At 40.6% G+C, this 144,179-nt stretch overlaps 4 protein-coding genes across 4 annotated transcripts; 1 reads left to right on the top strand and 3 right to left on the bottom strand.

The window, feature by feature from the left end:
- Positions 1-18,556: 18,556 nt before the first annotated feature.
- Positions 18,557-28,941, bottom strand: LOC139455385 (sulfotransferase 1A1-like). The gene is made up of 5 exons (XM_071236945.1): positions 28,767-28,941; positions 23,273-23,590; positions 22,906-23,009; positions 20,787-20,949; positions 18,557-18,669 (listed from the first exon to the last, which is right to left on the bottom strand). Exons 1-5 carry the CDS (start codon positions 28,939-28,941, stop codon positions 18,557-18,559), a joined length of 873 nt encoding a protein of 290 aa, XP_071093046.1.
- Positions 28,942-44,860: 15,919 nt separating this feature from the next.
- Positions 44,861-62,226, top strand: LOC139454835 (uncharacterized). The gene is made up of 6 exons (XM_071236456.1): positions 44,861-45,094; positions 46,240-46,327; positions 49,229-49,372; positions 49,616-49,876; positions 60,963-61,222; positions 62,218-62,226. Exons 1-6 carry the CDS (start codon positions 44,861-44,863, stop codon positions 62,224-62,226), a joined length of 996 nt encoding a protein of 331 aa, XP_071092557.1.
- Positions 62,227-68,252: 6,026 nt separating this feature from the next.
- On the bottom strand, positions 68,253-79,536 carry LOC139455384 (uncharacterized). The gene is made up of 4 exons (XM_071236943.1): positions 79,480-79,536; positions 72,075-72,546; positions 69,898-70,014; positions 68,253-68,602 (listed from the first exon to the last, which is right to left on the bottom strand). The coding sequence occupies exons 2-4, from the start codon at positions 72,508-72,510 to the stop codon at positions 68,439-68,441; spliced, it is 717 nt and encodes a 238-aa protein (XP_071093044.1). The 5' UTR covers positions 72,511-72,546; positions 79,480-79,536; the 3' UTR covers positions 68,253-68,438.
- Positions 79,537-94,476: 14,940 nt separating this feature from the next.
- On the bottom strand, positions 94,477-141,726 carry LOC139455383 (potassium voltage-gated channel protein egl-36-like). The gene is made up of 2 exons (XM_071236942.1): positions 140,913-141,726; positions 94,477-95,680 (listed from the first exon to the last, which is right to left on the bottom strand). The coding sequence occupies exons 1-2, from the start codon at positions 141,423-141,425 to the stop codon at positions 94,745-94,747; spliced, it is 1,449 nt and encodes a 482-aa protein (XP_071093043.1). The 5' UTR covers positions 141,426-141,726; the 3' UTR covers positions 94,477-94,744.
- Positions 141,727-144,179: the final 2,453 nt, after the last annotated feature.

The raw sequence follows: 144,179 nt of genomic DNA, 5'->3' as shown, positions 1-144,179 counted from the left end.
AGCGCTGGTAAATGAAAAAGGATTAACAGAAGCGCACGTAAAATCCTTCCCTTTTACTTTTTTTCTTTTTAAGCGTAATCATAAAACTGATTGATCGCTGATGTACGACTGACAGTAGGCTCAGGTAATACTGTCGGTAACCATCTACGGTTCAATTAACTTACATCAACTGATTGTACAACCCTTGAAACTGACTGTACATACCTTACGACTGACTGCACAACTCTGTAAGACTGACTGTACAATTCCGTAATACTGACTGTACATTCCTTAAGACTGACTATACACCCCTTGTAAGAGTGACTGTACACCACTGTAACACTAAGTGTACAACCCTGCAAGACTGACTGTACACCACTGTAAGACTAAGTGTACAACCCTGTAAGACTGACTGTACACCACTGTAAGACTGATTGTATACCACTGTAAGACTGACTGTACAACTTGTTAAGTTTGACTGTACAGCCCTGTAAGACAGACTGTAAAACGCTGTAAGACTGACTGTACAGTCCTTAAGAATGATTGTACAACCCCGTAATACTGGCTGTACAACCCCGTAGAACTGACTGTACACCTCTGTAAGAGTGACTTCACCACTGTAAGACTAAGTGTACAACCCTGTAAGACTGTTTGTACATCACTGTAAGACTGAGTGTACAGTCCTTAAGACTGATTGTACAACCCCGTAAAACTGACTGTACAACTCCTTTAGATTGACTGTACAACCCTGTAAGACAGACTGTAAAACTCTGTAAGACTGACTGTACACCCCGTAAGACTGACTGTAGAACCCTTAAAAATGATTGTACAACCTTGTAAGACTGGGTGTACAACCCCGTAAAACTGACTGTACAACTCTGTAAGACTGACTGTACACCCTTGTAAGACAGACTGACTGTACATCCATCACAAGGGTCTGTCCGGTTTGGAAAACCAGGTGTCAGAACGGACCCATCGACCTGCTGCGTTTTCGACAAATCAGGAAGTAGGGTTTCAGTGTCTCCTATAAAAATAAAAAAAGAGCGAAGCCACCACACCGTCACAGTCCGAGCACTGAATGATAGATCAACCATGTCGTCTCGATGCAACTGTCTGAAGTGTCAGACCAACAGTCAACAATGTTCGTGGATGAGTAAAGTCTATTCCTGGACAATGGTGGCCTACCCACCTGATGAATCGGAGACGATCTTATCGTAGAGCCCGCACTGGTTTAAGAACAAGTCTGAGGCAATTGCAGCATTACAACGAACTATTCAACGCGGAATTGACGTACCCGACAGTTGGAGAGGTCCGTATTATTATATAGTATCGAGATCAAGGAAAGTAATGTAAAACAGAGAAAGCCTCGTTCAGCTTGTTTCCAGTTCGTTTCCATCGGCCCCTTTCAGGGCCACCCATCTCTCCCGAAAGAACGCTTTCATCCTTTGCTTTGCCAACACAAACAACAATCCAAAAGAACCCACATCCTCCCCAGTCCTCTTGGAGGTACACGCCTACGAGTGACACCACGCATGTATGTATGTATGTATGTATGTATGTATGTATGTATGTATGTATGTATGTATGTATGTATGTATGTATGTATGTATGTATGTATGTGTACACGAGTGGCATCACTTTTGCATGGAGACACGAGTAAAACACCACGTATGTGTATCGATCTCTCTCTCTATCCTTATCCATATAAATATGATAAATAATAATATTTATAAACGTTTGTCGACACCCATGACACCACGTTTGCACGGAGACACGAATGGTAGCACGCATGTAGGCATACACGTGTGCCAACTCCTCGACGTGGATGAACGAGTGAGTGACAACGTCACGCATGTCTATCGATCTATACTTCTATAAACGTCTGTTTGTAGTCACGCGTGGCACCACGTTTTGCATGGAGACACGCATCACACCACGTTTGCATGGAGACACGAATGGTAGCACGCATGTAGACATACACGAGTGCCAACACCTCGGCATGGATGAACGAGTGACAACGTCATAATAATATTTATCAACGTCTGTTTGTAGTCACGTGTGACATCACGTTTTGCATGGAGACCCAAAGTACATCACGTAGGCATTCCCACATCACGTTCATGTCTGCCCATGATGGTCCACCTTTAGAATTCAGACGACCGTCTACCTAAAAACATGACTACCCAAAAGAACAGGATCGAAATCTGTCCAATCAGAGGCTTGGGCTGTGGACCAATCAGAGGCCGCGTTCGGACCGTTCTAGGCTCCTCCTCCCTCCCTCCTCCCTCCCTCCTTCCTTCTCCTCACAACACCACCACCACCACCATCCCCCTCCACCACCATCACCACCCCTTTAAAAAAAAATAAAATAAAAGAGTAGGATTTTACGTACCCTTATATTAATATTTTTTCATGCCCTCCTCCCCGGAACCGGATGTGACGTCCTATTGGAGGTGCGCACGCGCCACCGGATTCGGAAGTGACGTGCCAGAGTTACCTCCCCCTGGTCCTGTAGACATGCACCCAACTACTGATGACATGCATCAACCAAGGCAGCGAGTCTGATCACCCGATTACGTTAGTCGCCTTCGTTCAAGTATGGGTTGTTGAGGGCCTATTCTAACCCGGATCTTCATGGGTATTTTTTTTAATAATAAGGTACAATGAAATTCTCTATATGTCCATAATAAGTGTGTATAAGTAAATGGATAATATATCCATACACGCCAAATAAATGGGTTAGACTGCATGTGGTTCATTGATGAACTCTTTTACAAGTCTATATTTCAAGACATGTATTTGATATTCATGATAACTCCACAAAAGCTACACAATGGCGACAAAACGGTACCAGCATCACAGATACCTATAATACATTTTGGAACATGAGATACATATAATTACTTTAAGTTAAGTTTAATCATGTATCTAAATAGTAAATTAGAAGGATTAAAAATATACACTTCCGACATTTTTCGTATCTTCTTTCGTTTGGAGAGAGAAGTAGTGACTGTAGTGACTGGTATCTGATGGGTGCAAACAGGTGTCGAGTCGCTGTCTCAGATGGCTCTAATTTCGGAGCTATGAAGATCACGACGGCGACACAGACCATGAAGTAGTTTGTCTCACAGTCCCTGAACCATAGTATTTTCCCTTCCGCCCAGGCCTTACTGCAATGCTATAGCCCCAAATGAAACAAGCCTTGACGTTCAACAGGTTCAGACTGAAATTTCCATCTCACTTGGGCTCCTTTTAGATTTAAAATATAGTTTCTCGTTTTAACCAAAATAATATATTTTCAGAGACTTTGCGTTCGTCTATCCTTAAGTACAACGCTAACTATCCAAAAGACCCCATGCATGTCTATATTTCTTCAGACAGACTCTCCATGTTCCTATCGATAGGTATCAAAAGACACATGAATTGAATATTACAGCACTGGTGAATAGGTTATATGCGCATGTCAGCGTCGATCCTACCATATAGTGGTAACTATTTATGTCATTATTTCAAATTTGAATGATAGCACATCAGGAAAGCATTGCACTTTGATATACGTATCTTGTTAGCCCAATAGTGTTTTAAGTAAGAGCAACATGTATATCGAGAGCATAGGTTTGGTGCGTGACTTATCGCACATTTCTGTCAGAAAGTGTGCATATTCTGTTTATCGGCAATAAATGACATAAGGCGATTCATGCGGGTAAATACGATTTACTTCAGAACTAGTATAGATTACTTTAGGTTAGGGGAAAATGTATGTAATTAACAGAACTTTGGATTTCGGCAAGCTTAGTGCTCAGGTGGTTGTTTGGGCGGGTTTAAAGGATTCGGGTCCTGGCTTGGGCTTTTTGTTGGACGTGTAGACGGCATGTCCAGGTTTGACGAATCAATGACCAAAATGATGTCTGATGAAATTCTCTATTTTGACTTGTACCGTGTGTTTCCGTGCCTTTTCGGGTGAACAATTGGCTTGTCTTTGCATGTGTTTGTGGCGGGTGCCACTAGTGGATCGGGATGAGCTCGCCTTTTTGCGAGCACCCAGTGTCATCATTTTTTATGATGAATAATGAAACGTGCTCCTGGTGTTGACGGAATCGTGCAGTTGGCGCTACTTTTGGCAAGGGTTTCTTGTGATGATGGAACGGCTTATGTCGTTTTTGTCAACTGATAAACATGTGATATAACGTCAGTGTATATGGTCATGTAATTAAGAAACAAACCGCGAGTGGTAGTTGTTTATTGAACGATAAACAACGACCACGACTCGTTTATTTCTTACACGAGATATCAACATTACGTACAGCCTCTTTAAGAGTGTTAAATTAGGAAAAAATACACGCTTTAAAAATATTTACCCGTACTTAAATAACGATGACTCCCTGAATATTATCCGCCCTCAGAAATGCCAGATAAATCCATTTTATGAACAGGAGGGTTTGAATTTGGTCTTTCCCGCATATTCTCAAAATTTTCTCGTCGATTATCGGTACCTTTTCCCCCAATACCGATTGGCATTTCGCTCTCCTGTGGATCAGTGCGCACACGAATTCCATTCTCAGCTCTCAGGGAGTAGTGAGTGAGTGAGTATTGTTTTACGCCGATTTTAGCAAAAGTCCATCAATATCACGGCAGGGGACACCAGAAATGTGCTTCACACATTGTACCAATGTCGAATCGTACCGGGTCTTCGGCGTGACGAGCGAATGCTTTAACCACTAGACTACCCGACCGCCCCTTCCCTAAGGAGTAGACAACCCATGTGCATCTGAGGCGCTAGACGGTTAAGAGTCGCATTACCATCTCATTCTACCGGGTACCCGTAAACTGCTAGGGATCTGGAGGCATATTCCGAACACAATCACATTTCTAAAGAGACGCCACATGTAGCAATATTCCAGTCTGACTTTGAGTGTTAATAGAAATAAACACGTACAATATGCGACGTGTACTTATCATACGTTTTACGCTTTTTGATACAGATCGTTTTGATGCAATACACTGTAAAATACGTTGATAAACTGTAAACAGGGATTTTTTTGTGACAGTTTTATTATTGCGAGTTTTGCGAACGAGACTCAATCGCAAAACTAAGTATAAATAATACATACATTCTTTAGTCATTGCAACACGTCATCAAATGTTGAAATCATCAACCAGAACCACAAGTTACTCAATAAGTTAAAAACACAAATGAATGCAGAATGGTCACACAATACATCACAAATAACAGTGTAAACAGACCAATTAGTGCCACTGTTGCCTCACATTAATCCTGCCTTCTTCCAACCTCGCTGGATTGCGTCAGTGTCCTTTGCAATTTTGTCCACACAGGAAACAAGCCATCTTGCGTGAATCGGTTTCATGACACTGGTCAACTTTCCGGCCAACTCAGATTAACTAGCTTCGGAGAGAAGCTATCTATTGTTTGGTAATCGAGGTGTCATCTTTACACGGCAACTCGCAAAAATATCTCGTCGCAGTATTGTCTTTGGTGTGGTATTCGCAATATTTTAACGGCGCAGAAATAAAGCTGTTTACAGTATATCTGGAAATGCATGTATCATAAACATTCATCGCGTCTGCTGCAGCTATCTGTAATATTGCAAATTGGTAACCTTAGAAATGTACACGTGGGTATCCGTCAACAGCTGGCTATTACTGTTTCGCGAGAACATAGATGCCGATAAATCGCTATAAATAATCTACAGGAAACACTATGTCTTCATGGCAGACAGTATACTAAACATCTCTCTAATTAAAATGATAAATGGCAAACATTGTCTTATATGAATGAACAATATAAAATAGCAAATGTCATATCTATCTTATTATATTACTTCATGTACATATGTGTTGATGCCGTTGCATAGCTTTCTATTAGGGACATTAGTGACCAAGTTGCCTATTGCATCGCAGTACACTGTGCAGAGTTGCGTCCCTTAGGCGTGCCAGAGAGCTATGGCTGTGGGTTCGAATACCAAATTCGTTCTAGTTATGTGTCTAAGATTGTCACTACCATATTCGTGTTCGCGAAATTCACCAAAGTGGTAAACGTGTAAGATTTCGAACTTATAAGTCGTCATATAACTGAAATATTGTTCAAAGTGACATCACTCACTCACTCACTCACTCACTCACTCACTCACTCACTCACTCACTCACTCACTCACTCACTCTACGTCAACATCTACATAAACATGATATTACTCACGTTAAATATTTCACAGACGATGAATCATTTTGATATGTATTTCAATTTTTTTTCGAGTCATCAATACATCTAAACGTGTTGCATGTATTTTGTTAAAACGTGTAGTGTTCACATATCATTGTTTTTAATTATACACACGTTATTCATCATAGAAAAAAATATTTATCGATTCATATTCACCACAATTCCATTCCAAGCTTCCGTAATTACTTATTTTTAACAAGTCTAATGTGTTCCATATTGCTATCCCGCTGTGAGGTAACATATTTCAGATTTGTCAATATATGAATGTTTTTGTTTAAATTGATTAAACTGCCGAAGGAAAAACAGTGGTGAAAACTAAATGAATGCATCCTTTGAAATCAGTATTAACTGCTAATTCAATGGTATTACGATCATAAAGTAAGTGAGTGAGTGAGGTTTTACGCCGCGTTTAGCAATATTCCAGCAATGACGGTGGGGGGCACCAGATATGGGCTTCACACATTGTACAAATGTCGGGAATCGAACCCGGGTTTTCGGCGTGACGAGCGAAAGCTTTAGCCACTAGGCCACCCGACCGCCCCCACAGTAAGATGAAAAGATCAGTGTTAAATTGAAATTGAAAATAAATCTTTTGTCCGTCGAAGTGACACCTCACACGGCAGTAGCATATCCGGCTGAGGATAAGGACCGGTTGCATCCCTATATTTCAAGTTATCAACTCATCTAAACGTGTTGCAAAATAATCGGTAAAACGTGTGGTGTTTATAATGAAGTGATATAGTGCTAATAATAAAAAAATCAGAAAAAATAGTAACGATTTTAATTCACCTCATTTCCATTAAAGTTTGTGCAATTACTTGTTTTGAATACGTCCTGTGTGTTCTATATTGGTGTCCTGCTGTGTGGTAGCCATGTGGTTATCACGTCACAATAGTACAATATTCTTTACCCTGATCACAGCAGCTGCACGCTGCACGCTGCTGTGAGTAATGTATAAAGCCATTATTCTTCATATTCGGTATCTAGACGCCTTCGTGGTCTAGTGGTAGAGCGTCCGCCCAGAGAGCGGAAGGTACGGGTTCGATCCCCGGCCACGTCTTACAAAAATACTTTAGAAGATGGTACTTGTTGTTACCTTGTCTGGTGCCAGGCATTAAGGACCTAAAACAAGGACTGGTCGGCTCGGAGTCAGTATACTGTGTGTGAGTGGGGTATTCATGTTAAACTGAGGCATAGTATCTCAGTTGGCTTGCACTACAAAATCAGCATCAGTCCGGACTAAACAAGCATCCACGTTGCTATATAAGTGCAATAATCTTGGACACGACTTTAAACCCCATTTCACTCACAATCCCACAAACCCACAATCATAGGTTTCTGGCGTACCCAAGGGACACAACTCTGCACAGCTGTGCCTGAGATGACTGGGACACCCGTGCCCCCACTTCTCGAATGATTAAGCATGTCATGAGCGTCTGACAGGACTACATCACATCACACCTGACAAAACTGTATCACATCACACCTGACACGACTACATCACATCACACCTGACACGACTACATCACATCACACCTGACACGACTACATCACATCACACCTGACACGACTACATCACATCACACCTGACACGACTACATCACATCACACCTGACACGACTACATCACATCACACCTGACACGACTACATCACATCACACCTGACACGACTACATCACATCACACCTGACACGACTACATCACATCACACCTGACACGACTACATCACATCACACCTGACACGACTACATCACATCACACCTGACACGACTACATCACATCACACCTGACACGACTACATCACATCACACCTGACACGACTACATCACATCACACCTGACACGACTACATCACAACACACCTGACACGACTACACCACGTCACATCTGACACGACTACATCACATCACACCTGACACGACTACATCACATCACACCTGACACGACTACACCACGTCACATCTGACACGACTACATCACATCACACCTGACACGACTACATCACATCACACCTGACACGACTACATCACATCACACCTGACACGACTACATCACATCACACCTGACACGACTACATCACAACACACCTGACACGACTACACCACGTCACATCTGACACGACTACATCACATCACACCTGACACGACTACATCACATCACACCTGACACGACTACATCACATCACACCTGACACGACTACAACACATCACACCTGACACGACTACATCACATCACACCTGACACGACTACATCACATCACATCTGACACGACTACATCACATCACACCTGACACGACTACATCACGTCACACCTGACACGACTACATCACATCACACCTGACACGACTACATCACATCACACCTGACACGACTACAACACATCACACCTGACACGACTACATCACATCACACCTGACACGACTACAACACATCACACCTGACACGACTACATCACATCACACCTGACACGACTACATCACATCACATCTGACACGACTACATCACATCACACCTGACACGACTACATCACGTCACACCTGACACGATTACATCACATCACACCTGACACGACTACATCACACCTGACACGACTACATCACACCTGACACGACTACATCACATCACACCTGACAACACTACATCACATCACACCTGACACGACTACATCACATCACACCTGACACGACTACATCACATCACACCTGACACGACTACATCACATCACACCTGACACGACTACATCACATCACACCTGACACGACTACATCACGTCACACCTGACACGACTACATCACATCACATCTGACACGACTACATCACATCACACCTGACACGACTACATCACATCACACCTGACACGACTACATCACGTCACACCTGACACGATTACATCACATCACACCTGACACGACTACATCACACCTGACACGACTACATCACACCTGACACGACTACATCACATCACACCTGACAACACTACATCACATCACACCTGACACGACTACATCACATCACACCTGACACGACTACATCACATCACACCTGACAACACTACATCACATCACATCTGACACGACTACATCACATCACACCTGACACGACTACACCATATCACATCTGACACGACTACATCACATCACACCTGACACGACTACATCACATCACACCTGACACGACTACATCACATCACACCTGACACGACTACATCACGTCACACCTGACACGACTACATCACATCACATCTGACACGACTACATCACATCACACCTGACACGACTACACCACATCACACCTGACACTACATCACATCACACCTGACACGACTACATCACATCACATCACATCACACCTGACACGACTACATCACAACACACCTGACACGACTACATCACATCACACCTGACACGACTACATCACACCTGACACGACTACATCACATCACACCTGACACGACTACACCACGTCACACCTGACACAACTACATCACATCACACCTGACACAAATACACCACATCACACATGACACGACTACACCACATCACATCTGACACGACTACATCACATCACACCTGACACGACTACATCACATCACACCTGACACGACTACACCACATCACACCTGACACGACTACGTCACGTCACACCTGACACGAATACACCACATCACACCTGACACGATTACATCACATCACACCTGACACGACTACATCACATCACACCTGACACGACTACAACACATCACACCTGACACGACTACACCACGTCACACCTGACACGACTACATCACATCACACCTGACACGAATACATCACATCACACCTAACACGACTACACCACATCACACCTGACACGACTACATCATCACAAGGAGTAACCGCGGATGGTCTTCATCTACACAGTTCCCATATCCCCTTTATTGTTTGTACAATTACGTGTTATTCTATATCCATCTATACAGAGAACAAAGTTATTAATTTAGCTGTAACGTTATTAATCTAAAACTAGATCTATTCCTTTTTCAATCAACGTCAAGTATTTATAAATGACGAATGCATCCGTACAACGAAAACAGCAATCTAGTGATATGTGACAATCTTGAAAATTCAATATTTCCACTTAAAAGTCAACTGATTGAATTTCCATATCTAAATTCTGAAATTGTGCGACAGAAAGACATTGATGAATATCAATATGCACATTTGGGGGGGGGGGGGGGGGGGGGGGGGTATCAGATTGAGATCAGGGCATCAGGAACAGACAACAAAGTTTCATTTCCTCATTCAGCATCCCCGTAACATTACAATCCCCCCTTGATTGCGGCGACCAATATCACAATATCTAAATTCAGGTCACATCCGGATATAGAAAACTTTGAATTAGTGTTAACCTTGACACTGAATATAAACCGAGAAATGGTTCCAATATTGGTAAGCTGCTAGAGGATTAACAAGCTGTGATATGGAGTGGGCTGACCCGGGATGCTCTGTAGGTGTCGAGTGTGTTAGCCGCTAGATCAGCTGGCGATACTTGCGCCAAACTAGGCCGTGTTTTAATCAGAGTAATGAGATGGTCAGTGGTCAGTTCATATACGACAACGATATTTGTCTGTCTCGCGTACAGAAGGTTTGATAACAGGTTTCAAGTTTCAGTTAAATACACATCCATACGATACAAGTTCAATAGAAATAAAGGCCAATACTCGTAAATGAGTCGTCCATTATTCTTTCTTTGACATGTTTAAGATTTTTTTGAATATCTTTAAATTTGCTATAAACAAACATAAATAACGTCAACGTCAGAAAATAATTAGTCTCGATTATCTGCCAAACAAAATAGTGGTGAAAAGTATTAAATAGATCACTGAAGATCAGTGACGACACTAGGTGTTCACAAAAAAGGTACGCGAGTAACTCATGCTGCAATCAACGGCATTGTCTACCCATTCATTGAGAATGGTATGGTCTCAAACGCTGCACAGTATCTCGGTTCGCCCCGATTATGTTTCTAGGTTTGTCAGCACCATACCCGTGCTCGTGGTTTTACCAAAGTGGTAAGCGTCTGAGACCTGCATCACTCGGGCGTCCCTCCCACATAAAGGTGACATGTCGTTACATAACTGGAATGCTGTTCAAAGCGGCGTTAAACCCAATTCACTCACTCACTCGTGAAGACCCGGGCTAGAATAGGTCTTCAGCAACCCATGCTTGCCGTAAAAGGCGACTATGCTTGTCGTAAGAGGCGACTAACGGGATCGGGTGGTCAGGCTCGCTGACTTGGTTGATGCATGTCATCCATCCCAATTGCGTGGATCGATGTTCATGATATTAATCACTGGATTGTCTGATCCAGACTCGATTATTTACAGACCGCCGTCATATAGCTGGAATATTGCTGAGTGCGGCGTTAAACAACTAACCAGCCAACCAGCCAATCACTCACATCCTTTGAGATAACTAAAGCATTGATCGTCTCTATCTCACTGTTACATGTTCCTTCTTGTCAACAGGTACCCCTGGTTTGCTGAATTGGGTCTGCGGTGGTACGGTCTCCCCGCCGTGTCGGCCATCTTGTTTGACTGTGGGGGTCTAGAGTTCACCGCGGCCCCCTTCAATGGCTGGTATATGGGGTCAGAGATCGGGGCGAGAGATTTTTGTGACGTGTCCCGCTACAACATCACGTTAGATGTGCTTACATACCGCTGTTACTTATATGTGCTTAAATTGATTACATGACGTTGAATGGGATAACATTGCTTGTACGTAGCTAGATGAGGTTACATTGCTTGTACTTAGATAGATTTTGTTACAGTGCTCGTACGAAGCTAGATGAGGTTACATGGCTTGTACGTCGTTAGATATGGTTACATTGCTTTACAGCGGTAGATGTAATTACATTGCTTGTACGAAGCTAGATGTAGTTGCATTGCTATTTCGAAGCCAGTTGTTGCTACATTGCTTGCACAAAGCTAGATGTAGTTACGATGCTTGTACGAAGCTAGATGTGGTTACATTGCCTGTACGAAGCTAGATGACATTGCATTTCCTGTACGGTGGTAGATATGGTTACATTGCTTTATGAGCGGTAGATGTAGTTACAATGCTTGGACGAAGCTAGATTACATGGCTTGTACGAAGCTTGACTTAGTTTCATGGCTTGTACGAAGCTAGTTAAGGTAAGTTACATTGCTTGTACGGTGATAGGTATATTTACATATCATGTACGGTGCTTAAATACCCTTCCCCCCCCCCAGATAGTGCTTACGTTGCGCAATATACTTAGCATATAACAAACCTATTCGTGTTTTGTTACAGTTATCAACGCAACGATAAAGATTAACGTCATAGTATAGTGTTATTTCCCAGACAAATATGAGTCATTTTAAGTTGAGTGAGAGGACTTAGCACCATATATCATAAAACATGCGTGTGTTTCATATGGTTTGGTTTTGTACGAAACATAGAAAAACACGACTGAAGAAACAGAAGTTATTGTATTCAAGGCGATATGACCAATATTACATTAAAATAAATAAATGTAGATTCGTGAGGTTACATTTCACTCTAAGTTTCAATATACAAAGTAAATATTCAGCAAAAGTAAAATGTGTTATTTGTCTGCAACTGTACCCATTTTGTAAGGTTGGCTGTTTTTTAAGTAACAAATCACGAAATTTATCTCTCACATTTATCTCTCTTTATATTCATACAAAAGGCAGTTGTATATGATATGAGTCTCGTCTTCAAGAACATTACATTACAAATATACGATTCTGAAGTTTATATCCCTATTTTATATAGTTTTAACACATGCGCTATCGTGTCAATGGATTGTCGGCTCTATCACTTGATTTTCTGGCCAAGACTTGTTAACATCGTATGACAGGTTTCAGAACTTAATAACAGCGATCCATATGATTCATATTCGCCATTTACGCCCAATGGAATCTGTCCGCTGATAATCCAGACAGATTGTTCTCTGGCAGTGACGTTCTTGTCAATATCGGGATCAATCATGAATAATTATTGTAATTTTTAATTATCACTCATGTATAAAATTCATGTATACGATCAGCTTTGATGATGTTGTACGCGTGTGTACGCATGGGCCAGACTTCGCCCATGGGCAGGCCCATGGGCGACATATTGTAAATATTGAGTTTTTGAAAAATGTTTTTTCATTTTTTCTTCCTTGGTATGTTCCCATGAAAACAGCATGTTTAATTTTGTAAATACCTTTAACCGAGACTGGGCAAAGACCGTAGAGTTTCTGGACTTTTGGGTTTCCAGAATTAAAATGGGACGTGTTATTTGTATCTCTCGGAAATTGACAAAATGTATCTAGGAAAATTCGCAACAAAATCCAAACATTTGTTTTCACTTTACTTGTTCTATTACTATTATTTTGTATGTTTGGGTGTCTTGTTTCTTGGGGTTTTGTTTGGTTGTGTTTTTTTCGTTTTTTTTGGTTTTCTTGTTTTTTTTTGGTTGTCTTAGTTTTTTGTGTATCGTCGTGACCAGGGTCTAGATTTTGAAACGATCCAAGTTAAGATTAATCTTAACAACTTACGTTACAATCTACAATTTCCTTACGATAGCTTTAAGATAACCTTCGATCGTTTCGAACATCAAGGCCCCGACAGAGTGTTTGTACCATCAGTCAGCAGTTTGTCTGGCAAATAGCTGACTGCGGCATAAAACAACACTCAACCTCTCACTCACTCTAAGTAGTTCTAACCTTTCCCATCCAGCAGTAAAGGGAAATGGTTTTCCCATTTCCCGTCATATTGATAACATTTCACTTTCTTGTGGTGGTGGAAGAAGGACACTGCCATGTCCTTGGGGTTTCGAAGAATGTAGATGATTTTGCACTTCTTCTCAAACACACCACGTGGCGCCTCGACAATGCAATGTGTGTTTAAACCTCGAGGGGACGGGAACTGCTCTAAAATGTCAATTCCGATGAATTCTAACATCGATTTCGTCTATTACAACAGTCTCCGTGTCCCACACCCAGTGAGTACCTGAAGTATCACAAAAGGGAGAGGGATCAGTTCATATTTCGCAGCGAGGTGGAGTAGCCTGGTGCAAAAAGTGCCTGCCGAAGCGTTCGACAGGTTCGATCATTTCTTATAGTGAGTGCAGCCCATTCCTTGTGTCCGCCACCATGATATTGATGGAATATTGCTGAAACGGATGTAAAATCACTCACGCATTACTCTGAATGCTTGTGTATGTGCCCAAAACGTGTGTGTGAGTGTGTGTATTTGTGTGTGTGTGTGTGTGTGTGGAGGGGGGGGCGGGGGGGGGGGTGAGTGAGAGAGAGAGTATATGCTGCTGTTTGGTAGGTACAGTGAAAAATAGCAGCTTCGCAAGCTCGGAGGTTCACACAGTTTAACCAGCGCTTTTAAATCGTTCACACTTCCATGAACTCATCCAAACTGACGTTCAATTCATAATCAATTCTTTTTTTTATTTTTCCAGGAATCCAGACTGTATACTCATTTTTCTGATTCACAACTGTACAGAGGCAACTGATAAAAGTATTTGCTTTGAAAAGTCCCCCCTTTGCTGGCTTGTAACCGTTCATTGTTCTACACTTATGTGAACATTTATCAAATTGGTAATATTTCATTGTATTAAAGGAACATCAATATTAACTAATAATGGATAACATTTACTGTAGCTCGCAAGGATATTGGAAAGGTAAAATGACAATACTAAAACTAGCTGAGGTATCTAAAGATGTTGCTGAGGATTGGTTAAAGAAACAAGCAATATGGCAAATATACTTGTCAGCCTGACAATATATGCCTAGAACAAGTTTGATATGACCATTTTTGATGAAGTTCATCAGGCTGACCTCTTGTTTCTTCCACATGACAAGGTAAGATTGAGGTGGTGTGAAATGAGGTTTAACGTCTCGCGAATGATTATTGCAGTGTTAAAGCGACGTGGATGCACGCGTGCGTGCGTGCGTGCGTGCGTGCGTGTGTGTGTGGCTTCTTTTACTAGTCCGGAATGATGCCGATTTATAGTGCTCGTACATTGAGATACCGTGCCACAGTTTAACATGAATACCTCACTAAGTGAGTGAGTGAGTGAGTGAGTTTGGTTTAACGCCGCTTTTAACAGTATTCCAGTTATATCACGGCGTGTCAGCTTAATGTGGGAGGAAAGCCCGAAATGATGCAGGTCTCAGACGTTTACCACTTCAGTGAAACCCACGAGCACGGGTATGGTGCTGACAAACCTAGAAACATAATCGGGGCGAACCGGGATTCAAACCCACAATCATAGGTTTCTGGCGTGCCCAAGGGACGCAACTCTGCACAGCGAATCGCGGCGCCTTAGACGACTGGGCCACCCGTGCCCCACCTCACTAAGACACAGTAGACTGACTCCAAGCCGACAAGTCCTTGTTTCAGCCGCTTAATGCCCCGAGCGCTAGACAGGGTAACAACAAGTACCACTCTTTAACGTCTTTTGATATGATATCGAAACCTGGACCTTCCGCTCCCCGGCGGACGCTCTACCACTAGACCACGGAGGCGGTCGACAAGGTAAGGTGAGGTGAGGTGAAATTGGGTTTAACGTCGCGTCCAAGATTATTGCACTTATATAGCGATGTGTGCATGCGCGTGTGTTTGTGTGTGTGGCTGATTGTACTAGTCCGGACTGATGCCGATTTATAGTGCCATGACTCAGGTTAACATGAATATCCCACTCAGACACAGTATACTCCGAGCCGACAAGTCCGGGTTTAAGCCCCTTAGTGCCGAGCGCCAGACAGGATAACAACAAGTACCATCTTTTAACGTCTTTTGGTATGACGCGGCCGGGCATCGAACCCCGGACCTTCCGCTCTCCGGGCGGACGCTCTACCACTAGATCAAGGAGGCGGTCCTCGACAAGGAAAGAGGCAAAGCATGAACATATGCTTTAACTGTAGTAGATAGTACAAAGAGTAAAAGTAGTCGGCACAAGAAGCTGAATCATTAACCGAGAAAGACTCAACTTAAGTAGCTACTGCACTGGACCACATATGTAAATGTGGGCCCTTCAAATGGCCTTAGTGTTTTCAAGTAGATTCTGGACGCGAGTTTATGGGATCCGTAACTAAACTAGTAACAAAGCATGATGTTACAATCAGGCTTGGTACAAAAGAGCCCATTGTATCCAAGCCATTGTCGACAGATGTTTCCAAACATTAGCAGAACGCTTATTTGGATATCAATATGCTCAATAGATGGTGATGACCGATAAAAGATCAACGGAATTGAATCGGTGGCACGATTATCAGCTGTTGTATGAATGCTCAATAATGAGGTAACAAAATTCAGGTCGGAGTAAGTGTAAGATATTTACACCAGCCTGGTGACCTCGAGGCAGCTGATCCAGTTTGGTCTCTAAAGATGTATAACAATTGGTTATGACAGAAGGTTAACCTTTTTTATATTATCTTATTATTATATCATATTGGGCCTGATGGAGGATAAGACCGAGAAGATTTGCTTGTAGTTTCCATCGACACAGTATTACCTCCAAAAGCAACTATTTGCATAGGATCTTATACGTCCTCATCATCCATCACCTTGTATCTAAAGGGGTAATGATGTCTTCCTTCTTAATTCGTATATCCTGTTCTTGTCACTTCTTAAAGTATTCATCTCATATTGAATGTTCTACTAGTACTGTTGAATAGTGTCTCTATATACTGTTCATGGTTTGTAAGCAATATTAACAATCAACTGCTTGGCCAAATGTTTGTTTCTAACTCCATAATATCGTGTCAACTATTTCGTCAATAAAGATGCATATGTGATTGTTTGCAGCTTTCTTCAACGATATTGCCTTATATATCTGGCCCTTTTACAGAAATAAACAGTTTATTTTTCTCATTCAATGGGAAAAGCATTACCAATCTGTCTAAGGGAGGCTGTGCGTGCGTGTGTGTGCATGCATGTTGTTCATTGTGAGTCTATGCATATCATGTTTCAGAAATATAATTTACACAACACGAAAGTAAAGTTTGGATGATTTATTATATTTACAATGTCATTTTGACAAAGCGTAACGGATAAAGGAATAAGAGTGAGTGAGTGAGTATGGTTTTACCCCACGTTTAGCAATATACCTGCCATATCACGCGGGGACACTAGAAATGGGCTTCACACATTGTACCCATATGGGGAATGGAACCCGGGTCTTTGGCGTGGCGAGCGAACGCTTTAACCACTAGGCTGCCTCACTGCCCCTAAAGGAATAAGACTGGTCATGTGACATGTATCATGACCAAGAATCTTGTCTACATGACATTTGAAACAAACAGTCATGAATCTTTTATGGAAGGCAAATATTTCCCCAAAATCTAAGTATATAAAGGCAGCTGAAGTGAACACATCGACTAGCACGTTGAACAATGTTCACTCTCTGCATGACATGTCTGCTGTCTGTAACAACATGATTCTATGATTTCCTAAGTTGGTGAGATAATAATGTTTAACGCCGCAGTCTGCACTGTTCCAGATATATCGCAACGGTTTGTACATAATCGAATCTCGACCTGGGAAACCAATGGTTGACAGCATGAGCAACAGAAATGTCAGTCGAGACCGGTCACACAATCCTCATTTTAGACAACAATGGCGACGAGCATGCAATGGGCGTATATGGGCGCAAAGCTTTGAAAACCGTTTGTGTTAGACATGTATTTGTTTGTATGTTGCTGAACGCCGCACTCAGCATGGTAGACATGTGGAGCACATTTCCAAATACAATAATACAATGGACTCTGGTTGCAGCAGAGACTTCCCACGTTTACGGAAATGGACCTGCTGGTTTCATGTACATATTAACGCCGCATGAATAAGGTTTAGCAATAAAGGAACACACATGAACATTGTTTATCTATTTCCATAGCACTTTAAGATGTTATATATTTGGTACCAATTAATGTGTTTGTGATAATTTTCAACAAAAACATGGAGATGGTGAAACTTTCCACACCAGGGTCATTTGTGTGGAAATAGAATCAGCCAGTATATCAATGTTGTTGTTACGTCACCGTTATTAACTTGGGTAAATAAATATGAAATCATGCACCAACACCACAGCACCAGATATTCCCATGCACCTATCAATTGGAAAAAATCGCAAATTGTGTATGTATTACACGAAATCATAAAATAGAATAGAATTCAGTAACAGAATTCAGTAAATATTAAAAGTATTCCCTCACACAGTAAAAAAAAATTAGTTCTGTTGCACTAATTTGGTTCTTGTTCTCGTGTCTATATATGAGCATATGTTGCCCATCTGACACCAAAGCGATTCGTTTCATACTACAGCGTGTATCTAAACTTTATGTGACAATCAGCCATGTTTTCCTTGTATGTTCTGTCAAAAAGCTCGTTCTGGGCCACGGTGAAATAATGTTTCCATTCGCCAACTTCACCTGAAACACGGGAAAAAGGCAACAAAATCTCATTGAATAAATATGCGTTTGAACAGGGTTGGGGTGGGTAGGATGGGATAATGTGTCTCACATATTTTGACATTTTATCCTGGAAAATTGCTGCAAAAAAAATGCACCATGGCACTTCATCATGCCCTAGCAATTTCTAAATGCCATAGAGTCCATCAACAATAACCAGCCACGAAAATGGCTAGTTGTTTTTTGTACTCCCTCAAAAAAACAATGCACATGAATGGATTTGTGTCATAGATCAACGGAAAGCAGCTGAATGTTTAGATATGACACACGCTACAAAACTAAACACTAGTCTCTGATGTAGACATGGCATGTCAAGACTATCTGCTGAAAGTATCGTACGTGTCCACCTTGGGAGTCAAGACATCTCCTGACCATGAAAGCAATGAGGGTACGATTCGGAGCTTGGGAATGATGTTCCACTCGCCTGTACATGTAGTACCCACCGAGACAGTCTGTGGATGACGCTGTCGCACCCGTGTATGCGAATCATCCTAAAAAGGATCGACAATTTTAACATCTGGTGTTAGAGAGGTCCAGGCCAGGAGTGAGTTGCCCTGAAGGGGGAATCAGGTTGGGTTTGACATTGTGTGTGATTCCTGCCCACATCAACACGCTACCTCCACTGAATCTGTATGCAATAAGGTGTGAAATGTTCACGTCGACGTTTATACACAGGACATCTTCAATCTGCACGACAACGCGAACAACATGACTCGTTGCTGAACTAAAGTTCTCCATCGCATATGAGGACATATATATGCTGTGGACATGACCCCATTGACGTCGTAGCCGACTTTGTTGGTCCATGAAAATGACACCTCGAACAGACCGTCTGACCTGTCTCACGTTGCCGGCTTCTCATCGTCTTGGCTTACACAAACCCGACGGATGATGTAGACGTTGCCGTGGTGGTCCTGTATCGTAGGTGAGGAAGCCAGATGTGTCGGCCCTGAGCTACATGGTCGTCACGAGGCGCCTACCGGATCTTGGAAAGTCATAATGGTGAAGTTGTTTGACAGGCATTACTTAGAAGTTGACGGATGACAATGTAGACACAATTTTATGGATCACAACTTCTTAAATACTATAAAATGTGACGTTTGGTATAGATCCGTATACCGTTGTCAAGCAAGACTGAATGAGAGACATAGTACAGAATATAAACTGTAGGTGGAGGATTAATAGTAAAGGATTAACAGTAACAACAATTGTATACATGAGTGGGATAACATTGGTAGGTGCTAAGTGCCAACGGCAGGAACACAACCAAACCCCAAGAGCCTAAAGGTGTAGTTTACAAAACTGACTGCAACTGTGGACAATCCTACGTAGGCGAAACATCCCGCCCAATCAACACCAGAATGAAAGAGCACAAAACCTCCACCATTAAATCCGACAGCAAATCAGCCATCTCGGACCATATCAGCAACTGTCCTAATCACAACATCAACTGGGACAACTTCAAAATCCTCGCCAACAACCTCCATGATTTCACTTAAAGAAAACTAACAGAAGCAGTCCACATTCGCCGCCACAAGCCATCAATCAACAGAGATGAAGGCTATTTCATCCCATCCGGCTACTAAGAACTCATCAAGCAATAATCACTTATCCTGTTTATTGGCTTCATGTCCCTATTGGCTTCCAACTATGTGTTCTCTGTCCATCGTGTTGTGACAGCATTATCCCCTTGTTGTCAACACCTACCAATGTTATCCCACTCATGTATGCAATTGTTGTTACTTTTAATCCTCTACTATTAATCCTCACACATCACCCAATCGGTTTGTGAACTGCATCCTGCCTTAGCAAGTGTTTAGGCCAATGTAAGAATGGCGATGTTTGGGCCACAAAATCACATGATACTCATGATTCCGGTATCACTGTGTGTAACATTCTCACACATCAATGACTTAATTCATTCTGTGCTTCTCTTTCCTGTGTGGAGCCCAGGTCAGAAAGGGTACTGAGTTCCCGACAGGATCTTAGCGTTTCCTCTGTCGTAAGTACTGAAACAGGAAACAATAGATTCAACAGCATTATTTAGATGTAGACTAAGTGCTGGCACGTATACTCACCTTTTCTGTACATAATAGATGAACCGTCAGGTAATGTGATGAATTTGCCTTTCGTTGCCTTCATTTTGTTAAAATTCGTCAACTCTTTTACTTTAAGGTAGAATTCCTCTGATTTCTCAGCATTCAGAAAGTTAGCAAGCTTTTTAATATTGGGAAGTGGATCCTGAAATAGATGAAGTATTGGCTGACATTATCACAATGATAAATAGAGGTTATCACGTTTCTGTGTTTGGGGATAGTAAATATCCTGCATTAGGAATAAACATTGTATTTAGCGAGCCTTGTCATTCTTTAATTCTGTACTTCAAAATCGCTTCATTCTCTCACAAACATTACCGAAACATTGCGAGTTTTCCTGGAATGCGCGCATTAATATTCATTAGGTCAGAGGGTAAGTGATGTGTCAGTCGGACAGTGACAATAGCCAATATAGTTCCAACTGAAATCTATTTCTTATACAGTGGCGAAGCAACATAAACGCAAAACAACAATTGTTTTTAATTGCCTTTCGCGGCAATCCATCGGTCTGTCCGCTAGAGTAACTGCCCTTTGTCAAAGGGAAGCTACTCTAACACTAGTCTATGAGACGTCACGGCCACGGTCAGACGTTGTTGACAGTCGGTCTGTCCTGTCATAACGTTCAGAAGTGTAGTCAGATGTACACACAGCGACAAAACGAAACAAGGTAACAATTCAAATTTATTTCGGCTAAATCCAACTATTTTAATTTGTAGACATATATGACATCCCCTCAACGTGTTCGGTTTTATTGTCGAGTTCCCACTGGCTCAACAGAATATATTTCAAGAAACATTAATCGCCATCCCCTCTCAAAGGGGCACGGTTGATCCAGTCGTCTGAAGCGCCTAAATCCCATAGTTGTGCCAGAAAGATACTATGGTAGCTTTGTATCACATATTATGTGAACTGTGAAAGATCAGGGGTAGAATAGGTCTTCAGCAACCCACGGTTGCCGTAAAAAGCGACTATTCTTGTTGTAAGAGGCGATTAACGGGATCGGGTGGTCAGGCTCGCTGACTTGGTTGATACACGTCATCGTATCCTAATTGTATGGATCTATGTTCATTATATAAATCACTGGATTGGCTGGTCCATCAATCTGTTGTCAAAAAATTGTGATGACCATTAAGCAGATGCTGGCATCGTGACCAGAGAATCAATGTCGACATTAGGTGATGGGAAATGGGGTTTAACTTTGCGTCCAAGATTATTGCACTTATCTAGCGGCGTGCATGCACGTGTGTGTGTGTGGCTGCTTGTACTAGTCCGGACTGATGCCGATTTATAGTGCTAGCACACTGAGATACCATGCAGCAGTTTAACGTGAATACCCCACTCAGACACAGTATACTGACTCCGAGCCGACCAGTCCTTGTTTAAGCCCCTTTATGCCGAGCGCCAGACAGGATAACAACAAGTACCATCTTTTGACGTATTTTTCTATGACGCGGCCGGGCATCGAACCCCGGACCTTCCGCACTCTGTGCGGACGCTCTACCACTAGACCACGGAGGCGGTCCGATGTCGACATTAAGAAAAATCAGTGTATGCATACATTGTAAATTTGGCTCATTTGATCTGCTGGAAAAAACAACGACATACTCAGCAACCTAAGCACATAATTAAGTGAGTGAGTGAGTGAGTTGGGCTAAACGCTGCTTTTAACATTATTATATATCGCGGCGTGTCAGCTTAATGTGGGAGGAAAGCCTGAAGTGATGCAGGTCTCAGACGTTTACCACTAGGTGAAACCCACAAGCACAGGTATAGTTTTGACAAACCTAGAAATATAATTGGGGCGAACCGGGATTCGAACCCACAATCATAGGTTTCTGGCGTGCCCAAGGGACGCAACTCTGCAAAGCAAATCGCTGCGCCTTTGACGACTGGGCCACCCGTGCCCCCGCGCTGATCTACAAATCAAGTGCAACCATATAACATGGCTCCTCCTCATTATTGTTGCGAAAACATAAACGCTGGAATTAAAAGCATCTTAAAAATTCACTTTATGTCTTACCAGTACCTTTCCCATTCAGTACCACATAAACCACAATGGACTTTGCACAATGCAATTACAAATAGAGGAGTTTACTGTTACCTCTTTTAGATCTTCATACACCAGGGTCAAGATCGGCAAATCGGGATGGGTAGTTCCAATGGCAGCCCAGTCCTTCAGGTATGTGAAAAACGACCCGAAGTCAACTGTATTGTAGAGATTTTAGTATTAGGGTTTTGTGAAACTGGTTTTCTATTGTTAATTGTATTCATCTCTATTCTATTTTGAGAAAAAACTTTGGACCCATTCACTTACATAGCTTTGCTAAGGCGATCCATTTACGTTATGATACGACCCCTCCCCGAATAAAATAGTCAGCAGCTTTATTGATGCAGCATTCTGGTCGTTGTCTGGTCTGGAACGTAAACAACATTCGCCCCTTCACTCACTCCTCCTGAATAGCTCTAACCTTTCCCATCCAGCAGTAAAGGGAAATAATTTTCCCATTTCCCATCATATGCATACGATTTTATTTTCTTGTGGTGGTGGAAGAAGGACACTGCCATGTCCTTGGGGTTTCGAAGAATGTAGATGATTTTGCACTTCTTCTCAATCACACCACGCGGCAGCTGCTTCACAAGGCAATGTGTGTTAAAAACTCGAGGGGACGGGAACTTCTCTAAAATGTCATTTCCGATGAACTCCAACATAAATTTCTCCTTAATTATAACAGTCTCCGTGTCGCTCGACAGAAGAAGGCGGGCCATTTCCCACACCCAGTGAGTGCCTGAAATTCCTCAACAGAGAGAGAGATTAGTTAACATTTTGAAGCGAAGTTCGTTGGATTGTTGTTTAATGTCGCACTCAGCAATATTCCAGCTATATGACGGCGGTCTGTAAATAATTGAGTCTGGACCAGACAATCCAGTGATTAATATCATGATGAGCATCGATCCACGCAATTGTGATTGATGACATGCATCAACCAAGTCAGCGAGTCTGACCACCCGATCCCCTTAGTCAAATCAAATTACAACAAGCATAGTCACGCATGCATGGGTTGCTGAAGACGTATTCTATCTACCCCGGATCTTCACAGGCCTAGAAACAGGATGTATTCGTCTCCTGGTAGTTAAAGCCTTTCTCAGGTTCGATTTTAACATGTGTGAAGAATGAATGAATGGAGCCCCATTCCAGGTGGCCATTAACCTGATTTGATGAAATATTCCTAAAAGCAATTAAACGTCACTCACTCGCTCCTATTTCTGATGGTTTTATTTGTGAGTGAGTATGGTTTTACACCACTTTTAAAATACTCCATCAATATCACTGCAGGGAACACCAGAAATGGGCTTCACACATTGTACCCATGTGGGGAATCGAACCCAGGTCTTAGGTGTAACGAGCTGACGCTTTAACCACTAGGCTACCCCACTGCCCCGGGTTACCTTATGCCCAGCACGTGTGTCATAAATATGATTGCAAATAACGTCAAACCAGAGGAAAGGGAAGGAGTAAGTGACTGAGTGGTTTCACGCTGCTTTTTGCAATAATCCAACAATATCACAGCGGGGTACACCAGAAATGTGGTTCACACATTGCATCCATATGGAAATCAAACCCGGGTCTTCGGTGTTATGATTGCAAATAACGTCAAACCAGCAGAAAGGGAAGGAGTAAGTGACTGAGTGGTTTTACACTGCTTTTAGCAATAAACCAACAATATCACAGCAGGGTACACCAGAAATGTGGTTCACACATTGCATCCATATGGAAATCGAACACGGACGAACGTTTTAAACACTCACCTTCCCCGTGTCGGGGAAGAACAATGATACATGGAAGATAACCTGGTTTAAGTATATGCGACCTGATACTAGTATTTGTCAGGATCCACTCGTCGTTGGTTCTAATGCAACCTTCTGCTGTCAGCACCACTACCCAATGTTCGTAGGTTTCGCCAAAGTGGTAAAATGCCTTTTTGAAAAAAAAAACAGCTCATAATTTTGTGTAAATAAAACACTCAGCCTCCATCTGCTTGAAAAAAACCCAACAAACCTTAGCCTCAATAAAACGTCTCGGCCGTAATATGGCCATCCTCATTTGTTCCTGAAAACAGAACAGTTCCATTGTCAAGGAAGAAACTTGTATTGTCAAAAGACATGAATTATGAACATCATTACAAGTCATGCCATGAGACCCAAGTTGGCCTAAAATGTATCCTATTGCAGTTGGAGATGCATTTGTAGTGAGGACGAAGAGTTGTTTATGCAAGTATGGGGCCTGATGTCAGGGCTTGCTGTAGCTTTTCATTTGCCTGTTGGCAATTGTTGAACCTTCGAAAGACGTGTCTTTGTTTTTAGGAGGTTGTATAGGGGAAGGCGATGCCAGAAAGGTTTGCTACGAATTTGCGATGACACGAGGCAAAACCTAAGAAATGACGCATGTTATTGACATTTTGAGAGGGGGAGGGGGTATCTGTGTGACTGAATCTATTTTGGGGGGTTCCACTTGGATGCCATCTTTACTGAAGATATGCCTTTACTAGGGGACATGTTTTTTTGCCGCGAATGTTTGGTCTTTGGTCTTTTGGAATACAGCCTTAAGGTGGTTCAAATGTTCTGAAAACGTGTTATGATGTCATATACAAATATTAATATGTGACACTAATTCATTTTTTTTCGTGACTGAAATGGTTTGCTGAATGCCATAGGAGCATCTTTTAGGCCGACAGGGAGGCGATTCCATTGGAAAATACTATCGGGTTTAATGAAGGCTGACTTGTGTTTTGTATCTGAATAGAGTGGTATTTTCCGAAAGCCACTCGCACAATCAAGGACACTAAAAATGTTGGCATGGCTGTCGCCTGTATATTGCATCAACAACATCTTCAAAATGTGGATGAGGGACAAAAACAGGCTTGGTAATTGCATTGAGACGTCTATAATCTACGGCAAAGCGGTAAGAGCTATCCCATTTGTTCAACCATGACAAGGGGAGAGTGTCATTCAGAAGAACTGGGCTGAAAGATATTGGCTTCAAACATTTCTTGCACATGCCAGGAACATTCTTTCCTATTGGCTGCGTTTCGCGCATAGAAAGGGAGTCAATGAGTCACCTGCCTCTATTTTATGATGATTTATAAAATTGAGTGAGCTTAAAATCAAGAAGAAAAATATAACCCTACCTACATAAACCTGGCCCAACTCACCCAATCACTTACACTACATATATTCTTTTACTTTTGGAACACTTTTGCAAATGGCTTTAAATCATTGTGTGAGGCAGTCGCATCATAACTGAAAGAATTATATAGTCGTATACGTTAAACATTCCCCCGTTTTTTAACACATAAGGAAATAATTCCTGGACTTGCTAAAAGTTCCAGAAATTTCCACACACAAAATAATTGGCTACGCCTATCAGAGAAGAAAATTGTTTGTATTGAAGGTTTGAAGTGATGTTCCATCTCTAAAAAAAATGTGGCAAGGCCCGAAAGGAATCACATATTCCGCGATTCATAGTTGTCATACATGTAGATGTCTCACCAACATCCTTTGAGCAGTAGGTGATTGTATTGCTTTAATAAAATTGTCTATCTTCCATTGAAGACTCACACAATAATTCATTCATTCGTCACAAGCTGTCAATCGATACAGCAAGTTGCATACTCGCAACACTCCATGCTAACTATCACTGTGCATAACCGATTCCTTTTGCGCTGCATGGAACTTTACATAATTATCGTAAGATCTCGGTAAACTCTTAAAACCATTAACCACAGTCGCTTTTTCATATCTTATTACTTTGAATATATCAAATTACGATCTAAACCCACATTTTCGAAGACCATACAAATCTCCCACATGCCAATGAAATGAACAGCTGTTTGCGGTAAAGACGCCTGTACTCAGGAAAAAATTCCTCATTTTAATACCACATAAAGCGGACAATTAATAGAATACATTATTATTCATGTAATTATTATTTGGTTATTACAAACTAAAGCAGACAATGAATAGAAATACATAAATGATTTTGTAATTTGTATTTTATTTCAGTTGACAATGCTTATTATGCAGTCATATACAGATTTTTAAATATTCCCAGCAGAATGATAAGCGTTCGGAAATAGGATACGCAGGGATATAACTATACTCACACGCAAAAGAACCACAAGTCGAATATGTAGTATACATGTTATTTATTTTCAACAGCAAAGACAAGAAATACTAATAGGGCAAGATTGACAAAAAATTGACTGAAGACAGTTTAATGGATTAAAAGGCAGATGACATAATTGTTTTTTTCAAATGTTAAGGGCTTACACAGTTTCGGGTCAATACTCAAAATGTCAGTCAATACCTGGTGTGACCACCATTAGCATTGATCACTGCCACACATTACATTAAGTGGATCAGACGATTTGTGAAGGCCCTATAGGGATCCTCCTGCACACATCCAGAGCAGCTGTGCTTAGTTCATCGGCAGTTGTTAGATGGGTTCGGATCAGGGCTGAGGGTTAGCCACGGTAGAACAAGGATGTTGTGTTCTTGCAGAAAGGCCATGGTAGTCCTGACAACATAGGGACGAGCGTTGTCCAACTGGAAAATGTGTTGTTGATGTTGTGCAAAAAATGGAACAACGTGGGGTCTGATCACTTGGTCGATATACCGCTGAGCAGCGACGCCGTGTCCCCGACCTTGACCAACATTTAGAGAGCACATGGGTCCAAGTCTCGCATTAAGTCCAGTCCGTGCCCATATCATGACGCTAGGTCCACCCCATGGATCCCTTTCCACAACGTTTCTGTCAACGAAACGATCACCCCGACGCCGCCAAATTCTGACTCTTCCGTCTGCATGGGAGACACAAAAGCGACTTTCATCAGAGACGATGACACGCCTCCACTCACGATGACGCCAATTGTGATGACCCTGTGCCCACTGAAGTCATGCTTGTCGATGCCATGGTTGGAGAACAGGACGACGTGCTGGTCGGCAACATCTTAGGTTGTTGGAATGGAGACGTCGGATCACAGTGTCCCGGCTAATGTGTCGGTTATGTGTTCCTATGGTCTGTCGAGCACTTTCACTTGCAGTTAGGAACGGATGTCGCTAGTGTTGACGGGTAATCTGACGATCTTGTCGAGGTGTGGTGACCCTAGGACGACCGCTCCGTGGGAGGTCGTCTGTAGTCTGTGTAGCTTTGTATTGATGCAGGAGACGGTAAATTGTTAACTTTGAAATGACGAACAACATCTTGGACAGACTCTCCATCTTCCAAACGGCCGATAGCCTGGTTTCTCAGAATTTGACTTAGGCGTTGTATTGTTGACCAAGGAGTGGTAGGACCAAGACTCGGCCATAGTTTTATCCCACTACAGTTCGTGACAGTTTGTGCATTTTCAATTTCGCGAGAAATGGGTGCATAATACCCACATATTCATTGAAATGGCGCGTTTTGGCGATTCGTTTTTTATGTCGCGTTTTTACTCGGGGCTTCCGAAATGCAACCAAAAATATTGATAACAACATCAGGCTTCACTACATGCTAAAACTCATATCAATTTATGGTTCCGTGTTTGTTACCTATTTGCTTAGAACCACCTGCGTTTCTTTTGCGTGTGAGTATATACTCTTCAGTAACATTAACTGCTTCATAATGCGAGTTACAAATGACGAGGGTCGGTAGGGTAGCCTAGTAGTTAAAGCGTTTGCTCATTCACGCCGAAGATTCCCCACGTGGGTACAATGTGTAAAGCACATTTCTGGTGTTCCCCACCGTGATATTGCTGGAATATTTCTGAAAAGGGCGTAAAACCATACTCACTCACTCAGAACTAATGAACATCAAATATAGTTTCCACGGTTTGAAGGCAAAGTATCGCTCATAATAAGTAAGTAATATACCGTGATAATCACAGGCAAGGGGAAAATAGAAGTTATTTCTCCGTTGCTCACCACATTTAGGATAGGCGCAGACAAGGACGTCGTCCTCTCTGATTGGGAGGTCGCTAATGCCTTTGATGACGTCAACGGGAGAAACAACGAAGGGGTCCTTTGGGTACAAATGACCATCCACTTCCAGGAATCTGATGTTGTCTCCGCCAGCATCCGGTATCTTAACGACTGACATCCTCAACTGTCACAAGAGAGGGGTTATAAATGCATGGTAGTGTAAATTGTTAGAAAGTGAAGTAAAGGGAATATCCTATGAAAAACGACTGCATGTAACGTTTCAAGAAAAGTTATTTGAGGGTTTGTGAGTTATGATATGGTTATACACTACCATTCCCTTTGGCAAACCGTTGACCAGGGAAAGGTTGGCTGGTTAGTTTGTTGTTTAACGCCGCACTCAGCAATATTCCAGCTATATGACGGCGGTCTGTAAATAATCGAGTCTGGACCAGACAATCCAGGGATTAATATCATGAGCATCGATCCACGCAACTGGGATCGATGACATGCATCAACCAAGTCAGCGAGCCTGACCACCCGATCCCGTTACTCGGCCCTTAAGACAAGCATAGTCCCCGTTTTATGGCAAGCATGGGTTGCTGAAGACCTATTCTTCCCCGGATCTTCACGAACCCCTTACAATATGAAATGTCTCTGTGATAAACAGTTGTGTTTTCTAAATACAAGTTTAAACGTTTTCATAGTGGCAAATGCATACAGGCAGTCAGATCAAATAGGGTACTCCTTTGAAGCTGTATTATGCAGTGTGTGTGTTAATAATTACTAAAGCCACTGCACGTAATGTAGATTGACAAATATGATGATTAATACTGAAAATAATCAGAAGATGTATTTATAATAAAAACATAAAACTCAGTCCAAAGACTGCCAAATTGAAACCTGACTGGGTCAGCGTTACACGGGCCAAAATACACTAGAAAGAAAGATTTCTGCTTGCTATATAATGCTTTTGAAAACGGGTTTCCAGTGTCTCTGGTCAAAGGTATGGTTGCGGTAAAACCCAATCAGTAAATTCAGCCCTTCCTCTCCGATCGACGGTCACACAGTTCCGATCATGTTGACGAGGTCAAGTATGCGTTGACTGTGTAATGTGATGACACGTACATAGATGCCACTTACCTGAGATCAGTAAGAGTTCCGCCCCGCCTCTGAGTGTGCTACAACGAATAGTTTAGTCCGAAGCAGTTCAGTATGAGACTGTGAAAAGGCGCGACGGTGCTCTGACGTTTTGTTCCTTGTGAAAAATAGCAACCTGGTTAACGTGTCCCACTGATAAACCTGGCAGCTTCTTAGTGAGTGTGTGAGTTAAAATTTTAAGTCACATTGGCAATATTTCAGCCATATCGTGACTAGCAATAGTTAAACATACTACATATATTGAAATTTATATAAAAACCTGCCAACGAAGGACAGTAAAATAACTAGACATATCAGAGAAATATATTTTAAAACTAGTATGGAATCATAAAATTGATAGCACTAAATATAAGATCACGGTATAAAAACGGGCTGTAGATCACCAGCAACTGAAGTTAGATCACCATACTAGGTACCATGGGGACTTACAGTACTTCAGCTTCCTGCATGGAACCCGGCAGGATTTACATCATCCCTTCAGGTGTTGGCGAACAAATCTACTTTGAACGACGTGGTCTTACATACCCTCTCCAGGGGACAATCATTTTACATTACTTCAACCCCCTTCGAGGATACAGCCACTAACAATCTCAGTTATTGCATTTATCCTGCCAATCATAAAAAGTATATTATATACACAACACAAGCAGGACATGGTTGACTGTGACTCTTTCATCACAAGGGATACAAAACGGAGGATCTTCACCTTGTAACAAATACTCATGTGTATATCTAGAATGGCTAATACGACATCGTCGCTTAATGACCTCTTCAAATCTGGACTGACAGCCCAAGTAGGTGTAACCGATATTTGGTTTAATTTCATGTAATTTATTGATACCTACTTGGGTGTCCCACTTCTTTTGCATTAGATCTCGGATGTAAGATCTAATCACGGGTTTAAAATCAGTGTACAGGATCAGAAGTGGTGTCACAGATTTGTTGAGTGCTGCTTTTGCAGCAGCATCGGCCATTGTGTAACCAATAATTCCAACGTGGCTAGGTAACCAACAAAAGACGATGTCGTACTGGCCAGTCGCAAGATCGTTATGTAATTCTATAATTTCACGTAAAAGTGGATGTTCAGATGAAATATCTTTAATGGCCTGAAGACAGGAAAGGGAATCAGAAAATATGATGAACTGCTTATGTTTAGACTGAATATTAATATATTTGAGAGCTGTTAAGATTGCCTGTGATTCTGCTGTAAAAATTGAACTGTCATTCGGTAATCTGGATGATATTGTTCTGGATACAATAACAGTGGCGCTAGCAACTGCTTCACCGTCCTTGGATCCATCAGTAAATATGGACTTGGAAGTGTTGTAAGTTCTTCTTAATTGATTATATTCTTGCTGATACATTAGTTGGTTAGTGTCTGATTTCTTTAGTTTAGTTAAGGAAAGATCTACTTCTGGCTTTACCAGTTGCCACGGAGGAGACGACAGTATTTGAGTGGGAGAGATGTTATTGAGGTCAATTTTTGCAGCAGTTATTTCAGGTTTTATTCTTATTCCAAGGGGTGTATTGAGGGATTGTTTCTTTTGATACAGATCCTCATACAGAGGATGAAAAACACAGTCATATGCTGGATTAGATTGATTGGAAAATAGTTTTGTGACGTATTGTAATGATAGTTTTATACGACGTTGTTTGAGAGATGGCTCATCAGCCTCCACGTACAGAGTATTAATACGTGATGTTCTGAATGCACCAAGGCAAAGCCGCAGGGCTTGATGATGTATTGTATCTAATAATTTTAAATTACTTTTACTGGCTCCACCATAGATGATGGAGCCATAATCCAGTTTGGAGCGGATAAGGGCTCTGTAGAGTTGGAGTAGAGTTTTCTGATCCCCTCCCCACTTTGAATTTGAAACGACTTTCAGAAGGTCAAGGGCCTTCAGGCATTTATTTTTCAAATGTTTTATGTGTGGTAAAAAGGTCAGATGGTGGTCAAAAATAATGCCCAAAAACTTGGCTTCCTTTACAACTTTAATAGGAGTGCTATCCAAAACTAGTTCTGGGTCTTTATGTGATTTGTATTTTCTACAAAAATGTATACAATTCGTTTTTTATTTTGATTTTGAAAATTTAAAACCATTTTCTAATGACCATTTATGGATTTTATTTAGACATAACTGTAATTGTCTTTCAATAGTATGCATATTTTTACCACGACATGAAATGTTAAAATCATCCACGAATAGAGATCCATCAATGGAATCAATTAAAACCTTAGATAAGCTGTTTATTTTAATACTGAACAATGTGACAGACAAAATGCTGCCTTGTGGGACACCCTGATCCTGATTGTAATGATAAGACATGGTGGAATCCACACGAACTTGAAATTGCCTGCAAACGACCTCGCAACCCAAAATCATGTAAATCTTTTAAAATACCATGTTTCCATGTAGTGTCACATGCTTTTTCTAAATCGAAAAAGATAGACACTGCATGTTGTTTGTTTATGATGGCATTTTTAACATAAGTTTCCAAACGAACTAAATGATCGATGGTACTTCTGTTTTTACGGAAACCACATTGTATATGTGTTAGTAGATTATTGGTTTCCAGGTACCAAACTAAGCAATTATTGATCATACGTTCCATAGTTTTGCAAACGCAGCTGGTCAATGAAATTGGTCGATAATTTGAAGGATCAGTATGATCACGACCAGGTTTCGGTATTGGAACAATAATAACTTCACGCCACGAAGAAGGAAATTCTCCTGAAGTCAAGATATCATCAAATATTGTTAAAAGGGTTTCTAGACATGATTGTGGTAAATGTTTGAGGAGTTGATAAGGTATATTATCCGATCCTGAAGCAGTATCATGAGCTTCCCCAAGAGCAGTATGGAGAAGATTTCATTATAATCCTCCCCATTATCTGATTTGAAATTGATAGATTTCTATCCTGCTCTAGGTAGGATTGGAATTGAGGGACATAATTCACGAGGAAGAATGTTTAGACAGAGTTTCACCAAGTTTATTGGCAATATCTGAAGTATCTGTCAACAAGTCATCCCCATTTTTAAGATGGTGGATGCTAGTTTTCAATCCCTTACCTTTAATTCTTTTAATCATGTTCCATACCTTAGACAATGGAGTGTGTGAATTTATTTTAGAGACATATTGTTGCCAAGATTGGCGTTTGTTTTGTTTAAATATGCGCCTGGCTTTAGCATTCATAATCTTGAATTTATTTAGATTATGCACCATTGGATGGCGGAGGAAATAATGCTCGGCCTTTTTCCTGGCCTTCCTAGCTTGTTTGCAAGCATCATTAAACCATGGTTTTCGTATGTGAGGAACTGCAGAGGACTTTGGAATACATTCATCAGCAATTTTTGTTAATTCATCAGAAAAACATTTGATAGGATCAGGAACACCAATAAAAAGATTAGGTTTAAGTTTGTTTGTACAGAGAGTTACATAGAAGGCCCAGTTAGCTCTATTAAAGTTCCATCTTGATGATGGAGGAACACCAGAAGGGGTCACAGGCTTTAAAATAGTAGGGAAATGGTCAGTTCCACAGAGGTCATTGTGGACTGACCATTCAAATTCATTCAGTATTTCTGAATCTGTAATTGACAAATCCAGAGAAGAGTAAGTACCTGTTCCAGGATGTAGATAAGTGTCTGAACCATCATTATATATGCACAAATCGTTGTCAGAAATGAAATCTTCTATGGTCTTTCCTTTGTTACTTGTATGCGCACTGCCCCAAAGCGGGTTATGTCCATTGAAATCGACCACAATTATACACGGCTTCGGGAGCTGGTCATACAGGGCCTGGAGGTCAGTCTGCGTCATAGAAGACGATGGAGGGATGTAAACAGAGCATAGGGTAAGAACAATGTGCATTGTTAAACGGACAGCGACAGCTTGAAGTGGGGTATCAAGAGTAACAGGGCTGTGAATAACACCCTGCCTCACCAAGACAGAAGAACCTCTATATACTGTCTGATATCCATTAGATCCGTGGTTTTCAAGTAAGTCTCTTGGAGGCAAAATGCTGATGGTTTATGATCTTGTATTAATAATTGCAAATCATTAAAATTATTTCTTAGTCCTCTGCAATTCCACTGGATGATATTTGGAGAGCTACTCATGGTGGCTCAACTGGTGATCTGGAACGTGAGGGAGGACCACTCCCGGGTATGGAGTTGGTAGGAGTGACCTCCATCTCCAGAGGTTCAAACGAATTGTGAACCTCAACAGGGTTAGACGTATGAGAAGGCATCTCCAAGTGTAGGAGGGCCCTGGCTCTTTTCTTTAGCTGTTTTTTTTCCTTGTTTGTCAGGTGGGCAGTGCCCTCAACATTCTCAATTTGTTTCATGGCATCAGGAGTGTCTGGTGCAGATGGTAGAACATCAGTTTGAGTCTCTGATGTTGATGTTCCTGGAAGAGCGATAATAGGATCAGGGATAATCTGTTGATCATTAACCCACGAGATCGATGTCTGACACTGAACAGATGTTTTGGTTGGTGAGGGAGAGGAAGCTGCAGCTGAATATGATTTAGCCAAAGGAGTTTGCGATGGAAGAGGTATTTACTTTTTAGCTGCATGATAAGAAATATTGTTGTTGCATTTGATTTTTAGGATTTTTGTTTCATATTCAAACATTGGACAGAATTTGGAAGATGCCATATGCCCTCCGCTGCAGTTAACACAATTGATGGTGTTTGTGCATTCGGAGCTGTCATGAGCTCCACCACAACGGAAGCATGCTGCATTGATACAACAATACTTGGCACCATGTCCAGATTGCTGGCATTTGAAACAACGGAGCGGGTTAGGTACATAGACCTCCACTCCGATGTTGAAGTATCCGGCTTTAATGGAAGTGGGAAGGACTGATAGAGAAAAGGTGAAAAGGTAAGTATTCGTTTGTGTGATTGTTCCATCTTGCTTTTTCCTCGTAAAACCTTATAACATCAGTTACTCCTTGGCTTTTCAGCTCATTAGCAATTTCCTCTTCGCTTATGTCAGCCAGACAACGAGCGCGGTCCCTGATGATGCCTTTTTTGGAATTCAGTGTCTTGTGCACTGAGACAACAACCTTAGTGTTAACAAACTGTTGTAAGGACAACAGATTAACAGATTGTTGTCTCCGTGCACATTCAACTAACAGCGAACCTGAACGAAGGCGTGTGACATTTTGAACTTCTCCGCATGCACCTTTGATACCAAGGGAGATAGCAAAAGGATTTAGTCGCAATGGATTACCGTCTGCAGAAGCAATGACGATGAACCTTGGCCAAGAATCTTCAGAAATATCAGGAGATATGTTTATTTCTTCATCAGAATGAGTAGAATCTACATGTCTACGTTTGTTGTTTTTGGCTGAACCAGATTGATTGGTGTGAGACATGGTAAAAGGAATAGTATTCAGCACCCCTGTTCCCCATCCACCATCGAGTGTCAACAAGGACGGTGTTCCAGTGGAAGCCAGCCTGCAACACCAGGGCTACAGGGGTGTTATACTCCAGCAAATATAAACTTGAATAGCTATGAGAACTAAAAGAATAAGTGCCAGGCTGGTTCGGCCCATGACGCCTCTCTCAAGAAGAACAGAATTCAGAGGTCCATATCACCAGATTGGCCCATGAGCCACCGCCCTCTGGCATAGGACTCTAGGCAAAATACAGATATACATAAATAGGGTATCATATATCGTGATTTCAAACTGTTTGATATAATATTTCGACTTCCAATTATTCCAAGCACAGGGCATGGCATGACAAGCCGATTGATAGAATCGGGCCAATTCTACCACCCGTCTAGGCGAAGTAAGGGTCGAAGTGGTGTGTTGGGCAAAAGGAACACCGGTTACTAGCTCCAGTGCCCTCAACCACCAGAATCCCGTCCTCCGCGACACAGGGGTGCAACCCACGGCAAACAGGTTGCCCAATTTGGTCGCCTTTTACGACCAGCAATGGGGTGCTGTGGAAATATTCTACCCCGGTTCCCCAGGAAGAGCTATTAGCGTTACCCAGCACTCACCACGAGGAGGTTTCTCTTCACGAGTGCCGGCAGCTTCTTAGAATATTGTTATGTGACAGTGTAATTTATTGTTAAACAATGTTGTAAAAGTGTGTGTGTGTGTGTTTATTAGTCCAGACTAATGCTGATTTTATAATGTTGGCCCACTGTGATACCATGCCGCAGTTTAACATGATTACCCTACTCAGACACAATATACTGAGACATTCAAACTGACTTTACCATCATGTAAAAGTATTATGAAACATTTATTTGAAGTATTCTGACTTTTAACTTCACAAGCTAGTTTGGAAACCTGTCTGTTGGGAAAAAAACAGTTCAAAATCAGCAACACGGTGAATAAAATCACTGGCACCTCTCCAGGACATAAGCAGTACACCTACGAGTCACAATTTCGTATTCAGACTGATTGCCGTAAAAAAGTGACTATGCTTGTCGTAAGAAGCGACTAATTAACGGGATCGGGTGGTCTGGCTCGCTGACTTGGTTGATGCATGTCATCGTATCCATCGCGTGGATCGATGCTCTTGATGTCAATCACTAGATTGTTTAATCCAGCCTCGGTTAATTACAAACCGCCGTTATATAGCTGGAATATTGCTGAATGCGGCGTTCAACAACAAACAAAAATCTCACTACTGGCCGCCATGTGCAAGAGGACTTTCACCCAATCTCTTAATAATGTTGGTTTTTCAAAGAAGATAAGTCCACTTACAGGTACGATTAACATAAAGCAAGTTTGAGAAGGGTGAATTGTCACCGCTGGCTGCGTTGTTTCATTCTGATTGTACTGATTGACCGCTGATTACAAATTGTCAGTAACACTCGACACAGAGTGAGATTTCTCAGTTCGCTTAACACGTCACTAATTAGTGTATTTGGGCTTTTCGGTGATTAGATGTGATTTAGCTATATTCGTTTGTTCGCTGTAGACAGTTCGTTAAATGTGCTGCTTTTTTGATAATACAGGGGAGACAAATCGGAGATATTTCGTGGTATCCGTGTGTACGTTTTTGTCGTCTTCGTTGTATCCGTGCTCTTCTGTATTTATGAACAGCCGATGCCGATTTGCTGATGTTGAGAACATACAGCGCCCGGAATTAATTCATACCAGCTGGGACCAGGCTTTATAAAAATGATTGTTCAGCATTAATTCGCTAGTGCCATATTATATGTTGATTAGGTTGGGGATGCTCTTGTATGTGCGTTTATCAATAAACTGAGACCTTGCGTTCGGGTTAATAAAGTGACACTGTTATCTTATCTTTGTTGCAATATTCATCAGCCAAGACAGTTTAACTGTCGTCATTTGTGACATTGGGTGTTCTTCAATCTTTTAGCAGCACATATTGACATCTGACTATACAGTGTTTGGCAACATTATGTAAACTGCTTGCTTAATGAAATGTTAAATTAGATATGACCTAATTCGCAATCGTAGTTCACTGCTTGTGGTTGGTCATGGTAATGGAATCCTCTGGCAGTATACACGTGTATATTACTGAACAATGTGTACAAGGCCTAATGGTGTTTCATGCTTAATTCCGCAATCAGCTATATTCTAGCTGTGTATGATGGCTGCCTGTGAAAAGATCCTGTCAGTAAATCATATTATGAGCAAAGATTCACGCTATCAGGGTATGGTGCCAGAGATTGTAGGGCAAAATGTCTCATGGACATATCCCTTAGGACAAAACCCCCATGGACAAAAGTCCCCTGGAACAAAATCATCCACCAGAGTCCCGCCCCGAAAATGGTCAGTTGGCTACTTTAAACAGTTGGCCAAATTAAACAAAATATCTGGTTTTGCAGCTGCAGCCAAAGACATATCTCGTCTCGATACAAAGTCACAGCACAAACCCCGCACCCAACCTCCACCCTAAACTATCGGCCGCTCCCTTATACTCCCTGAAAAAATGACACAAATACACATTGATGAATTCATGTTATGGATCAACGGAAAGCATCTGAATGTTTAGATATAACACACGCAACAACACTTAACACTAGTCTCTGATGCAGACATGACATGTCTAAGGTCAAAGGTCAAACCTCAGCAACCCCCCTGACGTCAGACAAAGGAAACTAGCAGAAGCATGCAGATTTGACGTCACAAGCCTTCTATAAACAGATCTCAAGGCTATGTCATCTCGCCCGCCTGCGATGAACTCATGAATCAATAGGGTTTTTTTCCAATCATACCACCAGGTAAACTAATCTGGATATAATGGCTTTCTGATAATTGACTTACCTCATCGCGTGTTCTCTTTCCATCCTGATGTTACAATTATCCTTATGTGATTATAAGTTAACCTACTCATGTTTATTATATCATGTACTATGTTCATCAGTCAGTCTTGCTTGACAACGGTATAAGAATCTATACTGAAACGTCGCAATTGCAGTTGAAAAGAAGTTGTTTTCCGTAAAAACATTTATGTCTGCTTGACTTAAAAATGTAACAACACCTGTGTGTATGTTTGTATACTGAACCAATTTTCGACACCAGGAACAAAAAAATATATACACCTAGGTATGTTTCAAACCTTTATTTCGACAGAGAGCAACATCAGCACAGATCAAACTTAGTTTACACCAGATGGAGAGGTTGTGGTTAGCCTACTGGTTGAAGCGTTCGCTCGTCACGCTGAAGGCCGAGTTTGCTTCCCCACATGGGTACATTCTGCATTCATATTGCAGGAATATTGCTAAAAGCTATACTCACTCACTGCAACAAATTGAATGACGACGTGACGTTTACTTTGTTTTTGAATTTCGTTTCTTTTTGGCGTACACAAACAATACGTTTACAGAACATAGTTCACATACAATCTTTAATACATACAAGTTACACAGTATATCTATGGGTAAAAACTAACAAAACTATTCCAGTGTCAGTGATATTTACTTTGTGTCGAATTACTGACAATCCAATTCTCTAATTGGTGATATTTTTAATTTTTAATTTTTGGCACACTCTCTTATATTGTCTTGGATATTGTCTTGGATAATGTGAGGTGAAATGGGGTTTAACGTCGCGTAAGAGATTATTGCACTTATAGTGAGAGTGTGTTTATTACGGTAAAGGGGCCACCGGCCCATTATACATGAAACTTGACATAATAAGCGCTGAAGCGCCACTTAATATGATTACAGTTTCTGTTTATGCAAATATTAAATGATGGACATCCATATTATGCAAAATATTTACTACGTTTCTTTAAAGCTAAAAAGATAAATTTAGCCAATTTTTTTATGACCGTGATTTTTCCGTGATGTGAATAATAAAATAAGCTAATTGTTCGATGGGAATTCATAATACAATTCTGGAATAAGACTTTCTCTTAAGTCCTGATAAAATGGACATTCAAGACAAAAATGTAGTTCTGATTTAATATTAGGTATTACACAAAAGGGACAAAGGCGATTCTTACGGTCAAGTTTGAGACGTACGCGTCGACCGTACTCAATCATTAGGTCGTGTTTGGAACAGCGGAACTTGCATAACGCTATGCAATAAGCTTTTACATTAATTACATTAAAATAATCTTCTTCGCTTAACTGCACCTTAATTTGTCTGTACATTTCAAGTTTAGAATATTTACCAAGGCCTGATAGCTAATTTTGAACGTCAATGTCAATACATCTTTGTTTAAACTCGACTAGAAATTGTTGGACATTGACAACACGCTGCTCCATCCATACCTGTCCAAAACCATAAGTGAACAATAAGTTTTTAACTTTTAGTGCCCAGCAATCTATATTTTTCTCTGCTGAACTATACTGATATCTATATACATTGTACAATATTATATTTTCCCTTTGACTTATGCACCTCATCCAATATTTAACTATCTTGATGTGTTCATTGACATTTAAAGAGTACCTGCCAAGCTCACCACGAGCTACAATGTTCGGAGTCGAGACAGAAAGTCTTTGTATTTGTTTACAAAGCTTATCCTGAACATGAAGAATATTAGGCTAAGAGTAAAAACCTCAAACTTCGGCTCCATATAGCAAAATAGGTACAATTTTTACATCAAAAATATGCAATAAGACCTTTAGTGGTAAACTATAAAAATCCTTAATTGATGATCTAGCTAATGATAACACTTTCCATGCCTGTTCAGCTAATATTTTCTGTGTAATATACCCACTGCCAGAACTCAAAAAAATTACGCCCAAGTATTTATACGATTTAACGATTTCTAGGTTTTCTCTACAAAATAAAATTTCACATATTTCCTCAATCTGCCAGCTTTTCTGAATACAATTCAGAATACTTTTATCAGTATTTATTTTAAGCTTCCATTTCTGACAATATGAATCTAGTTTGTTAATTCTCAATTGCAATCCCAATGGCGTACTGTCAAACAAAACAATGTCGTCTGCGAAAAGCAAAATAAACAACTCAATAAAGTCTAAACTTATACATCTTTGACCGTCAAGGGCTAGAAATTCCACCAAATCATTGATAAAGAAAGAAAACAAAAAGGGGGATAACTGGCACCCTTGACGTACGCCAAATGCACAATCAAAGAATGGAGTATAACCCTTTTCAAGCGAGACACATGACTTTACTTTTGCATACATATTTCCTAATACATTATACATTCTGCCTTTAACATTACCAGACCAGAGTTTGAATAAAAGACTTGTCCTGTCTACAGAATCAAAAGCTGTTTTCAGGTCAATGAAGGCACAGTAAAGGCGACCCTTATACAACGAGAGATATCTATTGATAACTGTGTGTAAAATAAAGATATTATCAGTAGTTTGGAATCCACGTCTAAAACCTGCTTGTTCCGGAGTGAAAAACTGTTCCTGCTCTGCCCATCTATACAACCTATTACTAATAACTTTAGCAAGAATCTTCCCAGAAACTTCCAATAATGTAATAGGACGATAATTAGCTGGTATACTAGAACTGCCCTTCTTATGCAAGGGTAATAGTCAGTCCAGTCAGACGGATACGTGCCCGAATATAAAATTGCATTAAACAGAAACTGTAGCATATATATACACTGTTCTGGGGCATTCTTGAAAAACTCGATACTAATACCACTGAAACCTGGGGCTTTACCAGACTGCATACCAGATGTAACATCAGTAACCTCCTGGATAGATATTTCCTTGTCAAGGAAGTCATCATCTACAGTTGATAAAACAAGATTTGTATCAATAGAATCAACATAAGATTTTACAACATCATAGAACTCGACTTCAGTCTGGGAAGTTTGAACCCCTTTGAAGAGATCCTGAAAATAATCAATCCACTCGGAGGGCTTAATATGACTAAATCCCACGTATGTCTTTTGTTTTGGAGTTTTCCAGAATAGTTTGCCATTTCTTTCCTCTAGAGCACTATTCAGTTTGTCAACAATTTTAAAACTCAAGAAACCGTTTAGACAAACAAAGTTGTTTATATAACGACCACGCCTCCGTGTACCGCTGTCTATCAATACTACTGTTAGTCGCATGAAAAGCACGGAGAAATTGACGAGCCTCACGAGGAGCCATATCACATTCCCTATCTCACCAATAACCCCCCCTGCCAAGATGATAACTAGTAGTAACTAGCACAAGACTGTATTATTGAATAAAACAAACTTAGGGCTTCGGATAAATCACCATTGTTTACAAACAAATAAAACTGATCTATAACTGCAGAAGAGACATCATTCCATCTCGAGACAAATAAATCTTTACCTTCAGTTCTCCAATCATATTTAATTTTGGGAATCAGAATATCGTCTTCATGAGAGTTGCTTTTATCTTCATTAAAAGAAAGTGAATAAACAATACGTAAATGTGAAGATTCAACCTGGTTACCAACATCAAAGCCTGCAAACAACTGGAATGAGTTATTTGTACATAAAACGTTATCAACGACGTGCATGTACGTGTGAGTGTTTGTGTGGCTGCTTGTACTAGTCCGGACTGATGCCGATTTATAGTGCTAGCTCACTGAGATATCATGCCGCAGTTTAACATGAATACCCCACTCAGACACAGTATACTGACTCCGAGCCGACGAGTCCTTGTTTTCGCCCCTTAATGCCGAGCGCCAGACAGGGTTACAACAAGTACCATCTTTAAACGTCTTGTGGTGACATGATAATGGTCTTATAGTTGTTTCATAAATGCAGTTTTAAAGACGACGATGCCAAATCGTTTTACAACTGCGTAATCGATATTTGGAAATATGATGAAAAGGTTCTTTTGTTTTATAGATGACTACATTTTACAAGTTACACATACATGCATAGTGTATATGATTAAATATATCCAGCGGTTCAATTACAACCGCGACGGGAAATAGCCACCGATGAGGAGGAAGATCCAGGTCTCTTTGACAAAGACATCGAGGATGTGTAAAGTGACATTGAAGTTGACAGTGATGACTCGAGCCCTGTCGTCTGTCTCTTCATGGAATGACGGGGCGGTCGGGTAGCCCAGTGGTTAAAGCGTTAGCTCGTCACTCCGAAGACCCGGGTTCGATTCTCGATATGGGTACAATGTGTGAGGCCCATTTCTGGTGTCCCCCGCCGTGATATTGCTGGGATGTCACTCGTGGAATGACTCTGATCGGTCAGATTTGGACTTGGATATGATGCTATACGGGGCGAAACGGGAAAGAGGGACAAAGAGACGTCGAACTGATTACCTGATTCAAGCTCTTACAATCCAAAACAGTCACAATGCTACAGTGCAATACTGTATGTATGTCAATTGGTGTAGGCACAGTGAATGTATGTCAGGTGGTGGGAAATCACAGATCAGAATGGTGAATGTCGTGTTTCAGATGTTTGAAAGAGTCCTTCAAAAATGAATAAAAATAGGTTATAATGTGTCTAATCTACATAAATGTGGTCTGTAAATAATCGTGTCTGGACTAAACAGTCCAGTGATTGACATCATGAACATCGATCAACGCAATTGGGTTACGATAATTCAACAAGTCCGCGAGCCTGACAACTCGAAGAAGCATGGGTTGCTGATGACCTATTCTACCCCGGATTTTATGTGCTTGGAAGGGTTGTGGACATTATTTGACCTTTGAACACGTTCAACATGTTTGTTGTGAAAACAACCCTAGGAGAAATGCACACTGTGTCAAATCACCAATTGGACCTGCCTCCGGAGCTTCTGCATGAAGTATTTCGAGAAAATGACATTGAAATAGACACTGCGACAAATAAGAATGCATCGGATATGCTTTGGAAGAAGGAAATTGTTAATTTTCCGTCCAAAAAAGAAAACGAGAACAAGGCCAAGAAAACCAAATATGACATGCACATGACACCAGATCTATTTAATGTATACACTCAGTAGAATTGAACCAAGTTTTGTCAAAATGTTTCATGTATGCAAAGAAACCAAGCGGCGATGCATATGAGGGGATTTCGATCGAGTATCGCTCGGTATTTGAAACGGCTTACTACCCAAAATCAATCCTACTTGATACAGAATTTGTTAACTCACGTCAGATGTTTATGTCAAAATTAAAACATGTCAAATGTAAAGGTATGGGCGAACTTACCGAAAGCTGCTGAAGCTATGAAACAAACTGAAGTGAACCAACTTCCGGAAACTGGTCAACATGGTTGAACAACCCCCGACTCCATTCTTTACGCTTTGTGGTGAAAGAACACAATATATTTTTGCCTTTGTTATGTCCGTCCTCTTAGAAATATGGATTGTGGTGATGTTGCACTGGAGATTGATAGTGATGGTCAAGAATATATTGAGCTGATCAACTCATCCATTCATTTAAGATATTTTAGAACTATACAATGACCTTTCTACTGGCCAATACCACAACGTTTTTTAATGGTTGGCCAGTCATGTTGGAATCACTATGGCTAATGCTGATGCTCATGGAGGGCTGGTCGGGTAGCCCAGTGGTTAAAGCGTTCGCTCGTCACGCCGAAGACCCGGGTACGATTCCCGACATGGGTACAATGTGTGAAGACCATTTCTAGTGTCCCCCGCCGTGATATGCTGGAATATTGCTAAAAGCGGCGTAAAACCATATTCACTGATGCTAATGGCTGATGCTGTAGCAAAGGCAGCTCTCAACAAACCTGTGACACCACCTTTTGTACCATACAACAACTACAAACCTTTAATTACATGCTATATCAAAGACCTAATGCAAAAGAAGTGGGACACCCAAGCAGGTGCTAATAAATTACATGCAATAAAACCAACTATCGGTTACACCTATTTGGGTTGTCAGTACAGATTTGAAGAGGTCATTATGCGACAATGTGGTATTGGCCATTCTCGTTATACACATGAGTATTTATTAAAAGGCGAAATTCCTCCATTCTGCATCCCTTGTGATGAAAGAAGCATGTCCCGCTTGACTGTATTGATTTTTCCATCACAAGGGATCATTATTTCTAGGTTTCACCCATAAAGGATCCTGTGTGTCTCTCAAGTCATGACGGGGAAAAGGCGATATTTTCACTCGTGGCTATATCTCCTTTCCCCCGTCACTCGATGAGAGACAACTGGATATTACATTCGACACATGAAATATGCTCTATAGGATCAATATGAACACATTGTATTCATATTACTATACATGTCCCCCCTAATGGAGTGTAATGCACAGATCAAGGTCTTTGATAATAGCTATTCCAACTTATGTTGTCATGTCCCAGTGAATATCCACGTCATATATGTCTGGTCCATTAACATAGTACTTATAGATGGAATGAGACCTCATACAGCTGGCCTTGAGGCACCTATTGTTTCTACCGAGCCATCCAGGGGCTGTGATATAATCTGAGGAGGTAGTGCATCTGTGTTGTAGGACATCGACGGCAGCATCGGGCTCCTACTGATTGGCGTCGCTCAGAGAGGCCTGATATACTCTGAGACTGTAGTGAAATTGAACCTAAGAAGCGTTGAGATGATACTACTAGCTGTACTTCTCACTTGCTTTTCCCTCACCCTTGGACAATTGGCAGACAAAAAAGTAGTGCTTGGTATTGGAATCAAGCTTTGCTCCGTTAAATGTATCCAAAGCGGCCTATGTATGAGTTTTGCGTATAACATTGACAGACTAGCGTGTCATCTTTCTCACGACGATGCAGGGAGTTGGTCGATTTGGGAAACTGTTACTTACCCAAAGAACAAAGATCAAGTAAGTTTGTTTTTAAGTTTGAAAATCAAAATCTACTCCCTGTGAGCTGCATTGTTTTTGTTGAGATGCAATAGAAGTTCATAGCATTATGTTTGCCAGGGATGTTTATAACTGTGCAATAATGGGGCATGGGTGGCCCAGTCTTCTAAGGTGCCGCGATTCGCAGTGCAGAATTGCGTCCCTTGGGCACGCCAGGAACCTATGTTTGTGGATTCGATTCCCGGTTCGCCCCGATTATGTTTTTAGGTATGTCTGCACCATACCCGTGCACGTGGGTTTCACCGAAGTGGTAAAAGTCTGAGACCTGTATCACTTTGGGCTTTCCTTCCACATTAAACAGACACGCCGTGATGTAACTGGAATTTTGTTAAAAGCTGCGTTAAACCAAACTCTCTCGCTCACTCACTGTGTAATGTAAGCAGTGGTGTGAAAGTTACCATATTTAGATACTTTTGTAGTCAATTGACTAATCCAGCATGGTACAGATTCTTCTAGGAGGTATACAGACTATATAAGGGGGAAGGGATGTCTCTCTCATCTCACATTACATCAAGACCTGGAGTTGTGTGAATATCATTGTGTTCACCCTTGATATACAGCCAAGATCTATTATGGAAGCCTTGATACTTTTGCTGCCAGGGGGATAATATTATCACTGACATTTTTGCTTTTACCACTGCTATAGTATTTTATACTGCCATTGCAATTGGCCACTCTATTGTGTACTGCCATTGTAATTACTTTTGCAGTAATTTATATTGATTTATTAACCTAGTTAATTTTATGATATAATTGTTAATTGTATAACATGTCCTTGTTGTTTGTTGGTTTCACCATCAATTCATTTAGATTTTCCATTTGGAAGTCGGAACGCAACACAAGGAATTGATTCGGTAATTATATGGAACATCATCTAAGTTCAAACATGAAATTCAGCAATAAAAGTCCACAGTACAAAACAGTTCTGCTTTTCTCCTGCTATATGGTTTGGTAAACCGTACACCTACTGAAGCATTAGAAGGTATTAAATGAGAATATTATGTAGTAGAAAACTTGTTCTTCACAAACATCGACTTCCTTGATATGACATCATGGACAAGAACTATAGCATTACTGGAACTGGTTTTATAACATCTTTGTTTTAGTTTTCAGCAGCTGCGTGCTCCCTCGTGAACTGTAAATCGAATACTCGCTGTGTTGAGAGACGTCGTGGTGGCGCAGTCTGTGTTGAGGGTAAGACTACTTTTATTACCAAGCCATGGGGACTTTAAAATATGTTTCCTATATGAGGCATTATCGATATCATTATTAGAACAGTAACATTGAATGCGCCGTATCTGATAATACTTTCTGCCCAACTGTATTGTAAGATTTAATGAAAGTTTAGGTTTTCGAATTCATGAGCAAGACATACATATATTATGCATTCATCATATAGCATTGTTTCCTTTGATAACCGTATGACCAGGAACTCACATGTCGTCATTGTCATTCCAGATTATTTCCTTGCATTCTGTTAACAGTTCTGTCAAACAAGTGAAGTTCTCTCAACTTCTTTCTTTGAATTTCGCAAGTGCACTTGACATGTGATTTACAAACATAAGGCCACCTCTTATTCTTAAAAGTAGAGGTTAAGCCTGCTCTATCTGGCATGTATTATGTATTGTGTCTCACATTTACTCTGGCAATGTCACCTTCTATGCCATATAAGGGTGTAGATGTGGGTAAGAGTGTAGCCGAGGGTTATCGAGAAGGTAACGATTCGGGAAAAGATGAGGGTGAAAATGTGGAAGAGGGTGTAGATGAGAGTGTGCATCTAGGTGATTGAATAGATAATCGTGAGAATGTACATTTGGGTGAAGGTATAGATGTGGGCGAGGTGAGTATATAGGTGAGGATTTAGATAATGGTAAGTCTGTAAATGATAGTGAGGATGTAGGTGAAGGTGAGGATGTACTTGAGCGTAAAGGTGAGGTGAGGGGAAATGGCCGCGGAACGAACCCAGCACCTTCCGCTCTCCAGGAGGATACTCTACCACTAGACCATGGAGACGGTCTGAGGGTTAAGGTGTAGATGAGGATGCAGTCATGCTTAACCGTGTAATTGAGCTGTGCCTTAGAAAATGGCGAGGGGGCAGATGAGGGTGAGGATATAGATGGGGATGAAGGCGAAGATGAAGGTGGTGGTGTAGATGAGGGTGGGGATCTAGACAAGGGTGAGAGTGGAAAAGATGGGAGTCAGGTTGTAGATGAGGGAGAGGGTGTAGGTGCTTAAGTGGATGACGTTCAGGGTGTAGGTGAGGATGTAGATTTAGATGTAGATCCCATCCGAGATTGAAACTAACACTCCCAGAGTGAGGCACCTAATCACCAACACACAAAGTTAGCGATCTAACCCACTCTTCCACAAATTGAAAGTCTCACAACTGGTAGTCCAGATCACTTTCTTTGTGTACCCCTCTGACAAGTGTAAATTGGCACGGCTCCCATGGCCAAAAGCTATGAACACACAATACCATTTTGAAAGTGGTCAAATGTAATAAATTCTAGTACTTTATTGAGAAAGAGTTATCCCAAATATAACATTTGTTACAATTGACCACTTTCGACATGGCAGCTAACCTGGGTTATACTTCGCAAAATCTCAAAATTAAGAAATACGAAATACCTATTTTTCATGAATGGAATATATACTAGCCACAAAAAGATACTGCACATAGGAAATCAAAATATATATCGGAACTACATGTGTACACACATACAGATGCAAACACATTAATTAGTGAATTGAATTGAACATACATTGTATATGCGTGTGCTACGTGTCGTGACGTCAGTGGTTTCGGCATGGGCACGCGCAACACGTTTGTGCATGATACAATTCGTGGGGCAGATGAATGTCAAAATCTGCTGTCGATTTGGGAAGGTTAACATTTGTGACGTTTGATCATTCAAAACATTAAACGGCTAATGAACCGCACATCATGCCACGACTCACCACTGCACAATATCATGAGGCGGTGATGCCGAAATCACATCCTGTTGTAGTGGAGGACTGTTGGTTAATGGAGAGGAATCGCTATCGGGAATTGTTCCTTGATTATTTGGGGCTTCAACGTCATGGCCCAGGATTGACATTCCAACGGGATAATGCCCGGACTCACATGGCTAGGGTTGATATGGCTTTTATTCAACAGCACACTGTTCAAGTACTGCCTTGGACTGCTAATTCACCGGATTTCTCCCCAACAGAGCATGTGTGGGATGAAATGGAGTGACGTCTACGCCGTGTACCAAATCCGCCAGATAACGTTCGTAATTTAGCAGCAAAGTTGCAGAGAATATGGCTAGCTATAGCCATTCCACAAGCATTCAATGCCCATGAGATAGACACGGCGCCGGCGATACTCTGCTGTTATGGCTGCACACGTTGGGCATATCCTTCATTGAGCGTGTGACATTGTTGCTTGACCCCTGCCCCGCATTTGGACTCGTAACGTCAACGTCATGGACATTAAACATGCTGGTCTGCTGTCTTCTTATGATCTCAATATCCACCTATTAAAGTTTACATGGAAACGCTTTTTTGTTATATTTTCAAATATAGAAAGAATTTCAACAATACTTTCTTTTTGTGGCTAGTATATATAGAGTAAACTACGGTTAGAACGAACACGCTTATAACGAACTGATCGATATAACGAACTTATTTTAGACCCGGCCATTTCTTCTATATATGCTGTTTATATGCTTATAACGAACTACGGTTATAACGAACTAAAATTAGTGGCCCCTTTGAGTTCGTTATAACCGTAGTTTTTTGTACGTGCATGTGCGTGTTTATTTTACTCCAGCATGCGTGGTTTATCATTCTTTATTATTGTATTATCAGTCAGTGGCATGTTACTTAAATAAATTGTCTGTCAATAAAAGTTCATCATCGAATATAACTAGAAATCACAATCGTGCATTCAATTTCATAACAAATCTTGTCTTTTTTTCATTTTTTTCGCTCGGGACCGGATAATGTGAATTAAAATTTAGTTAGAATATGAATGACGTTTACCATTCTAAATATATTTGTGTGGTTAATAACTGGCATACATCAGCCTGACACAACTGAGGATATGCACAGGTCACACTGTCAGCAGCACCCTGGAATCGGGATGCTTAACGAACTCTGATTGTCCAGCAGCCAGGAAGTTCCTGTGCTTCACCAAGACCTGCAAGTGTGTACCAGGGTACAGCTTCAACCCTGCCAACAACAGATGTGTAAGACGTGAGTCGGTTTTTAACAGACATGCGTAATAAGGCCTTTGTGGCTGCGATTCTGATGAAATACACAGAGATTGTCTGAGCTTGTCAGCAGTACTAATGATCACGTCAACTGTGATAGATCACTCAATGAGATGAACATGTCATTTGATCAGAAAAGTCAAATGTGTTGTTCATGCTATTCTATTTAGAAATATTCTTACCGTGCTTACTTGCAGTATTGTTTGTGGGACAATTTATTTTCCAGTTTGCAAAAAGTATGGCAACGGATTTACCACATACCAAGGCATGGGTATCAAATACCACAATGACAGAACAGAAAGAAATAAAACTGAAAAGGAATGTTCTGAAATGTGCAGCAGTGAGAAAACATTTTCATGTCTCACCTACGAACGTTGTCATGACCCTGGTGTCGATGTCTGTCACCTTTCAAAATCTGGGTACCTAGATGTTCCATGGTTCATGAGAGAGAAGGGAGAAGAATGCTGGATGCTTGCAGTGAGAAACTGTGCGTAACAGCAGAGGCGTCAACATTGTTGCTATCATATGAACATGTTCTTCCTTTTAATCTTTATGATTCATGGACCCGTGAAGATCCGGGATAGAATAGGTCTTCAGCAACTCATGCTTGTAAAGGGCGACTATGCTTATCGTCTTCATGATGGCATGTCCAAGGTGGGGATTCCGGGTTAAAATTGATGCTAAGCCACATATGCTGGTCGTATCAGAGGATGAGTGGTTTGGTTCGACTACTTGGTTGATGGCGCGTCAGCGTACCCTAAAGGCACTGGTTGTTGTTCATCGATGAGATTGAAGATCATACCGTGTGATGTTTCATGTAGGAATTGAAAAATACATATTGTAATGTTGTATGCCATATTTTCTTTATGTCTTGTCGTTTGATTGTGAAAACGTCATTAATAATAACAGGATGCCTTTACCTCATTCATGACTCATTTACTAATCGACGATAATGTGGAAGCAATCCAATGATAAACACATAATGTCCTTGTGATAAATGTGAGATGTCCTTTCTCTAATAATTCCTTTGTAACACATAGTTCTCTCTCACGAGTATTGTATACCTAATGCAACTCCTCATTGCAGTTTTGAACGGTTGAATTTGCTACAATTTTGTTACCATTTTTCCAAATGTTTTTGAAATGCATTTTAACCTTATAACAATAGTATATTTACAAATATACTACCAGATTTACATAACTGTCAAAGTTTACTGTTTTATCTGTGGACTGTAATTTTGATGTTGCATATTTTGATCATTTTTGATCATTTTTTACTTATAGTTGCGACATCAATGACATTGAGTCGCATAAGCTTCAGCTTGGAAATTGTGCATGTACAGTTTAAATAGTTTGTGTGTATGTGGAACACGAATATCAAGCGCTCATAGTGTGCACCAGACCTAGGTCTCCACAATAAGTTTACTATTTTCTCCAGATATGTTTACTATTGTAAATTACAAATTAACAATATCCCAAATTAGAGAATTGGATTGTCAGTATCACGACACAAAGTAAATGTCACTGACACTGGAATAATTTTGTTTGTTTTTACCCATAGATATACTTTGAAACTTGTTTGCATTTAAGATTGTATGTGAACTGTATTCTGTAAACGTATTGTTTGTGTACTCCAAAAAGAAATAAAATTTTAAAAAGACACTAAATGTCACGTCGTCATTCCATCTGTTGCAGGAGTGAGTATAGTGAGTGAGTGAGTATGGTTTTACGCCGCTTTTAGCAATATTTCAGCAATATCACGGCGGGGGACACCAGAAATGGGCTTCACACATTGTACCCATGTCGGGAATCGAACCCGGGTCTTCGGCGTGACGAGCGAACGCTTCAACCACTAGGCTACCCGACCGCCCCAGTGAGTGAGTATAGCTTCTAGCAATATTCCTGCAATATGAATGCAGAATGTACCCATGTGGGCAAGCATACCCAGCCTACGGCGTGACGAGCGAACGCTTCGACCAGTAGGCTGACCACAACCCCTCTATCTGGTGTAAACTGAGTTTCCTCTTTGCTGATATTGCTCTCTGTTGAAATATAGGTTTGGTACAGAATTATATATGATAAACATGAATAAGTTAACTAATAATGAACAACAATTGTAACAAAATGATGGACAGAGAACACGCGATGAGGAAGGCAATTAATGAGGAGGATGAGGAGTCAATTTAATAAACCACATTTTTGTGTTCTTGGGCTTTGGTGGTGTTTCTGGCGTTGGCTCTAAGTAGGGTAATGTTTGTTTGTTTGTTTGCTTGGTTGTTTGTTTGTTGTTTAACGCCGCATCCAGCAATATTCCAGCTATATGACGGTGGTCTGTAAATAATCGAGTCTGGACCAGACAGTCCAGTGATTGACATCAAGAGCACCGATTAACGCAATTGGGATGCGATGGCATAATTCAACCAAGTAAGCGAGCCTGACAACCCGATCCCGTTAGTCGCCTCTTACAACAAGTATGGGTTGATGAAGGCCCATTCTACCCCGGATTATATGGGCTTGGAAGGGTTGTGGACATTATTAGACCTTTGAACACGTTCAACATGTTTGTTGTAGAAACAACCCTAGGAGAAATGCAAACTGTGTCAAATCACCAATCGGACCTGTCTCGGGAGTTTCTGCATGAAGTATTTCGAGAAGATGACACTGAACAAGACACTATGACAAATAAGAATGCAACGCATATGATTTGGAAGAAGGAAATTGGCGAGTTTCTGACCAGAAAAGAAAACGAGACCATGGCCAGGAAATCCAAATATGCTGTGCACACAGTCACAGATAACATGCACACACATTACCGGATCTATTTAATGTAGAATTGAATGGTAGAATTGAACCAAGTTTTGTCAGTCGATTTCAGTCGAGTATCGCTCGCTATTTGAAACGGCTTAACTACCCAAAGTCAATCCTACTTGATGCAGAATTTGTTAAATCACGTCAGGTGTTTATGCCAAAATTAAAACATGTCAAATGTAAAGGTATGGGGAACTTACCGACAGCTGCTGAAGCTGTGATACAAACTGAAGTAAACCAGCTTTGGGAAACTGGTCAACATGTTTGGATAGCCCCCGACTCCATATTTTACACTTTAAGGTGAAAAAAACACAATGCTTTTTTGCTTTTGTTATGTCCGTCCTCTTAGAAATATGTATTGGGGCGATGTTGCACTGAAGACTGATATTGATGATCAAGAATATATCGTGTACAATGAGAGACATACTAGAGCACGAACATATTGGAATCCAACTGATGTTCGAAAAAGTGCTCCTCGCGAATGGTCTGAATGAATTGCACTCTACAAGAAGTACAACATTTCTTCTATGAATTTCTCCTATTCTGTCCCCTTCTATTTGGCGTCACACACTAAGGGGGTTCCTCGGGCTGGTGAAGCAGCTTAAGCGTCAACCAGTGGGGAAAATAAACTTGGAAGCATCATGAAAAACATGACCAAACATGTAAAAAAGCTGAATGACGTCTGACTAACCATTGTGCCCGTAAGACCATGCTTCAAACACTCAACGACAAAAAAACCATCGCATTATGCAAGTGTCTCAACACACAAACGTTGCTTCTGTCAACTCTTACTTCAATCTGTCCGCCAAACAACATTTATTCTCCAGAACAAGATAGTTAGGAGACCAATGAGAACGCCTCATCTGTTTATATCTATGCATGAAGATTCAGAGTGACAAAACACTATCCACAAGACTTTTGACAAGAGAGATGACTTCAGCTTTCAATTAGTCACCCTTCCCTTTGTGTCGAGCAATATTCCTGCAGCTCCAGCCCTTGATGTCTACATTTCACAACGTTTGAGGTACAATCGCGCATGTTCTTTCTACAAAGATTTCAAAACTGCGTTATACGACTCTTGTTCAGAAGTCGTTTGATCAAGGTTACATTCAAGTCCTCAGTAAAGCTTTCAACAAGTTTTATGGTGGACATGTGGAGGTCATTTCCAAATTTGACGCATCAGTGACAAAAATTATGTATTGTCACTTGTATCACATTTTCTCGTGTTGTTTCCGGTGAACAATTGACTTGCCTTTGCATGTGTTTGCTGCGGATGCCATCGGTGGGGCAGGAAACACTCACCTTTTCGCGAACACCTGGTATCTAAATTATGTGATAGTGATGCACGAAGACATGCTCATGATATAGTCAGAATCGTACAATCGACTCTGATGAATCAATTTCTATTGAATATGGAAAGGGTTATGTCGCTTTTATTTACATGGTAATAAATCTATTTTGTCAGACTATGAACATGATAATGTTTCGGCGTAACCGCCACAAGGCGGTAATACGTGTATAGGATAGACTTGTTCTCAGATTAATATAACTGATTGTATTCTGGTGTAACCTTGACATGCCGGTTATAATTATATAACGTACACCAGTTCTAGTATACCTGATGGTGTTCTGACGTAACGTCGAAATGCCAGTTTTAATTTGTCGGATAAAGAAGTTCTGGTGTAACCTCATCATGCTATTTGTACTTGAAACGGATAGAGCAGTTCGAGTATGCCTGATTGTGTTTCTGTGTCACCCCGACATGCTGGTAAAATGTGTATAGGATAGAAAAGTTCTCCTCCAAATACATCATGTGAACTTCCGTAGTGATCTACCTTGCACAGTTGGTCTATTTAGACATGGTGGCCAGAACGTCAAGTCCTCCCTCTTGAGATTTCCCTTTAAGGGCTGAAGCTCTTGAAGCAAAGATACTGTTATCAATATCTTATAATTATAGCTTTTGTTGGACGTCTGTAAGGAACACACTTGCAAAAACCCTATCGAGTTATTATACACATGTCTCGTGTTATGACTAATGTATCGGAAGTAAAATAATTCAAAGTTTAAGCATTTTCAGAGAATTTCCTGTGGTATACAAAGGATCATTTTATGTTTTGGAGATGCGAGGGAAGGGTAACCAAAGGCCAGACACTATTATGATACTCTGTGACAAAAAGTAACTGTACTTATATCAGTGACTACCTGGCAATGTTGACTGTGACAATGTGGAAGACCTAAGTCAAGGTTGACTCTTCTTCGATGTGTACAGCAAACATCGCTTCCATGAGACCGGTCTTGCCTGACGCCGATGTAATTCTTTCAGGTGTAATATAATAAAATAACACTACAAATGTTGCTTTTGGACTGATGTACTTTCACTATGAAGAGATGAGGCAATGTGAAATTAGGTTTAACGTTGCGTTCAGGAGTATACATGTATATGACATAAACGTGTGTGTGGAGCATGTATGGGGTGTGTCTGCTTCTACTAGTCCAGACTTATCCAGATTTTATAGTGCAAGCCCAATGAGATGCCGTGCCGCAGTTTAACATGAATATTCCACTCAGACACATGATACTTCCACTGTCCAGGCAGATGCTCTGTTCACTACACCATGGATGCATAGTCAGTAACAGTATGGAATGATGTTTACTGCTTACTGGAGTAATTAATCGTGAAGTTTGAACTGTAACAATGACATTTACTCTGAATTGTTGTCATTTTGAAGAAAGACGTTACATGCACTAAAAACAAAGTGGAAATTACTTTTGTCACACAATAAATACTAACCTGCTCAACCAGTCTGTATCGACTGAATCCTAAACTAAAATGTCAGTAGATGCAAGAAACACAGTTCTCTAATATACTCGGTGTAAGCATCCTGCACACGAACGACTGCCACCAGACGCCTCCTCATTCCATGAGTTGCTCTTGAATTCGGGATATTGTAGCTGATATATTGCAGTGTAATTTATTAGTAAACAGTATTGTAATTGTATTACATTCTGTCTATGAAGATTTAGTATAAGTTAATAGCATTGTGTTTCGACAATGGTTAGTTGTCAGGAATGTAGTACTATCTAATGTAAGCAGTGGTGTAGAGTCAAGTGTAATCTGAAATCTCCTAGAACAGGGAGACTAACCCAGCATGGTCACGAACCTTCTAGATGCTATTGAGACTAAGGGGGCAGAAGCGTGCTTCTCTCATCTGACATTATATTCAGACCAGCAGGTGTATGAAGATTATTGTTTTCACCCTGGATATCCAGTCTAGGCCTATTTTACAAGCTTAACCGATGTTGCTGCTGATATTGACATTTTGCTACTGTTATAAGGTTAAAATGCATCTCAATAACATCAGAAAATGCTAACAAAATTGTAAGAAATCGAACCGTTGATAACTGCAATGATATAGTTGCATTAAATATATAACGTTCGTGACATTAGCTAGAAAGGAATAAATAGAGAAATGACGATTCACATGATTTAGCATCGGAATGTTTCCGAACACTTCGTATTTATGGTAGGATTGTTTCAACATTATCTTCCCATTAGTTAATGAATCATGAATGAGGTAAGATACTTACCATTTGCAGAATCAGGAGGGGAGTTACAAAATCAATAGAGAGATGCTCAATCTGGCACGTAGGCTTCGGTATGTTTCCGATTACGACACACATGAGTTCATTGTCAGAACTAACTTTTATCGAATCGAATTGAGGCATCGTTACATGTGACAAAGAAAGGTTAGATTCGACCTCTTTCAAAAGATACGTTGAGCACTAGTAATGGTACCCGGTGTCTTTGATGGACTAGTGACTAAGATAACCCAATGCTGACCAAGCGAGTTGCTAAGTCAGATCATGGCTTACCTTGCCTTTGAGGACATGGAGCGTCAATAACACAGATAACTGTAGTAGGGCTCAGTTAACCCCAAAACGCAGTTACGACACTGTTAACACTGCTATTGTATTTTATCCTGCCTTTGGCATTGTACTGCCACTATATTTTGTACTGCCACTCTACTGTGTACTGCTATTTAAACTACTATGTAGCTATTTGCATTAATTCGTCAACCTAGTTAATTTTATAATACATTTGTAAATTGTATAACATTTCTTTGTTATGTATTGGTTTCACACTGAATTCTTTGCCCGTTGATGTCTGAGTAAACATAATGTTACAATTTGGAGGTGGACACGTAACATTGCCCATTCCGTATGCACCACAGCAGCAGCTCCAGGTGACTTGTCGAACTTGATGGCCTAATATGTCCTACATATGTTCTATGGGATTAAGATCTTGACTTCTTGCTGGCCAAGAATACCAGAACACGTGATCTGTGAGGTGTAGCATTATCATCCACAATTACAGGTCTAGTTTCCAACGCATGATTGTCAAAAAAGGGGATAACTGCCGTCTCCATGATGACATGTTGATGTCGAGCCCCGTTCAGATGACCCTGGACAGTGATGAAGTCAAGATGATAATTGAATGAACCTCATCCCCATACCCTTCCCGATACCCCACCAAACGGAAAGGCCTCTCTTGCGTGTCGTTATGGTTGTATTTGCCTGCCTCAAAACACGTGAAATTGACTTTCTTCTCCATGATGCGATATTCCAGTTTAGACGTTGATTAGACCATACCAAATGCGCCGCTTTATGGGCATGAGTGAACCAGGGGCGTTTGACTGGTCTTCTGGCGCTGTTTTAGACGATTTCTGGTGGTTCTGGTTGAAACCGCTCTGCCAAGTAGCCCTCTGCCTTTCCAACCGAACTGTTGTCAATGTACGTCGTCTAACAAGTCTCAGTAACGAAGCACCTTCTTTCTTGGATGTCTTGCGAGGCTGACCTGGGCCCAAATTCCTTTGTTGTTGAGTATTTCTGCACTTATCTTGACATTAAAGTAAATAATGCTCACTGGCACACTGACACACTGGTTCACTGGCCCACTCACTCATTGGTTCACGTACTGGTTCGCTCGCTCAATCACGGGTTTACCTAGTGGTTCACTCACTCACCCACTGGTTCACTCAATCACTCATTGGTTCATATACTCATCCACTCACAGCCTCACTTATTCACATGTTCACTCGCTTATTTACTGACTCACTCACTGGCACACTCTGACATTGGTTCATGCACTCACTGGTTGACTAACTGTCATATCTCACTCACTCACTCGCTCGACCCGTGAAGATCCGGGGTAGAATAGATCTTCAGTAACCCATGCTTGCCGTAAAAGGCGACTATGCTTGTTGTAAGAGGCGAGTAACGGGATTGGGGGGTCGGGCTCGCTGACTTGGTTGATGCATGTCATCGTATCCCAATTGCGTGGATCGATGCTCATCATGTCAATCACTGGATTGTCTGGTCCAGACTCGATTATCTACAGACCGCCGTCATATAGCTGGAATATTGCTGAGTGAGGCGTTAAAGAACAAATAAACACTCACTGGTTCACTCATTCAATCACTGGTTCACTCATTCAATCACTGGTTCACTCACTCAATCACTGATTCACTCACTCACTGGTTCATTCATTCAATCACTGGTTCTCTCACTCAATAACTGGTTCACTCATATAGTTGTTCACTTACTCACTGGTTCATTCATTCAATCACTGGTTCACTCACTCAATCACTGGTTCACTCATATAGTTGTTCACTCACTCACTGGTTCATTCATTCAATCACTGATTCACTCACTTACTGATTCACTCATTCAATCACTGGTTCACTCATTTAGTTATTCACTCACTCACTGGTTCAATCACTCAATCACTGATTCACTCACTCATTGGTTCATTTATTCAATCACTGGTTCACTAATTTAGTTATTCACTCACTGGTTCACTCACTCAATCACTGATTCACTCAATCACTGGCTCACTCACTCACTGGTTCATTTATTCAATCACTGGTTCACTCATTTAGTTATTCACTCACTGGTTCACTCACTCAATCACTGATTCACTCAATCACTGGCTCACTCACTCACTGGTTCATTTGTTCAATCACTGGTTCACTCATTTAGTTATTCACTCACTGGTTCACTCACTCAATCACTGATTCATTCAATCACTGGCTCACTCACTCACTGGTTCATTTGTTCAATCACTGGTTCACTCATTTAGTTATTCACTCACTGGTTCACTCACTCAATCACTGATTCACTCAATCACTGGCTCACTCACTCACTGGTTCATTTATTCAATCACTGGTTCACTCATTTAGTTATTCACTCAATCACTGGCTCACTCACTCAATAGTTCACTCACACACTCACTGGTTCACTCGCTATGACATTAGCAGAACCTATCCTGAAGGGAACCAGAAGAATGTTCACAACAACCTGCATGAAAACGTAAACGCGGTAATCTTTGATATGTGAGCCATGAACACCAGAAGAATATTACCATAAGCAATTTATTGCGGTTTCGGCGTATTGAAGGGAGACAAAACGCTGATGTGGAAGAAACCTTGAGTTGTTTCCCCCTGTCAATAACGACCTTGACGGTTGCATCCGTCACACACACTTGCAAGGTCGCCTGAAAAGAGCATGGCCTTCACCTTGTCTACCATAATACTTTTTGAAAACTTTACTGAGGCCTTGAAGGTTGTAACCCTGATCACACAACGTCTGAACAAGACTCGTATGATCCTTTAGAAACTGCATGCTTGATTGTACCTCAAAAAGTGTAAAATGCAGACACCAACGGCTGGAGCTGCTGGATTATTGCTAAACATAAATAAATTGACTATTGGAAAGTCTTCCCGCTTGTCATACAGTCTTGTGGGGAGCTTTTTGGCACTGATGATTTTTTATGCATAGATCTAAATATGAAACAGATGAAGCCCATTTCCTAGCTATATATACATGTATATAGTCAGTTGTATTTCTAGCTCAGGTGGGTAAATCAGTTGAAGGGAGTTGGCTGCTTGACCATTATTGAACGATGGGTGATATACCTCAAGACAATATTACATTTCTTGCCCAAAATTCACTTGATTTTTGCCAATATGATGAGCAGACAGAACAGTAAGAAGGGGAACACGATTGGCGACCATCGGCATGCCTACTTCGTGCCTAGATGTCTTATCCCAGTTCAGTATTTCACGTACTGTTTTCTCAGTTTACTTCAGACAACATTTTGATTTTTCACAATTTGTCCTGAACCTCTGTGGTCACTACGTTTAGTAACACATGTCCAATGGATCAAGGGAAGACGTTTTTGTTCCTGATCCTGAAGTTTGTCGTGTCGGATAATCGTGTACACAGGTAACAAAATCAAGCCTAACAGAATCTCTTTTCTGAGATTGCAAAAACATTCTAGCAATTCCTTTGAGATTTTGAGAATCCACATGGCACATGCCTTATTTCCACTTGTCTTAACAACTTTCTGTGAATAAACAACATATAACAACTACGTATCATACCCCAAGTCACAGGAGACCTTTTTCAACAACGCCTGTGACCACTTAACAAGCCTTTCAAATTCCCCCATCAACGCATTATTCGAACGCATACTAAGGGTCTATATATTGATCATTCACAGTCTGAAAGCTACATGTATATTACATTTTAAGTTGACTTTTAAAAAGGCGTGATTAGACATATGTTAAATACAAGTGTAGAATTACGATATCAATCAATCTGTTTCAGAAATAACTTTGGCTGTCGGGCTTGTTAATGGACTTTTGTTGACATTCCGCATAACGTTATCTGAAACTGTCTGTTGATTGACGTGTCCATTAATGTCTCCAAGACTTTGCGTACAATTACCATGCATTGCTGTCAATAAGGGAGACAACTGCAATGACGACAGTTTCTCCATCAGCATTTCGTGATAGAGATGGATTGAAGTGAGCAGGGATCAGTTTACTGATGGTGGTAGTTAAATGGTGGTAGTGAACTTCGTATTTTCTCCACACCTTCAAATCACCTAAGGATATGTGTATTATTCATACTGTTGTCCTACTGGCGTTCCTCTTCCCGTCTGTCGTGTCGGATATTTATGCAGAAGCACAAAGTTTACACATGTCGCTTCTCCAGCAATACAACCCATTGATCCTCCCTGTCCACAACTTGTCACATTCTGTGAGTGTTAGGGTTACATTTGATCTGTACAGGATCAAGAAGGTGGATGTTGTCCTTGGGCTTCTAACTGCAGATTTATGGATACAGTTTCAATGGTATGACGCAATGATACAATGGGATCCTATAGAACATGGAAATATTACGTCCTTGAGATTTGGAAGAAAGACGATTTGGACGCCGAATATTGTCATTCAGGATACTCTCGATCCAGCTCCGTATCTTGGCTCTGATGAACAGCAGGTTGTCATTACCAACCAGGGACGTGCAGATATCTATGTCCAGACCAGCGCAAGAATCCCCTGCAATATGCGTGTAACTGCGTTTCCCTTTGATCAACATATATGCAGGCTGACATTTGCCTCCGATACCTACAGAAAGGATGAGTTGTATATGTATTCATTTCATGAAAAAAAAATGTTGCACGACCTGACAATGGTGAATGGGATATCGACGTAATTACTTTGCACAACGAGCCTGAACTGACTGATGATGTACATTTTCAAAGTGTGTCAATCACATTGAGGAGACGGCCTCTCTACTACGTGGTGACTCTTCTTCTACCCATCCTTGTCATATCCACAATCAACCCCTTCGTGTTCCTGGTCAAGGCGCAAACAGGAGAGAAACTGTCCATATCTGTCACTCTCTTTCTCTCTTTCACAGTCTTCATCACACTTCTAAGCGGTATGCTACCCCAGACTTCCAGCAGCATCTCGCTTATCTCCCTTTACGTTTGTGGCCAACTCAATCTGAGTGGTCTGTATGTTCTCCTCTGTATCGCCATCCAACGCATCAGTCTCATGATGAAGCACAACAGGCTAACACGATTCATGGCCAAAATGGGATGTGCACAAACTGTCAGTCGGTATGACAGCCGAGACAACGCCTCCATCCCTGATGCCACAGATGTTCCTCTGACTGAGGTGAGCAGTAAATTGGACATAATCTGTTTCGTTATGTCACTCAGCTTGAGTCTCATTCTTACCTTAGGTACAGTGATTTACATTGCCTTTTTTGTTTGAAACAGAAATGCACTATTGGTTGTCTTATTGCGGTTTCCAAAACCTATTGTGATAAAAATATATTGAGGTTTTTTATTGCTTGATTTGTGGATTTCTTTTCTCAAAACCTAAAGTCGGTGGTCGAAAAGAAACAAAATGCTTTCACATTTTATAGTGGTCTTTTGTGAAAACATCCTCACGTCTTGTGGGTCGTGCAAAGTTTTGGGACAGGACTGAAAACAATTTGTTATATTTTATAGCAAAAGCGGTTTTTAGAAAAATCTTAATATAATATATTTTTTCTGCTTTCTTGATTATTACATTCGGCCGATCCGTAAACCAATTATTAAAATGAAGACGCCTTAGCGCGTTCAGTCCGTATGAAACAGTCATTCCTCAAGGCTAAGTGTTGGATCTTCATCGCCCCACGCTAACAACTTCCACCTCCAACTACTTCACCTTCCTCGCCGAGGTAGGTATCATCAGTCCATGTTAAGAAGCTTCGTGTTCGTCTTCATCACATCAATTAGTGGTATGGTATCTCCCTTGGGCACCAAACTGTATTGTATGTCTTCTGCGGAGCATCAGTACACATTGCAACACATGGTCACATATGGCAACCATAGCCTTGTCTAGTGAGAAGGGTTTGCAAATACAAAGTCAGGATACCAAATTGAATTCAGTCGTACCAACACAAGCTATGTGGTCCATGTCAACGTGACCTTTAAAAGTTTAATTTTAACTTTTGCCCAAAGAACCTACAGGAAGTCAGTGGAACATATTCCTACAAATTACTTCTTTTATCCGTTTTCGTCTTTATGTGAATTGTCAACTGGGTCGTAATGTTCACAACATTGTTAATGTTGTGATATTTTTAATGTAATCTTTTACCATGTAACATGAACGTTGTTCCCCAGACATGTTAGGGACGGGGCTCTGTCTGATCAAGTACAGACTAAGGTAACACACTTACGTTTTGGTGGACAAATTGAAATCTCATCCATTGTAATGTTTTCTTATTTGCACATGCTTAAGGACAGTGTCAAATAGAGTGACCATTTGTGGCACCCGTCACAAACACATGCAAAGGCAGGTCAATTGTTAACCCGAAAATAGAGAATTGCAGCGGACATCGTTTTGGTCAATGATGCGTCTGATTTGGTGAAGTCATCCACATGTTTACCATAGAACGTTTTGAAAGCCTTATTAAGGCCTTGAACGTTGTAACCCTGATCAAACGAACAGGGATCTAACATCCGGAGTAAGTGATAATCGGTACATCGTAATGTCACATTAAACATCTGTAGACCGCGCTGAGAGTATTCGCCCGGAATAACGGGGATTCCGGACTATCGATGTTTCCCTGTATATGGAATGCGTACTTATCCCCACAACTCTGTCTGTCCTCACAGACCTAATATTATCATTGTTATATGGCAGTAAATGTTATTGTTTAACAATCATTATAACTGTATTACATTGGTTTGGTTGAGATTCCGTAAACGCTCATTGCATATTTAGGCAGTGATAAGTCAGTAATTAAGTGACATTTAATCTAAGCAGTCGTCAGGAAATTACAATATTTAGATACGAGTGTGGTGTGTTGACTAGAATATTCTGTGGTGTTCTTGAGGTGAGGTGAAATTGGGTTTAACGTCGCGTCCAAGATCATTGCACTTATATAGCGCCGTGCATGCACGTGTGTGTGTGTGTGTGTGTGTGTGTGTGTGTGTGTGTGTGTGTGTGTGTGTGTGTGTGTGTGTGTGTGTGTGCGTGTGCGTGTACGCTTGTCCGGAGTGATGCCGATTTATAGTGCTAGCCCACTGAGATACCATGCCGCAGTTTAACATGAATGCCCCACTCAGACACAGTATACTGACTCCGAGCCGACCAGTCCTTGTTTTAGCCCCTCAATGCTGAGCGTCAGAAAGGGCAACAACAAGTACCATTTTTTAACGTCTTTTGGATCGAACCCCGGACCTTCCCCTCTCCGGTCGGACGCTCTACCTCTAGACCACGGGGGTGGTCTGTGGTTTTCCTGAAGCGACTTGAACTGTATATAAGGGGACAGTAGCATGTGCATCCCTCACATATTTGGTCTCCTGCTCACACACATATTCATGTGAGGATCACTCATCGTCCCCGATTCCCTGCCTAGCCCATCTCGGAAGCTTGGCCACAGTCGCTGCTTGGTTAATATACATTATTGTCACTGACTTTTGCTATCACCACTGTATGTTTGTATTTGATACTGGCCACTGCCATCGTATAATTTATTGCCATTTAATATTGTACTACCGCTCTATTGTTAATTGCCATTATAATTGCTGTGCAGTAATTTGTGCTGATTTGTAAACATAGTGAATTTTGTAATAGATTTGTTGATTGTATACCACTTGTTGGTTATTTGTTGGTTTTACACACACTTTTTTACGTTCAGATTTCTGGATAAACATACTGTTTCATTTTGGGAATCGACACGTAACATTATCCATCAGTTGTTGTTGCTCACATCCACTGATGTACTGTCGGAAATGCTAGAAAACTGCTTTTTGTCCGTGAAAAAGGGTTGGAGTTTTTGCCCAACTGTTGCTATTGAAATATCGAGTAACTACCGATCGAATTACCTGTGATTTGAAATATTTCAGTCACAAGGTGTCCTATCGACAATTTTACAGGAGCAGAATTCGAAAGCAAACAAGTTCAGATTAAGTCCAACAAGGTCTGAGACGGCCTTTAGAATGCGCGCGTGACTCCATTATAACATATACTAATAATGTAGTTTTCATAAAACATCTAATCAACAAAAACAAGTCTTTTGGAGTAAATTATAGATGTGCATATTATAAAACAAATTATGCAGCATTTGTTTTGTCAACACTGCTACCACGGTGGATGTTGCATTACACTTGCATAGCCATGGCCATGCTACACGGCATGGAGTATGTGTTTGGAAATGTATACAAGTTCTTTACACGCGAGAGAGATAGAGGGAACCATTTATTAGCCAAGACAGGACATATTACCTAACTGCCCAAGTTCCGGGAACTTTCATGCCAAAATGTCTACCATATGATATTTAAAACAAATAAGGTAGGGGTCGTCTCAAAAACGACACCGGCACATAAAATTATATTATTCAGCTTTGTACAGGGGCGATAAGACGTACCGTGTGCAAGTTTTATGCAGATGGTACCCCCTACTTGTGGTAGAATTCGGGAGGAAATTAAAGACAATTAATGTTTTCCCGGGCCATATTACTTTTTGCTTTTCACGAGATGGGATTTCGACACCGTGCACGTGGCGATGACCGTTGCAGTTTCGAGAGGAAAATATTCCATCCTGTCTATGAAGTCACATTATCTCCGCAGTATTGATGACATTCATACGCCACTCGAACATTGTGAGCTCAACCCTAATGAGCTTTTTCTTGGCTTACTGTGCAAGACATAAAACAACATTCCAACTCATTCATGTCAAAGGGTTTATTAACGCAGCCTTTGTTAAAATCATACCAGAGTTATGGCGAATGGCTGAAGATTATGTTTTGAAACAGAACGTCAGTTCCGCCAAGGTGACGGCGTAGATATCAACCTCATGGCACTAGTTATCATACCTTTGAGTGAAAGTACAGATTCAGATACATCATTATCTGAGTCAATTGCCGGCTAAAGACATCATCTGCAGAACAACAAATATGTCTTGCTTCAAAAAACCCAACCTTCCAATACTCAACCCGTGTCATAGCGTTTGACTATTCCATCATTTTTCCAAGCAAATATAATGCAGTACATACAATGTATCTTATTTGCTACCCCGTTAACGCACATCTCAATGAAGTACAATAACAGATATATGTTGAGACCACCCCAACTCGTTGGCGACATTTCGCCTCGGGACAGATGTTTGGGAATTACCTCATGATATAGGCCGTTTGGTACATGCATGACAACACACGAATAGTTTCTAAGTTTATCATCATTTTACCTGTAAAAGTACCTTTAAAGGCTAATCACAGTGTTAGTTGGGATAGGCTAGATTAGATCGATTTGCGTTATTTTATATATGCTATTTCCATTGCCCTGTGATCCGTATTTTAATGAAGCCAGATAAAAATTTCTAGCGATTCCGACAGTACTTTAACATGTCAACACGGCCTAGCTTTCAGGTTCATTCTTAACACAATCCTCGTGCAAATGATGGACAGGGATAAGAGTATTTGCTGATCAATGCTGTTAACATACTAAATGAAGCTTCGTGTGGTTTATCGATGTAATGCCTTGCTGAAATCAGACTTCAGAGAGCACTGTCAACATTGTTATGGAAGTTATGCATTGCATGAAAATATATGTGTTTATCTAACACTTCCAAAACTTCAGTAAACGTTTCCAAAACGTCTGTGCAAACACAGTGGATGGTATTTACCCCCACTGCTATCATTTAAACAGAGGTTTCGCAGAGTAAAGCCACATGCGATAAAATGGTTTTCAAGTTGATATGTCAAAAACCCTATATGTGAACCTATGAAATCAACCAGGGTTCCCAATCAGAACCACACAAAGCACGAGAGGAAATTAAACGCGCCTGGATGATATTAGAACGTATTCTAAAATATGTTTCTGGTCACGTTCTTTTGCCTATAACATGTAATCCACATCTCGGGTGCTCATTAGAAGGACCTGGTCAGCCTTAGGACTAATCGTCTACATGACTTTCAACTACACATCAGCCCAATCGATGAATCCTCTCATACAAAGTCCATGTCAGTGCATACCTCCTTGTCCTTGTTGTAAACCTTGACGTGGCCAGTGAAGGTGAGGTGAGGTGAATTGGGATTTAACGTGGCATCCAAGATTATTGCACGTATATATCTACGTGCATGCACGTGTGTGTGTGTGTGGCTGCTTGTGCTCGTCCGGACTGATGCCGATTCATAGTACCAGCCCACTGAGATACCATGCTGCAGTCTAACATGAATACCCAACTCAGACACAGTATACTGACTCCGACCAGTCCTTGTTTTAGCCCCTTAATGCTGAGCGCCAGACAGGGTAACAACAAGTACCATCTGTAAACGGTTTTGTTTTGGTATGATGCGGACGCTCTACCACTACACCACGGAGGCGGTCTTGCCAGTGAAAGACTGATGACATGATGACTGGATCTAGTCGTCTCGTGGAAGGACGACAGGTTGACGTGGAACAGTCAGAAGTACCAGAACGTAAGAACACTTTACGTACCAAGGGCTAAAATGTGGGGTCCTGATCTTCGCGTCTTCAACACGCACAACAGGGAGATCACAGTTGACGACGCTGATCACATGTTGCAGATACGGTACAATCCTTTGACAAAGTAGACACAATGTTTGGATAATAATGCAACTTTATTTACTTTAAAAGCGACGTTTCGGTATTGATCCATATACCGTTGTCTAGCAAGGCTGGAGAATGAACATGTTACAGGATATGTAGAATAGGCGGAGGATTTACAGTAAATCGGCTTTACGGTAAACAAAGGAGTCGTACATGCACGTCGTCTTTACAGTATATAAAGAAGTTGCTACAGTGATTTACAGTTAACAGCTCCATCGCGTCAATGTTTTACAGTTAACAGCTGCATAGCGTCAATGTTTTACAGTTAACAGCTGCATAGCGTCAATGTTTTACAGTTAACAGCCACATAGCGTCAATGATTTACAGTTAACAGCTGTATAGCATCAAAGATTTACAGTTAACAGCCCCATCGCGTCAATGTTTTACAGGTAACAGCTGCATAGCGTCAATGTTTTACAGGTAACAGCTGCATAGCGTCAATGTTTTACAGGTAACAGCTGCATAGCGTCAATGGTTTACAGTTAACAGCTCCATCGCGTCAATGTTTTATAGTTAACAGATGCATAACTTCAATGTTTTACAGTTAACAGCTGCATAGCGTCAATATTTTACAGTTAACAGCTCCATCGCGGTAATGTTTTACAGTGAACAGCTGCATAGCATCAATGTTTTACAGTTAACAGCTGCATAGCATCAATGTTTTACAGATAACACATATAAAGGGTCATTGTTGTATAGCTGACATATTCATAGCGTCACTGTTTTACAGTTAACAGATGCAAAGCTTCAATGTTGTGCAATTCACAAAAGCATAGCCAATGAATTACAGTTAACAGCTTCATAGCTTCAATGATTTACAGTTAACAGCTTCATGTCTTCAATGTTTTACAGCTAACAGCTGTATACGTAAATATGTTTTACAGTTAACAGCTACAAAGCTATACCGTCAGTGTTTCCCATAGCGTCAATGTTAAGCAGTCAACAGATGCATAGCGTCAATGTTTTACAGGTAACAGATTTTGGCATTCATAGTTTACAGTTAATATATGCATAAAGTAAGTGTTGTACCGTTAACAGGCGCATTGTCCCACTGTTCTACAGTTTACAGCTGCATAGGGTCAATGGTTTATAGTTAACAGTTGCACAGCGTCAATTTTTCACAATCGACAAATTTAGTATGATTAATATTTAAAGTTAACAGACGCATTGCGTCAATACTTTACAGTTAGCAGACTAAAGCGCTAATGATTTACAGCTAGCATATGCATAGCTATAGCGTCAATGTTTTACAGCTTATAGCGTCCATGTTTCTCCGCGTTCAGCTTCAAAACGCTATGATGTTGTATTACAGTTAACAGGCGCATAGCGTCAATGTTTTACAGTTAACAACTCCATGGCGCCAATGCTTAACAATTAACAGATGCGTAGCTATAGCGTTAATTTTTTACAGCTAAGAACTTCGTAACTTCCATGTAAGTATGTCTGCTGCTGAAACATTTATGGCGACAATGTTTCAAATAACAGCTTCAAAACATCACTACTTTCCAGTTTACAGATTCGTAGCTTCAATAGTCCACAACAAATAACTGTATAGCGTCAATGTTAAAGAGCGTAGCGTTTTCACCCACAGAAACATAACTAACACCTTGATAGCATCAATGTTTCACAGTTAGAAACTTCATAGCGTCTGTTGCCACCTGCTCAATGTGACAACACTTCATGGAGTTAATCTTCCATAGTTTCACCGAGTCAATGTTTCACGGATTTGTAGGTTTAATATTTCACAGATTCATAACTTCTCCGTTTCACGGCATGACTGCAATGCTCGGATGTCTCACTGGTCGACTGTGATCGTATGAGCCTGGAGTTATTTCCCTTTGACTGTCCAGCACAAGAGGCAGTTCCTGGGCTTTCATGAGCTTGATCATGAACACGATGGCCAGAGCTGTTGCTTTTAAATGATCACCACCTGAAACATGTGCCATCAGTATCTGTAACACTAATTAATTTCACATGTAGCTACATCTATGAACAGTGGAGTATTATTTTGCTATGGTGAGAAATGAGTTGATGTTCAAGTGATGTTGTGTGAAATACGTATGTTTTAATATAATTGTAAGAACATGTCTATTCGTCAATACCACGTTTCAATACATGTGCTACCTGGGCCCACTTGCACAAAGCGATATTAGCACTAAGATGATAGTAACTCTCAAACTTTAACTCGGGCTTATAATAGCCGTTGTGCTAAGATCGCTTTGTGCAAGTGGGCCCTGGTTATCTTGTCAATTAGAGATCTGTAACATGTAAACGACTTGATTACTGTGTCAATCGTAACATCCTAAAAAATAAATTTCAATATGCTCTTGTACCATCACTTGTGTATTTGCGAAAAAAAGGCCTGTTGATATTTCATATCAATTTCCGTTTGAACTAAAGTTGCATTAGTACAAAACCTGGTATTCGCGTCCACGACCGGTACATCCTGACATGGTCAAGGGACGCAACTCGACTAAGTGAATGGCGACACCTCAGTTTACAGGGGGCCGCTATGACAGAAACTGATAACATAACCAAACCATGACATCACACATCGTCGGTGCTCCACCGTTTTGTACACACAACGATCCTCAATAACCAGAGTTGAGGTGAAATAGGGTTTAACGTCGCGTCCAAGATTATTGCACTTATCAAGCGACGCGCATGCACGTGTGTGTTTGTAAGTGTCTGCTTGCACTAGTCCGGACTGATGCTGATTTTATAATGCAAGCTCAATGAGACACATAGCAGTTTTACATGAATACCCCACTCAGACACAGTATACTGATTAAAACACATCTGTGACGTCATTCTATTGTTTGAACGCTCCATTATTTATCAGCATTTAAATTTTTCAAATATTTTCAACTACATAATATTTTGTCAAAGTGTTAAAGTAGGGATGAGTTTAAAGTAGGGGGATATCCTCGTTACTCTCCATTCCTTAAAAATAATCTGCTCCATTATTTTTAAGGAATGAAGAGTTACTCGGACATTCCCCTCTACCTAGGAGCCGACCAGTCCTTGTTTTAGCCCCTTAATATAATGCCGAGCGCCAGACAGGGTAACTGTCATGACGCGGCCGTGGATCGAAACCCGGGCGGACGCTCTACCACCAGACCACGGTGGCGGTCCTCAATCACATGACAGAAAGGACAGATATCGTATAAATGACAGTGAAGTATTGACGATGTTAAGCTGGAACTATATGATTTCTAAAGTCACCTGTCTTCTCCTCGATCGGAGGTGTGTATCTTTCCTCCCCATTAACCGGAGGGGTATCCGAGGCAGCCAGACGGATAACAAACACTATGGCCAGAGTGACAGCCTTGAAATGAGAACCTAAAACAAAGAAAGAAACTAGTGAGTGAGTGAGTGAGTGAGTTGGCCCCAAATTATTTTACTTATATCTCAGCGTGACAGCGTAATGTAAGAGGAAGATCTAAAGAGACGCATTTACAACTTAAATAATAATAATAATAATAATAATAATAATAATAATAATAATAATTATTATTATTATGATAATTATGATAATTATAATAATAATAACGGACAATTTATATTGCGCATATTTCCACACCAACAGGGATATGCTCAAAGCGCTACTGTTACCCCGGTCACTGGATCAGTGTGCACCCAACAATCATTCTCAGCTCCCTTGGAAGTATACAACTCAAGCGGCCCGTTAGGTGCTGGAAGGTTAACAACCACATTGCCATCTCATCCTACCGGGTACCCATTCACCGATGGGTTTTACAGAGACACATTTCGAGCAATATCACCTGCATGAGGAGACACCACATGTGGTACATGTGCTTCAGTGTGGGACAGGACCGATGCCATGGAAACTCTCAGGAGCCAAACTGCCGAAACGCGGTCACCCATCCAACTACTCTCCGCGACCGACGCTGCTTAACTTCACCTGATTTGTGATCTGTGCGCTGGGAAAGCTAAGGTTTATGAGCGGAACTTGTATGGGATTCGAATCCATTACCAGCTAAGGGATGCAACTCTGCCCAGTAAATTAGCGACACCTTAGACTGCATTATTATCCAGATGAGAATTTTAACCACAGGTATCTGTGGTTCAAGGTGTACACATTTTGTTCCTCTAAAAGAAGAAGCTGAGCAATATTTTGGGACCCACAAAAAATATTAAAACATCCATCCTGTCCAGTGAAAGATATGTTTTTGTTTGCAAAGCCCGAGGGTAGGTTTTTTTCATCATTTTTTGTAACAGATTTATTTTTTGAAAATAATCACAACATTCTGTATGTCAAGCGGACGGCTCGAAATGCAGGTTGTGTTGACAAAATTACCATCGTGGAGAGCATTTGTCTACAATGTTAATTCCATATATGTCTAATACATGGCACGATGCTTTGAGAAGTTCCATATTCTTCGATTTGAGGAGCATGTGTGTATTCAACTGGGGCAATTGTGGGTGATGGGTAATGAGTATGATGCGAGGTCAGAGTGACGGTTGGCACCCGTTGAAGCAGCGACTCGCAGGACAGCATGTCAGAGCGTATGTTCATAACCCACATTCAAGTAGGGCACGGAAGAAGCATTAAAATTCTTTAAGTAGACTGAAGGGAAATTATTATGTAGGACATTTATATTGTATGTTTGTTGTAAATGCCAGCTTTATATTGCAGCATAACCACTGGGAACCTTGCCATACATGGTGGACAGGAACATTTATTGTTTTGTTTGTTTGATTGTTTATTTGTTTGTTTGTTTAACACTGTATGCACTCAGCAATATTCCAGCTATATGTTGTAAATAATATGGGTCAGACAATCCAGTGGTTGACGTCATGAGCATCGACGCATTTGGGATATGATGAGTGAGTGAGTATGGTTTTACGCCGCTATTAGCAATATTCCAACAATATCGACACCAGAAATGAGCTTCACACATTGCACCCATGTCGGGAATCGAACCCGGGTCTTCGGCGTGACGAGCGAAGGCTTTAACCACTAGGCTACCCGACCGCCCCTGGGATATGATGACATCAACGAAAGTCAGTTGGCCTAACCACCCAATCATGTTAGTCGATTCTTACGACAAACATTGGTTGCTGAAGATCACGTCTAACCCAGATCTTCACGGATTAACAATGAAACATTTATCTCTATTGTAGGATCCGGAGACAAATAAAAATATAAAACGTAAATACTGGTTCAGTGATATTATCCCCGGAGCGACCAGGCATCAAATAGTAGAAATCACGCACAATTTGGATGTATATATGCTGTCGACGTTCATCTATATTGCTATTGAACAAAAGGACATTGACGCGATTTTTTATGCCGACTCGCTACTTAGAATTTTGTGGATTTGTATCCATCCCTGCAATGTGACTTATGCATCCCTAAAGACCACACACACACTTACCTTTATGCTGCTCCAAGGGATCTGCAGGTCTCTCCTCCTCGCCAGATGTCCTGATGCTCTCAATGGAATCTAGACTGCACCAAGTCGACAGAACTTCTGACAAGTCTTCAGGAAGGGTTCCCTCCAGGTGATGCCTTGCGTCCGTGTCTCGACTATGTGCCTTGTCCCCAGTAGAATATGTGCGACTGTTTTCTAATACGGCAACCCTCTGTTCTAATCCATCAAGCTGACCCCTCAACTCCTGCAGCTGACGTGAGTTATGTGGGCCGTCTTCCTTGGGGCTTATTTGGGCTCGTCGTGGTTCATTTGGCGTCACGTCTCTCGCCATTGTAGACATTATCTCCATAAGGGCGTTCATCGAAGTCGCTATACGTTTCTGATTGTGTACGACATGTTTAATGAGTTCAATAACTTCAGTATCGTTTGCCCTTTCCATTGTATCCAGTACTGAGAATACCTCAACATGAGATATCTGAAATAAATTAAAAAACTTCACCTTTCGAGAATGTGTACTATTTCTCCTGTTTTCATAATCCATTTTATATGCAAATACTGTGAAACACCGGACAGTAATGCTATCCCAGAACTCGCCCCGACTGACACATTTCGGAGTAAACGAATCCTTAAGCTTGTTACAGTAGTAGTAGTAGTAGTAGTAGTAGTAGTAGTAGTAGTAGTAAATTGTTTATTTAAGTGTCGCACACACTAGAACATGTAAAATAGACATGATATATACATATAAAAAACAGTGCGTCGAGTAGAATAGGCCTAAGAGACACTCAAGACCACAAAATATTCGGTTGTTGGATAAACTAAAAATAGCATTTGCCTCCGTCAAAACATTTGAAAAAATGTTGAGGTTAAAAGGTTTTGTGTTTTACTTTCGTTCATTCTTTATACAAATTTAACTTCATGATCAAAGTTATAAAGCCGAGGATTATTTTTATATGCTGCATTGAAAAGATTGAAAATCATCATAACAATTACATTGAATTAAAAAAAATAATCCAATCTTAACCAAATGTACATGTACATCATTTCGTGAAATACAATATTTACAAATTCTCTCTGAAAAAAAGATGTTGCACAAGAGGCTTGGCATATCCGCTGTTTTCAATATACAAGGCTAAAATCTGGATTTGGATAAAACACGACTTTTGCCTCTGTTCATCACATGTTTAACAGAGACAGTTGGAGTTGCTTTATAAGTTCTATATGTGCGAAGCTTATCACCATTTAGTTTACCTGTATCATTCCAGAACGGAATATGCCAATTTTCAACATTGCTGTTTTTTTTAAAATTGTTTCCCACAATTAACACAACATTTCGCTCCCCAAACATTTACAATTAACAGTTCCTCATTAAACTTGGATAAGATACTTAAAACACTGCAGTTTAAAGATCCCCTATTAAGTTCAGCACATTAATGAATTTTGAATAGGAATGCGTGTAGGTCACATGAATTTAAGACGAAAGAGACATCTAAAACACTCTGTTTTCTGACTGACATTAACAGAACACCAACCCATATCTCCCCTAACTGCAATAACTTGGGCATCCTTGCCTACTCCAAAAAACATCCTACAGTTCTTATTCTTCTCTGTACTTATTTACCCCCGAGGGGCGGTCGGGTAGCCTAGTGGTTAAAGCGTTCGCTCGTCACGCGATTCCCGACATGGTTACAATGTGTGAAACCCATTTCTGGTGCCCCCAGCCGTGATATTGCTGGAATATTGCTAAAAGCGGCGTAAAGCCATACTCACTCACTCACTATTTACCCCCGATATACTGGCACTATACAGTAATATAGGCTCAAAAAGAGACATATACTGTTTTGTAAAAATATCAAATGACATCCCCCCTGCATAAATAAACTATGTATACAAAGCAGACCCGGCTGTACCTGCTGATTTACATAGTTTCTTAACTTCTGCATGCATATCCCCCCTACATAAATAAACTATGTATACAAAGCAGACCCGGCTGTACCTGCTGATTTACATAGTTTCTTAACTTCTGCATGCATATCCCCCCTGCATTAATAAACTATGTATACAAAGCAGACCCGGCTGTACCTGCTGATTTACATAGTTTCTTAACTTCTGCATGCATATCCCCCCTGCATTAATAAACTATGTATACAAAGCAGACCCGGCTGTACCTGCTGATTTACATAGTTTCTTAACTTCTGCATGCATATTCCCCCTGCATTAATAAACTATGTATACAAAGCAGACCCGGCTGTACCTGCTGATTTACATAGTTTCTTAACTTCTGCATGCATATCCCCCCTGCATAAATAAACTATGTATACAAAGCAGACCCGGCTGTACCTGCTGATTTACATTTTTTCATAACTTCTGCATGCATATCCCCCCTGCATTAATAAACTATGTATACAAAGCAGACCCGGCTGTACCTGCTGATTTACATAGTTTCTTAACTTCTGCATGCATATCCCCCCTGCATTAATAAACTATGTATACAAAGCAGACCCGGCTGTACCTGCTGATTTACATAGTTTCTTAACTTCTGCATGCATATCCCCCCTGCATTAATAAACTATGTATACAAAGCAGACCCGGCTGTACCTGCTGATTTACATAGTTTCTCTACTTCTGCATGCATATCCCCCCTGCATTAATAAACTATGTATACAAAGCAGACCCAGCTGTACCTGCTGATTTACATAGTTTCTTAACTTCTGCATGCATATCCCCCCTGCATAAATAAACTATGTATACAAAGCAGACCCGGCTGTACCTGCTGATTTACATAGTTTCTTAACTTCTGCATGCATATCCACGTGTTCATTAAAACACAGTCCCAAGCAATGGGAAACACTCTAATAAGCAATTGGGATATCACCACACTGAAATATTTTTGTTTGTTGTTTAGCGCCGTACTCATCAAAATTCCAACTATATGACGGCGGTCTGGAATATAATCGAGTCTGGACCAGACAATCCAGTCATTGACATCATGAGCATCGATCCACGCAGTTGGGATACGATGACATGCATCAACCAAGTGACCCCCCGATCCCGTTAGTCGCCTCTTACGACAAGCATGGGCTGCTGAAGACCAATCCTAACCCGGATCTTGACGCTTTCTCACACTGAAAACTATAGCAGGATCTTTAAACAGATTTCTTCCTAAAAAAGAAGACGTTGGTTTCGTCACAATTAACTTTTAGACGCCATTTATACATTAAATACTTAAATCATACTTTATCATACTCTGGAGGACGTTTCACCGGGGGCTAAATAGCAATATCATCAGCATTAAACAAACTAGACAGCAAGTCTTCATCAACACTTTAAATTGTTTATCTCAATTACCACATCGTTGATGTACACTGAAAAATGTGCTGGTGAGAATTTGCAGCCTTGTCTCACGCCTTGTGATACTGGAAACGAGTCAGTTGTACATCAATCATTTAGTCGGACAGCACAATTCACATTTCGGTATAAAGCTTGAACAGTGTTAAGGATTTTGCCACACACTGCAATAGACATGAGTTTAAGCCATAGGTTATCTCGATCAACAGTGTCAAAATCTTGCATAACATCAACAAAACATACATATGTAGAGAAGCCGGGGTAGAGAATAGTAGAGCGTCCGCCCGGAGAGCGGAAGGTCAGCGGTTCGATCCCTGGCCGCGTCATACCAAAAGACGTTAAAAGATGGTACTTGTTGTTACCCTGTCTGGCGCTCAGCATTGAGCTGGTGCGTGATGCGCTAAACACTATCACTGATTTCATATAGTTGTCTACAGTTCTTCTGTGTTAATGATTAACTCTCGATTTATTTAACCCATCTTTAGTTCAGCATTACCCATGAACAGTTTTAAAAGTGACAGTTGTACTTCAAATAGACATATTACCTCTAGTATCACTATCTCGCAGTTCGTCACATGTTCTCATACATTCCATTAGGAAGTTGCAAACGTTATCTCAGTCATGCCTCTGTGATACTACCATTGGCCTCAAGTGACGAGGGACCGCCTCCGTGGTCTAGTGGTAGAGCGTCCGCCCGGCGAGCGGAAGGTCCGGGATTCGATCCCCGGCAGCGTCATACCAAAAGACGTTAAAAGAAGGTAAATTTATTTTTTTGTTACCCAGTCTGGCGCTCGGCGTTAAGGGGCTAAAACAAGGACTGGTCGGCTCGGAATCGGTATACTGTGTCTGAGTAGGGTATTCATGTTAAACTGCGGCATGGTATCTCAGTGCGCTAGCACTAGCACTAGCACTAACACTAGCACTATAAATCGGCATCAGTCCGGACAAGTACAAGAAGCCACACACACAAACACACCCATCACCCCTCTGAGATGGCGACATGGGATAATCCAAACAGTAACTTACTATTCGATGAAGTAACTTTAAGCAATGACTTTTCTGTAAAACTTCTACTGGTATACCATCTACACAGGCAGGCTTGCCCTTCTTGGTCCGCAACACAGCCAGTTCCGACGCCCTCAGACTCACCGGAGCGTTCAACACTTGAACCTGCATGTGCCCCCACTGTACCGTTACACACGCGTCCACACACACACTGTCATAGTGCTGCCTGTCGAACTCACTACCGTCAGTCCCGTTATACAACGTGCTGTAGGAGTCTCGCCAGTGTCCTAGCACAATGTCATTGTCACTTGTCACAGTTCCATCCTGTCCGGTAACATACAGCGTATAGTGTTAAAATAAGTCCTGATGTGCGTTCGTTCTGTTGTTCTAGCTGATACGCGCTCTTTGCTTTCCTATTTTGTTAATCAAAGAATTTCCGTTCATTCTTGACTGCCGCATTGAGGAAACGTTAAACACGTATACTTCCTTTACAGGTCTCCTGTGACAGAATGTACATAGTGCAGCAGAATAGGTATTACGACTTACAGGACAGGCTCCACCCTACGCTAGATGTTGGACAACAACATGCACTGTAATAGTGTAGACGTTTACAGTTTTACAATGTACACAATATTACAGTGCAGTAAATGTCAAAGTATAGACTATATTCCAATGTAGACAATGTTATGGTGTAGACAATATTATTGTGTAGACAATGCTATGGTGTAGACAATGTTACAGTGGAGACAATATTATTGCATAGACAACGTTATAGCGTAAACAATGGTACAGTTCAGACAATGTTACAGTTCAGACAATGTTACAGTTCAGACAATGTTACAGTGCAGACAATGTTATTGTATAGACAATGTTACAGTGTAGTCAATGGTATTGTGTTGACAATGTTACAGTGCAGACCATGTTATTGTGTAGACAATGTTACATTGCAGACAATGTTATTGTGTAGACAATGGTACAGTGCAGGCAATGTTATTGTGAAGACAATCTTATGGTGTAGACAATGGTACAGTGTAGACAATGTTATGGTGTAGACAATGGTACAGTGTAGACAATGTTATGGTGTAGACAATGGTACAGTGTAGACAATGTTATGGTGTAGACAATGGTACAGTGTAGACAATGTTATTGTGAAGTCAATGTTATGGTGTAGACAATGGTACAGTGCAGACAATGTTATTGTGAAGACAATGTTACAGTGCAGACAATGTTATTGTGTAGACAATGTTACAGTGCAGTCAATGTTATAGTTTAGACAATGTTACAGTGCAGACAATGTTATTGTGAAGACAATGTTACATTGCAGACAATGTTATTGTGTAGACAATGGTACAGTGTAGACAATGTTATTGTGTAGACAATGATACAGTGCAGACAATGTTATTGTGAAGACAATGTTATGGTGTAGACAATGGTACAGTATAGACAATGTTATGGTGTAGACAATGGTACAGTGTAGACAATGTTATGGTGTAGGCAATGGTACAGTGCAGACAATGTTATTGTGCAGACAATGACACAGTGCAGACAATGTTATTGTGTAGACAATGGTACAGTGTAGACAATGTTATTGTGTAGACAATGTTACAGTGCAGACAATGATATTGTGAAGACAATGTTACAGTGCAGACAATGTTATTGTGAAGACAATGGTACAGTGCAGACAATGTTATTGTGTAGACAATGATACAGTGCAGACAAAGTCATAGTATAGACAATGTTACAGAGCAGACAATATTACAGTGTGGTCAATGTTATAATGTAGACAGTGTTATAGTGTAGATATATTATAGTGTACACAATGTTCTTGTGTGTTTTTGTGTAGACAATGTTATTGTGTAGACAATGTTATTGTGTAGACAATGGTACAGTGTAGACAATGTTATAGAGTAGACAATGTTATAGTGTAGATATATTATAGTGTACACAATGTTCTTGTCTGTTTTTGTGTAGACAATGGTACAGTGTAGACAATGTTATAGTTAAGACAATGTTACAGTGTAGACAATGTTATAGTGTAGACAATGGTACAGTGTAGACAATGTTATAGTGTAGACAATGTCACAGTGTAGACAATGTTATTGTGTAGACAATGTTATTGTGTAGACAATGGTACAGTGTAGACAATGTTATAGTGTAGATAATGTTACAGTGCAGACAATGTTATGGTGTAGATAATGTTGCAATGTAGACAATGTTATAGTGGAGACAATGTTATAGTGGAGACAATGTTATAGTGGAGACAATGTTATAGTGGAGACAATGTTATAGTGGAGACATTAAACAATATTGGTCGTGGAGATTACATTGAGAGCGTCTGGGGCATCTGTCGTGCCCCACACTGAAGCGCATGTGGTGTCGCTGTAGGCATGCGATTATATACCTCTGCTCACCCAGCAGTGAAGGTAGGAGGAGATGGTAATATGATTGTCAACTTTTAAGTACAAGACAGACAGCTTAGGTAGTAAACAGAGAATGTGCACACATAATGATGTGTACACGTAATAATGTCGTCGTCATAATTATCTTCATCATCATCATCGTCGTCGTCGTCGTCGTCGTCGCCGTCGCCGTCGTCGTCGTCGTCGTCGTCGTCATCATCATCATCATCATCATCATCATCATCATCACGATACGGGAAATGTTCTGACAACACAAAGGCCGCTTCACTGTATGGCACTAAACGTTTATTTGTTTTGCCAAATCCCGTTAGTCGCCTCTAACGACAAGCACGGGTTGCTGAAGACGAATTTTCACCCGCATATTCACGGAGTTTGAAGTGTTTGACGCAGTAGCACAATCACCATATGCATTTCAGTAACGCTACATGTGTATTTATTGCCCACATACTGCCATACCTTGTGTGCACGTATGTCTGATTCACACATAAATATTTCAAGTAACGAACCTGTTGTCATGAACTATTTCAGGCTACTACCTTAACACATGCGTAGGCGTTCATGAAGTTGGCGTTGACGAGTATGGTAACATATTAACTAGAATATAAGTATCAGATCCACACAGTAACCGGTCAACATACCAATGTCCAGTGTACTTCCCTAGAGCTGTTCACCACATTCGACTTAAAGTCAACGAATCGCAATGTTGAGCTGTAACCTTGACCGACTTGAGTCACGGATTGCGTCCAAACGTGAAGTGGGCCTTATTGAATTTCACGTAACACATGCTAGCTATATATAACGTATTATGTTTTAGGTATTATTGACGACTGTGTCGACAGTATCCACGTTGTTGTGGAAATTGTAGACATTGTCCCAGCGTTGAGGTGTACCCCGTGTTAAGGTGGTATGTCCCTGGTATGGTAGGTACATTCTCAGAAATTTCATTGTACAGTAAACAACGGTTATAACGAACTCGAAGGGACCACTTATTTAGTTCATAATAACCGTAGTGCATTATAAGCACATATACAGCATTTATACAACAAATGGGCGGTACTAAAACATAGGTTCGTTATATCAGTTAGTTCGTTATAAGCGTGTTCGTTATAAACGTAGTTTACTGTATTGATAATTGTGGGAGTGGCATGGCCAAACAAACTGACCCTTTTCAGGAAAATGAACACCTTGTGGCATTGATCCGATTTTCAGAGATATAATTTTATATTGCCTTTCATACCCTATGGAATCTGTTTCAGCAGATATTCGACCATTGATGTTTTGACTTCCAGTCAAGATAATATTCCGGGATAGCCAGTGTTCCGGTATTGACAGTGTTCCAGTATAGACAGTGTTCCAGTATAGACAGTGTTCTGGTATAGACAGTGTTCCAGTATAGACAGTGTTCCGGTATAGACAGTGTTCCGGAATATACAGTGTTCCAGTATAGACAGTGTTCCAGTATAGACAGTGTTCCGGTATAGACAGTGCTGCGGTATAGACAGGGTTCCAGTATAGACAGGGTTTCAGTATAGACAGTGTTCCAGTATAGACAGTGTTCCAGCATAGACAGTGTTCCGGAATAAAGAGTATTCCAGTATAGACAGTGTTCTGGTATAGACAGTGTTCCAGTGTAGACAGTGTTCCGGTGTAGACAGTGTTCCGGAATATACAGTGTTCCAGTGTAGACAGTGTTCCAGTATAGACAGTGTTCCGGTATAGACAGTGTTCCGATATAGACAGTGTTCCAGTATAGACAGCGTTCCAATATAGACAGTGCTCCGGTATAGACAGTGTTCCGGAACAGACAGTGTTCCAGTATAGACAGTGTTCCAGTATAGACAATTTCCCAGTATAGACAGTGCCCTAGTTAGACTTGTATGCGTATTCTCGAGGGAGATACGTACAAAACGAAACACCAGACCTCAACATCCAACAAAAACATTCCACACCATTTAATTCTCTCGTTAATCAACATTGTTTGCAAAAATGTGCCACAACACATGTTTCCACTATCGACTGCTGCTCATACATACAGCATGCACCTACTGATGTTGAAATTTGCAGTTTTGCTATTTGGTGGTGTCAGAAGGTGCTGGGTCATAGAAAGGAGAAAGACTAGGTTTATATTGACTGATTAGATGTCTCAAGTAAGGAAAGTAAGGGCAGGTTTTGTTGTAGATACATTTATAGACAAGAAACAGAATGTTTAAATTGTATCAGTTGTTTGACCGCAAGCCAGTGGAGGGTTTCGGGGACGGGTGATATGTGAGGCGAGTACGAGTGACAACCCCAGCTGTTGTGTTTTGGGTCTTTTGCAGTTTTGCTAGTAAGGATGATAAGACGTTAAAGAACAGTGGGATGAAGTCTTTGTACCACAAGTCCAGAATGTGTCGAAGTTTGCTGATCTTATGAGACGGAGAGGATGGAGCTGAGAAGGATGCTGTCAAACGATTCTTCCAGTGTGTGTGTGTGTGTGTGTGTGTGTGTGTGTGTGTGTGTGTGTGATTTGGAGGGGTGGGGTGGTTGTGGGGTAGGGGTGGGGTTAGTACCTTGCTGACATAGTACGTATTGTTGGTGTGAAGCAAACTATGACATAATGCAGGGTCTTGGTACTTGGTCCATTTAACGACGAGCACGAACGATCTGAGCACTGCAAAAACAACAATTTGTGGCCAAGCTTCACATCCCGAGCACATCGATACGACAGTCGTAAGGCTATGATAAGGTAGTGTTACCAATTACTAATGCTTGGGCCACCCAATTCATCTCTCTCTACAGGACAAGCATCCGTATGGGACTTGCCTCATTCGGAAATCTGCTGTGGACATCAGTGGGTCATTTCAGGAGAGGAGAGAAGTTTTATCCACTGCTACTGACGATTTGCACTGTCTGTTGTAGTCGATGGCGTGCTGTAACGGCTGCTGGGATCTGTAACTGGGGTCGTTGTCGGGGATAGATGCTACCGACTCAAAGACGATTGGCTTTGATGAATGAATGGCTCTCTCTGCTTCCTTTTGGAACTTGCAGGTATTGCTGACGATGCTGTCCTTGTTTTATTCCTTAAATGCCGAGCGCCAGGAATGGAAACAACAATAACCCTTTTTGGTATGTCTTTTGGTATGCCGCGGCCGGAGATGGAACCACCGATCTTTCGCTCTCAGGGCAGACGCTCCAACCTCGGGGGGGGGGGGGGGGGGAGCATTACGATTATTGCACTGAAAGCGACGAGCACTCAAGGGTCTGTATGGCGCTTGTATTAGTCCGGAATATCGACTTTATAGAGCCAGCCGCGCCGCAGTGTGACATGAATTATCCCACTAAGACAGCGTAAACTAACATCGATCCGACCAGTAATGTTATCCCCAGACAGGGTAACAACAAATACCATCTTTAAACGTATTTTGGTATGACAAGGCCGGAGATCGAAACTCGGACCTTTCTCTGTCCGGAAGGGCGCTCTACCACTAGACCACGCTGGCGGTCTCCAACCACCAGACCATTATGGCGGCCTATAAAGCAGCGATAAGGTGGAGGTTAACCTCGTGTCCATCGTTCCATCCAAAGCTCATATATGTTCTCTGAATTTATCTGAGGAGAATCAAACTAATGCAATGACGAATTATTAATGTTTGTTTTATCTACACGGCCTTATTAATATTTCACGAACATTAACTCGCTATTTGTGGTTCAAGAAGTTCAATAATGCAACGTTTATAGATACGGTGTTTTATTACAATGACTGTTCCGACGACTGTTCACTTGGTCCAAGGGGCAATTCTCATTTGCAACACGACGTCCAAGGTCGTAAGTTCAAGCGGAATGCTTGCGGTGATGCTTCGTCAAAAGGCATCTTTTATTAGTGATGCTTTTAACAAAGCCACGATGCTTGCACTACTACAAATCAAGAGTACATATGATCCCTCTATTTCAAACGTACATGTTCGCGAGCTCGACACAATTCGTCACCACTCACCTGCAAGAAGACTCGTCCGCCTATCGATGAATGTTATGTGCGAATATACGACAAACCAATCAACTGTGCGTATGATTTCAAGTTCTTCGTCAAAGAATCCCTCAGAAATAATTTGTCATTTTATATATGTCTTGCATCTTAAAATATACCCAAGACACAGTTAAATGTGTTCAATCATACTGTATAATTCCGCATGTCCGGCTGTGCTGTAACTTGCATCTGAAATATATATATTTTATCAATATAGGGGGAAATATATGTGAACCATCACGCAAAGAGTTGACAATTGTTTTAGGTATGCCCGTTTGCGCTAAGACGGAACCCGGTCGCCAAAATGGCCACGAGAGGGGCACGAGTCGCTATTCGGCTTGTCCCGGAATAACACGAGTTGATCACGAATGGCTCGACACACGGACATGTGTGCCAATTTCAAGAGAAACATGTCAACAGTCCTAACTGCAGCTGGTTGCGACAGGCATGTGTATTATGTCTATGCATCGCCTGTGTTTTGTGAAAATTAGTTGTTTCTATCGGGAGTAGAAAATTATCTATTAAGGAGCAGAGCAGACGCAGGGCTGGTGCACAGACTGGTTCCTTGGTTATGCTGCGCTGGCACTACACTGGGACACTTTCTATACTGGAACACTTTGTAGCGCCAGCGCAGCATACCCGGGGAAACAGTGAGTGAGTGAGTATGGTTTTACGCCGCTTTTAGCAATATTCCAGCAATATCACGGCGGGAGACACCAGAAATGGGCTTCACACTTTGTACCCATGTCGGGAATCGAGCCCCGGTCTTCGGCGTGAAGAGCGAACGCTTTAACCACTAGGCTACCCGACCGCCCCTTATTCCTTGAGATAACCGCATTGGGGAGGGGGGGGGGGCGTTAGAGCTGAAGGGGTCGTTGTCGGCACTGATAGGTATCCAAGGTACGTTTCAGTATACAGAAATAAAGATACAGATAAACAGATATTTGTTTTTAAACCAATGAGCGAGAATATAGGAAATAGCATAAAAACAAAACCTTGCAAGAACGTAATTTTAGTGGCAGACAGTTCTTTTTTTTGCAACAGTCTGAAGCCTTATTATTATTTTAAAAAGCTTTCTGGGACAATTTATTTGTTTTCGATGATATCAAATCAATTGATATTATGAGCAACGATCAACGGTGTCGGAGCTTTCACACGATACCAAAATCGTCACGGCCATAACCATTGCCCACCCGATCCATTGAGATATCTCTTACGACCAGCATAGGTTGCTGGCGAACATTTTTAGCCATCAAACCGTAAACATTCTGAATTCTGTATCTTGCAAGTTTTCTTAAGATCAAGGAACATATTCTAAAGGACTACACAGTTTCCTAAAGGAATAATTAAGTGAGAAAAGAAGAAAATCTCATTGACGTATTGTATTTACTCATTCAAGAGTTGTACACTGATGTTTTCTTTCTTCAAAGAAATGTGAAAATAAAGAAAATAATGAATACACACACAGCTTACAGTCAGTCACAATCATGTCATGAGCACTTACATCTATTGGTACGGCATATGATGACTGCATAATAAAGCATATTAAAGCATTGATAAAGCATTGTATAGCCCATATTGGCGAATGTGTGACTGCTTCTCCAAGTGAGATTGTCATTGAGAGTCATTGCTGATGTCAACAAGAGGTTACCAAATTTTAAAGCAATAGTGTACTTTAGCCCCCCCCCCCGGTCGGGTAGCCTAGTGGTTAAAGCGTTGGCTCGTCCCGCCGAAGACCCGGGTTCGATTCCCGACATGGGTACAATGTGTGAAGCCCATTTCTGGTGTCCCCCGCCGTGATATTGCTGATATATTGCTAAAATCGGCGTAAAACTATACTCACTCACTGTGTTAATGATTAACTCTCTATTAATTTAACCCCTCCTTAGTTCAGCATTACCCATGAACAGTTTTAAAAGTGACAGTTGTGCTGTGGAGCAGTTCGTCACATGTTCTCATACATTCCATTAGGAAGTTGCAAACGTTATCTCAGTCATGCCTCTGTGATACTACCATTTGCCTCAAGTGACGAGGAACACGTAAGGCGTATCTACTACTTGTCTATTATCACTGTTATCTATGGAATCTTAGAAGGGACATTGTCGCATTGTCGCGCTTACAAAAACAAGCAAAATGTGCCAAAATTAACCAAAGAGCGACAATGCGTCGCGCTTTGGTTAATTTTGGCCCCTTTGCTTGTTTTTTTTAGGGCGACGTTGCGACAATGCGACAACGCGACAATGTCCCTTCTAAGTTCCCATAGTTAGCGCAAGCTTTTACCACAGTTTGCTCAGCTATTCCCATGAATAATTAAGCCACATCATGTGTGGGAAATTCATCTTTCCGCAATTGTTTATTTAACGTATTTTTTTTTTTGCGTTACTTACATTATATTCGCATTTAGTCGAACCGAATTATCTAGAATTTGATTTTTCTGAACGTGGGAGCAGCCGTGAATTTAATCATACATGCGTAAGTCAGTGCGAAAAGAATTGTATCCGGATAGACTGTTTTTATATTGATTTGCCTGAAAATGTTAACGCATGAGTGTGTATTTTTTTGTTTTATTTTGTTTTGCAGTTAATTTTTTTTTTCAGCCGACAGTACGAAGGATGGAGGTGTAAAAATGGTAAAGTAGATCTACTGAGGAAAATATTAAAAAAAATAAATAGTTTCAAATTTCGCTATTTCAAGAAGATTCTTCTTTTACTTCCATGGTTGAACAAAACTAAACGTTTATGAACAACTCTTATTAAAAAGATTATTTAACGGAGTTTAACGGAAATGTACGGGATTAATGCTCGATCGTGACGTACATCAACCGACGTTGTAAATTAGCTTCTTGTTCATGTACAGTGAGAGACCATGTTATAAGTTCTATTGGAATCGTCGGGATTGTCATATTTCCGAGGATCCAAACAAACGGGGTCCGGAATATTGAGGTTGAACTTTTTGTGTATTTGTACAAACGCAGTCGGCCAACCTCGTCCCTTTCCGAAAATGCAAATAAGACTTGGCTGTGAATGAAGGAAATGGGGCAACTTGTGGTCATACAGTGAACAGATCTCCGCGTAAACACGCTCGAGGATGCACAGTTTTTGCTCGTTAACTGTTAATCTGTGTTTCATTTTCGTTCGTCTTTAACAAAGTTAGAAATTTGAAAGTTTTTATCATAATGTGTTCAAAAGATACTTGTATACAAAAGCGTTTTAAATATTATTCCAACATATTGACTATAGGGAAAAACACAATGGGTTTTTGTTTGTTTGTTGCTTAATGCTGAAATATTACAGCTATATGGCGTCGGTCGGTAAATAATCGAGTCTGGACAAGACAATCCAGAGAACTAGCTACGCAATTTGACGATGTCATGCATAAACTATGTCAGCGGGCCTGACCACCCGATCCCGTTAATCGCCTATTAAGACAAACATGGGTTACTAAGATATACAGGAATGGTCTGGAAGACATATTCCTCAGAGATTCTGTCTGCGACGCCCACCTTCTTTATCTGTGTCGGTTGTCATGGAAACAAAGCCGCAAGGGTCCGTGGCCCGATTCGTATACCCTACCACCGCATGTCTCTTACAAATAATCGAAATATGTCCTTACAGTTCTTTCTAGACTCAAAGGCATTCACTCAATACCGAGCACTGAACTGATCCAAGCGCAACAGAACAAATGACACAGCCTTGAAAAAACAGAAACATATTCTTTTCCATATACTTATTCACTTCAGTGGTCACATTGATCCAAACAGATTGGCTGCTGGCTTGGATAGACAATGCACCCTGCAGTGTATTATTCTTAGTAACAATTCACATCATTGCAGAAGCAGAAAAAAGTCCTTTTACTTTCAATCAATAATATCATCTTAGAGATTCCCAACTCAGATCGTGTATGTTAAATTGTATTGCTCCACACGTCATTCTAGTATATACTCCAGACATAACAATGGTAAGTACACTAGTGCTTTAAAAATTGGTATCCTTAATTGTGCTTACTCCAGAAAACAATTGATAATTGCCCTCAGAAACCTCTTGTTGACATCAGCAATGACAAACGCATCTCACATGGAGAAGCAGTCACACATTCGCCAATTTGGGTTAGACAATGCTTTAGCAATGCTTTATCAATGCTTTATTATGCAGTCATCATATGTCGTACCAATAGATGTAAGTGCTCATGACATGATTGTGACTGACTGTAAGCTGTGTGTGTATTCATTATTTTCTTTATTTTAACATTTCTTTGAAGAAAGAAAAAATCAGTGTACAACTCTTGAATTAGTAAATACAATAAGTCAATAAATTTTCTCATTTTCTCACTTAATTATTCCTTTAGGAAACCGTGTAGTCCTTTAGAATATGTTCCTTGATCTTAAGAAAACTTGCAAGATACAGAATTCAGAATGTTTACGGTTTGATGGCTAAAATTGTTCGCCAGCAACCTATGCTGGTCGTTAGAGATACCTCAATGGATCGGGTGGGCAATGGTTATAGCCGTGACGATTTTGGTATCGTGTCAAGCCCCGACGCCGTTGATCGTTGCTCATAATATCAGTTGATTTGATTTTATCGAAAACAAATAAATTGTCCCAGAAAGCTCTTTGAAATGATAATAAGGCTTCAGATTGTTGCAAACCCAAAAAGAAACTGTTTGCCACTAAAATTACGTTTTTGCAAGGTATTGTTTTTACGCTATTCCCTATATTCTCGCTCATTGATTTAAAAACAAATATCTGTTTTTCTTTCTTTTCTTTATTTCTGTTTACTGAAGCGTACCTTGGATACCTATCTGTGCCGACAACGACCCCTTCAGCTCTCCTCCCCCATGCAGTTATCTATAGGAATAAGGGGCGATCGGGTAGCCTAGTGGTTAAAGCGTTCGCTCGTCACGCCGAAGACCCGGGTTTGATTCCCGACATGGGTATAATGCGTGAAGCCCATTTCTGATGTCCCTCGGTGTGATATTGCTGGAATATTGCTAAAACAGACGTATAACCATACTCACTAACTCACTATAGGAATAATGTACATCAGGACATTTGTCACCCCATTAATGTGGGTGTGGACAGTTGACCTAAAATGCGTCATGGACTTAATTCGATTAGGCTTGCCCTTGAACTGTAAAAGCCAACCAGAAGCCAGCACACCAAAATGGTAGACTTACAATTCCATGATGTAGCTGATGGAAGTTCTATGAAGCAGGAAAGTTGATCCTCATCACGACAGAGCAACGTGTACGGTTATAACGAACTGAAAGGGACTACTAATTTTGGTTCGTTTTAACCGTAGTTCGTTATAAGCATATATACAGCATAACTACAGCAAATAGTCGGGACCAAGAAAGTGGTTCGTTATATCCGTCAGTTCGTTATAAGCGTGTTCGTTATAACCGTAGTTTTCTGTATATGCATTGTTTGGGAATGTGCTTGCCTATAGCTGTGTGACAATTTTACTTGACATGTCGGTGAATCTTCTCTCTACTGGAAGTAGTGACACGTGTTCTTCTCTTGTTTGTGTAAAGTGTCTTAAGAAGATATTATTGTGACGTACTTGATGTACTTCACTGTTTCACTGTCTGGGCTGCGTGTAGAGGGGACAGGGGCCCCGAGGTGATGATGAGCCTAACCAGCCTGACTGTGCCAGCATCACAAAAACCCTCTTTGCTTTTTTTTTAAATTTTAATCTGTAGATGAATATAATAATGATAATGACAGAGTTTATTCACTAGTGCATGTTCAAAGCTCTAACGCAAGTATTACCCCTGTCAATAGATCAGTGTGCACTCGAATGACATTCTCAACTCCCTTGGGAGTATTCAGTTTCTCCTCTTCTTGAGGATTATTTAAACATACCACTAAGGGCCTCCAATATTCACCAGGGGGCAGGGGTGGCCAAGTTGTCTAAGGCGCCGCGATTGGCTGTGCAGAGTTGCGTCCCTTGGACACGCCAGAAACCTATGATTGTGGGTTGAATCCCGGTTCGCCCCGATTATGTTTCAAGGTTTGTCAGCACCATGCCCGTGCTCGTGGGTTTCACCGAAGCGGTAAACGTCCGAGACCTGCATCACTTTTGGCTTTCCTCCCACATTAAGCTGACACGCCGTGATATAACTGGAATACTGTTGAAAGCGGCGTTAAACCCAACTCACTCACTCACTCCAATATTCACGAGTGCAGGCCCTCCTCTCTGTTACTAAATATCCAGAAAAAAATCCAGTTGTTAGTGTTTCAGATTGTTTATTCAAAAAATACATCTTAAAAGGACAACAACGTTTTAACATGTGATTTGTGTGTCATAACTGGTTAACACGCAGCAAGCCAATGCTGTATATGACGCGCGTAGTGCAGGGAAAATATAGTGCTTTTGTGTCACATTGACCCACTTTCATCTACACTTGCAGAACATCTTCTAACAGCGTTCAGTATTAATACACTGGACATGTAAGGCCATCGCCTATAGTTGTGGTATGATTTGGTTAATAACTGTATAACTCCGATATAAGGATAGTTGAAATGTGCTATCAATGTATTCGTTGTGTTCGATATATATACCTGGAATACCACCTGGATATACCCGATACCTGACATTGACCTGGATATACCCGATACCTAACGTATAACCTGGATATATCTGATACCTGACATATAACCTGGATATATCTGATACCTGACACATAATCTGTATGTACCTGCTACCTGACATATATTCTGGATATATCTGATACCTGACATATAACCTAGATATACCCGACAACTTACATATAACCTGGATATACCCGACAACTTACATATAACCTGGATATACCCGACAACTTACATATAACCTGCATATGTCCGACATCTGACATATAACCTTGATATACCCGATATCTGACATACAACCTGGATATACCCGATACCTGACATATAACCTTGATATACCCGATACCTGACATATAACTTTGATATACCCGGTACCTGACATATATAACCTTGATATATCTGATACCTGACATATATAACCTTGATATACCCGATACCTGACATATAACCTGGATGTACCTGCTAACTGACATATAACCTTGATATACCCGATACCTGACATATAACCTGGATATACCCGACAACTTACATATAACCTGGATATACCCGACACCTAACATATAAAATTGATATATCTGATACCTGATATATTACCTGGTTATATCTTATACCTGACATATAATCTGGATGTACCTGCTACCTGACATATAACCTGGATATATGTGATACCTGACACATAGGTATATATATACATATTTGACTCAAGACAGATGCAGCTAGCAAAGTAGATATATTAGAATCAAGTTGGATGCAGCTAACAAATTAAATATACTGGACTCAAGATGGATGCATCTGACAAAACCAGAATCCAGATGAATGTAGCTAACAAGATAAACATTTTGGAAGCAAGACGGATGCAGCTAGCAAAGTAGATATATTGGAATCTAGACCGATGCCGCTAGACAAATTGTTTTATTCATTGCAAACTGAAAGGCCATAGGTCCATATAGTTCAACGTATTTACAAGGTATGGGTGTTTCTTCTAACTAACAATGCATGATTACATATATATATATATTCTTTATTCCTCCATAGGAGAGTTACAAACATATAAATACAGTATTTACAAGTGTACGAAAACAGGCATTCTTATGGTTAAGTCTACCCCTGCTCACATGTCAGTACATATAATGTTTCTTCACAAGGTCTATATATTTCTTCAATTGGAAGAGGGGGCGGTCGGGTAGCCTAGTGGTTAAAGCGTTCGCTCGTCACGCCGAAGACCCGGGTTCGATTCCCGACATGGGTATAATGTGTGAAGCCCATTGCTGGTGTCCCCCGCCGTGAGATTGCTGGAATATTGCTAAAAGCGGCGTAAAACCATACTCACTCACTCACTCACTCACTCAATTGGAAGAGACCTTTGATTGCAGCTTTTGCAAAGTTCTCTACCGTCTCTGGATTTGCTGTGATCGGGAGCGTACATGCTAGGAGACAGCAAACTAACTCGATTTCCTGCTTGTTATGAAGAGCCACGCTGACTTCCACTGGACAAGTGTCGACTATGCTACACCACAGATTGTCTCTGAGTTGCTCTGTCTGTGGACATATACACACAACATGAACGAGCAAGTCCTGGTGGGCAAACTTACACATGTCACACACACCCTGGACTTTCCCAGGTCTCCAGACTGCGCACAAGTGGGTCACGAAGGTTGCAGCTTGTTTCAGATCTGGGTTTCTTCTAGAAATTTCCCATGCTTTTAGAGGGGAGATAACCGGATGAATTTGTTTAAAATGCATTAGGTCTGGATCAGAGTTATTCGTCTTCTCCAGGTTTCAAGATCATTCGCTTTAATGGCATCTTTCACAATTTTCTTCCAGGTATGACAGCTGGGGAATGTACCATGGGTACTAAACGTATACATATGGGCATTAAAGCTGCTCAAGAATTGCTCGAGAATATATTTAGACATAATACGTTTAATGTCAGGAACATAACCCAGGGAAGTGGTAGAGCAATAGTAATTTGAGATGGAAAGCCTAGTACTGAAAATTCTTCTCGGAAGGAACGTTATTCTACTATTGCATAGGTTCCCTAGAAACAGAAGTTTTCTCTTGTCTATTTCAGATTCCAAGGGGGTCCATCAAATTAGGGCATTACAAATATCAGTCCGTGTGCTTCGAAGGCAATGTGCAATGTTTGCAAAGAGCGCTGCACGTAGCGTTAATACAATGTCTGAATTATGCACAAGCTGGAAGCTGAGTTTGGTCGATAGACTTACAAAGCATTTCAAACATAAAACATACATACTAATTCAACAAGATGGCGACGGATAACACAAATAAGCAATTCCAAGAGTAAAATTGTGATTGAATCAGTTTCGGCGGATATAGCTTTCAGACGGACAGATGTTTTGTACATGTGACGGATAAACTGTACTCGATGAGAGCACGCGCAATGTGTTGTTAGCGCAATGCAATATACATGCTAGAAAGTAACGATTATAATGATAAACGTGAATTATTAGTATCGTCATTACTAATTATTATTTTGTTATTATTATTACTGTTGTTGTTATCGCAATAATCTGCAATCTACAGGCATACAGAAGGGCGTCCAAACTACATCAGAAAATGCTCAACAAATGTCAAGATATATAGAAATACATATCACTTCAATGTTTTGAATGACAAGCGGAAATAGCCAAACAATATCACAGCAGGGATACTGACAATAGCATCAACATGAGAGATACTCCCTCCAACAAACACTTGTCAAAATATGTCATTATTTACACAGTACAAGTTTCCTATCACACACATGACAGCAGTTGAACTTATATATTCAAACGTACAATAACGTGTACGTGTCTATAATCAACTATCAAAAGTTCGTTGTACTTGCTGAAGGCGATTCAAGTCGCCAGATGACGTTTGCAGCTGCCAAACATATTAAGAACCGAATGTGGACACGACACTGCGTGCGACAGCCGAGTCATTGCTGAAAATGTCTTTGAAACCTTTGCTGTTGGGTATCCTACGGCAGACTGTATTCTCCATTGTATCCATAAATGTGATGGTCGATCAGAAAGACCACAGTAGCCATAAGTCATTTAAAATTCTGGTGCAAATTGCAAACGATCCACTAGCCGTCCACTGCACCCCATACTGAAATGTTAGACATTTTCAACATTCAAAAATGATTTCGAGATTTTAGAACGCGACTTAATCGTCTATTCAAATGAACATTGACGATGCAGCTGGATCTGCAACCAAGGTTTAGCGAAAATATAAAACTATGCGTTGTGTTTGTTTTACGATAAAAGCGACATAATCTATAATCATAAAAAAATCTCGTCCATTGCACGATTCCGATTATTTCATAAGCATGAGTTTATGAATCACGATCAAATATCGTTTGTGAAATGATTAGCATATCCTTCCCCACTCGTGTCAGCCGTCAACCGCTATCAGAGGAATATCATTTAAAAAAAATAAATTGTAGTAAAATACGGCTATAACGAACACGTTTATACGAACTGACCGATATAACGAACTTATTTTTTAGTCCCGGCCATTTGTTGTATATATGCTGTATATATGCTTATAACGAACTACGGTTATAACGAACCAAAATGTGTGGTCCCTTTGAGTTCGTTATAACCGTAGTTTACTGATATTTACTTGTCTATGTCACCTTCTGACAGAGAATGGAAGGTAGGTGTTTCGATCCCCCGTCGCATCACACCGAAAGACATTTAAAGATCGTACTGTTACCCTGCTTGGCAACTGGCATTAAGGGGATGAAACAAGGATTGGCCCGCTCGGAGCCAGTATAACCGCATCTGTACGGATCGCGGGTTCGATCCCCGGCCGCATCATACATAAAGACGTCAAAAGATGGTACTTGTTGTTACCGTGCCTGGTGATCGGCATTAAAAGCCTACAACAAGGACTGTCGGCTCGGCGTCAGTATACTGTGTCTGGGTGGGGTATCCAAGCGGCATGTTGTCTCAGTATAATAGTGCTGGCCCACTAAGATAGCGCTGTATGCATAAAATTTATAAACATATATACCGAGTGAACTTCTACTTTACTTGCTACTAGTGTTTGAGATTATGAATAATAGAACGGGATGCAGTTAAACGCACTGGTACGTGTCTTATCATCACACCAGGAATGATATGACGTGCAATGCTATTGTAAGATCCGAGAACGAACCTGAGACCCTGGCAAGCCTGAAAGAAGCAACCTTGCAGAGCCAAATGTGGCATCTTCAACCATGCAGATGATATCTATCCACATGAGCACGTCAATGAAAGCGTCAAAACGCAGTCCCTAATCATTAGATCTCTAATAGTCCATTTTCCGATTCCCACTTTATGTGTTTATGAATCAATATCAAATAGTGAAGACATCGGGTGTTCGCGAAAAGGTGAGCGCATCCTGTCCCACCGGTGTCACCTGTCACAAACACATGCAAAGGCAAGTCAATTGTTCACCTAAACAACACGAGAACATATGGTACAAGTCAAAATATGTAATTGCAACGGACATCATTTTTTGTCCATTAGGAAATGGCCTCCACATGTCCACCATAAAACTTTTTGAAAGCTTTATTGAGGCCTTGAATGCTTTAACCTCAATCAAACAACCTCTGAGCAAGAGTCGTATGACGCTCTGTGAAATCCTAGTAGAAGGCACGTCAATGGAAGCGGCAGAACCCTTTCCATAGTCATAGGTGTGTGGTGAAATGGGGTTTAACGTCGCGTCCAAGATTATTGCACTTATATAGCGACGTGCATACACGTGCATGTGTGTGTGGCTGCTTGTACTAGTCCGGACTGATGCCGATTTATAGTGCTAGCTCACTGAGATACTATGCCGCAGTTTAACATGAATATCCCACTCAGACACAGTATACTGACTCCGAGCCGACCAGTCCTTGTTTTAGCCCCTTAATGCCTAGCGCCAGACAGGGTAACAACAAGTACCATCTTTTAACGTCTTTTGGTATGACGCGGCCGGGGATCGAACCCCGGACCTTCCGCTCTCCGGGCGCACGCTCTACCACTAGACCACGGAGGCGGTCTCCATAGTCATAAGATCGAGATATCTGTAACAGTCCATTATCCTATTCTTATTTATATTATGAGCATGCATTTATGAATAAATATCCAATAGTGATGATAGCATATATTCGTGAATTGGTGAGCGTATCTTGCCACATCGGTGGCTTTCGTCAAGCGCATGCAAAAGCAAGTCAGTTGTTCACCTGAATACATGCGGGAACATTTGATACAAGTCCAAATAAAGAATTGCATCACACATCAAAGTAGGGTGTTGTGTTTGTCGGTCCAAGACTTAATTAATTGTTCCGATTCTGCGGTTTCGTTGTAATCATTTTAATCTTGGCCTTTGTTGACAGAGAGTTGGGGTCCATTGGATTGGACGTGTACTGGTGGATTATAGGGACGTTTGCCATCCATCCTATCTTCTTCACAGGGGTGTTTTGGTTTCCTCGTCGACGTTGCTGTCGCTCCTCGTTCCGAGACTGAAAGTTGTTGAAGTTGGCGGCGATAATAGCAATGGGCATTGACAACACAACCAGACCACATATAGCACAGAACGTCCCTATGGTGCGTCCAACCCCAGACAAGGGGTAAAAGTCACCGTATCCAACGGTCGTCATGGTAACAATAGCCCACCATATTGAAACTGGGATGTCGTTGAAGGAGTTGCTGTGTATCTCCACGACGTAGATGACGCACCCGTAGATGGTGGCCGTCAGGAAAAACGACATCACCATCAGAATTAGCTCGTTAAAACTTGCCTTCATGGCAAGCACGATCACATTGAGGGACGAGTACCGCTGTGACAGGCGAAAGAACCGGAGTATCCTGAGAACGAGAAGAAGCTTCAGCGTCCCGTATGTCCAATAGGTGACGCCCTTCCCGTCCAGAAGCTCATCCCCCATCGTCATCTCCATTGCAAATGCAGCCCATGCAACCAAGACAAGGATGAAATTGATGACGTTCGTGAAGCTCTTGTAGAACCTGCCTTTGTCCGGGACACAGAGGAGATAGAGAAGAATCTCCACAGTGAACACGACCACACAGGCCACATCCAGCCAGTACAACTCAGGGCGCATGTTGGTCTCGTGGTACATGCGGATCTTGGGGTTGGTGATGTTGCGCATGGTGTGGCTGACGTCGGCCCTGGCCACTCGGAACGTAGGGTGTGACTGCGCGCAGAAAAGGCTGACTGAGATGAACACAAGGAACATGTAGAAGGTGCTCCAGATCTGGAACAGAGAAATTACGGTTTTACATGAGCTGGAATATGTTCTGAATGTTAACATGGGAAAAGGCTACATTTAGAGTGAGTGAGTTAAGTTTAAGGCCGCTTTGAACTGTATTCCAGTTATATCACGGCGTGGCAGCTTACTATGGGAGGAAAGCCCGAAGTGATGCAGGTATCAAGCGTTAACCACTATGGTAAAACCCACGAACACGGGTATGGTCACATTTAGAGAATATTCAACGAACTACGAGGACTTTTGGATTATCTGGCACAAGTATTTTTGATCCGAAATTGTGTTAATCCGGAGTGACTAACAGCATTCATTCATGAGGGACAGATATTCCGTTTACGGTAGTTCCGTGTTTCGAGTAGATTTATTTATTACTCATTCTACCATGAATTTGGAAATTACTCGATTCTGATTGACCAATAAGTGGCTATTAAATCACAATAAACCCCCTCTGATTGAAACAGATGGTCATTGTCGGAAGGCATATGTAAATAATTATATTTACAATTACAGGTTACAAAATGCAAAGTTGCGGTTACTTCACTATTCAAAGGATGTGTGGCAATACCTTTCTTGCAGAAAATACGGTACAAATCTTTAAAGAGAATTTATTTTAAGTTTTGGGGACAACAGAGAGCTTGGATTTTGGCTCCTCTGTATATACGACTGTGACGTCATATCTTTTGCATCACAATTTGCAACGAAAGCTTGCAAAGCTTGTTTAGTTTTCTTTAGGCGTGCCCACCTCATGTTGGCTGACGAAGTTGCCGAGCTTATATGCTTTCAATGCCTGTCATATTTTCGAGCAACATCAAAACTGTTTGAGCATTTACAGCGCTATATTTTGTTTACAGACTGATGCGTTGATTCCATAATTCAGATCGACAACCCATTCAAAACACTGGACTCAACTCATGCCACTTCACTCAGTATATTTGCTAACACCAAAGAGTTCACGTTGCATTTAGTCATGGCAGACTGCGCGTTCAGTTCCAAATTCAATTTAGCGGGGTTAAATCTAATATAGGTACTCTACCTCTACATTGAAAACACACTTTGTTTATCTCCTAATTGGCATTTTAAGAGAGAAAATGAAGAAAAAACGTATGAAGTGTCAACCCTCCAAATAAACAAATAAGGCAACCTATTGTTCAGATGACGTCATGTAATCAATTTGTGACGTCATGAACAATGAATGACGTCATCTTGTATTTTCTCAACAATGAAAATGATGACCATACAGTCTGCATTGAGAATCGGAAATTTATTACCAACGATCATTTTACCCTTCAGAGAAATATTATGCTGTTCAGAGATTGATTAATAAAGCAGAGTATAGTTTAATGAGCCCCGTCAACTCAAACTCTTTCAGCTTATGTTACCACTCATTATGTTCTTCGGACCCGTGATGATCCGGGGTAGAATAGGTCTTCAGCAACCCATGCTTGCCGTAAAAGGCGACTATGCTTGTCGTAAGAAGCGACTAACGGGATCGGATGATCAGGCTCGCTGCATGGTTGATGCATGTCAACGCATCCCAATTGCGTGGATCGATGCTCATGATGCCAATTTCTGGATTGTCTGGTCCAGACTCGATTATTTACAGACCGCCACCATATATCTGGAATATTGCTGAGTGCGGCGTTAAACAACACACAAACAAACACTATGTTCTTCGATGTACCGATGTTTTACTGTAGAAAAGTAATTCTTTTTATATTAAAGTAGTATTGTGCAAAGTGTCATGGTTTGACAGGAGCAGGATATAGTGTGCATTTCACAGGTTTAACCGGATCGTGATATTGTATATTATGCAACAGTTTGGCATTTAGAAAAAAGAGGTACCTCCTGTGCCACATCATGTCAAGCCAGATACTTTGATTCTCTACAAATAATTTAGGAAATGCTATTATTTATTTGGACACATATTATACAAATGCGACACAAATATTACCGTAATCATTTGAAGTCCATTGCACAATGCTGACTATATAATGTGTTAATGATCTAATATGGATGACACCAGGTGTTAACCAACTCACTCATCAGCTTTGAAGGTGAGGTGAAATGGGGTTTAACGTCGCGTCCAAGATTATTGCACTTACATGTATGTAGCGACGTGAATGTACTTGTGTGTGTTTGTGTGGCTGCTTGTAGTAGTCCGGACTGATGCCGATTTATAATGCTAGCTCACTGAGATACCATACCACAGTTTAACATGGATACCCAACTGACAGTATACTGACTCCGAGCCGACCAGTCCTTGACCTTTTAGCCCCTTAATGCCGAGCGCCAGACAGGGTAACAACAAGTACCATCTTTTAACGTCTTTTGGTATGACGCGGTCGGGGATCGAACCCGGACCTTCCGCTCTCCGGGCGGACGCTCTACCAATAGACCACGGAGGCGGTCGTCAGCTTTGAAGAATGTTATTCGATGGTATTATTAATTCATGTCATTCCTTTTTGTGAGATGTACAAACGACCACATACCGATGTGGACACTTATATCTGATTATCAACAGTTGGTAAGGGATTTGTGGTTGAACCGTTCACGCTAGGTGACACAATGGAGGATCCGGATGTCATACAGCAATATCACGGCGGGAGACACCAGAAATGGGCTTCACACATTGTACTCATGTCGGGAATCGAACCCGGGTCTTCGGCGTGACGAGCGAACGCTTTAACCACTAGGCTACCCGACCGCCCCTTCCGGTCAATCCTACAATGATGATATAAGATAGCTTCGCGTTGAATCGCAAAGAAAAATGAATGAGTTACTATCCCTACAGTGTTTTGTTGTACGATAAACAACTCCCACTCGTCGTTTATTTCTTACATATGCATAACATACTATTCAAAACAAGTTCATGAACACCCACAAGTGGACAGTTATGTGTTGCAATGCCTAACAGCCATGACATATTAACTATCGTCATATGAAAAACCGGGCGTTTTATGGCTATATATAGGGGCGGTCGGGTAGCCTAGTGGTTAAAGCGTTCGCTCGTCACGCCGAAGACCCGGGTTCGATTCCCGACATGGGTACAATGTGTGAAGCCCAAACGGCGTAAAACTTCACTCACTCACTCACTATGGCTATATATAATCCTAACCCTAACCCTAACCCTAACCCTAAAAAAATACATTTGTTGCGTAGCAATCATATAAGTTGAACTCTAAGACACATGAAAACAATTAGTCTGTGCTGCTGCGTGCAGTATATTTTATGAATGTTTGTCATGTCAAAACTAGTTTGGTGTGCAGGTACCCATTTGGTGAGTTTGTACGAAATACTTCAAGCGTTATATATGACTTAGTACCATAGAAATATGTATGATTTAATGAAAGAAAGTATATAATTGGAAATGTCTTTGTGAAACTGCGGACTCCCGTGTTCTTTGAGACGGTAGTTAATACAATGTGAGATGGGGGATTACCGGAAGACAGACAGTTTGGAACACTTAAAAAGGTCTTTAAATACAAACATGTTTTGTTTTTTCCTAGATAGCATTTTGTTGTATACAATTGTCTCTCCATAGAAATATTTACTTTTAACAATATCCTGGGATTCATCACCAATATAATCAATATTACATAAATATTAACTTTCATATATTGGTATTTTAATTAATCTTCCCTTTTCAGAAGGCATGTGGGGGCAAATGTAGTAGTCTTATTGCCAAATGCAATGGTATGAATTTCAAATAGTTTGCCAATTTAAATTAAAGTTTCATTATAGAGTAGGCTTAACCTATACTTAGCCATAGTTATTCCTATAACATTTAACATATATTTTACACAAGAGAACCATTCACCAACGTAAGTAGATAGACAACAGAGCAAAGAATCCATGGTATTTTTGAGAACATACTCAATAAAAGGTTCCAACAAGAATGTTAACAGATATACAAAACAGAGAATGGATATCTACCTGGTCCTGCACTATCACGAATAAAGGGTTTCTCTTCTTAACAGGCATAACAAATAATACGTACATTTTCAATTTGTTTTAAATTAACAAAAAAATCCTCGAAAACATACATTCATGTGTAATCGTCTTGTGCAATATTTTGTTACAATCATCTATACCTATATCTTACTGACATCGTCTGTGTAAAAAGTCCATCTTGTTGTCGATTTGTGATTAGCGTGTTTCCAATTCAGGTGTGTCAGTGTATTACAGTGAGACAATAGGTTCTCTAATAACTCATAATGTTTAATGTCCATATCGATTCAAGTGAAACGATGTTGGTATCTCAGGGGAGCTCGCAGGGGGTCTCTTGTTTCTGCTGCTTCGTCATCTTCTTCTCTGTTTCTCCTTAGATACTTGGCCGGTCGATGAGGTTTATTATTGAACTGACGGCCGTAAGAAACGTCACCATTGTTTAGATCACTCCAGTTTAAAAAACCCAAAAGATAGATGCTTGAAGTAAAATGTATTCAAAGAGATCAAAGTCTCAACGAAATCAACATTTAAAATGATAGCAAAAACAAGCTTTCAACGTAATGGAACAAGAGTACACAAAACTAAAATCGCTCAAGTTCAATGACACGTCACATTAATAGTTCGTATGACCATACCCTCCTACAAGACACGCAAAAACTCTCCGGTTCACCGAAAATGATGACGTCACGTGGGATACGTCGCCATTCTTCTTGGAAGAATTGAATCAGTTCTTGTCGTTTGGCTGGAGGATGTGGTCGCTGTCGAACACGACGATCCATGCCATCCCAGAGGTGTTCTATGGGGGACATGCCTTGGGAGTGTGCAGGCCAGGGTAATACGTTGACGTTGTTGGCTGAACGATTCGGGCTGTATGGGGTATTGCTTTGTCATGCTGATAAAGGGCACGAGGCAGCTGTTTGTAGAAATGGCAGGACAATCGGGCGAAGAATGTAATCCGTGTAAATCTTAGATACTATGACACCCCCACCACCATACGGCACAATCTCCTGAACATAACATGCCACCGTTCGTTCTCCCTCTCGGCGGTAAACACGCTGTCTTCCATCAGCTCCGAACAGGCAAAACCGGCTTTCAGTGGAGACGACCTTTGCAGTCAAGTCGCTGCCAACGACGTACAGTCCAGGCCTATCTCAATCTCTGACGACGACGTTGCGCTGTCAATAACTGTCCTCTGGAAGGCCTGTAAGCTTTAATTCATTGAGCCCTGTATCGCCTGGCCACTGTCTATCGACTAACCATATGTTCACTGTCCGAATCGATTCCGAAAATGTACAGTACGCAAGTACCAGTCTTCATTGGGCGCAGTTACCCTTGGTCTGCCTGTTATTGGCCTATCTGACGTATGTCCGGTCTGTCTGTAAAGTTGCATCAGATTTGTTACAGCAACACGGGAGTGGCCAAAAGTTCGAGCAACCCATCTGTATCATACCCAGGGCCCTGAGATGTCAGTCGTGGCATTACTGTGGTACTTTTTGTATCAGAGTAAGTGACTGGCGTGTCGTCAATATAATTTACATATCCCTTCTGCACATTTTGTTTCAACTGTCCAAGCCGCACGTGTTTTCACTTTTTCGTATTTTCTAAAAGAAAACGTGCCGTGGACGTGTATCACTTTTTGCATAGGGCATTGTAGTCCTGCACCATGACTGGAATATATTTATTTTATTAAAATAAAAATAATCTAGGAATGAATACAAAAGCAAGTCTAGCCAGCTCAAGCTAGCTCTATTCCGGGAAAAAAGATCATTTTTTGAGTCAAGAAGGATATTGTGTAATATAAGATTTCAGAGACTAAATGTTAGTCTAAGGGCTTTGCTGTACTTAGAAACTGTGTCTTTTATTATTTAGTTTGAACTTGTATTCTAACATTTTTGCAATTTAATTTTAAAGTGGTAAACTTTCTTTTGACCGTCAGTTTAGTTCAGCATTTGCCGCAACAGATGAAAAGCTTACGTCTTCAGTAGAGCTTTTGTCAAGCCACCCTTTACGACATGTTCACGTCATGCTTCAGTTCCCTAAACACATATAATCAATATGTACACTGAGCATGCTATTTTGTAGCCTTTATACCTCCATGTGTGCTCGTTGTATATCCTATGTATGCTGTACGCGTGATATACTCTGAATATGTGTTTATATGTACATGTATGGATCTTCCGCCATCAGTACAACAGGCGCCATTGGAAATGACATCAATGTTCCAATGTCGTCTGAATAGTCATTACAAGTTCAGTAGGTAATTATAAAATAAATCAAGGAGTACTGTTTGGAGTATCTACATGTTAACAAATCGACAAAAACATTTCCATAACCATAGGAAATCTCTGTCTAAAGTCCATTGTTCGATTCGAACTATTTCATTATTGTGTGTTTAGGAATCACTATCATCTATTGATGATACAAAGCGTTCGGGGAAAAAGGCATCATCCGAAGCAATGATTCACAAGGCGATTTTTTTAAACCCTGCGATTTAATTTGGAACAGCATCGTTCGAACTAGTTGGTCAAAGCTACATCTCGAGGTGAACTCCCGGGCAAAAGAAAGTACACACTTGAAAAGTGAATTTGCCCTCCAAAAATACAGACTTTATCAATACGTAACTAGGCAGTCGGGCCGAACCACTGCAATCTTAGGTTGGTTGGTTGGTTGGTTGGTTGTTTAACGCCGCACTCAGCAATATTCCAGCTATATGACGGCGGTCTATAAATAATCGAGTCTGGACCAGACAATCCAGTGACTGATATCATGAGCATCGATCCACGCAATTGGGAACGATGACATGCATCAACCAAGTCAGCGAACCTGACCACCCGATCCCGTTAGTCGCCTTTTACGACAAGCATTGTCACCTTTTACAGCAAGCATGGGTTGCTGAAGCCCTTTTCTACATTGGAATCTTCTTGCTTGTTTCATTTTCAGCCACCACCAAACATGGGTGTATACTTGCTTTTGAGCTGCACTTTCCTACGTTTGCTGCGACAAAGGTTCCAAATAGCAAACTAATCATAATTAATCAATATTACACTTACTAAAATAGTTGAGATAAATTTTCATACATGTTACAAACCATGAGATATGGGTGAAATATCTCATATTGACTACTTATTATTTTTTTAAAAACACAGTATTTTAGTATCTTACAATTACATATTTCATATGTATTGCAGAGATACATGGCATCAATCATTTGGACTTTCTGCAAAATCCAATTTTCAGTCTTGAAATAGTAACTGTTGTAATAATTTAGATATGGTAATTGATTAATCGAAAGTAGACATGGGTGCTGACATATTTGGAAATAGTGTTTTTAACAACATTACGAACTAACAAGTGAAATATAAGATATATTTGTAAAGCAGGCACACATTGAGATTTTTACAGTTTTTTGTGTCCATGTGTATGGGTATGCGGGTATGGATAGATATTCTTTATTTCCTCCAGATATTGAAGATACATATCATATATGATAGTATGCATAATTACGGAGCTGTACAGTAGTACAATTTAACAATATTATGAGAAATGATAACTACAAAATGCATGGCAATCAAGCATTCTTATAACTGTTTTGTAACAGTTACAGCCATTTCCTACAGTATCTTGACACAATAACCATAAGGGCACACCATAGACTTTGAGATAAAGAGCTAACACACTCAGGCATACCGCCAAGTAGTACAGACAGGATTATATCATCGTCCTCACTACATAGTCATGCAAATGTAGAGACATCTATCACATCACAAATGATTTCAAATAGTTCATTTCTGTCATTCATATTCAATGTACAATACAAAAAGACATGCTTAATAATATCATGAGCTACAATTCTACATCGACATTCCCTAGATTCTATATTTAGGCATCCCAGCCGTACAAGGTGAGACAGGTTTGGGAACTGTTCAGGACGTTCAAGTGCAAGCAGCCAGAGTCTGTGTTCTTTATCATTACGTATCTAAGTTAAGTCTAGATAGCAGCTTAAAGCATACAGCTTCCTGGTCTGCAAAAATAATCCTTTCCTAAACAATATCAGAACATGCGCTTTTACCAGGGAAGCTACATTTAATTAGATAATCTTCTATTTCTGCACAGAGATTATATTTTTGACAAGTCTAAGCATGTTATATACAGGTGACAAAGCACATCGTTTTCTGAAGTTATCCAACGCTATTTCGTATCTAAACTGCGCAAGGCGAGTAATGAATACCTTTTTAAAAACATAGCTGTAACTGGACCGGCATTGTTTTCCAAGTAGTAACAGTGACTGTTTGTCAATAAAGGATTGGAGATCTAGAGATATCAAGCCCATGTTGTCCACAGCAACAGTACCTGATGTACATTTTGGAAGGCCCTGTATTTTTCTACTGAAATAACGTTGAATAACTTCCAGCATTATCGTATTCTTTGAGCGTTAATAGTCCCCAGACATTACATCCATAGAGCCCGCATGGGAGTATCACTCGTTCCCAGATCCTTTTTGCTGGGATTGGATTCATGCCTCCAAACTTTAGTCCAGTATCATTATTACTATTGATCAACTTTTCACAAACTAATTGTGTTCGTTCTAAGGAAGACTTATCAGAGCTAATCCTGACACCTGCATATATTATAGATTGCTGAAGTGGAACACACATACTGCCCAAGTACAGGGATTGAGAGCAGGTAAATTTACGCTGCACGTCAAATATTAGAACAGCGCTTATCGTGACATTGTACTTAAGCTGCCATTTATATGCATACTGATTTACAACATTGAGAAGATCTTGAAGGCCTGTTGGTGAGCTACTAAACAGTGTTGTATCATCTGCCAAGAGCTGGCCTCGAGTAAGTGCCCACGGCAGATTTAGCCCTTGCTTAGAGCGTTCCAGCTCGCATAACAGATCATTTATATATATTGTAAAGAGCCAAGCAGATATAACTCTGCCTTGACCAACTCCTTGGCGTACATGGAACAAGTCTGATCGATATATAGCCTGCAGAGCTGACATAGGAATACATAGACACATAAGAGCTACGTAGTATTCGCCATGTTTTACCCGTGATACCAAGGTCATAAAGTTTTAGAAAAAGTCCATCTAGCCATACCCTGTCGAAGGCTTTTTCATTATCTAGAAATGCACAGTAGACTGGAGAACCTCTTTCATTGTAATATGCTATTGCTTCTAATAGTGTGAGGGCCGCAGTGTCTGCACCTGCATTCTTGCGAAAGCCAAATTGGAGAAGATGTGGGAAATTACAATTTTTAGTTACCCAGGATTCGATTCTGTTGAGTATGAGCCTTTCCAAAAGTTTACCAAAAGCAGATGTCATAGTTATTCCCCTGTAATTAGCAGGATCCGACTTGCTTTTACCATGACCTTTATGAAGTGGGAGGATTTGACCTATGTTGTACTCACAAGGTATATATTCATAGTGCACAACTGCATTGGATAAAACCATGAGATGGTGATGAATAGATCTACCTGCTTTTTCAATATGTTCGTTTGAGATTCCGTCATGCCCTGGTGATTTACCTGTTTTAAGAGATTTGACAGTATACATCAATTCTTTAGCAGTGAAGGGTTTTGAAAGGGGAGATGCTATAGCTACACCATTATTGTCATAAGAATCAGTGCTATCTAATACCTCATTTTCAAGGTCATTAACACGTTGTTTGACGTAAGAGGCAAATAGAACATCATGTTTCAGATCAGTATCCGGGGCAGCTAGATTTCTGTAATATTCTCCAAACATATCCCATTTATCTTTCGGGTCAGATGATTTATCTGAATAGACAAGTTTTTGAATATGACCTTTGTTTTTACGATAACGTTTAGCTACCCTGAAGTATTCATGAACATCAACCTCAGCAGCTTCATAAACTTCTTTGTATCTATCATCTATCAGCTTTTGTTGTGAGATCCGATGCTTTTTTCTTAATAACTGTTTGGCTTCTTTGTATCTAGCAAAAAAGATGTTGCTTTGAGATTTTTACGGTTTTTGTGTCCATGTGTATGGGTATGTGTGTATATGTGTGTATGTGTATGCGGGTATGTGTTTGTGTGTATATGTATGTATGTGTATGCAGGTATGTGTATGTGTGTATGATGTGTATGTGTGTATATGTGTATATGTGTGTATGTGTATACGGGTATGTGTATGTGTGTATATGTATGTATGTGTATGCAGGTATGTGTATGTGTATGTGTGTATGTGTATGCAGGTATGTGTATGTGTGTATGTGTGTATATGTGTGTATGTGTATGCAGGTATGTGTATGTGTGTATATGTATGTATGTGTGCATATGTGTGTATGTGTATGCAGGTATGTGTATGTGTATGCGGGTAGGGGTGTATGTGTGTATGTGTATGTGTGCATATATATGTATGTGTATGCGGGTATGTGTATGTGTGTATGTGTATGCAGGTATGTGTATGTGTGTATGTGTGTATATGTGTGTATGTGTATGCAGGTATGTGTATGTGTGTATGTGTATGTATGTGTATGCGGGTATGTGTATGTGTGTATGTGTATGCAGGTATGTGTATGTGTGTATATGTGTGTATGTGTATGCAGGTATGTGTATGTGTGTATGTGTGTATGTGTGTATATGTGTGTATGTGTATGCAGGTATGTGTATGTGTGTATATGTATGTATGTGTATGCAGGTATGTGTATGTGTATGCGGGTAGGGGTGTATGTGTGTATGTGTATGCGGGTATTGGTTTATGTGTATGTATGTTTATGTGTGCGTACGTGTGTGTATGTGTATGTATGTTCATGTGTATGTGTATGTGTCTATTTATTCAGTATTCCAGTATTCCAGTTATATCACGGCGAGTCAGCTTGTGGGAGGAAAGCTCGAAGTGATTCAGGTCTCAGACGTTTACCACTTCGGTGAAACCCACGAGCATGGGTATGGTGCTGACAAACCTAGAAATATAATCGGGGCGAACCGGCATTCGAACCCATAATCATAGGTTTCTCTCTGCACAGCGAATCGCGGCTCGTATTTCAATGAACATGAGGTGAGGTATAATGGGGTTCAAAGTCGCGTCCAAGATTGTTGCAGTTATAAAGCGACGTGCATGGTGTGTGTGTGTATGGCTGCTTGTGCTAGTCCGGATTAATGTATAATCCAGTATACTGACTCCGAGCCGTCCAGTCCTTGTTTTAGCCCCTTTATGCCGAGCAGCAGGCAGGGAAACAACAAGTACCATCTTTTAACTTCTTTTGGTTTGAACCCGATCTCCGGTCAGACGCTCTATCCACTGGACCAGTTTTATCATCTTGGTTCTAAACATGGTGTTGCGAACAAGAACACAGCATTTATTAACATGTCCTTTATCAACATTGCTGAAGGCTACAATAGGGCCATCATACTCTAACACGACAGATACATCTCAACACACCATGAACGAAATGCAACGGCTACATCACCAGAAACAAGTCTGTCTTTGAAGTGCTTCTCCACAAAAACCCAGCTTCAGTCGACTCTTACCAACACGAGGTAATGTGGACCTGTGTTGTTGGAGATACATTCAGGACCTCTCGGCATATTCCGTTAACCGAGATCAAAAGAGTGGTCTTGTGTGATATGGCGGACTGTTGGAGATACATTCAGGACCTCTCGGCATATTCCGTTAACCGAGATCAAAAGAGTGGTCTTGTGTGATATGGCGGACTGTTGGAGATACATTCAGGACCTCTCGGCATATTCCGTTAACCGAGATCAAAAGAGTGGTCTTGTGTGATATGGCGGACTGTTGGAGATACATTCAGGACCTCTCGGCATATTCCGTTAACCGAGATCAAAAGAGTGGTCTTGTGTGATATGGCGGACTGTTGGAGATACATTCAGGACCTCTCGGCATATTCCGTTAACCGAGATCAAAAGAGTGGTCTTGTGTGATATGGCGGACTGTAGCGCCAGATCCAAGGCCAGATTTAGATATGTCTTATGGTTGATACAAAATATGTACCTGGAACCCGTTATTTGCTATTGGTAACATTTATATAAGGGTCATCACGGCCGACTAATTGTGGTGTGATCGTCACGGGAAATAGTGAAACTAGAGAATCCAATATGAATGCCACTCATTGCTGAAATGACCCGTGGGTTTGAGTTGAGCCAAGCGTATCGCAACATACACCAACGAAGATGCAACGCAACATTCCACAGTGATTACGCAAAGCTGTGAACTTGAAAAAACATTTAGTAATCGCCCACTGTTATGGTCATGACTACTACAATCTAACCATAGCAAACACCAAAAAGGTGTGAACTTTAAACGTTACAAAACTTATACTGATCAACTGATACAAAAACGGTCTTTGCGTCAAGACATAAAGTAAGGTTTGTAAAACAATATTACAGTAAACTACGGTTATAACGAACTCGAAGGGACCACTAACTTTAGTTTGTTATACTCGTAGTTCGTTATAACCATATATACAGCATAACAAAAGCAAATAATCGGGACAGAAAAATCAGTTCGTAATATCCGTCAGTTCGTTATAAGCGTGTTCGTTATAAACGTACTTTAATGTATAATGATAAGGACATCATAAGCAAAATAAGCGCACTAAATGCCCAAAACACATTAATGTTGTGTTGGCCAAACGTACAGACTGTATGCCTTAAGAACACAATGAAGTCAGTATCGCTAATTTGTAACGGATCTGTAGTAGATTTGTGTTTTTTATCTAATTTCCTTGAGACAAACAGTTATCACAAAATTATTTGTCTGTGGTTCGTCGGTGGACGTCACCAATGACGCCACCAACAACTAGTTGCCATGGTAATAATAGCGATACACCCCTTCCATAATCATAGGAATAATCCCAAAGTGTCAAGAAGATTACTTGAACATGATTTTGTATGTGTGACGAAATGTTGATATAATGACCTAGTGGATTGTATCCGCGGCGCAGCCTGCGATTCAAACCGCAATCCCACTACAAGTGAAAAAAGTAATAAGCTAATTGTATTTGCTTTTAGTCAAACATATGCATGGCTTAGGATAATGTATATTTTATTATCATTCCACTTACGCATTGTTAGACCGAAAACTCCAACAGGCATCAAACGAGCTAATCGATATAGAGACAATACAATTCTTATTTGAATGAAGCTGTTGAGTTGAGTTGACGTCTTGTAAAACGAACCTTTTATAGCCTTCGTGCCACATACAAAAAATCCATTTTCCATTTGTTAATTGACTTGCATCAGTTATTAGTTTTCTATATGGGCTCATTATTTATAAATAACAGCCATTCAATTCTTTTCCAAGAATTTAAACACAGTGCCAGTGAACGTGATACGGTTCAGATTCGATTTGAGAAATACTCTGTGCGCATCGCTGTATCATTAGCCTAAATGAATTCCTAACTTGACAAACATAGTCAGTCAGTCGACCGGAGATCCCCTAAGGTTTGCTCAAAACTTTTGGCAGTTGTTAATGCTTGTATGTCTGCAACAGTAGCCACTTACAATAAGTGTAGTGTTCATCATTGCTCAGAACTGTCAGTAATGATTGTAATTTTAAGGGATTTTACTTTGGAAATTCTCAGAGGAGTACGTGTATACCAAATTAGCGGCGCGTTTCTTTGGCCAAATGGGAAAACATGTCAGTGAACATGTTCGCTGCTTAGTCGCAGGGGGGCACGGGTGGCCTAGTCGTCTAAGGAGCCGCGATTCGCTGTGCAGAGTTGCGTCCCTTGGGCACGCCAGAAACCTATGATTGTGGTTTCGAATCCTGGTTCGCCCCGATTTTGTTTCTAGGTTTGTCCGCACCATACCTATGCTCGTGGGTTTCACCGAAGTGGTAAATGTCTGAGACCTGCATCACTTCGGGCTTTCCTCCCACATAAAGCTGACACGCCGTGATATAACTGGAATATTGTCATTATTTTTGTTAAAAGCGGCGTTAAACCAAACCCACTCGCTCACGCTTAGCTGCAGTCCTTTTGGTGTTGTTTTGTGCCGCACTTGGTTATATAATAATTGCAGCTATATGACAGCAGCCTGCAAATAATAGAATCTGGACAAGATAATCCAGTGATTGATTTTATGAACAACGATCAACGACTTCGGGGTACGCTGACAAGCGATCAACATTTATTTCGGGGACCAGTCCTAACCTCGATTATGTTTCTAGGTTTGTCAGCACCATACCCGTGCTCGTGGGTTTCACCGAAGTGGTAAACGTCTGTGACCTGCATCACTTCTGGCTTTCCTCCCACATTAAGCTGACACGCCGTGATATAAATGGAATACTGATAAAAGCGGCGTTTAACCCAACTCACTCACTCATTCACTTCTAATCTCGAATCCCCCAGGGGATAACCTAGTTCTAGTTACAAATAAAACATCTGCATTTTGTTTTAGTCTATTCGATGAAGCAGTTTTTGAGAAGGAAGTCATTTTTGGAATCAAGTCGGCAATGGCCCTGTCACACTATAACGTTTTAGAGTAACTTGCACCTACCGTGTAAAAGACAGTTAGTACGCTGTCATACGTCGAGCTTTCATCGAAAAACCATGGGCGTATCCGTAGCGTATACATATCGAGAATCTCACCCGAGTGTTTTTTTATATCAAATATATCAACACGAGTTGATACAAGTGGGAAAACTCCGAGGCTCGCAGAGGATTTTTTCCACTTTTATCAACGAGTGTTGATATGTTTGATATCAAAAGACACGAGGGTGAGATTTTATTTATCATCCAACATCATTCTTCCAACTTTTTCAGTTTGTGGACAGTAATTAGCAGTGTCTTTAGTGTAAAAAGTACTGCTTACAGCTTCAGTAGCAGAGCCATTAGTGATGTCATTTAATTGTGACGTCATGGTAACCAATGACGTCACAATGGTCTGCAAAGCCCGGGTACGCCCAAAACGGGCGTATGTACACGTATGTAGAGCGTACCTCTAACGTATGCCTAACGTATAATTCATACCTTCATACGTTCCTATACGCCGAAGGTTTTGTGCATGCACAAAAATGGGTTCAAGCATCGGCGTACTACAACGAATACCAGCGTGCTTTTAACGTATACAACTTACACCTAACTTCTCCATAGCGGGTTTCGACGTTTTCGCAAAAATTCTCATACGTCGCCATACGTCACTGCTATATGTTGTAGTGTGACAGGACCATAGGGACATGAAATGAATGCCGCTGATCACGAAGTAGTGACTCAAAACCGAAATCTATGATAGTTATTATCTTTCACACCACGGTTCATCTGTAAACCGTCATAGATGTTGCTACAACAAAGGTATATTTTGTGTACTAAATCATGAGCCACTACAATTATATATAACAATGTTGCCACAACAATGGTATATTTTGTGTACTAAATCATGAGCCACTACAATTATATATAACAATGTTGCCACAACAATGGTATATTTTGTGTACTAAATCTCACGAGCCACTACAATTATATATAACAATGTTGCCACAACAATGGTATGCTTTGTGTACTAAATCATGAGCCACTACAATTATATATAACAATGTTGCCACAACAATGGTATGCTTTGTGTACTAAATCATGAGCCACTACAATTATATATAACAATGTTGCCACAACAATGGTATATTTTGTGTACTAAATCTCATGAGCCACTACAATTATATATAACAATGTTGCCACAACAAAGGTATACTTTGTGTACTAAATCTCACGAGCCACTACAATTATGTATAACAATGTTGCCACAACAAAGGTATACTTTGTGTACTTAATCTCATGAGCCACTATAGCTACAATTATGAATAACAATGTTACCACAACAAAGGTATACTTTGTGTACTAAATCTCACGAGCCACTACAATTATATATAACAATGTTGCCATAACAAAGGTATACTTTGTGTACTAAATCTCATGAGCCACTACAATTATATCTAACAATGTTACCACAATAAAGGTATACTTTGTGTACCTAATCTCATGAGCCACTACAATTATATATAACAATGTTGCCACATCAAAGGTATACTTTGTGTACTTAATCTCATGAGCCACTACAATTATATATAACAATGTTGCCACATCAAAGGTATACTTTGTGTACTTAATCTCATGAGCCACTACAATTATATATAACAATGTTGCCACATCAAAGGTATACTTTGTGTACTTAATCTCATGAGCCACTACAATTATATATAACAATGTTGCCACAATAAAGATATACTTTGTGTACTAAATCTCATGAGCCACTACAATTATATATAACAATGTTGCCACAACAATGGTATACTTTGTGTACTAAATCTCACGAGCCACTACAATTATGTATAACAATGTTGCCACAACAAAGGTATACTTTGTGTACTTAATCTCATGAGCCACTATAGCTACAATTATGAATAACAATGTTACCACAACAAAGGTATACTTTGTGTACTTAATCTCATGAGCCACTACAATTATATATAACAATGTTGCCATGACAAAGGTATACTTTGTGTACTAAATCTCATGAGCCACTACAATTATATCTAACAATGTTGCCACAATAAAGGTATACTTTGTGTACCTAATCTCATGAGCCACTACAATTATGTATAACAATGTTGCCACATCAAAGGTATACTTTGTGTACTTAATCTCATGAGCCACTACAATTATATCTAACAATGTTGCCACATCAAAGGTATACTTTGTGTACTTAATCTCATGAGCCACTACAATTATATATAACAATGTTGCCACATCAAAGGTATACTTTGTGTACTTAATCTCATGAGCCACTACAATTATATATAACAATGTTGCCACAATAAAGATATACTTTGTGTACTAAATCTCATGAGCCACTACAATTATATATAACAATGTTGCCACAACAATGGTATACTTTGTGTACTAAATCTCACGAGCCACTACAATTATGTATAACAATGTTGCCACAACAAAGGTATACTTTGTGTACTTAATCTCATGAGCCACTATAGCTACAATTATGAATAACAATGTTACCACAACAAAGGTATACTTTGTGTACTTAATCTCATGAGCCACTACAATTATATATAACAATGTTGCCATGACAAAGGTATACTTTGTGTACTAAATCTCATGAGCCACTACAATTATATCTAACAATGTTGCCACAATAAAGGTATACTTTGTGTACCTAATCTCATGAGCCACTACAATTATGTATAACAATGTTGCCACATCAAAGGTATACTTTGTGTACTTAATCTCATGAGCCACTACAATTATATCTAACAATGTTGCCACATCAAAGGTATACTTTGTGTACTTAATCTCATGAGCCACTACAATTATATATAACAATGTTGCCACATCAAAGGTATACTTTGTGTACTTAATCTCATGAGCCACTACAATTATATATAACAATGTTGCCACAATAAAGATATACTTTGTGTACTAAATCTCATGAGCCACTACAATTATAAATAACAATGTTACCACAACAAAGGTATACTTTGTGTACTTAATCTCATGAGCCACTACAATTATATATAACAATGTTGCCACATCAAAGGTATACTTTGTGTAATTAATCTCATGAGCCACTACAATTATAAATAACAATGTTGCGACAACAAAGGTATACTTTGTGTACTTAATCTCATGAGCCACTACAATTATATATAACAATGTTGCCACATCAAAGGTATACTTTGTGTACTTAATCTCATGAGCCACTACAATTATAAATAACAATGTTGCCACAACAAAGGTATACTTTGTGTACTAAATCATGAGCCACTACAATTATATATAACAATGTTGCCACAACAAAGGTATACTTTGTGTACTAAATCCCACGAGCCACTACAATTATGTATAACAATGTTGCCACATCAAAGGTATACTTTGTGTACTAAATCTCATGAGCCACTATAGCTACAATTATAAATAACAATGTTACCACAACAAAGGTATACTTTGTGTACTAAATCTCACGAGCCACTACAATTATATATAACAATGTTGCCATAACAAAGGTATACTTTGTGTACTAAATCTCATGGGCCACTACAATTATATCTAACAATGTTGCCACATCAAAGGTATACTTTGTGTACTTAATCTCATGAGCCACTACAATTATATCTAACAATGTTGCCATAACAAAGGTATACTTTGTGTACTTAATCTCATGAGCCACTACAATTATATGTAACAATGTTGCCACATCAAAGGTATACTTTGTGTACTTAACCTCATGAGCCACTACAATTATATATAACAATGTTGCCACAATAAAGATATACTTTGTGTACTAAATCTCATGAGCCACTACAATTATAAATAACAAAGTTACCACAACAAAGGTATACTTTGTGTACTTAATCTCATGAGCCACTACAATTATATGTAACAATGTTGCCACATCAAAGGTATACTTTGTGTAATTAATCTCATGAGCCACTACAATTATAAATAACAATGTTGCCACATCAAAGGTATACTTTGTGTACTTAATCTCATGAGCCACTACAATTATAAATAACAATGTTGCCACAACAAAGGTATACTTTGTGTACTAAATCATGAGCCACTACAATTATATATAACAATGTTGCCACAACAAAGGTATACTTTGTGTACTAAATCCCACGAGCCACTACAATTATGTATAACAATGTTGCCACATCAAAGGTATACTTTGTGTACTAAATCTCATGAGCCACTATAGCTACAATTATAAATAACAATGTTACCACAACAAAGGTATACTTTGTGTACTAAATCTCACGAGCCACTACAATTATATATAACAATGTTGCCATAACAAAGGTATACTTTGTGTACTAAATCTCATGAGCCACTACAATTATATATAACAATGTTGCCACATCAAAGGTATACTTTGTGTACTTAATCTCATGAGCAACTACAATTATATCTAACAATGTTGCCATAACAAAGGTATACTTTGTGTACTTAATCTCATGAGCCACTACAATTATATGTAACAATGTTGCCACATCAAAGGTATACGTTGTGTACTTAATCTCATGAGCCAATACAATTATATGTAACAATGTTGCCACATCAAAGGTATACTTTGTGTACTTAATCTCATGAGCCACGACAATTATAAATAACAATGTTGCCACAACAAAGGTATACTTTGTGTACTAAATCATGAGCCACTACAATTATATATAACAATGTTGCCACGATAAAGGTATACTTTGTGTACTAAATCTCATGAGCCACTACAATTATATATAACAATGTTGCCACATGAAAGGTATACTTTGTGTACTTAATCTCATGAGCAACTATAGCTACAATTATAAATAACAATGTTACCACAACAAAGGTATACTTTGTGTACTAAATCTCATGGGCCACTAAAATTATATATAACAATGTTGCCATAACAAAGGTATACTTTGTGTACTAAATCTCATGAGCCACTACAATTATATCTAACAATGTTACCACAACAAAGGTATACTTTGTGTACTAAATCTCATGAGCCACTACAATTATATCTAACAATGTTGCCACATCAAAGGATTACTTTGTGTACTAAATCTCACGAGCCACTACAATTATATGTAACAATGTTGCCACAACAAAGGTATACTTTGTGTACTAAATCTCACGAGCCACTACAATTATATATAACAATGTATTATCCACAAAATAAACAGTGGATGGAGATTACACAAACTCACTTGATCTATTGTTATTGATTAATATAGCTTAACAATTACGTAAATATCCCTAAGGAAATGTGTTGTATGTTATAGGATGACAAATAGGGTATGCCGGGTACATTAAGTCTCATGAGGTTACATGTAATACTAGCTCACACATCGTAACAATCTTTTGATATTGACAATGCATGATCATGTTACATATAACTACCTATAGCTCTTGGACTGACAGACACAGACACAAGTTTAAAGGTCGACTATTTGATATTCTTTGTGGGTGTTGCTGGATTTTTTTCGGAAAAAATAAATTATCACCGAAAATTCTTGAAACAAATAATCCTGATTTGGTATGTTGGAAAACAACGTCTGCCATGAAAAAAGTTTTTTTTGTAAAATATTAATTAAGGCTAATAATTTTAGGTAAAATAATATACAATCTTGCTGCGTAAGCTAAGAAATAACAGGACTCCCTGAATAGAGTCCCTTTTACGAGCAGGTGGGTCAAGTTTGGTATTTCCCGCATATTCTCCCAAATACTCACGTCGATTATCTGTACCTTATCTCCTAATACTGTACGTCATATCGCTCCCACTTTTGGATGCCATCGTTCGGCCCATGCGTTTACCTGCGTTTCCCAGCGACATCTGTGGGGACAACTAACTGGACACTTCCCTCTCAAAAATATATGACGTCATCAAGTTGCGAGCGCATATTCGAATCTCCAGAAATGACGTCATGATAGAACCACGCTTCGTTCTTCATTGTTCTTTGCGATTTATCGCGTAACTATCTCATATATGCAGATATAACGACGGTTTATAAACATACCACGGAGTAAAGGGAGTAAGGGATTAAGCTATTTTTGAACATTATATTTTTTTATGTCACGGTGTTTCATCTTGCTGGGGGAGGAGAGCCAAAACGTTATAGGTATGGTGCCATCAAACCTGGAAATATAATCTGGACACATATTGGATAGAGGTGAGGTGAGGTGAGGTGAAATTGGGTTTAACGTCGCGTCCAAGATTATTGCACTTATATAGCGACGTGCATGTACGTGTATGTGTGGCTGCATGTACTAGTCCGGACTGATGCCGATTTATAGTGCTAGCTTACTGAGATACCATGCAGCAGTTTAACATGAATACCCCACTAAGACAGTATACTGACTCCGAGCCGACCAGTTCTTATTTTAGCCCCTAAATGCCGAACGCCAGAAGGGGTAACAACAAGTACCATCTTTTGGTATGACGCGGCCGGGGATCGACCCCGGACCTTCCGCTCTTCGGGCGGACGCTCTACCACTAGACCACGGAGGCAGTCCATATTTGATAGAGATAAACGCGATAAAACCCGAGTCCATTGTACAATGATACAATGAAAAGCAGGTGTTTACGATTTACTATCAAATAGTGATGATACCAGGTGTTCGCGGAAAGGTGACATATCCTGCCCCACGGGTTGCACCGTCACAAACACATGCAAAGGAAAGTCAATTGTTCACCCGTCAAATTGGAACTGTCCAAATGCCTAGCATAAAACAATTTGAAAGATTTCCCAAGACCTTGAATATTGTAAGCAAACAAACCTGAGCAAACCAACTTTAAACAAAATTCGTATGATGCTCTTTGAACCGAGCATGCTCAACTGTTCTTCAAAAGTTGTGAAACTGTAGACAACTGGATCTTATGTGCAGCTGAGTGTCGAGAAAATACAAAAAACGAATGGCAGTCTTTGGTTAATTCTTGTTGCGCGAACTGAATAGCTTGTAAACAGATACTCGTGATGTAGTCGGAATCACACAAGGGACTCTGTTTTTAGCAGACATTTCTAATGCTTATGGAGTCTTGTCGCTTTCACGAAGACAACGATGGCGAGTAGCTATAGTACATCCTGGTTCACTTGCTCAACCGGAGTGACAGTATCTCTTTGTATGCTGTGTACATCTTGACACCATTGATACAGGTTCTCAGAGAACCATGATCTTAACATAAGTGTCAAGAATGCAATGGTTCACAAATGCGCTTTTACGGAGACAACGATGGCCTTTGCTTGAGTAGCTATGGTACATAATGGTTCACTATTGCCCTACGGGACAGACAATGTGCTGCACATCTCGACACCCTTGGTGCCTAATACACGTCCTCGGACAAAGATGTTCTGTACTTAAGTAGCAGGTATATGATGGGCCCCTATTGCGCCAACGAACTGGCACTTTGTCTGGGTGTCCTGAGCACATCTTCTTAGGTTCCAGTCTCTTCACTCGCCATTGTCTGACTGTGTGTAAAATGTTTCATCTCAAGATTCCATACAGCGAGCCTACTTCAGATTTAGATTGTGTGACTTAAAGTGAGGGCGTTTGATTGTACGCTTCTTTTAGCAATATTCCAGCAATATCAGGGCGAGGCACACCAAAAATAGGCTTCTCACATTGTACGAACCACTTTTTTGGTCCCGACTATTTACTGTAGTTATGCTGTATATATGCTTATAACGAACTACGGTTAAAACGAACTAAAATTAGTAGTCCCTTTCAGTTTGTTATAACCGTACTTTACTGTACACGTTGCTGTGTCGTGATGAGGATCAACTTTCCTGCTTCATAGAACTTCCATCAGCTACATCATGGAATTGTAAGTCTACCATTTTGGTGTGCTGGCTTCTGTTTGGCTTTTACAGTTCAAGGGCAAGCCTAATCGAATTAAGTCCATGACGCATTTTAGGTCAACTGTCCACACCCACATTAATGGGGTGACAAATGTACATTATTCCTATAGTGAGTTAGTGAGTATGGTTATACGTCTGTTTTAGCAATATTCCAGCAATATCACGGCGAGGTACATCAGAAATGGGCTTCACGCATTGTACCCATGTCGGGAATCAAACCCGGGTCTTCGGCGTGACGAGCGAACGCTTTAACCACTAGGCTACCTGACCGCCCACGTGTGACTTAAACACTTCCGGGTCGGTATAGATATAAAGTCCATTATCAAATATACGTTGTCGGCAGTTAAAAATAATCGCACTCATGGTTTCCGTAGGAATGAGGTTTTGTGTACAGTGCTAACTGTCTAAACCGGACTTAAAGTCCGATTTAAACATAGGTCGAGATTAATGTGTTTATAGCAGGAGATGCAGAAATCGAAAATGTAGATGAGGTTGAATTAATTATTAATGAAAGTAATTCGGGGCCGTAACTGTGAACACGCAGAAATCTCGTTTAGTGAGAGTCCGGTTTTGACAGAGTCCACTGTGCGTGATATTTGCGTGTTGGGCATGTCGTAGGGTGGACAAGAAGACAGAAGATAAGAACTGATATGTGGTTGACTAACAGTTTTCATGTTCTTGTGCCAGTGACAACCATAAAAGAAACTGTTTGTGGCAACTTAACAACCATTCCTACAGCTTCATAAACATTGTGGCAAGTTGACAACCATTGTTATATCTTCATCGCTATTGTGGCAAGTTCTTAACCATTGTTATATCTTCACCGCTATTGTGGCAACTTGACACCCATTCCTGCAGCTTCTTAAACATTGTGGCAACTTGACAACCATTGCTATGTCTTCATAACCATTTTTGCAAAGTGTCAACCATTGCTACATCTTCACAGCTATTGTGGCAGGTTGGCAACCATTGTTATATCTTCACCGCTATTGTGGCAAGTTCATAACCATTGATATATCTTCACCGCTATTGTGGCAACTTGACAACAATTCCTGCAGCTTCATAAACATTGTGGCAACTTGACAACCATCTTATATCTTCACCGCTATTGTGACAACTTGACAACCATTGTTATAGCTTCACCGCTTTTGTGGCAACTTAACAACCATTCCTACAGCTTCATAAACATTGTGGCAAGTTGACAACCATTGTTATATCTTCACCGCTATTGTGGCAACTTGAAAACCATTGGTATGTCTTCATAACCATTTTTGCAAAGTGTCAACCATTGCTACATCTTCACAGCTATTGTGGCAAGTTGGCAACCATTGTTATATCTTCACCGCTATTGTGGCAACTTGACAACCATATTATATCTTCTCCGATATTGTGGCAAGTTAACAACCAATGTTATATCTTCACCGCTATTGTGTCAAGATGACAACCAATGTTATATCTTCACCGCTATTGTGTCAAGATGACAACCAATGTTATATCTTCACCGCTATTATGGCAAGTTGACAACCATTGTTATATCTTCATCGTTATTGTGGCAAGTTCATAACCATTGTTGTATCTTCACCGCTATTGTGGCAAGTTGACATCCATTGCTACAGCTTCACAACCATCGTCGCAAATTGACAATCATTATTATATCTTCACTGCTATCATTGTGGAACTTGACAGCTAACAGCTATTGTGGCATCTCGACAACCCTAGCTTTTACTCTACAGCTATTGTGGCAATTTGACAACAATTGAAGGCGATTTTACAATAACTATGGCTATTTGGCAATTTTATTTGCTTTTTGTTATTTGTTATAAACGGTACACATTTTCCTCCTCACTGTCTTCTGTCGACAGATTTATTATTCTGAGAACAAACTGAACGTGGATGTTGGAAGAACGAAATGTATCAGACACCACAGAACATTAAAACAAAAACTATTCATTAAATCATATATTATATTGTACTTAAAGTCAACTATTCACTGTATACACAATGCCACTGGGTAGTAAAACTGCTTGTCTCACAGTCGGGTGCTCCCCGCTTTAAATGTCCGGTTTCCGACACCGTTCGACGTCGTCGTACAAGGAATCACGAGGAAGTGATTACTTTAGATCTAGTACCGACTTACTTTGGTTGTATTGAACGGAACTTCACAGCTCGGGTTTGCAAAACACCGTTTTTGTAGTATTCCGGCTAGTTTGATATTCCGACGTTCTCGTCTAAATCTTAAGTCTATGAGGCTAGTTTGATATTCCGACGTTCTCGTCTAAATCTTTAGTCTATGAGGCTAGTTTGATATTCCGACGTTCTCGTCTAAATCTTTAGTCTATGAGGCTAGTTTGATATTCCGACGTTCTCGTCTAAATCTTAAGTCTATGAGGCTAGTTTGATTTTCCGACGTTCTCGTCTAAATCTTTAGTTTATGAGGTTATTTTGATATTCCGACGTTCTCATCTAAATCTTAAGTCTATGAGGCTAGTTTGATATTCCGACGTTCTCGTCTAAATCTTTAGTCTATGAGGCTAGTTTGATATTCCGACGTTCTCGTCTAAATCTTAAGTCTATGAGGCTAGTTTGATGTTCCGATGTTCTCGTCTAAATCTTTAGTCTATGAGGCTAGTTTGATAGTCCGACGTTCTCGTCTAAATCTTTAGTCTATGAGGCTAATTTGATATTCCGACGTTCTCGTCTAAATCTTTAGTCTATGAGGCTAGTTTGATATTCCGACGTTCTCGTCTTAATCTTTAGTCTATGAGGTTAGTTTGATATTCCGAGGTTCTCATCTAAATCTTTAGCCTATGAGGTTAGTTTGATTTTCCGACGTTCTCGTCTAAATCTTTAGTCTATGAGGCTAGTTTGATATTCCGACGTTCTCGTCTAAATCTTAAGTCTATGAGGCTAGTTTGATGTTCCGACGTTCTCGTCTAAATCTTTAGTTTATGAGGTTATTTTGATATTCCGACGTTCTCGTCTAAATCTTAAGTCTATGAGGCTAGTTTGATATTCCGACGTTCTCGTCTAAATCTTTAGTCTATGAGGCTAGTTTGATATTCCGACGTTCTCGTCTAAATCTTAAGTCTATGAGGCTAGTTTGATATTCCGACGTTCTCGTCTAAATCTTTAGTTTATGAGGTTATTTTGATATTCCGACGTTCTCGTCTAAATCTTTAGTCTATGAGGCTAGTTTGATATTCCGACGTTCTCGTCTAAATCTTTAGTCTATGAGGCTAGTTTGATATTCCGACGTTCTCGTCTAAATCTTTAGTCTATGAGGCTAGTTTGATATTCCGACGTTCTCGTCTTAATCTTTAGTCTATGAGGTTAGTTTGATATTCCGAGGTTCTCATCTTAATCTTTAGCCTATGAGGTTAGTTTGATTTTCCGACGTTCTCGTCTAAATCTTTAGTCTATGAGGCTAGTTTGATATTCCAACGTTCTCGTCTATTTTATTGTCCAAGTGACTTTTTTTAGGGATAGGCCCTCTGTGTTTATTTCCCGTTATTTAACCCAACCGAGGTTTATTACTCATTAGAGTGTTGAGTTAATTAATTTTGGTGTTAATTGGTCGTAGCCGACTGAATTGGCTGTCTATGCATCTTGTCTATATCTTGTCATAGTGTTGTTTTAGCTCCTAATTTTACAGTTGTTTACTTAATACATTTGGTTAGCTAAGCCGCTTGGGTATTTGCTCTGAATTTTTTAATCGGTGATCTCTGTCAGTGCAGATTGGGATTATTTGATCCTTTTATTGTCGTCTATTGGTACCATTGGTTGCTGGTAATAAACCTGTGAACCTATTACCAAGTTTTCATTATTACTTTGTTCTTGGGGGCACGGGTGGCCCAGTCGTCTAAGATGCCGCGATTGCGTCCCTTAGGCGAGCCAGAAACCTATGATTGTGGGTTCGAATCCCGGTTCGCCCCGATTATGTTTCTAGGTTTCTCAGCACCATACCCGTGCTCGTGGGTTTCACCGAAGTGGTAAACGTCCGTGACCCGCATCACTTCGGGATTTCCTCTCACATTAAGCTGACATGCAGTGATATATCTGGAATACTGTTAAAAGTGGCGTTAAACCCAACTCACTCACTCATCATAACGATAGAATGAGGCAAAGGCACACGAGTCTAGGATAGCGATTCATAAACACATGCTTATGATATAGTCGGAATCGTTCAATGGATATTTCCTATGATTATGGAGTGGGTTTTGTCTCTCTTACGCAGACAACGATGGCCTTTACTTGAGTGCTTATAGTGCATAATGGTTCACTATTGCTCCACCGGACTGACATTACCTCTTTGTGTGCTATGTACATCTTGACACCCTTGATACCTTAAACAGGTTCTCAGAAAACCATGACCTTCACATGAGTGGCAAGAACACAATGGTTTACAAATGCGCTTCCGGACACAATCTCCTTAAGTACTAATCCTTTAAGCAGAGGTTTCTTATGAACACAGAAATAATTTTGTTGCTTTAACATAAGTATAATGCTACCAGGCGTTCCAAGTTGTACTGACGACACGCATCAGGGAGACCAGTACTGATGTCATCAGCGTTGGTTTCAATCACGAATTAACAAGATAATTTGATAGATGTCTTTAGGGCAAAAGCTTCTGCACTGGCCAGTCGTCTAAGGCGCCGCGTTTCGCTGCGCAGAGTTGCGTCCCTTGGGAATGCCAGAAACCTATGATTGTGGGTTCGAATCCCGGTTCGCCGAGATTATGTTTCTAGGTTTATCAGCACCATACCCGTGCTCGTGGGTTTTACCGAAGTGGTAAACGTCTGAGACCTGCATCACTTCGGGCTTTCCTCCCACATTAAGCTGACACGCCGCGATATAGCTGGAATACTGTTAAAAGCGGCGTTAAACCCAACCTACTTACTCACTCACTACACCGAAAAGTAGAGAATGGTGGACGGAGAACACAACCCGTGTCATCCCAACTCGGATCAGCTCGAAATCCAAGCACGTTTATGATTTCTGTCAATCCAGATATTGTCTTAGTTTGAGAAGTATTTCAACGTCGAGTGGTACATACAGAATAACCTGTTAAAATCGAACATGACTACCGAATCACTATCGTTAATAGCTTGGCGTTAAAATGGGTTAACGTGACAATTATAAAGGCAGTTGAATATGCTCTGGATTATCATTTAATCAGTATCAATAACTTTGGCGTCGGAATTGGTAGTTATATAATAGGTATTGTTACCGGAATCAATAACCTTACTTTTTTGTTCGTTTGTTATTTAACGCCGCATTTAGCAATATATCAGCAATGTGATAGCGATCTGTAAATAATCGAGTCTGGAGCAGACAAGCCGGTGATTGAGATAATGAACGTCATTCTATGTAATTTGGATGCGATGACATGCATCAACCAGGTCATCGAGTCTGATCCTGTTAGTCGAATCTTATGACAAGCATTGGTTACTGGAGACCAATTCGAACACGGACTGTGTTTTAACCCAACAGGGTTTCGTAACATTGATGCCAACATACATATTGTAAACATGTGTTTTCATGACTCTCCGATCCTGAGGGTATTATCCCCTAAGTCCAGTCTTAACATTTAAATTGAAATATCAAACATTAAGAAAACATACATGATATCTCATGAATAACACAATCACACAAAAGGTTCAATCTTTAAATATCAACATTTCAATTGAAAGGTTAAGAATTAAAAATGCAAAATTGTACATGACAGGTCATGAACAAAAATACACAAAACATTTAATCTTTAAAATATCAACCTTTCCGTTGTAATGTTGTAAGTGGAAGCCCTGAACTTTTTCACGATTTATAAATTGCGCGTACTGTGCTGATGAACCACAGATATAAATCATCAGGTCTTTTCATGTTTTGTGTATAGAAGATACACCCATACAGTCTTCACCCAGTTATAGTTACAGTCAACACCCAGTCATAGTTACAGTCAACACCCAGTCATAGTTACAGTCAACCTCAGCCATAGTTACAGTCAACACCCAGCCACAGCTACAGTCAACACCCAGCCATAGTTACAGTCAACACCCAGTTATAGTTACAGTCAACACCCAGTCATAGTTACGGTCAACACCCAGCCATAGTTACAGTCAACACCCAGCCATAGTTACAGTCAACACCCAGCCATAGTTACAGTCAACACCCAGTCATAGTTACAGTCAACACCCAGTCATAGTTACGGTCAACACCCAGCCATAGCTACAGTCAACATCCAGACATAGTTACAGTCTACATCCAGTCATAGTTACAGTCTACATCCAGTCATAGTTACAGTCTACATCCAGTCATAGTTACAGTCAACACCAGGTCATAGTTACAGTCAACACCAGGTCATAGTTACAGTCTACACCCAGACATAGTTACAGTCTACATCCAGCCATAGTTACAGTCAACACCAAGCCATAGTTACAGTCTACATCCAGCCATAGTTACAGTCTACACCCAGTCATAGTTACAGTCTACACCCAGACATAGTTACAGTCAACACCCAGCCATAGTTACAGTCAACACCCAGTCATACTTGCAGTCAACACGCAGCCATAGTTACTGTCAACACCCAGACATAGTTACAGTCAACACCCAGACATAGTTGCAGTCAACACCCAGCCATAGTTACAGTCAACACCCAGTCATAGTTGCAGTCAACACGCAGCCATAGTTACTGTCAACACCAAGACATAGTTACAGTCAACACCCAGACATAGTTACAGTCAACACCCAGCCATAGTTACAGTCTACACCCAGACATAGTTACAGTCTACATCCAGTTATGGTTACAGTCCACACCCAGTCATAGTTACAGTCAACACCAAGTCATAGTTACAGTCTACACCCAGCTATAGTTACAGTCAACACCCAGTCATAGTTGCAGTCAACACCCAGCTATAGTTACAGTCAACACCCAGTCATAGTTGCAGTCAACACGCAGCCATTGTAACAATCTACACCCAGCCATAGTTACAGTCAACACCCAGTCATAGTTACAGTCAACACCCAGTCATAGTTACAGTCAACACCCAGTCATAGTTGCAGTCTACACCCAGTCATAGTTACAGTCTACACCCAGTCATAGTTACAGTCTACACCCAGTCATAGTTACAGTCAACACCCAGTCATAGTTACAGTCAACACCAAGTCATAGTTACAGTCTACATCCAGTCATAGTTACAGTCAACACCCAGCCATAGTTACAGTCAACACCCAGTCATAGTTACAGTCTACACCCAGACATAGCTACAGTCAACACCAAGCCATAGTTACAGTCTACATCCAGCCATAGTTACAGTCTACACCCAGTCATAGTTACAGTCTACACCCAGACATAGTTACAGTCAACACCCAGTCATAGTTACAGTCAACACCCAGTCATAGTTACAGTCTACATCCAGTCATAGTTACAGTCCACACCAAGCCTATGTCATGAACAATCATATACCTGAACAAAAGCAACATCCTCGCTGGGTGAGTAAATTAGGAGACAATTAACGCATGGTTTCGAATCCCAAACTTTCCATCTACATGTGATCTATTGATGTATACGACATTCAGCCATAGCCAGGTAAAATTCCTTCATTTATCTGATAATTCCGGTCAGACTGCATATTATCCTGATATATATCAATATTCAATGAGTGTTCTCCTCCTTGGCAAAGTCTGGGTAATAAATCGATTTACCTCTAAGACTAATTTCAATATATTTTACTCAGAAATGATGATTAAGGACGCTGAAGTCGCTATAGACGACGGCGTGTGAATACTTGAGTCTGGACAATGCAATCCAGTGATTGACATTGTGAGCAAAGTTCCATGCCGTTGGGGTACGAGTGAGTTTGTGAGTGAGTGAGTATGGTTTTACGCCGCTTTTAGCAATATTCCAGCAATATCAAGGCGGAGGACACCAGAAATGGGCTTCACACATTGTACCCATGTTGAGAATCGAACCCGGGTCTTCAGCGTGACGAGCGAATGCTTTAACCACTAGGCTACCCGACCGCCCCGTTAGGGTACGATGAGACGCAACCAACTGAATCACCAAGTCTGTGCACCAGATTCATTTAGTCGTCTCTTACGACCAGCATAAGTTGTTGGGGACCCTTTCTAACCCGGAATCCTCATTGGGCGATTAACGTTTCAAAGAAAACGTTTGATCTATATGGCTCATTTGGCGCAGTGTTGATACTCAAAAAAAAACAAAAAAACACTGACACTGATACCAATATAACATCATACTCATTGATGTTTCTTGGTATCCTATACACGTAATTAGGGTGGTCTAGTGGATAGAGTGTTTGCTCGTCACGCCGAAGACCCGGGTTCGATTCCCCATATATGTGGGTTGGGTGGTCAGATTCAGTTACGTGGTTGATTGCATGTCATAGTACCTTGACTGAAAGCACATGCGCAGGGCATTGAATCTTAAATCATTTGTAATTAACCTATTTCAACCCCATAAAGACATCCAGTATTCAAATTAGGTTGTTTTGTTTGTTTGTTGAATAGCGCCTTACTTATCAATATTCCGTCTGTAAATAATCGAATCTGGACCTGTAAATCCAGTGTCTGACATCACGAGCAATGGTTTATTCTTTTGGGATACGATGACATGCATCAGCCGAGTTATTGAGTCTGTTACGACGAGCATGGGTTGGTGCAGACCGATTCTAACAAAGATCTTCACGGGTTCACGGGCACAGTAGGTTGGTTATTTTTTAACGCCGCATTCAGCAATATTCCAGCTATATGACGGCGGTCTGTTAATTATGGAAAATGTACCAAGCAATTTAGTGACTGACATCATGAACACCGATCCACGTAGTTGGGATACGATGACATGCATGACCACACGATCCCGTTAGTAGCCATTTACGACAAGCATAGCCGCGTTTTAGCGCAAGCATGGGTTACTGAAGACCTGTTCTTTGGTTGCATTAGATCTTGTATTGATTATGTAGGGTATCGTATTGTATGAAGTAGGAATTTGTTGCTACACCTTTTTTAACATTTTTTAATGAATTAGTACTCCGTTGTTGTACCTGGCATGGTATATCACATTGGTTTTGGATGCATTATCTGATGATTATTGTTCGTATTATTTACTAAACACTATAAACTTGTGACAGTTTTTTTCCTCACTCGTGTTTTTGCGTCTTTTGTGAAGAATGGTATTTTCCGTTGCTCAATAAATGCATAGACCATCTCGAGGTATTTGAATGCGATTTGAAAGCAAGATTCCAGCAAATGTCGATGATCATGACTGGAACATTCCTGACATTTTCAACAAGCAAACCCTTTCACCACACATACGTCAAGGTACGGAGACCGGTAAGGGCTACAAAATTATTATTATTTTATCTTAAATTCAATACGTTATCATGGTTTTAAGTTCTTATCTGGAAACAGCGACAGTCCGAAGCTTTTGTTGAACTCAGTTTCTGAATTTTCAACTAAGTAACTTGAGTATTCAATATAACAAATGCCTTAATGGGTTTTTGATGGTTATACAGATCGTCTCAATCGGGACTTAAGTGTACTGCCATTCAGGGACAGAAGGTTTTACAACAGATTTGACGGCATGTGCAAGTAATTCAAAAATATATTCCTCTCCCGGTTTTGTTGCCATGGTTTACTTTGTGTGTAGTAACCTATACAATTGTCGCCAAGGAAGCGTGAATGTGCATTCTTTTCACTGTAAACGACAGTTGCATCAGGACTTGCTATATTCTCTTATAACGGCGCAACAGTAACCAAGTTCAGCCCCTATGGCGTATATAACAATATTCTTGTAAACCTAGCACAACCAACAACACGGAAGCGTTTACAAGCTGGGGTATTGACAACAAAGATGCGAGTATGACAGGGTTTGATCGTGGTGGAGTCCAAAATCAATTCTGACCCGTGAAGTTCAGGGGTCTTCAGCAACCCATGCTTGCCGTAAAAGGTGACTATGCTTGTCGTAAGAGGCGACTAACGGGATCGGGTTGTCAGTCTCGCTGACTCGGTTGATGCATGTCATCGTATCCCATTGCGTGGATCGATGCTCATGATGTCCATCGCTGGATTGTCTGGTCCAGACTCGATTATTTACAGACCGCCGTCATATAGCTGGAATATTCTTGTGTTCGGCGTTAGTGGGGCATTCATGTTAAACTGCGGTATGGTATCAGTGTGCCATAACATCGGCATCAGTCCGGACTGGTACAGGCAGCCACACACACACGTTCATGCACGTCACTATAAAAAAAAATTAAAAATCTTGAATCCCTTGTTAAACCCTATTTCACCTCATCTGACATACAGCTGTGGACGTGGGCCGCCTCTACTTCTGGTTACTTTGCTTTGTAAGCCTCACTACGAAAACGGTTGGGATTTTGGTTGGGAAAGTGGATATAACTACACTGAGAGGCATTAGAAACGCATACTCAATTTTAAGATAATTTTTTAAGAACATATCAGGTCCGTTTACATTTTACCTTGTTGACATTGTCCATTGTTGGTTATGACTGTAAACATGTCATGTGATTGATTGATTGATTAGTAAACTGTTTATAGGTGTTCGGGCAACTAGGCCCATTTACACCTTGCCCATAATAAAGGTTTGCTAAGTACCTGGGTATTTTATAAAGTATCAAAACTGCCACACGCTTTAATATAAGCGAGAATGACATTCTGAACATCATGGTGAACAATATTCCGCGAACATAAAATACCAGACAATGAGAAGTCAATATTGAGAACTGTTAGTGCCTCTACCATTGCCTTACGCTGAGTAACATACTTTTGGCAATGCAATAAAAAAATGAGCTACATTATCAAGCTGATTACACACTGGACAATGTGCAGAAATGTCTTTATTAATAACATTTAGATAAGCTCCAAGGCCACAATGCCCAAGACGAAGTCTGGTTAAGAGAACCTCCTCTCTCCGATGATGTCTAGATATGTGTAATTTAGTGATAAAAGGATCGATGCCAAGGAGATGACGTCCTTTTAAGGATGATGCCCATCTCTGCTGCCATTTTGTTTTAGCATTGGTCATACTGACGGTGCCTAACTCTGCAGGAGAAGGTAAAATTGTGTCATCCTGTTCAGATTCATCAAATTCTAGTGCAGCTTTTGCCAATTTATCGGCTTTCTCATTTCCAAGTAATCCGACATGAGCGGGGATCCATGAAAATTCAACATCTAACAGATCTTTCCTTAAGTCATTATAAAGGACGAGAATATTGTTGATCAAGTCCTGCCTCGCTGAGGAAGAACCTACCCGAATTGCTTGTAATGCACTGACAGAGTCACTGAAAATTATCGCTGAAACAGGCCTTAAATAATTAATCCAACGCAATGCTTCAATGATTGCTCCCAGTTCAGCAGAAAATACTGATAAGTGATCAGCCAATCAGACAGAAAGTTCTCTCTTTTCATTAACGATGAATATACCAGCACCAACACGACCAGACACTGGGCACTTAGAGCCATCAGTGTAAATCTGCATAGCATTCAACCACTGTAGACTTCGGATATGTTCCTCAGCTATAGCTTTAACTCGAGGTGCTGGCTCACATTTATTTACCTGCTCCAGGACATCAAGATAAACTGATGGTAGTTCAAGCAGCCATGGCGGCTTTTCAAGCAGAACAGTAGTGTCATCTATTGCAACATCACGCACAGAATGAGTGAAAGCCGTTCTCTGAGATCGCATCCCATAAGTCCCCATACCATTTTTCCAAGTGTCATGAAAATATTCTACACAATCATTCAAAACAGTTGACGTTGAGTGTTTTCTCCCAAAAGATTTCGATTTTAACATATATCTAACGTCTAACATTTCACGCCTGAGGCATTTCACCTGATTCAACTTGTAAAGCCTCAACAGAGGTGGTCCTGAACGCTCCAAGACATAATCTTAGGGCTTTCGACTGAACAACATCAAGTCTTGCTTTTTATGTAGCACATGTAGATCCATAGGCTTGACAACCGAAATTAAGTCGAGATCTAATGAGGGCTCGATATAACATTAACAAACACTTCCTGTCTGCACCCCATTTAGTACTGGAAATACTTCTCAGAAGGTTCAGGACTTTTTTGCATTTCTGAATCAGATAGTCCATATGTGGTTTCCAGGTGAGTCTTTTATCAAACCAGAGACCTAAAAATTGACTTTATCGACAAACTCCAATTCGGAACCACACAGGACTAATTTTGAATTATGAGGAATTTTTTTCCGAGTAAAAACGATAGCAGAAGATTTAGAAGCTGAAATCTTAAAACCCCAATGTACACACCAATTCTGTACAAGATAGAGAGATTGTTGAACGACTTTGAAGACAGTGTCAAAATTAGCGGACCTTTTCCACAACGCTCCATCATCTGCAAACTGTGATGTTTCAACCAGGATATTAATATTCTCAAACAAATCATTTATCATGACATTAAATAATGTTGGGCTGATCACACTTCCTTGAGGTGTTCCATTCTCTAGAATATAAATATCTTACAGTGACGTTCCAATGGGAACTTGTATAGTTCTACCCGTTAAGAAATCTTTTATCCAATGAAGCATACGTCCACAAACTCCAAGGTTATACAGTTTAATTACCAAACCTTCCCTCCACATTATGTCATATGCTTTTTCAATGTCCATGAAAACAGCCATTAAATATTCAGTGCTACCTAATGCCTTTTTAATTTCAGTTTCAAGTCGCAGAACAGATTGTTCTTTCCATGAAGAAAACCAGCCGGTTATTTACCATTCTCTCCATTATTTTACACATGTTAGAGGTAAGAGCAATAGGTCTGTAGGATTTGGCTTCAGTAGGATCTTTACCGGGCTTCGGAATTGGAACTACAACTGCTTTTTTCCAAGAAGTGGGAAGTTTGCCTTCAAACCAAATATTATTAAACAGTAAAAGCATGGTTTCACGGCTGATAAGGGGAAGATGTTTAAACGTATCATAGCATAATGAATCTTCTCCTGGAGAAGTATTTTTCCGTCCAGAAATAGCATTCTTTAATTCCTGGAAACTAAATAATGAGTTGTAATCAGCAATATATGTTGGACAATGTAAGATGTCCTGGAATTCTGATACAAGTGTTTCTTTATAGCGGAGAAAATCAGAATTAAAGTTATCTGTACTCGATACTTTTTGAAATGACTTAGCCATTGCATTACTCTTGTCTATATTTGTTGTTGCAGGCGTGACTTTACCAATAGACGGAAGAGAACGATTTGAACTTGAACTACCAGAAATCTTTTTCACTTTCCTCCATACCTGGGATAGAGGTGTATGGTTATTTATAGAACTGGCGTAATTGGACCAAGACAAACGTTTTGCTTCAATAACAGTTCTTTTCAGTAATGCGGAAGTGTGCCTAAACTCAATTAAATCACACGGCAAAGCCAAATTTTCAACAATTTTCTTTGCCCTCTTCCTGGCATCATGTGCTGATTGACATGTATCCGTCCACCAACAAACAGGCAGTTTAATTGGACGTTTACCAGAACTTCTGCATATAAATCTTTTGGCAGCAGCAATAATGTTAGAGACAAAGCATTTAGAAAACTGCTCCATATCAAAAGAGTTTATAGCAGGCGTGATTGTGTCAGAGCAAAAAGCAGTAAATGCAGACAAATCAGCTTTAGAGAAAATCTAAGTTCAGCGACTGGGTCAAGTTGAAGGCTTGTAAACACAGGATAATGATCACTACCAAAAGAATCCTGCAAAAACACTTCCCAATCACAATGTGGAGCCAGTTGTGGACTGACAATGGTCAAATCCAGGGCCAAAAATGAAGCAGAAGCCAAGTCATACCGAGTCATAGAACCATCATTAAGAAGGAAAAGATTCTTTTCATCAAGCAGTGTCTCAATGGCTTTACCTCCAGCATCTAACTTACTAGCTCCCCACAATGGACTATGACTATTACAATCACCACACACAACTGTAAGAATGTCTGACATGTTCAAAAGAGAAATATAGTCATCATAGGTAGCGAGAGCATTATTATAGACATTAAAAATGGAGACCGATCTTTGATCCTTCAAATGAATAGTGACTGCATTCGCTTCTAATTTGGATGGTGATAATGTAAGTTCATTAAATGACAAAATGTCCTTTATGAGTATAGCACAACCACCTCTAAAACCAACCTGACGATCTTTACGTAGGCAGACATAACCTTCCCAACGGAATTGCTGTTTAGGATTCAGGAACGTCTCCTGAAGACATATAACATCAAGCATTGGATCAAGACTGTTAATAAAAAACTTGAATCCCGGACCATTAGCATTTACTGATCTAGCATTCCACTGAAGGATCAAGAGAGCCATAAGAAGGATTAAGACTGCCATTGTTGACCCTTAACCATGCTCGTCAGATCATTCGGGGACAATTTTAACCCCAAGAGAGCCTGGGCAGCTGACGCTATCACCTGAAGACCATCAGACTTGAATGCACGAGTAGTGCCAAGATTAGCAACTATACAAATAACAAAGTTGAGAAAATCAACAGGAGATACATTGTTAAAAAGAGGTTTGCAAGATGATTCAGGCATGATGTCAACAACAGGATCAGTCTGACATTCAACTTCCAGAGTCTCAGTCTGAGTACTAGCAGTCACCATGACTGGAGAAGACACAACATCAGAAATTGTGACAACCTGAGACAGTGGTTTAGTTGCAGAAGGTGGTTTAAGGACTGCTTGAACCTGAGCGACATCTAAATCTCCACGCACCTGTCGAACAGCCTGAGAATAAGGCAACTTACCCTCAACTCACTGGTATTTAATGCAACCTTTGTAAGCCACAGAGTGTGCACCGCCACAGTTCTTACATTTAAGGGAACTTTTATTGCACTCCTCGTATTTGTGCTTCCCTCCACATTCAGCGCACACATGATGAGTGCTCCTACACTTAACAGAGACATGCCCAAAGGACTGACATTTGAAGCATCGCAGAGCAGGAGGAACATACATCCGGATCGGAAATCTCTGGAAGAAAATGACAACATGATCTGGTAAAGACTGGCCAGTAAATGTAAGAAGAACAGATTTGGTGGGAACTTTATCAGGCCCACGAGTCAGACGCACAGCAGAGCACATTAATGGTAACACAGGTTTTAACTCGTCCTCAAGTTCATTCATCTCAATATCCAGATCAACACCATAGATGACTCCATGTGTTCTCATTAATGATACAGGTTCATGTACGGTGACAAAATGTTCATCAAGTTCTGTGACCTGCAAAAGTGGTTTGGCAGCCTCAACAGTTTTGGCTGTGACACGAACATCTCCCCTGGCCATCCGCTTAACACTGACTATTTGTGTAGTGACCTTAGCCAAGGCTCGAGCCAAAGCACGCTGTGTCATAAGTTGACAGAGGGTCGTTGAACCATCTTCATATTCATCTACATCGGCTTTAAAGATAACAGTGGTTGATTTGACCTGCGCTGGATCATCAAAGACAAAAGTAAGATCAGACCAAGCAGTAGGAGGTACAGTATTTGGAGGCTTGGCAACACAGGCCTTTTTAGAAGTACCATCTGGAATACGACCAATTCGCTTCCTCCCTGAAGCCACCACTTTAAATCCGTCCTCACATTCCATTCTGTTGTCAGCCATTGCCGAGGACAATCCCCAACAACTGACTGTAACAAACAGCAAACATCAAATAAAAATGAAAAGTTTGAATGCAGTCCAAAACAAGAGAAATCAAAAGCCAAAAGAACCAAAGATGAAGGACCATAAACAGTGAAGTGTGTTGTATAACACTAGACAAGTTGCTGAGAAGCGAAAGACGTCCGAACTCGACGGCAACCGAGACCGAACTCTCACATGTCATGTGGGTTGCAAACAAAACGGTATCTGGAAACGAAGCCAATCACTAAAACGCAACACACCACTGGGAATGCTGCTTTCGAAGCACATTTTGTGAAAGGCATGATGCACGTGCAAACCTCAAAGGTAGGCCCTATAAATGCACACCATGACATTTTGCCATCACTTGCCTACACAATGCCACGGTTAACGCAAGATCAGCGTAATGAAGCAATGGGGATGTTAAATGCTGGTCGTACCAGAGAACAAGTTGCTGCTCATTTCCATTGCCATCAAACGACAATATCGAGATTACATGAGCGGTTGAGAACCACAGGCAGCGTAAGGGACCGTCCTCGACCAGGTGCACCGCCTGTGACGTCACAGAGACAAGATCGTCAAATCGTTAACAGCCACCTCAGAAATCGCTTCACGTCTGCCAGGTCAACGGCAAATGCAACCATTGGTCTCGGTGGAAGACACATCAGTGATCGTACAGTGCGTCGTCGTCTTGCTGCCAGGAATTTGAGGTGTCGACGACCCTACCGTGGACAAATCTTGACTCAGGCACACAGGCTAACACGGCAGCGATGGGCAGCTGGTGGAGGTAATCTCGGTGGTAGAGATTGGAGACAAGTTGTTTTTTCTGATGAATCACGTTTCACAGTCAGCTACCCTGATGGACGTTTACATGTATACCGACGCCAACATGAACGATTTAAACAACCATGTGTTATTGAACGTGATCGGTTTGGAGGTGGAGATGTTATGGTTTGGGGAGCAATCAATGCAAATTTCCGCTCGGATCTTGTTGTTATTCAGGGGAACCTTGATGCCAGACGTTACATCGACAACGTTCTACAGCCTGTTCTGCTGCCATTACTGACTCAACGTGGTTTACGTCGCCGTGTCTTTCAACATGACAATGCAAGGCCTCACACTGCCAGGATAACAAATGCCTTCTTGCAACAGAACAACGTTAATGTGTTGGACTGGCCTTCAAGGTCCCCAGATTTGAACCCTATTGAACATTTGTGGGATGAACTTGGCCGCCGTGTCCGACGTAAACAAAATCCTCAAAAATTCCACAACTGACTCAAGCTCTTCTGCATCATTGGAGACGTACTCCTCAGGCTGCAATTCGTCGACTGTGTCTCTCAAGGCCTCGCCGGCTCCAAGCGTGCATTGCTGCACAAGAAGGACACACTCATTATTGACACCACTCGCCTTTGACGTCATTTTAATAGACATTAATTCTTTGTCACACAATAACTGTTCATGAAATTCATCAGTGTAATCTTTAATTAGTCATTTGTATTGATTGTCATTTGTATATTTCATTTCAGTAAAAAATTACTGACACTTAAATTTGAGTATGCGTTATTTGTGCCTCTCAGTATATTAACTAACGCATCTTCATTCAGGATCCTGACACAAACGGACGTCAGTTCCCAGTGTGATTTTTTCTAGTTCAACTATGATTGTAGTTTTGAGCGTACGCCATAGATTCGAAATGGTATGCTGACCAGATCCAAAGAGGGGTGAGTGAGTATTTTGGTTTAACGCCGCTTTTAACAGTATTCCAGTTATATGACAGCGTGTCAGTTTGAAATCACGAGAGAAAGCACGAAGTGATGCAGATCTCAGACGTTTAACACTTTGGTGGAAAACACGAGGACGGGTATGGTGCTGACAAACCTTGAAACATAATCGAGGCGAACCGGGATTCGAACTCACGATCATAGGTTTCTGGCGTGCCCAAGGGACACAACTCTGCACAGCGATATGTGGCGCCTTAGATGACTGGATCACCCGTGCCCCTGAACTCGACAGTAGCAACATGAAGCATCGCGATAAAGTGACGTTAATATTGAAAAGTAATGTACATTTTAATTAAGTCCCCTCTAAAAGCAGCCAAGACGTTCAAGATTAAACATTATAAGCCATTTCATGTTAAAGTTGGTCATGTGATTGGATCCTTGGAGTAAAATAACATTTTAATAACTGTTTTAGTATCATTCAGTAAAGTATCATTATTTTTATATCATTATATTATAAGTTGAAATAATAATTAAATTAAGGAGTAATTGATATGACGTTTTTTTCTCTTTTGATGGTCCATTATCATTAATCATACTAAAAAGTCTTAGATTTCAAAATAAATTTTGATGATTCTTTCCTCTTTCTATTTTATGATGAATGAAGATTATTTTTATAATCAATTATGAAGACGATTTATGACTATATGACAGCATGGAGATGATATGACTCGACTGAAGAACACAGCTGTATCTGACCAGAATGCTTTGATTTTCTCATCGAAATATATCAGCTCATCTCCTCTGATTCATTAACAATTGTAATATAACACATTAATCATGTACTCTCAGATATTTTTCAAAAAGATCAAAGGCGTCGACTGCATTTTATCCCGCGTTGAAGTTCCCTTTTTGAGTTACGTCAAAATGGGATGACGTCATGTAATGACGTCTAATGTATCCTTGGTAATATTGTTCTGTCATTACTGTCAATCAAGATGGCCTACCTCATGTATGTCATTGCTATAATACCGCCCACCTCATGTATGTCTTTGCTAGAGTACCGCCCACCTCATGTTTGTCTTTGCTGGAGTACCGCCCACCTCATGTATGTCTTTGCTGGAGTACCGCCCACCTCATGTAGGTCTGTGCCGGAGTATCGCACACCTCATGTAGGTCTGTTTTGGAGTACCGGCCACCTCATGTATGTCTTTGCTAAGAGTACCACCCACCTCATGTATGTCTTTGCGAGAATACCACCCACCTCATGTATGTCTGTGCTGGAGTACCACCCACCTCATGTATGTCTTTGCTGGAGTACCGCCCACCTCATGTATGTCTGTGCTGGAGTACCGCCCACTTCATGTATGTCTTTGCTGGAGTACCGCCCACCTCATGTATGTCTGTGCTGGAGTATCACCCACCTCATGTACGTCTTTGCTGGAGTACCGCCCACTTCATGTATGTCTTTGCTGGAGTATCACCCACCTCATGTACGTCTTTGCTGGAGTATCGCCCACTTCATGTATGTCTTTGCTGGAGTATCGCCCACCTCATGTATGTCTTTGCTAGAATACCGCCCACCTCATGTATGTCTTTGCTAGAATACCGCCCACCTCATGTATGTCTTTGCTGGAGTACCGCCCACCTCATGTATGTCTTTGCTGGAGTACCGCCCACCTCATGTATGTCTTTGCAAGAGTTGCTATTTTTTACGGTTTAACAAAAGCGTCTTTAGGAGCACCCGATAGCTAATCAATAGTTGTGTGCTATTCACATTACATTACACGCGTATGAGTATCATGTTTCCAACAAACACACAAACATCCTAATTGTGCGCTGTGCAAATTGTGAATCACACCATTAGTCGAAGAGATGTCATCATAAATATGTATTGAAAGATGCATTATTTAAATTCAGAATACATTTACATTTATGAAACTATGTGTGAAGTATAGTTACTTTCCGTTGGTATAAATCTCTCCTGGAAAGCGCCTTATGTGTGGATTAGCAAGTGTTTTTAAATACGAGTTAATGCATATTGTAACCTTTCTACATTTCATTTCAATGATGTCAAGGTTATTCTGTGAACAATGCATCTTTTTAAGATACAAATTACAGGATTATGCTATTCAATATCCACCCTTCACTTGTTTTCAAATCGTAATTGGATATATTTTAAACAGTTGATCAAGGTATGCCATCTGCCGTTACCAATATACTAACAGGTCCCCGAGAAGAACCCCATTTAATACTGATCTCCAGCACCCCAGTTAAGTCTCGCTGACGTGGTTGATGTTTGTCATCGTATCCAAAATTCGTAGATCGATGCTTATGAGGTCAATTATCGGATTGTGTAGTCCAGACTCGATTATTCACAGACGGCCGTCATGTAGCTGAAATTTGCTGAGCGCGACGTTGAACAATAACAAATCGCAAGAAGATTGCTTTCGGCTCACATCAAAATGGCTTTCCGCTCACATCAATAAGATGGATTTCAACTTACATCAAGAAGATGGCTTTCCCCTCATATAAAATAGATGGCTTTCTACTTACATCAAGATTGCTAACCATTCACATTAAGAAGATGGCTTTCCGCTTACATCAAAATTGCCAACCGTTCACATCAAGAAGATGGCTTTCCGCTAACATCAAGATTGCCAACCGCTCACATCAAGAAGATGGCTTTCCGCTAACATCAAAATTGCTAACCGTTCACATCAAGAAGATGTCTTTCCGCTCACATAAAAATGGCTTTCCGTTCACATCAAGAAGATGGTTTTCCGCTCACATCAAAATGGCTTTCCGTTCACATCAAGAAGATGGTTTTCCGCTCACATCAAAATTGCTTTCCACTCACATCAAGAAGATGGCTTTCCACTCACATCAAAATGGCTTTCCGCTCACATCGAGAACATGGCTTTCCGCTCACATCAAGATGGCTTTTGCTCACATCAAAAAGATGGCTTTTCGCTCGCATCAAGAAGATTGCTTTCCGTTCACAAGAAGATGGCTTCCCGCTCACATCAAGATGGCTTTCGCTCACATCAAGAAGATGGCTTTCCGCTCACATCAGGATGGCTCCCGTTCACATCAAGAAGATGGATTTCCGCTCACATCAAGAAGATGGCTTTCCACTCACATCAAAATGGCTTTCCGCTCATATCAAGAACATAGCTTTCTGCTCACATCAAGATGGCTTTCGCTCACATCAAGAAGATGGCTTTCCACTCACATCAAGAAGATGGCTTTCCACTCACATCAAGAAGATGGCTTTCCACTCACATCAAAATGGCTTTCCGCTCACATCAAAATGGCTTTCCGCTCACATCGAGAACATGGCTTTCCGCTCACATCAAGATGGCTTTCGCTCACATCAAGAAGATGGCTTTCCACTCACATCAAGATGGCTCCCGTTCACATCACGAAGTTGGCTTTCCGCTCACATTAAGATGGCTTTCGCTCACATCAAGATGGCTTTCGCTCACATCAAGAAGATGGCTTCCCGCTCACATCAAGAAAACAGCTTTCCGCTCACACCAAGATGGCTTTCGCTCACATCAAGAACATGGCTTCCCGCTCACATCAAGATGGCTGCCGTTCACATCACGAAGTTGGCTTTCCGCTCACATTAAGATGGCTCCCATTCACATCAAGAAGTTGGCTTTCCGCTCACATCAAGAAGATGACTTTCTGCACACATCAGGATGAGACGCTGTGACAAAACTGAAATACTTTCCCAACTCACTCACTCACTCACTGATAATGTTAAAGAAGGTGATGAATACTTCGCGAGTGCAAATGTGAAAAAACAGTATGCCTATAAAATCATATTTCAAAACTACGCTATACAAATATCAACCAGAAGATTATCTCGACTAAGTGAACAAATAATTTAGCATGACCTTAAATGCAGACTAGTCCCCTCAGTAACGATTCTCACGTCCAGCCTATGTATTGTAGTCTAGTAATTTGTGTGAAAATAGCACATTTTCTCGGTCTGATAAGGGCAACTGTTCACTGAAAAATTGATGTACAGTATATAATAAAACTACAGTCTGAAGATAAACAGAACTGCTTTGGTGTGGTCTGACTTTTAAAATGGTTGACATGTGTGAGATATTTCAAATCTGATGCGCCATTGACAAAAATTATGTCCGATGCAATTCCTTACTTTGACTTGTGCCATATGATCTCATTGATTTATAGATGAACAATTGAATTGACTTTGAATGTGTTTGTGACGGTGGGACAGGGTACTCTTACCTTTTCACCCACCTATTTGATAGAGATCCAAAAAAATATGTCTTGATAATAATCAGAAACATAAAATGGACTGTTTTTCGCAGATATATAAAGAAAAGGGTTTTGTTGTGTTTATCGATTAAGTTAAACTTGCAATGACATTTCCATAGCCTAGTGTCCCTTTAAGGAATTATTTCGACTATAAATGTCTTCTGTGACGCTATGGGTTGCAGAATCAAGTGCAGTATTCAGACCCTTATCTTCATATGAAAGTTGCGCCGATTAAGCGCCGTCTGCCCTGCGTCAATCGGAGCATTTGTCGATGCATGTAAGCCAAGGCAACAATAAATAGAATTATCCCTCATCCTACAAACTCCAGCAGAAACAAGACATGTGTGTTGGGTTGTGCCACACATTGTCAAGTCGAGGAAAAGTATACAAGCGATAGTCACCACTATTATATAAATGTCACATAATCTCTGGGGAAACGGTCACTAGTGTTATTACTGAAATGGTACCGGTTGCCATGTCCTCGCCTGCACAATTAAATCATTAGCATGCCCAGGTGTATCATAGAGATTAGGGCGCGGTCGGGTAGCCTAGTGGTTAAAGCATTCGCTCGTCACGCCGAAGACCCGGGTTCGATTCCCCACATGGGTACAATGTGTGAAGCCCATTTCTGGTGTCCCCCGCCATGATATTGAATGAATATTGCTAATAGCGGCGATGTTGTTGTTGTAATGGTGTCTTCCTCGTCCCTGTGTGCGCGTAAAAGAGTCACACAACACAAAGAATTCGTTTAGGTAAACGTACTTCGCCCGAAGTGGAAACGGTACCAAATAATGCCCCTTGAACATGACACGTTTTTTGTTCTTTTACATGGCGATCTGAAAGGTCTTTAATCAAGTGTAGTTTTGTTTTGACGGTAATTAACAATGAATTATTACATACAAATGTTTCTTCTATCTATGTGCAAATGCTTAATGATGTATAGTCGTGGTGACATTACACCCGCTGAACGTTTTATTATTATTATATATGAGTAAAGCCAACGAATACAATAGCGGATTAATAAACCATAAATTAAAATCCGAATCGCTTACCTCAACCCTAATTAATAACTGCGGTAGGATCAGTGGTTAAGTGATCAAGAATGCATGTTAACCATACTATGATCCTCCCAATAACCCCTATATAGAATTTATTATCGTTTAAAATATAAAACATGGTACCTGCATATTTGCTGTTTGTTAGACTTGAATATTTAAAAAAATAAAACGTAGTCCCGATTGAATCAGAAGAATACTAGAACCTACCTTAGCTGCACGAGAAGAGTTGGGCTTGTCCAAGAGGAGCCAGATTCGGTGCATCCAAAGCTCCATGCCCCCTTTCCCTGCCTCATTGAGACGCGGATCCTTGTCCAGGAAGGAAAAGGTCTTCTTGAGGTTTCGGAAAATTTGATTGTCCTGCTCTGCGTTAAAGAACACTGTCCAGCAGCACTCGCTGACCAGACTCTCCGGAATTCGCCAGAAGTTGAGTTCCTCGCGAAGGTAGTTGCCGCATAGATGATCAGGGAAGTGGAGGGATGATGTGCGGTATAGATTCAGGATACATCCAAACGCAATTGGGTCTCTGTCAAAGAAGTACTCCCCTGTATCCCTGTTATATTCGTCTGCCTGAGGGTGAAGCGATGCCAAGCGGGTCCCGGGAAACTTCTTAAGTGTCAACGAAAGTGTCTCAAACTTCTTTCCCCCAATATTGAATTTAACGATGGATGGTGCAGGCTCCGACTTGCCACCTGATTTGCTGGCACTACGAGCTTCCGTCATTTTGAAATGATTTCTAGTTACACCGTGGTGATGTGATGGAAAGATTCATCCCAGTGTGGGTAGATAGATACCAGAGGCATCAGAGACACCATAATGTTCTCAACAACTCGTCCACTCTGGAACTAAAGATCCAACATCAATCTTGCCTCTTGACATAGAAGACCATTCAACCACCAGAATCAGAGTGAATTCCCCCGGTCTACTTGTCCCACAGCTTAAGACTTATCCACCCTGTGTACCCTGACATGCCACGGAGGCTCCCCGCCTCTCGACACCAGCTTAACATCAGCCTCTGCCGGTGTTTGTGGATTATGTATCCTGGAGATACAGCACCCAGACGGCCGACTACCCAAGAATTCCACCCTGCCTCAAATGTCTTTTACGCTTAAGCCGATGTGAGGCTCGCTAGAAGTAGATCAATACTGATCGCTTGTCTTTGACGGATGCAGCGACTAAGGTATATGCACAGTGTTACCTCGAGGTAAACTGAAAATGTCAGCACATGGATTGTTGGCATTAATATTGTCTTTCAAAAAAGACATGGTAATTGTTTTATTGTGGGCGCGCTGTTGCGTGCAGTTTGTTTGTTCAAGTTTATGTACATTATACAGCCTGGTTGCATGTACAGTGAGTTTATAACTTTGTTGAATGTTCAAACAATTAACACCCTGGAAACAAGTATAAGCAATTAACACACTGTATAGGCAGTTAACCACTTTGCATGTATTATCAGTTAACAACCTGGTTGCATGTATTATCAGTTAACAACCTGGTTGAATGTATTATCAGTTAACAACTTGGTTGCATGTGTTGTCAGTTAACAACCTGGTTGAATATATTGTCAGTTAACAACTTGGTTGAATGTATTTTCAGTTAACAACCTGGTTGAATGTATTGTCAGTTAACAACTTGGTTGAATGTATTGTCAGTTAACAACTTGGTTGAATGTATTGTCAGTTAACAACTTGGTTGAATGTATTATCAGTTAACAACTTGGTTGAATGTATTGTCAGTTAACAACTTGGTTGCATGTATTGTCAGTTAACAACTTGGTTGAATGTATTGTCAGTTAACAACTTGGTTGAATGTATTGTCAGTTAACAACCTGGTTGCATGTATTGTCAGTTAACAACTTGGTTGAAAGTATTTTCAGGTAACAACCTGGTTGCATTATCAGTTAACAACCTGGTTGCATGTATTATCAGTTAACAACCTGGTTGCATGTATTGTCAGTTAACAACTTGGTTGAATGTATTTTCAGTTAACAACTTGGTTGAATGTATTGTCAGTTAACAACTTGATTGAATGTATTGTCAGTTAACAACTTGGTTGAATGTATTGTCAGTTAACAACCTGGTTGAATGTATTATCAGTTAACAACTTGGTTGAATGTATTATCAGTTAGCATCGTGCTTGTATGTATAATCAGTTAATACACATGGTGCATGTATTTAAGAAACAACCGACGACTGGGAGTTGTTTATCGTACTATAAAACGCTGCAGGGAGAATAGACTATGAGGTACGCGGCCCCAAAGGTGATTATTCTCCCTCCAGTGTCTTATGGTACGTCAAAATACGGCCACGCGTCATTTATTTCTGATATGAGATAGCAACATAATGAACAGCCTCTTTAAGGATGTTAACAAAATCTACAAGCTTTAAAAATATTTACCCGTATTTAAATAACGATGACTTCCTGAATACAATCCCACTTCGGCAAGGTCGGACATGTCCATTTTATGAACAAGGGTATTGGGATTCCCCGGATATTCTCACAATTTTCACGCCTGTTATCTAAACATTTTCTCCCAATACCGATTTTCATATATCTCGCCAACTATTTTAATATGAGAAGATAAATCAATACCCTTGTTTCATGTGCAATAAACTAACATCCCGGTGCACGTACAAGCAATTAATACCCTTCTTTCCTTTGCAATAAACTAACATACCTGTTGCACGTACGAACACCCTTGTTTCATGTGCAATAAACTAACATACCGGTTGCACGTACAAACAATTAATACCCTTGTTTCCTTTGCAATAAACTAACATACCTGTTGCACGTACGAACACCCTTGTTTCATGTGCAATAAACTAACATACCGGTTGCACGTACAAACAATTAATACCCTTGTTTCATGTGCAATAAACTAACATCCTGGTTGCACGTACAAACAATAAATACCCTTGTTTCATGTGCAATAAACTAACATCCTGGTTGCACGTACAAACAATCAATACCATTGTTTCATGTGCAATAAACTAACATACCGGTTGCACGTACAAACAATTAATACCCTTGTTTCATGTACAATAAACTAACATACCGGTTGCACGTACAAACAATTAATACCCTTGTTTCATGTGCAATAAACTAACATACTGGTTGCACGTACAAACAATTAATACCCTTGTTTCATGTGCAATAAACTAACATACCGGTTGCACATACAAACAATTAATACCATTGTTTCATGTGCAATAAACTAACATACCGGTTGCATGTACACACAACTAATACCCTTGTTTCATGTACAATAAACTAACATACCGGTTGCACGTACAAACAATTAATACCCTTGTTTCATGTGCAATAAACTAACATCCTGGTTGCACGTACAAACAAATAATACCCTTGTTTCATGTACAATAAACTAACATCCTGGTTGCACGTACAAACAATTAATACCATTGTTTCATGTGCAATAAACTAACATCCTGGTTGCACGTACAAACAATTAATACCATT

The sequence above is a fragment of the Haliotis cracherodii genome, unplaced genomic scaffold, assembly GCF_022045235.1.
Source record: "Haliotis cracherodii isolate W230 unplaced genomic scaffold, xgHalCrac1.p SCAF_11, whole genome shotgun sequence".
Lineage (NCBI taxonomy): Eukaryota > Metazoa > Mollusca > Gastropoda > Lepetellida > Haliotidae > Haliotis > Haliotis cracherodii.
This window is presented reverse-complemented; position numbering and strand designations above follow the sequence as displayed.

Excerpts from the sequence above, each read along its gene's own strand:
- LOC139455385 (XM_071236945.1), bottom strand. The coding sequence starts at position 28,941 with ATGTCAGTCGTTAAGATACCGGATGCTGGCGGAGACAACATCAGATTC. Across the intron at positions 23,010-23,272 it reads TTTACTGCTGGATGGGAAAG|TTGACTTCGGGTCGTTTTTC; the intron begins GTTAGAGCTATT and ends TCTACAATACAG. Across the intron at positions 18,670-20,786 it reads ATCTATTATGTACAGAAAAG|GTGAAGTTGGCGAATGGAAA; the intron begins GTGAGTATACGT and ends CCCGTGTTTCAG.
- LOC139454835 (XM_071236456.1), top strand. The coding sequence starts at position 44,861 with ATGATACTACTAGCTGTACTTCTCACTTGCTTTTCCCTCACCCTTGGA. Across the intron at positions 46,328-49,228 it reads TGGCGCAGTCTGTGTTGAGG|GTCACACTGTCAGCAGCACC; the intron begins GTAAGACTACTT and ends GGATATGCACAG. Across the intron at positions 49,373-49,615 it reads CAACAACAGATGTGTAAGAC|TTTGCAAAAAGTATGGCAAC; the intron begins GTGAGTCGGTTT and ends TTTATTTTCCAG.
- LOC139455384 (XM_071236943.1), bottom strand. The coding sequence starts at position 72,510 with ATGGAAAGGGCAAACGATACTGAAGTTATTGAACTCATTAAACATGTC. Across the intron at positions 70,015-72,074 it reads TCCCTTGGAGCAGCATAAAG|GTTCTCATTTCAAGGCTGTC; the intron begins GTAAGTGTGTGT and ends TCTTTGTTTTAG. Across the intron at positions 68,603-69,897 it reads TCCGATCGAGGAGAAGACAG|GTGGTGATCATTTAAAAGCA; the intron begins GTGACTTTAGAA and ends CACATGTTTCAG.
- LOC139455383 (XM_071236942.1), bottom strand. The coding sequence starts at position 141,425 with ATGACGGAAGCTCGTAGTGCCAGCAAATCAGGTGGCAAGTCGGAGCCT. Across the intron at positions 95,681-140,912 it reads ACTCTTCTCGTGCAGCTAAG|ATCTGGAGCACCTTCTACAT; the intron begins GTAGGTTCTAGT and ends TCTCTGTTCCAG.